A 144,179-nucleotide genomic window follows, 5' to 3' on the forward strand; every position below is an offset into this window, starting at 1 on the left:
TGTTTGTTAGTGTTAATAGGTGTAAGGTTTTCAACATTAGAACTCCCCAATGCATCAATAAGCTCCTTGTCACTAACAGAAATTTTTGAACATTAGAACCAGTTAAAATCAATTGTCGCTCAGGATGTAACGGAGATGAAACATGGGCAATGATACTACCCTTAGGCACAAAGGCTGGTGCTCCGGGGCTCAATTTGCTATGAGGTGTGACATGCTCATCCTCTTCTTCTACCATATTCGCCCATCGACTCTCACTTGTAACACATTTTTGCCCACTAGAAGTAAGCAAACTATTTGTTGAAGTAGCTACAACTTTTTTCGGTGCCACCACATTTCAATCCTTACTGCTATGTTGAGCAGAGTTCTCATCATTGGATTTTTCAACTCGTTGTGTTGCCTCATGTTCAGTCTCTATAGCATGCTTACCCTGTCCAACAACTAAATGCTGCCTATGACATTAATCTGCTTCATGTGCATTAACATCACCTAGTTGCTGCCGAGAATCAATTAGAGATACATCAATCACAACTCTTGAATTTGCGTTCTCCAACCTTTTAGATACACCATGATGTACATTCAAAATAGCAGTTGTAGATGTCGAAGAACCAATTTTTGCCACCTTTTGATTATCCTCAATGACCACCGATTGTGATGTCTCAACAGTTGCCAAAGTTAAGACATGCCCCTATTTTTCGACGCACACCCCGGCACCCTGTAAAGCCTTATCAGATCCGTGTTCAATACCTATAGAGCCTGAATATTTCTCCTTGTCATTTGGATCAATTTCTACAGTAGCAATACCTATTTGAACATTGTCTATATGAACAATTTGATTTCCAACCGTTGTTTTGATATTAACTAGTTTATTTTGGACCTCAACAACACCTTGTGCATCTTTATCAGATGTTTTTTTCGCCAACAAACCAACATTCAAGTCTGCTTGAGCTTGAGGATTATTTTGAACTAAAATAGGACTGAAATTATTGTGCATTGCATCATCAGATTTTGATGATTCAGTTATTGCCAATACATTGTTTTTGGTGCACGTACTGGGCTGTTTATCATCAACTCTTTGAATAACTTCTTCTAGTCCACTCTACTCATTCAAAATTTCCCTTGCGTCACCCTTATATTTCTCGATATCACGCACAACTTCTTCTTCTCTTACACCCACTTCTTGATCATGGACTATGTTCAGATTCCTCATTCAAATATTGGAATTTAATTCGTTTAGGGTGCTTGTCCAACAGATCAAGTTCAGCTTTTACTGAATATAACCAGATTGATGCGATAAAACTGATACAAAATCCTCATATTGGTCACAACGAATTAAAATATGTCTTGTAGCAAGTAACCCAATTAAAAATTGACCTTTGATATCAAATTGTTTTGTAAGAATGCCTCGTAATTCTTGGATTTCTGGCGCACCATACGAGAACTTTATCACAATGGCTTGGTGAAGTCCCTCTTCAGTAGCAAACTCGTCTAACTCCTTAAACGTGAATTGTAGGATTGGCTCTCCATATACATATTGGATCGATGTCAGTTGTGTTTTTGGCACAAATTGTGTGAGCGTTTTAGTTATGATTTGTGCAGCATATGTAGGTTTTGGTACTGGCTCTCCCTCAGCCATAGGCTGGGGGAGAGGACGACAAAGCCATGGAAGGCCTTAAGCCGCCATTCCCGTCGTCGCCTAGAGAGAAGAGAGCGTTTTAGGTTTGCAAAGGTGTAGCACTTAGGATTTGATCATGTGACCTAAAATTAATGTATTTTACTACAACATATTTAATCCGATAATTTGATAAATGGGTAAAGTGGAACTAACTCATTACTTATTTCATGAACATTCTAAACGCATAAACTAAATAAACGTTTATCTTTTTACAGGCATAAGTTGATTACTACAAGTTCAATACGTATTTTGTTGGATTTCAAAGAAACAATTTGTTTTCTTCAGGCTTTTCTATTTCAATGTATTTATCATACTTTTTTTCAACTTGTTATTCAAAAAATAATCTCTTTCTATTTTTGATAATTCTTAAATTTCAATTTTACACTTGATATATTTAAGACAATAAAATTTAAAAATATTTTAAAATATTTATAATTTGACATAGCACAAAATTTTAAAATTTTAAAAGTATCTATTTCTTAATTATGTGTTAAATCAAAACAAAACAAATATTAATATTTTTATGTTTATTTGGGCGGGTTTAACTCAACAAATTATGCTATTTTAATCTATTTAAACCCGATCAATTGATGGATCATTTTGAATTCAATCCTATGGACCAACTCAAGAAATAGGTCATAATTCTACCCATAAATTTACCCAAAAGTTGGATTAATTAGACGAATTTGAATTAATTTTACCACCCTTAAGTTTGACATAATATGATACAACACTCCTAAGATTATTCAAAATTAGATAAAAGGATAAGACATTTTAATATATTTTATATTACACATTCAAATTTGGTGATAACATACAATATAATAAAAGCACACAAATATCATAATATTTTTTTTTTTAAGGATTCAACGAGTAGGATAATAATTTTAAAAAATTCAATAACATAATCCATCATAGACTACTCACAGCTTGGATAGACTCTTGTTTGCGGCCCCATCCCCATAATCTCCCACAGTCTCATCCGAACCAAGAGAATTTAGTAGCTCCACATACAGAGTTTTCCTACAATCAGCGTACACTTTTCCATCCCAATTTCTGCTCACCAATTCTTCACCTAACTTAATTGCTGCCTCCACAGTCTCTTCAACTCCATTATGAGCCGAATCAACAAAACCCATTCGGACTCCCATCTCAGCCGTCACTTTCGCAGCTTTCATCACCACCTCACGCCAAACCGCCGGCGACCCCATTTTGCACTTTATCAAAGCCGAAAACCAAATCGGTATCGAAAACCTAATATCCAGCTCGCTCATGTAGAAAAACCCTCGATCCTTGCGCATCAGGATGTAGTCATGGCACAGCGCGAAGACGAAGCCGGCAGCTGAAGCGTGTCCGGTTACGGCGGCGATTGTGGGCATAGGTAGGGTGATTAGGTCGGAAACGAGACATCGGAGCTTTCTGGACATGAGCTGTGAGCGTGCCTTAGTGGTATCCGCTAAGGCCCACTTAAGATCGTAACCATTGGAGAAGTATTTGCCTTGGGCTGTGGTAATCAGAGCGGAGGAAGAGGAAGTAGATTCGGATCTGACGCGCCGGAGAGCGGCTCTGACGGCGTCGATAAGGTTGGGATGTAAACGGTGCTCATCGGTGCCGGTTAAAGTTAGGAGGAAGATATTGCCTCTCTTCTCTAATGTGCACATCCCTTCGAATTCCCTTCTGTGGATGGAAGAGAAAGTGGCCGGCAATGTTAAATTATTATTTATTCTCACTGTTCATTTTTATTAATCACATTTTGAATATGACATATCTACATCTCTTTCACTTATTATTTGGGTAAATTACTTAAATGTACGATATTCAAAAAATATTTACCACATATAGCAATATAATTATTTTAATTATATATAACAAATTGTATGAATTAAATTAAATATGGTTCTTACTTTTATAAAACTCACTTACGATTTTCTCTTTCCTGTTTCTCTTCAAATTTGCTACACTAATATTCTCTCTAATCTTCTCACCCACGATTTTCTCCAAAATTAGGGCAATACTAACCTTCCTAGCTTCTCAACCACGATTTTCTACAATATTAATACTCCAATTTTGAAATTCAGTGATGTGTATTCGATGGTTTTTGCAAAAGAAATTGCAAAATTTAGGTGAATGCAGATTTGAATCAGTTGAAGAATTATAATTTCTAAGTAGAGATTTGTGATTACTTAAAGGTTTGAATGGTTGAATGTTTAATTGTTTGAAGGTTTGAATTAGATTGCATGCCTAATTCATTGGCGATACACTATTTATATTCAGTTGTGATTCAACATGAAAGTTTATTTCTGTTTCTACGTTTATCATGATTACTTGTTTAATGAGTGTGTACTACAGTTTTTGTTCGACTTTAATTCATTTTTTGTGGCCTACAGATTACTGAAGGCTGATTTCATTAGATACATATTTCATTCGTGTCTAATTCTCTTTTAATTCAAGATTAATGTGTGTGTAATACATTTGTTGTTCAAGTTTAGTTCATTTTTGTGGCCTACAGATCACTAAAGGCTGATTTTGTTAGCTACATGCTTCATTCGTATCTAATTTTCTTCTAATTCAAGTTTAATGTATGTGTAATACATTTGTTGTTCAAGTTTAATTCATTTTTGTGGCCCACGGAACACTGAAGGGTGATTTCATTAGATACAAATTTCATTCGTGTCTAATTCTCTTCTAATTCAAGTTTAATGTGTGTGTAATATATTTGTTTGTTCAAGTTTAATTCATTTTTGTGGTCTACAAATCACTGAAGGCTGATTTTATTAGCTACATATTTTATTCGTGTCTAATTTTCTTCTAATTCAAGTTTAATGTGTGTGTAATACATTTGTTGTTCAAGTTTAATTTATTTTTGTGGCCTACAGATCACTGAAGGCTGATTTTATTAGCTACATGTTTCGTTCGTCTCTAATTCTCTTCTAATTCAAGTTTAATGTGTGTGTGATACCTTTGTTGTTCAAGTTTAATTTATTTTTATGACCTACAGATCACTAAAGGCTAGTTTCATTAGATACAAGTTTCATTCATGTCTAATTCTCTTCTAATTAAAACTTAATGTGTGTAATATATTTGTTTGTTCAAGTTTAATTCATTTTTGTGGCCTATAGATCACTAAAGACTGATTTTATTAGCTACGTATTTCATTCGTGTCTAATTCTCTAATTCTCTTTTTATTCAACAAAAAAATATGCAGGAGAAAAACATGACTAATATGGATGTGCTGCTTTACTTCAATGGTTGATGGAATTCTAGCAACAAGTATATTAATTACTTGGCAGATGGCGTGTTGATAAATACTAATTCAATAATTGCTAGCCTTGTTTCTATGATTGATGCTCAATGTCAATAGACACATCAACAAGTAAAGTTGAAATCAGATATAAGATTGATGAAAGGTCTTTTCCAACTCAATTCCATAACGATATGGGAGTAAAAGTCGATGTTAAAATCAAAAAAGAACATAAAGATATGTCAAAATGCCTTTTATGTGTCACAATAACTGAATCGGTCAACTTGAAGAGTGATTCCACCCTAATTCCACTAATATGTTCATACGCTTCAAAAAATATGAGAATTACACACAAATCATACTTTTCTAATGCATTTAGTGGTATCAGTGATACACTAAACTTAATTGGCTTTGGATCATGTGAGGAAGTTGATGATTAAGAAGAAATACAACCAGACATCATTATTAATCTCAATCAATTTTTTTTTGAGAAAGATCAAGTTTACAAAAATAAATATGTCTTTATCAGTGCACTAAAAAGACATTCCATTCTTAAACACTTTGAATTCAATACATTGAAATCAAGCTCAATTTGGTAAGACTCAAATTCAAGTTAGTTTATATTATTGATTGTAAATTAATTTAAAAAAATCAACAGCTATTCAATACAACGCCTCAGAGAAAATTGTAGTTGAAATTTACGTGCTTCAAGCATAAATAAATCTCCAATCTTCGCTATTAGAGATTTTGAAAGCGAACACACGTGTTTGTTGCTACATAATTCATTATCGGAAAGACAAGCAACCAAAACAGTTGTTGGGAGTGTTATTGTTTCCAAATGTATTGATTCAGATGCCAACTACACACCAAGAGATATACAAAATCACATGTTATAGGAATATGGTGTGTGACTCACATATATGCAGGCTTGGAGAGCTAAAGAAAAAGCTCTTGAATTAGTCTAAGGTGATCCAGCTCAATCATATGCAAAGTTGTCAAGTTACTTTCACATACTAGAGGTAACTTACCCTGGTTCTTATATAAAATTGCACAAATCAGAGAGTGACCATTTCCTATATGCATTTATAGCTTTGTTTACATCGATAAAAGAATGAGAGTATTGTAGACCAATTGTAGTTGTTGATGAACTTTTCTAAAAAGAGTATACAAAGAGACAATGCTAACAGCTAATACCTTAGATGCAATAGGTAAAACTTTTCGAATACAATACTAGTTTTTTTATAAATGAAATTCTAATTTATATTAAAAGTCTGTACAATGTATTAAAAGTGTATTATGCATGAAATAAAAATGTATTAAAAATGTACTAAACATTATACCTGATGCAGAGAATATACTGCCGCTTGCTTATGCCATTGTTGATTCAGAGAATAATGCATCTTGGAGGTGGTTTTTTGAATAATTCAGAGAGGCATTTGGTCAAATATCAGAGATGTGTATCGTTGCGGATAGGAATGCAAGTATTATTAAGGCAACTTCAATACTCTATGATGAAATACCTCATTTCGCGTGTAAATGACACTTGTTGCAAAACATAATGAAAACTTCACAAAGAGTCAACAAAAGGTGACGGAATTGTTCTATTCTATGACAAAAACATATACCATGGTAGAGTTTAATCAACATATGACAATTGTTGAGAAGATAGACAAGAGGATTAAAAATTATTTGCTCAACATTGGATACAACAAATGATCACGTGTTCATGCTCAGATAAATAGGACTTGGATGATGATATCCTACATTGCAGAATCAGTAAATTCAACAACAAGACATGTCAAAGTTCTTACAGTCTTGCACCACTTAGAATTAATGAGACAATTTGTTTAAAAATAAAAAATAATAACAGGTCAAAGGCAACATTTTTCAAGATTTTATCTTGGAAAAAAGTATGAAAAAATTCTACAACGTAACAAAACTCCATCGGAGAAATTGAGACAAATCTAACATTTCTCTTTCTTATATTTCTTCTTATTTTTCATAGGTTAGGGAGACAAATAAATATGTGTATACAATACTTGATGGTATTACATGATTCACGGTATGTCTTCAACAACGTACATGCACATGTGGGAGATTTCAATTGGATGAGCTGCCATGTCCACATGCTTTGGCTGTTTTAATAACAAAACACACTGATTGTGAAAAATATTGCTATGATTACTACACAAGAGGAAATTTATTGTTGACATACTAGTTATACTTGAATCCCCTCCCAAATGAAAGCACCTGGAATATACCAACACACGTTCTTGAATAGGTTGTACTTCCACTACTTGAAAAGAGACATTTTGGGAGGCCAAAATATAAAAGACACACACAATTGAGAGAAGATGAATTTCAAAAATCAAAAATAACATGCAGCAATTGTGAACAACAAGGTCACAACAGAAAGACTTGCAAGAATGTTAGACCTTTAGATTAAGAATAAAAAATGACATTTTAAATAAAGAATAAACTATATTTGTTTTAGGTCATTTGTTTGCTACAAGAATTTATTTTTTAGTTCAAGTTTAATTCATTTTTGTGGTCTATAGATCACTGAAAGTTTTTTCATTAGCTATAATTTTTATTCATGTCTAATTCTCTTCTAATTCAATTTTAGTGTGTATGTAATTCATTTTTAGTTAAGTTAATTCATTATTGTGTTTCTATAGATCACTAAAGACTTTTTTATTAGCTATAATTTTCATTTGTATCTAATTCTCTTCTAGTTTAACTTTAGTGTGTATGCAATTCATTTTTAGTTCAAGTCTAATTCATTTTTGTGTTCTATAGATTACTGAAGGCTTTTTCAGTAGTAACACTTTTTATTCGTGTCTAATTCTTTTCTAATTCAAGTTTAATGTGTGGATAATTTGTGCATAAACGAAATGAAAAAGGTGAAGTTGTAAGATATAAAGCACGACTTGTAGCCCAAGATTTTTCTCAAAGGTCTTGCATTGATTATATGGAAACATATTCCCCTGTGGTGGATGCAATTACCTTCAGGTATCTAATGAATTTGACAGTTAATGAAAAGCTTCAAATGCACCTAATGGACGTGGTCACTGCCTATTTATATGGCTCATTGGACCACGATATTTTTATGAAAATTTTCGAAGAGTTCAAAATGAATGAAGCATACAAGGATTCTCGAGAAACTTGCTCAATAAAGCTTCAGAAATCCTTATACAAGTTGAAACAATCAGGGCGCATGTGGTACAATCGTCTTAGCGAATATTTGCTAAAATAGAGATACAAAAATAATCCAATTTGTCCTTGTGTCTTTATGAAAATGTCTGAATTTAAATTTGTCATAATAGCAGTATATGTTGATGATTTGAATGTTATTAGAACTCCGGAAGAACTTTTAAAGGCAGTAAAATGTCTGAAAAAGGAGTTTGAAATGAAAGATCTTGAAAAGACAAAATTTTGTCTAGTTCTACAAATTAAACATTTTACAAATGTGATATTTGTACATCAGTCAACATATACTGAAAATATTTTAAAGAGGTTTTATATGGATAAAACACATCCATTGAGTACCCCAATGGTTGTAAGATCTCTTAATATTAATACAGATCCGTTTCGACCTAATGAAAAAGATGAAGAGCTTATTGGTGCTGAAATACCATATCTTAGTGCAATTGGTGCGTTAATGTATTTTTTCAATAATTCTAGACCAGATATAGCTTTCTCTATAAGCTTGTTATCAAGATTTAGTTCTTCTCCAACACGAAGACACTTGAATATAATTAAGCATATATTCAGATACCTCCGAGAGACCATTGATATGCGATTGTTTTACTCAAATGAATCCACATCACAATTGATTGGTTGCACAGATGCGGGATATTTGTCTGATCCCCACAAAGGTCGATCGCAGACGGGCTATTTATTTACATATGGTGATACAACTATATCATGACGTTCAACAAAGCAAATTATGATTGCCACTTCCTCAAATAATGCAGAGATAATAGCCATTCATGAAGCAAGTTGAGAATACGTTTGGTTAAGATCAATAACTCAACACATTCAAGAAACATGTGACCTTTCTTTGAAAAGAGACGTTCTAACAGTATTGTATGAAGACATTGCTGCATGTATAGCTCAACTGAAGGGAGGATACAACAAAGGAGACAGAACAAAACATATTTCACCAATTTTTTTTTACTCATGATCTTCAAAAGAAGGGTGAAATAGATGTCCAAGCAGTTTGTTCAAGTGATAATTTAGCAGATATGTTTACCAAGATATTGTCGATTTCAACCTTTCAGAAAATGATATACAAAATTGGAATGCGACGTCTTCGAGATATCAAATGAAGTTTTCATTAGGAGGAGTAAAATACGCGTTGCTTTCTTTTTTTCCTTAACCAAGGTTTTGTCTCATTGGGTTTTTCTGGTAAGATTTTTAATGAGGCAACACTCAGGGCGTATTATCAGATGTGTGAAATCTTTTTCCTTCATTGGGCTTTTTTCTACTGTGTTTTTCCTAGTAAGGTTTTACCGAGGCACAACATAAATCGGTGTTCAGAATAACTATGTATATTATTTCTTGTAATGTTTGTAGTGCAGCACATTTCATGTGGACATCCAAGGGGAAGTGTTATCAATCAAGTGGCTGTCCACTTTACAATAATGGATAGTCCTTTTTCTTTACGTGTGGGCAAGTTGCCCACTAGTTTTCTCTTCCTTCTGGCTATAAATTACCAGTTTTTTTGGCAATAAAGTAGTGACACACGCACTGAAATTTTCTCTCATAGTCTTTCTCTTTTTCTCTTACTCTCTCCTTCTTATTTTGCTAAGTTAGTTTATTTTATAATAGTTTTATCTTATTGACAATTATAACAAATAATACAATTCAATATTATTCATCTACGCTAACAATCTGCAGAATTTATATCTTAAAAGTTTTTGTTTGTTTTAGTAGGCAAACAAATTTCATTTACTCCTTTTCAATTTGTTTTTAGTATAACGATCCATTTCTGTCGTTATGGATTAGCCAATGGAAAAGAAATTTGGGACATAAATTTGATTAGTAACTTGGAAATTTTGATACTAGGATTGACTTGGATGGAATCTGAGTCAGGTGAGGTCTAAGACATTCCGATAATGGATTGGGATTAATTTTTTAGTTTTGATTGTTTGAAGCTAGTAGCTAAGACGTTAAGGAATTCATAGAGCCTTACGAAAGTGAGCGGGTGAGTAGAACTCCCAAAATTGAATTTGTTGTGAAGGGGTTATTTTAGAACGTCAAAATTTGAGATTGTGTTCTGAAATAGGAGTTTGGGATACGAATTCCGAGCTTCTGTCTCCGTGTAAATCACTGTGGCGAGATTAATCCCACTACAGCGGAACAATCGCGGGTTTTATCAGGGGAAAAGTCCCAAAAACATTATTATTTGCTACAACTTCATTTTTTAATAGCAAGGGGCGACTTAGGCCTGTTTCTTTTCAGTCTTCCACCAAATCCTTCGGTAAAGGTAAGCTAATCATTCCTCTAACCTGTAATTCGATTCTTAGACCTTAGAATCTATAGAAATTCTCTTAGGGAAATGTTTTAGCCTGAAATTAATGGTGGGAAAAGACCTAGTTGGGTGAGATGATCATGAATTTGGCCAAGGGTTATGATTTTGATATAATCCGAGTAATTTAGGCCATTGTTCATTAATTCCTTGTATTCTTTATTTGTTTTAGACCAAGAACAAGTCAAAACACTTCAAAAATGGAAAGCTCCAATACATTAGAGTTTTCAAGACTAATTCGAGGTAGGTGATGGTTGTGTTTGTCTGTTTGTGATATATATGCATGTAAACTACTTCACAAGTATTGTATGCATGATATATGTAGTGGTGGAGCCAAAAAATTTAATAAGGGTGTTTAAAATCTAAAGAAGTAGATACACGAACTAGCCGAAGGAGTTTCGACATCTATTATTTATATATAAGAAATTATTTTAATCATATATAAATAATATAATTTTTCACCGAAGGGGGTTCATCTGAACCCCCTAGTCACAATGTGGTTCCGTCCCTGGATATATGATTAGGAAAGAGGAAAGAACATTAACTAAAATAACATCTTGTGATCAAATTGCATGCAATGAATGTATTATTTGATTGTACAAGTGTGTGTGCCTATTCATTGTGGTTGTGATTGCAATGTGTGAATTTATGTTGGATCAGATACCACGCCACTATACTAATAATTTGGGTATAGGTTTAATGAGAGGATCATCGTTTGACTGTTGCATTGTGATTGGGTATATTTACCTGTATAATTATTCAAGAGTTGACATAATTGTGATGTGATTGTATATTATTGCCTTACTTGTTGTAGTTGCTTGTTCATATTTCATTTATTGAAAATGGCCGTGTGATCATACCAATACATTAATATTATAAAAAAATTGATTCATATTTTTAAAATTATTATATTTTAATTAAATTAATCATAAACACTTAAAGTACGATATTTCTATAACCATCATGAAATGCATTTTTGACAAAAAAGAATAATATTATAAATATCATGTTATAAAATTATTAAAATATTTGACCAAAAAAAATAATCTATCAAGTTTATAACTAACTAATAAATGACTTACAATATAAAATATCAAGTCAATACTATTATAACAAATGAAAATGAAAATTATATCATAAGTTCTAAATTCAAAACAAAAAATTTAACATATTTTGATGTCAAATTTCAACATAACGTACATGAATTTGATTTAAAAAAAAAGAAAAACATAAGTCTATAACCTTATTCAACAATGAATTCTATTTTACTTTAAAAATTAGAACACTAACAAAATTATCCCAATAAAAAAAATAAACATAGAATTAAGAAAAAAATAATACGGATATTTGGAAGGAATCATATGGAATGAGAAGGAAATGAAATATAAATAATATAAAATATAAAATAGATTTTAAAAAAATATTAAAATAATAAAATAAAAATAAATAAATTAATAGAAATAAAAAATAAATTAAAACAAAAAAAATAAAAATAAAAGAAAAAAGTTAACCTTCTCATAATTACACCAGGTAATTATCAACAATTAATAATCTTCCATTGGAAATTGAAGAGCGTAATTACCTTATGCTAGTTATACTTAATTATCTATTCACCAAGTAATTACATGAACAATCAAATATATCAGACAATATAATTATATCCAATAATATGAAAAATTAAATTATCTAAATGACTTTCTAAATAGACCTTTAGTTCTGTTGGTTGGCTAGCCTATCAAGAGTCATTATGTTGGAGTTGAATCGGATAGCTTCTCATTCAACTGGTGGGTAAAAAGAGATAAAAACCTGTTAATTTTCAAAGAGGTTTCTGTAGTTATCTAAAATCTCAGGGAGCTCTGTTGCTATTACCCCCTATTTTCAAACTGCGAACCATTATCATTGCTTGTTCAATTAGAATCGTCAGATTAATCAACGTTGACAAGTGGAGATGGAGGCTACTCCCCCTACCACCGCCGCTGCCACGCACAACCGCCGCCATCAATTGAAGCAACAAATCTCCGACGAGAAAAGGCACCGTTCGATCTTCGAACTACCAGCGAACTTCTTTGATTCCTGCCGCCTCCTCCAGTCTCCGTCAGCATCGCCACTCTCCGTAGTGGAACCACTCGAAAGTCTCTCAGTCAAAACCCTAGACGACGTAGTCATTGATGACGAATCCAAAAAAGAAGTGGAGAACACGGAGAGTTCGAGTAGTAGGAATAGCGCGAAAGAAAGGTGGTCTTGCAATACTTGTAAGGCCGAGTTTGAGTCTCTCCATGACCAGCGTTCTCACTTCAAATCCGATATTCATCGACTAAATGTATGATTTTTCTTCACTCTGTGTTTTTTTTCCTGAATATGTTCTTTGATAAAATTTTAACTATATTCATGCTGGAACGAGCTTGACCTGCACAGAGCATCATGGATAATAGAGGGTTCAATTAGCTGATTCCAACTGATTTGGGATTGAGGCATAATTGATTGATTTTTAATCTGTCTTCTTAGGACAACGCTATTAAGGGTGAGGATTTTGTAAGTGAAAAGATAAAATAAGAAGTACTATTTATTACTTTTCGTGCATTGTTCTTGAAGTTGTGAATTGCTGTGAATAGCACCTTGCCGCCCATCAGACTGATAATTTGTGAAAATTGTGCTTTTTATCTTTATAATTGGACTCAAAGATCTTTTCTTTTGTTGGTTTAAGCACAACTTGTTGCTAGAAGTCATTAGTACTTGTTTTTTCCTTTCATGTTCAAATTTATTTGTTTGTTTCTTTTTTCTGATTACCAAATTAAGTTTTTTATTTTATGCCTTTCTGATAACCAAAGACATAGGTGATATATAAAGAAAGAACTTTAGAGATGTATTTCAAAGAAAGAAATGCTTAGCCTCAATAAAGTACTAGATAATGACTTTGAAACAAAACCATTTTCCCAGTATTTTTGTTTAGTCTTCAGATAAATGAATATACATATGGGTGAGGTTAGCCTTTGGAACTAGCAACTTTTAGATAATATCCCAATATTTGTTGCTTTTAGCTTTTATAATGAGCTAATATAGGCTAATGACGTATCACTAATAGAATTTAGGAATTGGGGTTATGGGAATTGGTCTCAATTTGTTCAGCAAAAGAATATTTTGTCTTCATAATACTTCGTCTAATATAATATTTTGAAAGTGGCAGGACATTGCTATCTGAAATCATCTCTAGTAAACAGCTTTAGATTCTTCTTTATGACCTTGCTTATAAAGGTTCAGAAAATTAATACATTCGTTCCATATGGCCAGAGTGGTAAATTGAAACAGATAGCTCTGCTAGAACATTACAAGCAAAGGCTATTCATCATTGCTGTAGAAGCACTTCAAATTAGCTTGTGTCTCTGAAAATATCACTTGGTTACTCTGCCCTCTAAAATTTTCAATCTGCAGCCCCTCCTTCTCCACCCTGGCCCCCCAAAAAGAAAATATCTTTTCAACTTCTGTTAATATTTTTGTTCCTGAAGGTGCTGATCACATTATACTGGCTGTTCATATAGTAGTTTTAGTAATATCTTGTCAGTACTGATATCAGATAAAGCTAAGCATTTCTGGGAGAGATACTATAAAGGAAGAAGACTTTGATGAGATGACCTCTGATTCCCTATGTAAGGATTATGATTTATCAAGTATTTCTGGATCAGATGATGAAGATGACAAAGAATCTGGTCAGTCCAATGATTTTCAGCGAAGAATAGTTGGAGATATCAAGAACAAAATATTTTTAAAATTGCATAATGGGGAGATCCTTTCACTATGGAAGGGTTTACTCCTGAATGAGTCAGAGAGCATCTTGTTTGAGAATAAGAAGATGCTTGCTGCAGATGATATCAGGAATAGGATATATTTGACAGAAAATGAAGTGACTAAGAAGTTGAAATATCTGATCCACGAACCAAGGGATAATACCCATTTGAGGATTGTGTTGCTTGCAAGAGGTGGGCATTTTGCAGGCTGTGTTTTTGATGGTATTACAGCCGTGGCACATAAGACATTCCACAGGTTAGAGTCTTTGTTGTAAGAAAAAGTGCAACGCTTCTTTTATGCCATTATCTTCGTACCAAAACAACTAATTCAAAGTTTTGCAATGATCAAGCTTTGCTTTAATCTTGTGAGAATATGTTGATAACTTACTACAAAATAGTAGATTACAGAAATTTTAAATCCTTTTCTAGCATATTTTCTATTTAAATGTTTGATCCCTTCATATCAGTGCATCAAGTTAGAGACTAGAAAATTCATACTCCGTGCAGAAATAAGGGTCTCCACAGATATCGACACCAATTCTTTTTACAGTTTTATAGAAGATGTGTATTCTCCAGATTCCGAGGGTAAATAAATGATCAAAATATTGCCTGCAATGAAAAATCTCTTGGAACAAAAAAGATTAAATAGATAAAACATGTCAATTTGTGTAACCATGTGCCAAATACGAGCTTTGACAAATTGCTCAAATTGACAGGTAGAAAGCCAAATTACAGACCATAACTTTTAGTCCACAATGAGAATGAATGTCACTGAAGGATATGAGGGTTATATTGGTCGATCCTTACCCTATTCCTTTAATCTGAAGTATCAGAGTGTGGATAGAACCTTCCTCATTTTTCTTTGAAGGTCATGGGTCGTGTCTATTTCCTCCTTCCTGCATGTAAATCCTTGGCACATCTTTGTTGAACTTTTGAGTTTTATATTGAAAAGATTCCTACAAAATTCTATTGCCAGGAACAGACTAGGTTGTTTCCTCATTTGGCTCTCTATATGGTTGTTCACTTTGTAGCATGTAACAAGATCTCTCTCTTGCAGGGAGGGGTCCTATATTAAAGGTCCTCTCTGCTTTCGTTCAGACTTCTGAGATGTAAGATTTGGCGATCCCTGGAACTAGTGTCCTTTCTCTTGCATGCATTCTGAACTTGTCTTGTTACATATTTCAGTACTGTTGTCATCATTTCCTAATTCCTAACTTGGCTTCAAGAGTTAGGTTATTTCGTTTTTTTCCTTTTTTTCATGTTTCCTTGACAGTGGCCACTGTCAGATGCTTAGATTCTCAGCAAAAGTACTTGTTCGATATTGTTCTTTATCTGGCGCTTACCATGGTTCTTTAATGGTAAAGTCATAGCTACCATTCCAGCATCTCTTCTGAGAGACACATGGGCGGAGTCAACACTTTTAGCTATGGGTTCGGCATAACCCAGTAGCTTTGACTCAAATTATGTATTTGTAGTAAGAAGTTTACCTAATATGTATAAACAGTTTGTCTAGAACCCTTTAAACAAAAAACGTTGTAGTCCAGAACCCACAAACTAAATATCCTAGCTCCGCCTCTGTTGAGAGAATGTGGCTAATTTATATTACTTGACTTTTCTTTTAGATATGTTATTCGGGCTAAGGCCGGTAAGAAACAATCATCAAAAGATGCAAGTGGCAAGATGGCGCACTCTGCTGGAGCATCAATTCGTCGGCATAATGAACTTGCTCTTAAAAAGGTAAAGGGATTGGAGTTTATATAAGAGAGATTATGTTGCATCAATATCCTATTCAGTGTGGCTTGTCAAATTATGTATATTTCTAAATTTTAGCAAGAGCATCCCCTTCAAGTAGGTGCACCAACATATTTTCTCGCATTGTTTGCATGCTCCTCATGAAAAAATTTCCTTATTTTCCTCCCTTTTTTTTCCTGCTGGTGGCAATGGGGTGCTTTTTGATAAACACTTGTTAGACACTTTAATAAATCAGTAGAATCGGGACTTAAGACACTTTAATATATCAGTCCAATCGGCCCTTAAAGTTGGTGCCATATCCGCCCTATGGCTTCTGCTTTCTATGTAGTTGTTTCTTTTTAAAACTTTTTATTCTAGTTTTATTTCATGTTTCTGATGAATTTTATTGGGAGTTCCTTCATATTTTAAATGGATTCCTTATAAGTGGGGTCATTTATGAGACTAGATTGCTTCTGCCTTATTGATCTTACTATTTGAAGTGGCTCTCTCTGATTTGGAAAGGAAAAATAAGGGAGGGGATTGTTTGCTTGTCATATTGCAAGAGAGCAGAGGCACTATGGAGATTGGAGCATATTTCTAATTTTCGCTGTTTGTTAACCAGGAAATCCAAGATTTGTTCACAGCATGGAAGCCTTACTTTGCTGATTCGTCCTGTATCTTCATACACGCTCCCTCTAACAACAGACAACTGTTTTTTGATGGAGATCGACCATATTTTGTTTGTCAGCTTAATGTTATTAGAAATATTCCTTTGACTGTTCGAAGACCTACCTACAAGGAAGCTCGGCGAATATATGGCTTATTGACTCAAGTATCCTTTGAAGTAGATGAGGAAATTGCACCTGCTTGTGAAGAGGTGTCACTATTAAGTGCAAGTGATTTGAGCAGCAAGTGTAATGAGTCCATGGAGGTTTTGAAGGAAAATTTAGAGACTAAGGAAGTCACAAAAGCATCTTCTAGTGTTATGCCATCTCCCAATGCGATCATATCAAGTGAGAGTGATAGTGATAATGACACTGTTGGTACATCCACTCCTTTACATGAAGCAGCAAAGTGTGGGGATTCTGAAAAAGTTTTTGAACTTCTAGAACAAGGAATGGATCCTTGCCTCAAAGATGAGAGGGGGAGAACTCCATATATGGTTGCAACTGAAAAAGAAGTGAGAAACGCATTTAGGCGCTTCATGGCATCAAACCTTGATAAGTGGGATTGGAATGCTGCTAAGGTGCCTAGCGCATTGACTAAAGAAATGGAGGAAACACAAGCTGCTAAACAGGTAACTTCTTGATTATTTTAGGGGGTGTCATATTGATTGTATAATTTTCTGCCGAGGTTCCTATATTTTGGATGTGGAATATAATAGGTTCCTATATTTTGGATGTGGAATATAATTTTTCAAGAAGGATCCTATATTTGGGACATGGTATTATAGAGAAAATTGATCTGGACGTCGTTGTTATTAACTTTGTTGTTTATGCAGACACTCCACCTAATGTTTTCCAATCTCTGAGTCAGGTTGGGGAGATACAATCTCTGAGCAAGGGAATGGGGGATATGAATTAGAAAGTTCAGTCGATTATTATCTCTTTCAATATGACCGTGAAGATTTTAAGAGAGTTCCCTCATTTGGGAAGTGTAAAACAGTGTCATTATGCATATACTGTCAAGCGGATTAATGCATGTTGTTTGAATGCTCTATAATATTGGTCACCTTCTGTTCTTTGTATATGTTAAGTAGTAAGAAGATGTTTAGAGTTTCTTCATAACAAGCATATCACAAATGCAGATGACTTTAAGTGTACATGATGTTCCGAATATTTTCCTATTCATTTGCATTGATGAGGTGTAAATCTTCTTCTTGTAATATGCTTGTACTTTACAAATATGAACAGTGTGAATGTGGAATTACATTAAATTCCTTTCTAGGAGAATATATTTTATCCATGATCCAGGACAAACTGATGGAAGTATTCTGTCTAGTTCTGTCTGCTAGCTATCACATCATAAGGTACTGGACAAGATATACGAATTGAGTTAATTTACTTTTTGCATGTGTTATTTCTCATTTTTCAGCCGTTAAATATGTCTTTTAATTAATCCAACCAGTGAAAATGTGTTTTATACTGCATTATGTAGCTATCTGATATGTACAGTTGTATTTCTCTCCCCAGGCAGAGAAAGACGCCAAGAAGAAAGCTAGGGCAAAAGAGTTGAAAAAATTGCGGAAAGCAAGGCAGAAAAAGGCTCAGGTGCATTTTAATTTATTTTCTGATCAGTTTATGATTCTGAACTTTTTTCCATATCATGTCTTAGGTCTTGCCACAATATTTGTTGGGTCATCTTCTTGCTTGAGCCCGGATTACATGGCATGAATTAAGGAAGAAAGGTTCTAGAGTTACATTTTTTGGTTTTCAGAAACTTCATTTTCAACCAATCATCAAGTTTGCATTTTGCTTGTTTTTCTCTCTCCCTCAGATGAGAAAAAGAAGAGTATTGCTAAGCAGCTTAGAAGTTCATTTGCCTCTTAAACACCCACAACATGGGCTAATTTGTTCATCCTCCTGTTATCTCTCTCTCTCTCTCTTTCTCTCAAAACGTTGTGACATCATTTTTGCAGGCTGAGGCTGCTCAAGGCCAGACTGCTCCATCTAAATCTGAGAGAGGAACGGTTGCTGCTTCAACTCTTAAAGGAAAATCACAATCTAGTCTTTCAGCAAATATATCAAAAGAGGTCATAGAACATATGACTGCTGTATCTTTTTTGTGCACGTATACCTATTACTGCTCGAATTGGAATTTCTTTAGAAGTGCTGCTCAATTTTCATGCTATAATTGTGCTGCGGATGAAGCTTCTTATCTCTTTTATGGTGTCTGATATGTTTTCTCTTTGCCAATCAGGAGGAACTGAAAAGGGCTCATGATGATGAAAGGGAAAAAAGAGCAGCTGCAGCTGAGAGAAGACTAGCTGCTGCAGCAGCCCTCAAAGCTCAAGGCACCAGTTTAGTTTCTGCTCCGGGTGGCTCGGGAACTGACATTCTCTGTTCTTGCTGTAATGGGTCATTGGCTGGCAAGGTTCCCTTTCACAGATATAATTACAAGTACTGTAGTAGTGCATGCATGCACGTGCATAAAGAGATCCTTGAGGACGGATAAGGGAAATTTCTATGTTGAAGTTGTTCATAACCGAGCTCCATCTATACCGTCCACTACCCATATTACAGGGTGCAGAGGCCGGCAATCACCTCAGAGAAAACAACTGCAACATCCATGTTATTATTAAGAGAAATTAAGGGTTCTGTTAGAATTCTGCACCTATATTTATATAATACAAGGGAAGAACTCCACTCAATCTTCCCGATATCTTCAATAACAAAATGTGTTTTTTGGAAAACCACCATAATTTTTTTAAATTTAATTCGTTATGAATGATCCCTCTGTAGTCTGTACCTTTTAGCCTTAGAATGGCACTTGCCTTAAAAATGACATTTCTCCACGTTTCTTTCAGTTAGACCTGCAATGAACTCTCCACAAACAGCGTTGTAGGCACTAAATAAATATTCATAATGATATTGAAGTGTGAAAACTAATGTTCCTGGTAATATATAGTCCCGCCCTTTCTCCAATTGTAATCACTAATCACCAAGAAATCCAAGGGCAATTAGCAGATCTTTTTAATATGCTAGAGAAAAGTACTAATGTTCACTGCGAAAACACAAAGGGAAAACTATATAAATTTGATTCTTTAAACAAACTATTTACTATCGCATAGCCCATTCTTAAATAACTCTTTAAATGTCCACTTGGTCCAAAATTGTTACCGAGCATGCTCCCTTTTGGTTTTGGGCCAAATTCGCACCTAGGCCCAACTCTTTTTTCAGCTTTAATTGCCTTGTAAAATATAGGGGGTAGGGGTGGGTCGTCGGTTCAAAAAGTTATTTAAAAAGTTATTTCCATTCATTTTGACTTGTTTACTATTTTAAGTAAATTTTATTTTTTACTTGTCAGTTTCAATATATCAAGAAAACCTAAAATTATAGTATATCAATTGATATGAATATTGTGATAAAATAATTATATTAAAAATCATTTTTCAAACGGTATGCAAAGTACAAAGTGGACAAGTAAAAATGAATATATAAATAAGTAGCTTACATTTTTTTCCCTTTAGTTTCTCACTCGGTGTCTGATGCTTCAGATCATGCATTGCAGAGTTCATTTGGAGATAATACATCAAACATAGTTTTTTATACTCAAATAAAAATATCTAATTAAGGATAAAACAATCTCACGACAACAAGACATGTTGGTAACGAGGAAGAAAAGAACATACCTGCCCTGCCCCGCCCTGCCCTATTGGCTATTGCTAGTTTTTCGCTTTCTTCGTAATTTGATCGCAACGAATAAAGCATTAGAGCATAGTTTGTGGGTCAAAGCGAAAGAAAAAAAAAAACACAAAATCCAGCCAGCTTCTCCGGGAAGCTAGACAACAACAAAACCCGGTTCAATTAGGGTTCTCAAAATCCCCGCCTTTTCACAACTCCATACACTGTGTGAGAGTAAACACTGAATGAATGGCGAACGAAGACGATAATCCCACAACGCCATTGGTTACGAAACCGAACTCAAACCCTAGTAAAGACCAGTCTCCAGCTCTCTCCGGGTCATGTTCTTCACTTTCCCCCAGCAACTTCAATGGCAATAATAACTGCAAAATTACAGATGCCAATGACATTGTTAATTCACCATTGCAGAGAAATCCCCAAAGCCCTGAAGATTTTATACTATCGGTGGCTTCGAAAATTGCGTCTCAGCCTTTGCAGTATTCTGATCCTGATGTTTGGGGAGTGTTAACTGCTATCTCCGATAAGGCCCGGAAACGTCTTCAGGTCTCTATTCTTCTTCAATACCTCCACAATGCACTCTGTTTCTTTCTTCTAGGAGCTTTTAGTTCCTTTAGAGATTCATACCTCAGTATAAATGTTGAGAATTTTTAGTTTCAGAGAACCACAAATTATTGTATAGTTGAATGGTCAGTTTTACCAAAATCCATATCCTTTATTCAAGTTTAGACTTGCTATTATTAGAAGCTCACAGAGGTGGAGGTGGAGTGTATAGAGTAGTTCTAGGGTGGCCAAAATGCTATATTCCGACCTCATGTTGAGTTTTTTTTAGCTATGGAGGTGTCTTTATCAACTAGTAGAACTGATAACCTTTTTAGCTTCTAGGGTCTATTTCCTAGTTCAAGATCTCTTTTAGGTGTCGTTTGGTAGAGTGTATAAAAATAATGCTAAATAGAGTGTATTAGTAATGCATGTATTAGTTATGCTTGCATTAATTATGTATGCATTAAAACTATTGCATTACTAATACCTAGAAATTCATGGCATTAGTAATACACACTTTAATACACAATAGAGTGTATAACTAATGCAAGCATTAGCTATACATAGGTTGGAAAAAAGTACTAAACAAGGTACTAGTAATACACAAAAAAAATAGGTACTAGTAATACACAAAGCTAATGCATGCATTATTTTTCCTAATACACTCTACCAAGCGACCCCTTACTAACTGGAATCTAAGAATTAGTCGATCTTCCGCCCAAATGAACTTTTTCAATCTTTTGATAACTAAAGTAATGCTTTGATAAATTATCATTATGTGTTGGACTCCGTAGAATTTGACTTAAATCCCCAATTTGAATTCATTATACGTACATAAGTTACATGGTTCTTTACTTCGACAGGATACCCCTATCTAAATTTGATGTTTATGATACTTTTTCAGACCGCCAATAGTATGTAGGTATCAAAAATTAGCATTCATTTTTCATGATATTATACATGGATCAGGTATATATTGGCAAATTCTTCAGAAAATAGTTGTTTCATAGTGTAATCTAATAAGTGAGATCTCGAGAAAGTGTTGGCCAACTTGGCCTAATCTTCTTCCAACCAAAGAAATGATCCGTCCTCAAAAACAAGTTCATCAAAATAATGAATCACCATTGAATTGATACAATGTGAATAGTCTGCAAAGAATGGTTTGAGACTTCACAATGGTTTAATATGCTCGAAGAGAATATGCACTATTGACCAGGAATAAGCTGTTGCACACAAAGCTTTCTAAGTAGCTATCCTTGAAGGGTAGGACTAGGACAAGCTGGTACATCCTAAGTTCCTGTCAAGAATTCTTTAAAGGCTAGACCCAAAACTGAAAATCTGGTCTATTGCATCAAAGCTAAGTTGGTCGGACTCTTCATTTTCAGTGCTGCACCTGTGTCGACACGACGTGGGTGTGGGATCCGTACACGATCTGGTCAACCGGTTTTGGGTACTTTGACCAAATTCAATGGAGAAATTCTGAACGCATTCAATGATGTTTATAATCAAAACAAAAACTAAAGTGAAATTGAAGACAATGGAATACCTTGTACATATAAATTTCTATTGTCACTCACTTTCCTTTTATCTCCTTCCCGGATTCTCCTCTTGATCAATATTCTCCTCAAGTTTTCCACATAATATCTCATTATTTAGGTTTTATAACTCTATTTTTAGATATTTGAATTATTTTTAGCCGAATCCCCATGCCCGCATCCATACATGGATCCTTATCCCCGAATCTTAAAAATTTAGATCATAGAGGATCCGACTTCTACATCCGCACCCGAGCAACTTAGCATCAAAGTATATAGCTGGATGTGACTTGAGTATTCCAGCATAAAATGAAAGCTGCAAACATAGTTTTGGATGCGTCTTTCAAGCCTCCATTAGAAGAGGATTTGAAACTATCACTTACGCTATAGGTATCTGAAGATCTATCAGAAGATATAATGGAATTGAAAAATTCAATTTGGATTAGAGATTTCACCAATGGGTTATCCTTACCGCCACAAGTGTAGATTGAATATATGAGGATATACTCTCTGTTTGTGCATGCTCGTGTTGGGTCATGCCATCCTTAATTCTGATTGCAGATTGCAGTTGATGAAGTAACAGTTACTAAAGAAAAAAAAGAGAGAACAGTTTGTCACTTTTAAGTATGGAATTTAGTATATGATGCAGCATATCGTGCTTTACATCATTGAAGCATTCCTTGTAAACAGTTTTATATGCTGACCATCGTTAAATAGGGGATAAACATGCTTCTCACATCTGAAGAACACTGCCTTGGTCGGATGGTAGATAATACCCGTTTCCAGATTTTGTCTCCAGCTGTTAGTGCACATCATTGCAAGATCTACAGGAAAAAGGTTGTCAGCGAAGATGTGGAGCATCCCACCAACTGTTGCACTGCAGTCTTCCTGAAAGATTCAAGGTTGACCATCTTTTGTGGACCTTTTATGCTGCAACTTGACACGAGTTAACTAATCTATTTTGGTTCTTCTGCAGTACAAATGGGACGTATCTGAATTGGGAAAAGTTGAACAAAAGTAGTCCAGAAGCCAGACTTCGTCATGGTGATATTATCTCTATTGCTTTTGCTCCACAACATGGTAGAGTACCTATTTTTGTAACGTTTCGGCTTGCTTCTTCATACATGTACATGTTCTATCCAAATATCGTACTGTCAAAATCCTTATTTATTAGGTCTTTATTCTCTAGGTAAATTTTTCTGGCCCTTCAAATGGCCCTAATTATTTTGTCAGTGAGTGACAAGTGTGGGTTGTATTTAATCTGAGTTTGAGATGGTATATGGGCACATAAGTTTCGTCTGTTAACTGTCCGTGAGATAAATAAGGTTTTGTGGGGAGTATATCCAAGTGCTTCTTTGGCAGAAAATTGGCCCCTCCTCCACCACTGGTTGAGATGATCCTACTACAGCCTTTGCTTTAGTTATTTCCTCTATTGATTTTACTCCTTCCCTCTCCCCCCTCCTCGTTGACATTGTATCTTCAAGTTGACATACTCTACAAGGATTTAGAGTCATAACTCCCATCCCCACCACTCCTGAAAATGAATTGGAAAAGAAAAATATTATCTCTTGTTATGTATTTAAAATAGAACCCGACTTTCTTTATTTTGTATAAATTAAACATAATTTTACTTTTGAATAATAGGAATTTCTCCGCGCCATGATGGGTAGCTGAAATCTTGTCTATTTCTCACAGCATGATTTCTTTTACATAAATATGACTGGAACTTTGAAAATACTTTTAATTTCCTTGCAATATTTGCAGAACTTGCATTTGCCTTTGTGTTTCGAGAAATTCTCATATCCTCTTCTTCAGCTGATGCTGCCGTTCTAAAGAGAAAAGCAGGTAGATTTTCTCAATGACTGTGCCTTCATCAGTATCATCATTCTGGAACATTTCATCTAAATCTGTATTCTGCAAGTAGTATGATTTGCAGGTTTTAGTGAATTTGTTCAGTTACACTGCTTACTGGTTCATTACTTTTATCTTTATGGATTTTGTCTTGGATTGGATTGGTCCTTCGAGAATATTGTTGAAAGTCACCCTTGAGATGCTTAAGCCCTGAAAAATTAGGTATAGGCGTAAGCTAGGCTTCCCCTCACTTAGGCAATTTTTCTGTGCAGGCATCAAAATGCTACTATATGTACCAATGCACAGCTGAGCTCCCTATTGAAAAGGACGACTATAGACAATAAATAATTCTGATAAACAGATATATTAATTGGTGAGGAAATTTATGGATGAATATGTTTTGTGATTAGAAGTATGAAATTTGAAATATAGTATAAGAAAACTAACCACTAAACCAAATTAGAAATTCATTATAACATCTTTGTATCTATATCAGAAATTTATGGTTTTTGAACTTGATTGAGATGGTTCTATTTTGTATATTTCAGGTAATTGCTTTTCTTAAATTCCTTGGCTCATTTTATCATATAATTATAGTCCTTTTTTTGCTTGCACTTATTGTAGTTTTAGGTTTCCTTCATATGCACCTTTCAAATCTGAAGCATGTGCTTCAAGTTTGCTTTGTGATTAAACCCTAGGACACTTGGCGTGTTTCTTCTCTTTTGTTGTTGCCTTTGACAGCAATACTCTTGGACTCTATGGATATTGATCTAGCTGAAGGAAAAAAAAACTTTATGCACTCTTTAGATCATAGTAGGATACCCATTTTTGCTGGTTCAAACTTGAATAAAATTTTGGATTCTGATTCATTATCTGGCCAAAGTATTCACACAAAATGTTAGGAAGCCTGATCAATGAATCCTTCCTTAAGAATTTTGGTACTACAGTTGAAGCATTGTAGAGGACACAATTTTTTTTTTGGACGTGTTTAGTGTTGCCAATTTCTGATGCAAATCTTCCTCAACTTTTTCTTGGGCTGAACTTTTATTGAGCATCATATTTGACGTTTTTTTATTCTTATAGTTTAAATATAAGTATCAATGGGTTTATACCCTTACCCAATGATTATTGTTGTCTCTATATCAGGCAGTTGTAAAGTTAAATGAGATGTTTGATGTCTTACTTTTATATTAGTTGCTATGTATGCTGTCTAATATTCATAAGCTGGGTAAAGCTAACTTTACTGATATGCTTGTGTCTTTTCTGATTTAGAGGAGTTTGGTTCAGAAAGCAAAAGACTCAAGGGTATTGGAATTGGCACTTCTGAAGGTCCCATTTCTCTGGATGACTTCCGTAGCATGCAGCGGTCAAATACGGTAGTTTTGCCATTCCCATTTATCAAAAAAAAAAAAGAATTGCTTTCATGCACTGTCTGTCAAGGTCACTTGGTTTCATTCCTATTCGACCTTCCTATGATTTCAGTTCTGTTACCCTTGTAGGAACTGAGGAAGCAACTCGAAAGTCATGTTGCAACTATTGATTCCTTGCGAACTGAAAATCGTGCTGTTGTGGACCATCATGAGATGGTATGCTTACTTTTGCGATTTCAGAATAAACAACTGCTGTAAAATTGCTTAATTTTGAACGTAATTAGTGGTACTACTAAAAGTGTTGAGACAGATGGGTAGAAGACTCTGTGTTACACCAATGCTAGTTGATTCAACACCTTCAACTGTGTTAACACTTTAAACTGAAAAGCTTCCTTAAGTTTGTTGCTAATTCCCACAGCATCATAAGATTGAAAAACCAGGATCACTCCTAACATGCCATGCTAGCATTTTTGTTTTTTTGATGAAGGCTAACATTTTTGTTTTTAAAGTTATGCAACTTTTGATTGCAAATATTATTTCTGTTTCCAAATCTCTCCACCTTTTATAAAGGGTTCTTTGATAAGCTGAAATGGTCTGCAGGATCATAGAGAGTAGAAGTATGACTAGACAAAATCCAGTCTTTGTCAGATTCTCTAATTCTGAAAGAACAGTGTAACCTACAAAAAAGCTTTGCTACTAGCTATTCATTCTGGAGAGAAATGTGGTGTCTGAAACTTTTGATAATTTGGATAGTATCAGAGTCCAGTGTGGTTTAATAGGCTTGTTATTTGCATTATCGTAGCTTATTTAAGAAGTGTGTCATCATATTGATTTGTCAGTTAATATACAGTTAAGTTGAGACAAGTTTGCTTTGTCTAATATCTTGTTCGATACGAGAGGTTAAAGAGGAAAAACATGGAAACAGTTCTCTTATGGGGTACATATAATGGGAAACGTTAATATATCAAAAGAAATAGAGAATGGCAGTTGTTTCTTCTCAGAGAAAAAGACTATGGAAAGTATTCCATATATTACATTCCATGCGTTTTTTTCATGTTACATCCATGTAAGTATATGAGCTGTACAGCCAATTCTGATGATTAAAGATGCTAGAGGTATGTGAAAACTGTAGTGAGAATTCTATAGTAAATCTTGCGAGGGTGTCCGATCTGTTTTTGTGAGTAAACGGAAATTGATCATTCTTTCTTGATCGACTCCAGTTTCTTGTATGGTCATATGGTACTTTCTCCATTACTTATAGGTGACGGCTCCCATCCGTCCACCTGTCTGAGTGAGCTTTCCTTTGTCTTGCAGGAAATGAAAGAATTGAGGGAGTCAGTTTCTAAATCATACCTTGAACAACTCAAAGAAGTACAGCAGTTATTGGAAGCCAAGGGAAAGGAGTTAGTTGACTCAAGTAGAATATCTGCAGAGCAGAAACATGCGTTGGAAGATCTTAATGAAAGACTAAGTGCATCTGAGCAATCATGTGTTGAGGCCAATGAAATAATAATCAGGTAATGGCTGATGCCATTGATTAAGTAGGGAAACAGTTGAGACGAAACATGAATGACAGTATGCTTTATTGCATTTATCTTGTCCCATTTCCTATAGCTTGTTTCTTCATTAGATAAGCTCAAAAGTCTCAGTTCATTATATTTATCTCCTTGTCCTCACATGGCTTATACTAGTCTCTATGTCATATAGTTATCCTGATTTTTAGTCTTTGGGAACACACTCTTCTGGAGAAGCTTGTGATAAGTTTTAGGAAAAGTGAGTTAAAGATTTGAAGTGATGTCTGCTTTTTCAGCCAGAAAGCATCAATTTCAGAACTGAAAACTTTGCTAGATGAGGAGCGTGAACAGAGGAAAGAGGAACGTGAAAAGGCTGCTTTGGATTTGAAAACCTCTACACACAGAGTGCAGGCCGAAGCCCAGGAGGAAATAAGAAGGCTCTCAGAATCTGCTGTCAAACGAGAAAAAGAGCAGCAAGAAATTATTAATAAGCTTCAGGTAGAAAATAACCTGTACTATTCACGGATATAGTGAAGCGTGTCATGTCTCTTTCTCATTCAGCTCATAATGGCAGGAAGATGAGAAGGAAAGATGTTCATTGGTGGAAACGTTGAGATTCAAGTTGGTAATATTGCTTAACCTACCTTTTGTTTACTGCAAGTCATTCCAGCTCTAATTCATTAGCTTGTAACAGGAAGACACCAGACAGAAATTGGTTGCTTCTGACAACAAAGTTCGTCAGCTTGAAGCTCAACTTCGTGAGGAGCTATTATCTTCTGCATGTAGGAAAAAAGTAAGTATCTGCTGTCAAGATATCAATTGCTTCCCTTTTCAGTTCCTTGGTTGAGAAGCTGACATGTTGCATTTCAATTTTTTTGTTATAGAGAATAGAGGAACTTGAGCATGAGAGGAACATGTTGAGCAAAGAGCTTGAGAGTGAAAAGGTAGGATGTCCCACATGAATTTCAGGCATTAATTATTGAAATATGGATCTTGGGATATTCCCCTTTGTTCGCTACTTGATTGAGCCCCATGGCGTGGAAGGAAAGATAAGATTTCGTGCTTTCCTTTCTGTAGGAAATTTTTGTTATGTTTGATAATTGGAAGAAGTGATTGCTTACTTGCGCCTCGCTAGAAGTGAATCCATATTTGTTTTAAAAATTAGCACATGTTTTAAAAATTATATGTGCAGGATAGAATGACAAATATGAATTCTGATCTTTTCTTTTGTTCTCTCTATCAACTCTTTTGCTGTCGGTAGCAGGCAGCTCGAGAAGAGGCGTGGGCCAAGGTTTCTGCTCTTGAATTAGAGATCAGTGCTGCAATGCGGGATCTTGATTTTGAGAGGCGCAGACTGAAAGGTGCTAGAGAAAGAATAATGCTACGGTAAGAAGTGGACGTGTGTGTATGCTACTAATGTCAATTAGGTTTACTGGATTGAAAAAATGTCATTGAAAATTTATTGCTTCTGGATCTGACACAATCCATCTTTTCCCTTCTTATAAAGCAGTATAAATGCTAAAAGTAGAGGTTGTCCAAGTTGAGTGGATTTTTAGTGATGCTTTTTCCTCATAATTAGACAAACCTCAATTGATTTTTGAGATAGCCATATGTCAGCCTAGTCTGTTGACATGTGTTTAATGGATGTCTTATTTTTATCATTACTATTTGTGTTAAGAACAATCCTTTTAAGATCTTGAGTATCTGAGAATGAGATGATGTTTTTACTTAAAAAATAAGCCAATAGCCAAACAAAATCATTGATACCATACAAGATATTACATGTATCATTTCACCTAGAGCGCATGTCCAGATGATTTACACAGTAATGTGCTGAGCTTTTATAATCCTCTTTATATGTTGGATATGTTAGTGTTTGCTTACTGCCTTTAATCTTTGGACATTTGTCTCTCTCGACTTGCCTTATATAATGGTGGTTTATATTAAGCGTTTGCAATGCAGAGAAACACAACTTCGGGCTTTCTATTCTACTACTGAGGAGATCTCAGTTCTGTTTGCAAAGCAGCAGGAGCAATTGAAGGCAATGCAGAGGACATTAAAAGATGAGGAAAATTATGAGAATACATCTGCGGATATTGACCTTAATCCATACAATGGGAATGCGAATGGATCCCTATTAAGAGAGATTGTAGGAGATGGAAGCCACAATGTGACTAGGGCTGGCTGCAGTACTTCCAACCAGAGGCGTGTCAGGGAATTATTTGAATTATCAAGTGACGACGCAAGTGCTACAGAGAAGCATGATTGCAATAACAGAAGTGAAGGGGGACAAGACACACAGGAGGTAGAATTTGCTGGTGCTCAATGTGTGAAGGGTGGATTTGGTTCTGAAGTTGATGGTGTTGGGACAGCACCCCTGGAGGGAGATGCTGTGGGAACTGAGCTAATCCCTGAAAGTGATACTGCTGGTGTAGCAGCCAATATGGAGGGTGACCTTGTTGGAACAGAACACGTGCAAGAGACTGAGAGCTTGGGAATCAATAGTGAAAGGAATTTAGATTTGAACAGGTTCTGTGCTTTTGCTGAGAACACAATGCAGCTGGATGATGGAACTCCTGGGAAAGAAGCTCAGGTGCAGAACCCTGCAATTTTTCATGAGAGTATGCCTCCTTCTCCAGCAAATAATGTCGCTGAGGGTGATAATGTGATTGAAGATAATGTGATAGAAGATACTGAAGCTGAAGGAACCATCAGGACAGCTGATCTTTTGGCTTCAGAGGTTGCTGGGAGTTGGGCGTGCAGTACGGCTCCTTCTGTCCATGGTGAGAATGATACTCCTAAGAGTAAAGACAATGATGCATGTCCTGCAACTTTACAAGATTCATATGCTCAAGTGGGTGAAAGTCAATGTGCTACATCTACTTCCAAAGCTTCTTCTAGATGGGATCAAAAAGATCATAAAGCACTAAGTGAGATGATTGGAATTGTTGCTCCTGATTTGAAGGAGCAATTCAGTCATGCAGTTGGTAGTGACTGTGATCAAGGAGGAAATGAGGGAGACACTTCTGATTCCGCTACCGAAAGCTGCTCTGATGATGAGGATAACATAATGAATACCGAAGTTGCATCTGATGCAGAGACAGTTGACGGTGAGAAAGTGAATGAGGATGTAATGGACGAAGATGATGAAGCCACCCAAGAAGATTCTGTTGGATAGCCAGCATACTTGTGGATTGAATTTGGTGTTCTCTCTGATTTTTTTTAGGATTTAGAAGTGCAAGTGTGACCATGGGTCATGGAGCTGCACCCCAAGCCTTTGTAAACAGGAAGAATGGAGGCTCGTGCTCTGATATCAGATTTTAAACTCAGCATTTCAGACAGCTTGGATCATGTACAGAAGGTAGCCTAGCAGTGCATGTGTAAATTTTCGGTAAGTTTCAATTTACTTTAGCAGTTTGTAACCATTTAGAGAATTGCATAGAACTAGAAATCTTGGTTAGGCTAAGTCAATGTGCATTAGGTGCTGATTGTTTGCTCGGCGTCCGCACCTCTAGTAAATTATCAACAGTGTAGACCGGCTTATTCTTTTTCTTAATATTATTTTTGTAGTTATGTTTTCTCCAAAGTACACAAGGACTTGTGTGGTCATTTATTCACTATTTTGGTAATGATTAAGCTTCTCTGCTGAGCATTTTAGTTTCTTCCAGAGATAGCAGAAAGAGTTTTGAGTGCCTGATCTGACCATCTTCTGTGGAAGCTAAACATGTGAAATATGTTAGACGAATTATTTCGAAATCTTAAAATGGGTGTTTTCCCATTACCTAAATTGTTGCCCAACTATTTTTTATGAAGGTTCATCATTGTCTTCACTTTTTTCTTGGGTCATCATTCAAATTACGCCACTCTAAAATAATATTACCACACATATATGAAAGAGTTAATAGTCGTAGGAGCAACAGGTAATAAGTTTATACTGTTCAATTAAGGGACCATTTGAATTGTCCACACGTAGTAATTGGATAAGCACCACAAGTCCACAATCTTCTTCCTCCCATAATCATGAACAAGACTCCAAGAGAAAGGAAAAAAGGATATGGGTTTAATGATGGTAATTGAGAAGTAGATATAGCCCAATTCTGGCTCCTTTTGACTCTCCACCATCCTCATTCACATGCACTTGCAACTTGCTTCACGTGTCCTTTTCTAGACAACATAAATACAATTCCTCTGCTTTAATTTATTTATCACCTATTTTCTTATTCAAACTTCTTGAAGTATAACCACAAAGGATGTATGTGTTACGAAATCACACTGGAAGGGAGGTTTATGTATTATTCTTTATAGCTTAGTCTAGCTTGATTGACTTTGTTGATAAAAAAAATACTAAAAAGGGCAGTCTTGTGCACTAAAGCTCCTGCTATGCGCGGGGTCCGGGGAAGGGCCTGACCACAAGGGTCTATTGTACGCAGCCTTACCTTGCATTTCTGCCAGAGGTTGTTTCCAAGGCTTGAACACGTGACCTACTTTAATTTAAAAAAATTACCATAGTTGGATGACCATTTAAAGTATTCACTCCAATTAAAAGACCTTTCCTTAATTTCTTATAAAATCAGGAAGCTAAGCTTTCAATCCTTGAAAAACAATGTGAAAATGCTTGGCAATCTTACGAAGGCAAAAAGTCTGATATATCCTCAACTTCATGATTTAAAAAGTCGATATATCTTTTATTATAAAAATGATCACATATACTCATATCGTTATGTAAATGGCTCAAATATATCCTTTTGTCTAATGAAGTGAAAAAATTATTTTTTTTAATTTTTTATTAAAAAAGTAAAATTTGTATAGGTATACTTGATCCTTTCACTAAGTTAAAGAGGTATATTTGATCTTTCTCACATATGAGTTTGTTTTTTTGACTTTTTAATTAATAAATAATTTAAATTTATTATCTTAATGATCAAAGTTATTTTTCACTTATTTTCTTGTAAAATTTATTATAGATATTCCATTGTTTTTGTAGATTCAAAAAATAACTTACAATATAGCCAAAAAAAGTATTCTTAAATTTTTTCTTCCTTTTCCATTTATATTTTTTTTCTTATTTATCATATTTTCACACTAAAAAAATGAAACAAGAATAAGAAATTCAAATATAATAAACAAATAGATCTATAAGGGGGATATTTAAAATTCAAATTAACCGTTAAATTAAAGAAGTCACAAAAAATTCATGTGTGATATATATACTCCTACATGAAACTTTAAACATAAAAAGAGTATATTTAAATAATTTGTGTAACAATAAGGTTATATTTAAATTATTTATATAACAATAAAAAATATATGTGTAAATCGCAAAATTAAAAAATATATTAAACCTTTTTCCCGCTTATGAATACCATAAATAAAATCAATAACAGTTTCTAGTCTGATTTCAAACATAAAATTTAACTAGTTTGGGAAAGTTTTCTCAGCTTATTTATCTTAATAATCATTAGTCAAATTAAATCTTTAAATCCAAAGAACATTCTTTAACAATAAAACACAACTTTAATCAAGGCAATTTATTGAGCATTATCTTTAAAACGTGTTGTATTTTAGGGACCCCTTCTTCATATCTTCATCAATTTAATATTTTATCCTTTGTAATCAGTCACTAATTTGCAATGACTTCCACAACCCAATGTAACTTTTCTTTTCTTCCTTTTGGACTTTGAATGCCTCGATCAAATAAACAACTAGCCTTTGCCTTGATCTAACGTTACATCAATTCGTTAAATTTCACCGTACTCTATATTCATCCTTTTTTGACAAGTTTGATCAATCGTTTAAATCTAATTACATTTGCTAGTTAAGAATATTATTTTATATTATATGTAGACGACTATTTATATATATATATATATATATATAACTTTTTTTTAGGTGAAGAGTGGGGTGGTTTTTTGGTTTTTTTTTTTTGGTACTGGGGTGGGGGTTAGTAAAAGATGAAAATTATGCTATTCTTTCAGCTTTTTCCACGGTCTACTTATTGAAGGAGACTATATAAAGGAGTGTAATCATGATATCAAAAGGGGGAATGAACTAAAATTCAAAAAGGTGACCACCAAGTTGTACTAGCTAATAGTACTGCATTTTTTTAAAATTTTGTTTCACAATTTGATGATATCTGAGTTCCGATAAAATAATCAAAATGGCCCATTGTGTTTGAAGTGTATTAAAATTAGTCCCTTACATATACAAAAAATAATCAAAATGGCCCATTGTGTTTGAAATCCTTGCATATACTTTTGTCCGGTGTTGATCTTTTAAGTTTATCTAAAGTAAGCATTTTATTAGTCTCCTCCAAATATTCAAAAACCTCTATTGGTTAGATTTTGACAAAAATGATTTCTAGAATTTTGATGGGACTTACTTTTTATTATTATTATTTATTCGTAAGAGCTTTCATCCTTTTTGCTTTTTTTTAGTGACTTCAACTTACAATTTTTGGTTTGAAAGTGAGGGGTGCTTACTTGATATTTTTGAATAAATTATTTCTTTTCACAGTTTTCCTAAAATCTAATAGATAGATTTGTAAGTATTTGACGGAAAGTAAAGATATTTTTTTTTGACAAACTTAAAGAATCAAACTCTTTAGGAGTATATTGAAGAGACTCATTTGGATATAAATATAAGAAATCATTTTTGTTATATTTTTTTCTGAGTTTCACTGATCCGAGTAATTTTGAATTTTGCTAAATAGGAGATAAAATAATAAATTTACTCTAATATTTTTTAAAAAAATTAAGAAATGGAAGTGACTAGTGATACAATTTTGGTGGTGGGACTCTTTTAATTTCCTCTTTAGATTGAGACAGTTATCGAAAATTCCAAAGAAACATTTGAAGTAATTCTATTTGTATTGCTCTTTCTTTGTTTGTTTCCTTATATATTTTCTTTCTTCTTCTTGAGATGTGGTTTGGCTACTTTGTTAGCCTTTTGTAATCATGAGGACCTTGTGTCATCATTACTGTGGAAAAATATGTACTACTCTCCCTATTCCTCTCTTCTTCCCCAATAATTAATTCCTTTAAATTTCCCTATAAGTTATCCATCCTCTTGCACCTTTTTTTCTAAGCCCAAACTTGATTATAATCTAATTTTAAGACCTATCTCCTTAATTTTTCCTATCTTTTTGTCTCCCACTTCAATTCTCTTAGTGAAGATCAACATGTGTCATGCAACATCAGATTTAGAGTCGTTTCAGTCCTCATGCTACACTGATCTAGTCCACAAGCCACAAACATCTAAAACAACCAAGATACATGTGCTCAGGCTAAGAAGAAGGTTAGTTAGTTATTCTGATTTGTAGTATATAGTTTTTTTTTTTTTTGCATCATTACATTAAATTGGTTTACAATAATCCTTTATAGCAAATATGGTATATTAATTGAGATAGAGTACTTATAATCTGTTATGAATTAATTAAGTTGACTTATAATAACGGATAACTCTTGGTAGTAAGTTGATCATCAATTGATTTGCAATATATGTAGGAATGGTGGAAGATTGTCAAACGAAGCAAAGGAAAGGGCAAAGTTGAGGAAATTGAAGAAAATAATAAAGATGAAGAATTTGAAGCTCTACAAAGAGAACAAAATAATCATTGAAGAGAATGAAAAGTTGCGAAAGAAAGCTCTTCTTCTTCATCAAGATAACAAAGCTTTGTTTTCTCAAATTATTCAACAATTTTCTCAACCCCTCAATAATCACAATTAATTAGTAGTACTAATTAATGACTAAGTTAGCATCATAGAGTTTAATAATTACTAAAGCATTATTTAGCTAGAATATATACAAGTAATATATACCTATATCAAGTTATTATTATTACAATCTTTTTCATTGTTACTAATTATCGATTAGTTATTTGTAGTATTTTATTTTGTCATCTTGTATTCAATTTCTTATCACGTGGTGGAATAATAATTTAAAATGAAGGTTTGAAGGTTTGCTTAATTTGGCTACGTTTGAGTTTGTGGCTTCAAAACTGATTTTTGGTTACTCTCTCTGCTATATTATATGATATTTTTAGTTTTTAATAATTTAATCACAACTTTTTGGTTATGTAAAATTTACTTAATTAATATGGATAATTTTTTAAAAAAACAATAATAATATGGATCGAAGGAAGTATAAAATGTATTTTCATGAAAATTGGTCAACAAATCCGTCCCAAAAGGATGAACAATTTTTTATATTAATCTCGATTTTGAACTAATTTTATTTTCTTTTACACAAAATAATAAATTCATGATGGTTGAAAAACTTTAAAACCAATGGATGTAGTTGGGGGAAAAAAAGCTTAAAAATAATAGCAAACCGCTATTATTGCAAAATAATTTTGTTAGATTTGTTACTATTATTTTATTAAATTGGTAATTGAATTATGTTTTTTTTATGATATTATGAATCTTATATTTAAAATTTAAGCTTATTTGAGATAAATTTGTGAATTTATTTGCTTGAACTTTACACAAAAAAATACCTAAAGTTTAGTCAAATATATTACTTGACATCACGTGAAAATGTTTGAACCTACCAAACCCCAGTCATGACAGTATGTCGTTCCATCTGAATAAATGAGAAAGGATTAATGTTCTTGTCGAATCATTATAAAAAATCAATACAAATGTTTCGGTTAACCCCTTATAAATTATATTTGTGTATTAATCAATCAAACCCTTACATATGGAAAGTTTAAATACTAGATTGTGAAATGCAATGAATATACTCTCGAGTAAAAGAATATTTGAAGTTAGCCTTAATAAGGTCACTGTTTTAATAGCTAGAAAAAATATTTGAAGTTAGTCTTGACAATTTTTTATAGATTTGAAGTCTTGTCAAGGTCACAACATCACTAAAAAATGTGTGAAGTTAGACCTTGTCAAGTTCACGACTTCACTAAAAAATGCTTAAAGTTTGCCTAGGTATACCAAACATGAGACAAAAATATATGATATTTGACCTTCACAAGATCATCCTACGACAAAAAATACGTGAATTTTTCAAACTTCATATGCAAATATCTAAAGTTGAACCCCAATCGGATAACTTAATTATAAAAATTTAATTTTGAGTAAAAATTAAAGGAAAAACTACCTAATTATACAAACATTCCTACCATATTTACTAATTCTCCGCATAGTTTGAAATAATTATATATTATCTCACTAATTAATAATTTCATATCAGATTTCAAATTAGATATACCTAGATGCACATATTTTTGCTACTTGATACATTGAAATAGGGAGAGAGGCAAGCTAGAGAAGGAGAGAGGTGAGCGATATAGTAGGAAGACAAGCGAGCTAGTCTATGTATCCCAGATATAGTCTGAAATATAAATACATAGGAAGAGATGCGAGGGAGAGAGAGGAGAGAGGCGAGCAAGAGATATAGATACATGAGAATCTATTTGAATATAGTGTAATTGGAATAAATTACACTATATCCAAGATACATATATTTGGACGCATCAGATACATGTTTCTGAAGTCCAAATTCTAGTAAGATCCATAATATTAAAAACTCATGTGAAATGAAGTAATTTGCTCTTAAATTAGTGAAATTTGTGTTGTTTGCCCAAAATTAAATGACAAACTCCAAAAACAGGCACTTGTGCCCTTTGCCCAATTTTGCATCTTAGGTGTAAGTCCCATAAAAAGAAAAAATTACGTAAGTACATAACTTATTTTATCATATTATTTAAAATTTCTTATCATCTGAAAAAAATTACAAAAATTCCTACTCTTCTATTGTCAGATACATTACTTTATCCGATGTATCGGTCGAATACATCACTTTATATGAAGTATAATGAATTATATGATGTATTCAAATTTCATAAATTTTAAAGAATTTTTGTAATTTTAAAAAATAAAAATAAAATGTAATTAACTCTTAATGGAAGTTTCTGTAATCTATCAAAAATGAGTTTGTAAAGTTTCCACTTCAAGCCCATTGTCTTTTCAAGGGCCTTAATATACTGGCCTTTTTTCAAAATCTGGGCCTATTAATGTCCGGACCCATCTAATCAGACACGACACACTTTTCTGAAAATATATTCAGTTATAATGGGCTCGACACAATGGCCCGCACAAAGTACACGACCGAACCCCACTTGACTTTCACGCCTATATACCCTGGCACTACTTTTAAGACAGTTATTACTGAAAAGCCCAATCTGGTAATTTCACCATGCTCGACCAGTCGGCGCAGTTCAAAGTCACACCCACGAGGGCGGTTCCTTAGAGGAAACACTGCTCAAATTATTATTTTTTCGCTCCAAAAGGCGATCAAATATAGTAATAAAAGAATAACTAAGCTCATTTAATCATACTCTTTCTGTTCATAATGTTGTTTAAGGAGTTTTAAAAAAATAATCCGGGCAAATTTTGTGTAATTTGTTTGCTAGTTATAAAAAGTTATGATTGTTGAGTTTAATTGATAGTTTGAATGAGAAATTGAGGAAAAAGAAGTGGAGAGAAAAATGATCTGTTCTCTCTTGCTTTATTAAATAAGTTTTTGTCTCACATAGGTGGTGGAAAGGAAAAGTCTCCTACTTAAAAGTAGAAGCACTCCTTCATGTTGCTAAAGGGTCAAGAAGAGGCCGTCGTTGTCGCTCGCTCGGCTACGGCTACGGATTTGGTCGATTGATTGATAATTTTTTTGGACCAAATTTCTTTTAAATTTTAATTAATTAATATTATTTATTTATTTAATTAATTAAGTGAAAAAATCCTGACCCGCGACCCGTTTCTTTCCCGGATTAATTTAAAAAATATTTTCCTCCATTTTTCCAATGGATTTTTGAAAGGTTGCAACCTTGTCCGAAAAGTTGCAAACTTTTTTTGTCAACAGTCAAGCATTTTCCCAATATGTGCCTTTTCTTAAAAGGTGCAAATAGTCTATATATATCTCTTAATCCTCAGAATGTTCTATACGAAATTTCTGAAATAACATCTTTTTCTTCTTCTTTGTGCACTTCCTAAAACTCATGTGATATACAACCATCAAGTAGTTCGCAGTCACCATAATTTGCTGTACCGCTATTCTAAATTTATTGTTGGTGTTTCATCATTTGTTTTTCAATACAGTTTACTAACAATGATTTATAATATATTTTTCTTAAAAGAATTTGAGTAACAGTACTCTTCTTTACAATGTACATAATAGTATGGGAACTTTCAAGATGTGCACCATAAAATTAACAAATTTCAATATTGTTGTGATATGTTGTTACCTATTAAATCAAGTTTTTAATTTGATTTCATGTAAAATAAAATGAAAGAAATAAGAAAAAATTACCTAAATATACATTTTATTTTACCATAATCTCTAAAAAAATTTATCATTTAAAAGAACTTCAAAAATCCCCTCTCGGATACATCACTTCCTTTTCATTGACACATTCATATCCCTTTCGGATACATTCTTCCCCTATGTATTCGATGTCTCATCCCTTCTCTTCTCTGATACATATATATCTCATCTCTGAATGCATCCCTCCTTCTCTAACATATCCCTTCTCCTATGTATCCAAAAATTCAGTGACTATTCAAAATTCATAATTTTTTTTTAAAATTATAATTTAAAAAATAATAAAAAATAACGTAATTAGTTCTTAACACTAAATTTATGTAAATTAATAAATTAGTGGTATTTTTGTACTTCCACTCAAAATCTAACCATCTTACTTCTTAGTCAGTCATCTACTGCTCCCCCCCCCCGACAAGACTCTGTTTTTTTAATTTTATTATTTGTTTATTCTTTTTAAAAAAATATTTAAGTCTCTGTAGCTTCACTTCCCTCTCCGCTTAAGTATTCACCGCAAGTGGGACCCACACACCATCTTTCTCTCTCTATATTCTCTTCATTTTGAACCCAAAAAAAAAAGAGTTAAAAAAGAGTTGTTCATCTTGCTGTTTTTCTCTCTCTACCATCAAACACCTCCATTTCCAGAGAGTGATGGCTACTGGTGGTGGTTACAGAAACGGTACTCAGAGGGCGCCGACTCTCCGTACTTCATCTTCATTCAAATCGAAGCTTCCGCCGTCGGCTTCTTCCAACGGACGCCGCAGTAGTACTATTGACGCCGGTGAGTTTCGAATTCTCTACTAGTTCTCATCAACTTAGTTGCTATCTGGTTGTAGATCGAGTTCATTTCGTTAATTGAGTTTTGAATTTTTCGAATTTGCTGAATTGATCCTGCTCTGTTTGCGACTCTCTGTGTTTTAGACATTGTGCTTTGTAGTGGTTTAGGTTAGTGTTAATTGGACGATGCGACATTTTGGATACATTTCGCTAGTTGATGGCTGATATTGGCGTTTGATTTAAATGCTGCATTGTATTTTTTGTTTGTAGTTGTGAATTTTGGATGTGACATTTTGTTTTGTTTTCTAAATATTGCCAATTAAGTAAGGTAAGTAGGTGCTTCAAGCCTTCAAACTTAATCAGTGTCTAAGTGTGCACATATTTATGTATGGTTTTTGATTATATATGCATAGGAATGTATCGTGTGGTTAGCTCGTACTCTAGGGGTTAAAAAAAAAAGCTCCAGTAATTATGGCTTTGATGCTAGGCAAAGTTTCTGTCTGATTTAGAAACAACTTGCCATCATTGTAGTAGCTCTCTGGTTGAGGATCGGGTTTAGTTTTCTAATTGGATTTTTGAGTTTTGGAATATATGGAGTTAATTCTGCTATTAATGTGCTATAAAGTGTGTTTAGCAGTTGTTTAGATTTGTGATAATTGGACAATGTGATGTTATTAATGGTTTTGTTAGTTGATACCGGAGCTTGATTGGTTAGTTTGAAAGTCAACAGGTGAACCTTTTTTTTCTTTTCCCAATTAGGTGAACAGGTACTTCAAGCCTCCGAACTTTCCTGTGCACTTAATCAATGTCTAAGTTTTCTTAGATTTGTGTATGTATTTTTCACTAGACATGCCTAGGAATGCATAATGTGGTAGATTAGCTCGTACTTTAAGGGTTAAATTAGAAACTCCAGTGATTATAGCTTTGATGCTAAGTATTTGAACAGAAGTGATGTTAACTAGTGTCACCGTAGATTCAACTTAAAATGGGGAATGGGGTTGGGAACCTCCTCCCAACCCCAATTATTTCTTAAAATTTTCAAGTGTTTTCCCTTTATTAGAGCATTTAACAACTGTTTTAGTAAATGTTTTCATAGGACACGAGGTATATTTGATAGGCATAGACCATAGTTAGTGAAGCAAAATCATAATGTGTGGGAAAACATGTCTTATTTTATAAGTAGAATAATATCAACTAATGGCTTGGTAGTTGGGCGTGGACTTGGGGGCTAACGATTGCGCATGTTAAGAGGGTTGTAAATAATTTGTAATTAGACCAATTAGGGCATGATCTTCCAGTTAAGGAAGAAGTCGATTTCTTCTTCTTCTTTTTTGTTTTTTGGATGAAAGACAAGTTTATTTCTTTTTTTGATAAAGTAAATTAGGAATAGTTTCATAAATTTAAGTAGGGTGAGAATTGAAAGAATTGGGATATAGGAAGTACTGGTGTAAACAGAACATAATTTATTATTCCTGTCATTCTTAATATATGAAATCTGGTCAACTAGCACAGAGAAAAATGTTGGTCTTTGTATACGCAGTTTTGTTTGCGTTGTGTACTGCTTGGAATGTTTCTCTAATATTAATCATCCGTAATAAACAGAATAAGCAAATAAGATATGTTTTGTTAAAATTTGAAGGAAGTCAGACATTTTTACATAATAAACAAGTATACAGATCGGGGTTATTTTTTTTGGAATGATATCACAGCAAGATATATGTTATATATGGTGTTTTTTTTAGTGATTTCTCTTGTTGTTGCTGAGAGTATTTATGTTTTGGTCATCCTTTCTGCTGCCTTAAGCTGCATAGCTCAAATTCTTTGTTGTTCTCTTGCTTTGATATATGTGAGTATGAACTATTTCTTGTGATTGGTCTAAATAGTGTATGGAAGAGTTCGAGTTGCTGTCAGATTACGTCCTCGAAATGCTGAGGAATTGGCAGCAGATGCAGATTTTGCTGATTGTGTAGAACTGCAGCCAGAGGTTGTCAGTTTTTACCTTTTCCATTTTCGTGAGAAGCTCTTTTTGGGAATTAATTGAGTATGATGCAATTTTACTTATTTTTCCAACCAGCTCAAGAGGTTGAAACTTAGGAAAAACAATTGGGATTCAGATACATACGAGTTTGATGAGGTGTTCACCGAGTTTGCATCCCAAAAGCGTGTTTATGAAGTTGTTGCAAAACCTGTTGTTGAGGTTTGTTGCTTTATTTTGTATTGTTTAGAACCTTGACCAATTTGGGACTACTTACACCTATGGAAGAAACCATTCATGCAAAATAACTTGCTGAACATAAATCTTTTTTTTTCCTTGAGGGGATAGTTGTGGATGATATGTTGTTATTTTAACAAGGAAGTTCTTAAATAATGGAGGTCTGAGGGAATGGTTCATTTCCCATTAATGAGGTGATAGATAGCTCAATGGAGACCCAGATTAGAAGACATCATTTGACCCTTTCAGTATCCATTTATTCCATCTTTGACAAACTATGTTTCGATCCTAAACTACAAGGCATTCAGTGGATTTAACACAATTACTTCTTGTTCCTGCAGCTATTCTTCACCATTGTAGGGTACATTCTTCACATTAAATGCAACATGTTATTTAATTTTATGACAACGATGATGATTGTGGTAATCAATACATGTTATATTACATAGATTTTTTCATGAAAGATGTGAAAATTCATACATGTCAGAAATAATCAGAGCAAGTCTTGATGTAATCATTGATATAATTAAAATGATTTGCTACCTACAAACGGTTGGACGGAGTCGTTAAGGACACCTTGAGAATGCAAATTTTATGGTATTCCTATGCTATATCTTTTTGAGATAATGTTTTATGAACACTCTTATCTTTTTGCCCATTTTACTAGAGTGTCTTGGATGGTTACAATGGAACAGTGATGGCTTATGGTCAGACCGGGACAGGGAAGACTTATACCCTTGGACGATTAGGTGATGAAGATGTCTCTGCTCGTGGTATCATGGTTCGTTCAATGGAAGACATATTAGCAAATATTTGCTTGGAGACCGATTCAGTTTCAGTCTCTTACTTACAGGTTGGAATGTGCTTCTTAAACCTATCAGTAAATACATGTCATTGTGCATCATTGGCTTGCTTGGTGACAATTGATCTCTTGATCACAATCACTTTGCAACCAAAAGTTTGCCAATTTTTTATCTAAATATCCTGCTTTGCGTGCAGCTTTATATGGAAACAATTCAGGACCTCCTAAATCCTGCTAATGACAACATCCCCATAGTTGAAGACCAAAAAACTGGTGATGTGTCTTTACCAGGGGCAACTGTAGTGGAGGTCCGGGACCAGCAAAGTTTTCTTGAACTGCTACGGGTCGGGGAAGCTCATAGATATGCTGCTAACACAAGGCTGAATACTGAATCTTCCCGAAGTCATGCTATTCTCTTGGTAAATCAGGAATTCTATATTTCATCTTTCCAGTTAAATGCATTGTTTATCAATACAGTCCTTAAAAAAACTATAAATCTGTATAAAGATATCAGCATAAGCATGTCTGTATAAAGATATCAGCATAAGCATGTTTCATTTGGAATTTGTGTTTCTAATATTGTTGTAGGTACAAATTAAGAGGTCAGTTCCTGGAAGAGAAGCTGATTTTTCTGCTGAAACAGATCACTCCTCTCACTTGGCAACCAATTATAGGCCACCTATTTTGAGAAAAGGCAAACTAGTTCTTGTAGACCTTGCTGGTTCTGAGCGTGTAAATAAGTCAGGTATACTCAACAATCAACACTGGGATTCCTAAATTGAGTAGCAAATATTAGTTATGTTTTGAGATTTTCCTCTTTAATCTCTTCCTAATTTAAGAATATTTCTGCATGTGTTTTTAATTATTTTTATAGTTGGTTTTTCACTCTTTTCTGTGTGGGTTAAAAAAATTGACATGGCTTATCTGATTATTTATGAAAGGTTAAGGGAATAGCATTACTTATGGAAGATCCTATACTCATAGTTTGTTAAAGCAACATTGAGATAGAGTCTTGATCTAATAGTAGGCATTGCAGTGTGTGTCAGTTGCCAGTCTGTAGGAGTATATGGCTGAACAGAAGAAAATGTGCAGAAAAATATTGTTGTAATAGAACAGAAGAATATATACGTTTTTTTCTGTGTAACATAGACATATAAGAATGGGAGAAATGAAAAGGAACAATTTATCGCCCAAAAGAAAAAGAACAGGTTTTTATTGCGAGAGGCATGTTGATCTAGCAAGTCTTCTGGTTAATGCTCGTAGCTTGGCTTTTTGATTTGTAGACAGACTACATATCCTTTCCTTGATCTCCTGTAGGAAGTGAAGGGCACATGTTGGAGGAAGCGAAGTCCATCAATCTTTCATTAAGTGCCCTGGGGAAGTGCATAAATGCCTTGGCAGAAAATAGTACTCATGTACCTGTCCGAGATTCGAAGCTTACGCGGTTGCTTAAGGATTCATTTGGAGGTGGGCTTATATTTTTCTTTTTCTTGTGTCTGCCTATACATGGTAAAATTTAGAGTTATATGATATTAAAAGATATCAACTGAGTGTACTGCATTTACGAATGGGCTATACCACTTTCTAGAGTTGTGAAGATTCTGGCTTGACTTTTTCTTACCCAAGGACACCAACGTTTAATTGAGATATGCTCTTTTAACTGTTTAAAGAGCTAGGAGGCGATATTCTTTCTTACTTATCCACAACCAAAAAAAGGAGTTAGGAGTCAACATCTTAGTTCTTAAAGAAGTTCCAATCATGTTGGTTTACTTACTGTGATTTTTGCAGGAACATCGAGAACCTCATTGGTTATCACCGTTGGGCCATCACCTAGACATAGAGCAGAAACATCAAGTACCATATTGTTTGGACAGAGAGTGAGTTCTCCATTTGTAATGATTTATGTGGATAGGTTGTACTACTGCATACATGTGCCAAGATAGTTTTATCCTTTCGTGCAGGCTATGAAGGTTGAAAACATGTTGAAGATTAAGGAAGAATTCGATTACAAAAGTTTATCAAAAAGGCTGGAGGTGCAAGTAGACAAACTTATTGCTGAAAATGAAAGACAACAAAAAGCTTTTGAGACTGAGGTTGAACGAATTAGATTAGAAGCACAAAAGCATGTCATAGAAGCAGAAAGGAACTATGCTGAAGCCCTGAAGGTAGTTATGTTACTTATATCTCTTGACTTTGAGAGTCGTTTTGTCACGACCCCAAACTGCCGTGAGTGAAACCCACACTAATCCCCGGTGGGAGAACCAATACTACGCCCAATACTTAAGATAAACAATCATTAAAAGATAGTGGAAACATGTTTTAATAAGAAAAGTCCTGAGTTCCCATAAACTCAGATAATGAAACTAAAACATGCGGAAATACCCTTTATACAAAAACTCTTAATTAAAAGGTCTAAGATAAGGGAATGCAACCCCGAAACAATAAACATAAATAAAGTCTGAAAGAAATAGTCTATGTCCGAAAGGAAAGGACTTAAACTGAGAAGAATCTACGGTAACCTGAATGAACTGACTCACCCTTAAACTCTGTAAATCAACGATCTCCTCTCCTAATTGAGGTCTGTCAGTAGGCGCCTAAAGATGTCCTGAAAGACAAAGTGCAGTATTAGTACACACAACAATAGTGTACTAGTAGGATCACGCTGCCATTCCAGTATGTGATATATATATACACAAGTAACCACAACATAGTAAAAACAAACATATACAGAAACACATTACCAAATTACCAGTTCATGAGCAATATACAGTTTTACAGTGTCAATCTCAAATACAACAGTAAAAATGGTCCTCTCATGGAACCTATACCCAAACTGTTAGTGTGTCAGTGTGACACCCGTTCCAATAGTTAGTGTGTCAGTGTGACACCTGTTCCAATATGTACTGATTTGGTACCTGACCCAATATGTACCGACGTGGTACTCGATCCAATATGTACCGGCGTGGTACCCGATCCAATATCCACAATCACAAACACAATCACAATCAACAATGAGTAGTTCACACACTTGCACAATCAAGTAACAGGTTCATTGCATGCAATTGATCACGAATAGTCATTTCATTTGGTACATTCCATCTTTCTCTATTCACATACATGCATGCAATACTAATAATGCAGTTAACAGGCCTACATAACAAATATGAGAAAAATAAGTCATCACCTACCTCGAAACCAAGCCTGAATACTCTTAAGGAACTTGAGCTTTCTCTTTTCGGAATCTTTCAGCTTGTTCTTGGTCTAAAACAAATAAAGAACACAAGAAATCAATGAACAATGGCCTAAATTACCCGGATTATATCAAAATACTAACCATTGGCCATGTTCATGATCCTATCACCCATTTAGGGTTTCCCACCCTTAATTTTAGGTCAAAACCTTCCCTAAGTTAATTCCTATAGATTCTAATGATTAAGAATCGAATTACATGTTAAAGGAATTGATTAACTTACCTTTACCGAAGAGATTGGTGGAAAACTGAAAAGAAATTGCCCTAGGTCGCTCCTTAGCTCTCAAAAACTAAACTGCAAAAATAATCCAGTTTTTGGAACTTTTACCTGTTAAATTCGCAACTGGCTGCCACGGTGGGTTGCACGGAGACAGAAACTCCGAATTTGAGTCCCAAGCCCCCATATCGCAACACACCCTCAATTCTTGACATTCCAAAACAACTCTTTCACACCAAGATAAATTACGGGAGTTCTACTTGTTCGAATTTGATTACGTAAAGCCGTACAAGCTCCATAACGCCTCGGCTATCCATTCAAACAATCAAACTCATAATTTAATCCCCTCATCCATTACTGGATTACCCCAAACCTCACCTGAATCATATTTCGTCCAAGTCTGGTCTAGGCTCGAAATTTCCAAGTTACTACTCAGAAGTTTTCTGGCCCAAACTCCTCCCCATTAGCTTATCCATAACGACGGAAACAAGTCGTTACACCTTTGCTGTAATTACTAATTAGACTGGGAGTTGATTCATACCAAGAACCACATTTGGTGAATGCACCAATTTACAGTCTTAGTTTGGTTATATGTCCCCAGTGTTGATTGCTACCAATAGTTAAAAGTTAAAAGAAGGAAAAACTTACACTCCTGTTTTAGTACATGTAAATTTATCAGGGCTCTTTTCCAGTTAGTTGTGCTCCGATAAAATACTTGCTTTCCTAAATGTATCTCTTTTAGTTTGTCTTTTGATTTCAGGAAGTATATAACAATGGACTATCCCTCAATTACAAACTAGTTGGCGTAAGCTATATCATCATAATTTAACTACTTTTTGTTGGTAGCTTGGCTACTGTAACCCTCCTTTATCCGTGTTTGCAACCGGCTACACTATGCAAAACTCACTTAGGCAGAGTTGATTTCAAAAAGTCTACAAGTGAAACTAATAAGATGGAGATGCCGAATAAGGAAGATGATTTAATTGGACAGGTGAAGTATTACTGGCATAATACGTATCCACAAGTGAAGTGTTACTTTCATAATACCAACCACAACAGAATAAGAATTGAGTTATATGTTGATGGAATTTGACTAAGATTCAATGTTGTGCCTACTAGAATTATGTTTCAACTATTCTGGAATTACTTTTCTGCTGTACTTGCAGGAGGAGAAAATGAAATGCCAGGTGGAATATATGGACTCAATCAAGAAGCTGGAGGAGAAGTGGAGCCTTAATCAACAAAAGCCCACAAACAATGCCAGAACTGATGGGACACGTATCACCGAGGTTGTAACCCTGCTTTTGTCCTTTTTTTATCAGCATCATCTTAATTATTAATGCTGCTGTTGTTGATGATGACTATCCTTAACGTCTATTGTAGCAAGTATCAAGGTTACACTTCAGAAAGAGTCGATTTACTATAATTGAAACAAGTAGCATCTAATTCTATAGTTGAAACAGCTCAAGCATTAAGTTTGTACTTTGTAAAGAGGAAATACTATAGTTGGAACACGTAGCATTCAACTCTTCCGTTGAAACAAGTAGCATGTTATATGCCTTTTATCTCCATAGTGACGGCTTTAAAGCTAGACTTATGTCCACCAGGTAAAAAACAGAGGGAGGGAAGGGGGGGGGGGGGGAAGAGGGAGAGAGAGAGAGAGAGAGATACTGGGCAGTCTACTGGGTAAATATTAAGGTTCAGAGTTTTATATATCAGTACAGTAAAAGAACTTCTAGAACTAAAGAACCTTATTTACTGGTCTAAATGTGAGCTAATTGGATAGTAAGACTGAGGGTTCATATTCCTGACTTCGAGTAGCTTAGGATTGAGGCTTTGTTGTTGTTTGAGATCTCTTTTCGTGTTTCTAATGAGTCTTCAAGTCCATTGTGGATGCTGCCTGAAATTATATAGAACCTTGGCTTCAGTAGTCCTCTACAAGTCTCTTTGTACACATGTATTTCAAGGCATAAATTGGGTTTTACTTCTGACGGAGAGAATAACATACTGCTTGTTGATTCTTTATTTCTTTTCAGATGCTTAAATTGCTTCTTGTGCAGGAAGTTTCTGAACTTAAGATGTTGCTTCAAAACGAAATGCAAACAAGAAAGGCGGCAGAAGAAGAAATATACAAACTCAAAGATCAACTGCACATGTTAACAAAACCAGGGGTATGCTCTTCATTGATTATTCATTTTTCAAATAGAATTTCTTGAGTTCTATGGAATTTGAGATTGTGCTGATGAATATGACTGATCAATGTGCACTGTAGTCAGCAGGTGGAAATTCTGATATTCTAAACCTCCAAAGCATGCTGGAAGAAGAGATTCGTCAGAAGAAGAGACTGGAAGAAGAAGTGATCGTCTTACGTAGTCAATTTTCTCAGCTTACTATGGAAGCTGGTCAAGTACGGTCTTTAATTTGCCTATAAGCTTGCTTACATCTTTGCTTTCTGTTCTACTTACTGCTAGCATCTTGTTCTGTTTGCCGCACGATTGACAAGTTCTATGGTTTGATGGATATAGTGATGTCAACCCTCTGCATCTCTCTTTTCTTTGATAAATGTTCCAATCAGTTTTACTTTAACTGCCTCTGTTCACAGAGAACAAGCTATCTGGATAGAAGCAGAAATGGCACTGGACTTCCAGGCCTAGATTCATTGTCTCCTCTTAGAAATCTGCATTGCAAAGATGCGACTAATGGAGAGAGATCTTCAATCACCAATCTTCACGAACAAGGTCCCAATATATTCTTCAGAGTATGTCCTTTTTAATTTGAAAAATAACTGAACACAATTTTCTCATCTATGCTTCATGGGCGTTACAGTTGGATTACATAAGATTTTGTCGCTGCTGGAGTCTGAAGATGCTACCGTGCGGATTCATGCGGTGAAAGTCGTAGCTAATCTAGCAGCTGAAGGTAATCTTTTCTCCACCCAATCTTCCCAAGTACAGAAAGTAAAGTTTGGGGACGGCATATTTTTCACTTGCCACTTTACGCGACTTATTGGAGAAAAGTGTGGTTGTATAGTGCTGTTTGTGATAGTGTTCTGATACATTTTAAATCCTGCCTCAAATTATAACCTGCAGAAGCAAATCAGGAAAAGATAGTTGAAGCTGGTGGTCTTAATTCATTGCTGATGCTTCTTAGTAATTCAGAGGATGAAACCATTCGTAGAATAGCAGCTGGTGCAATTGCAAATCTTGCAATGAGTGGTGATTCTCAATCTATTGCTCTCTTTTTCTCTTTCTTTTTATTTCCCTTGCAAAGGATACTTTACATCCTTGTCAAGGCCCTTTGTCTCCTAAGAATTACTATGTTTTGAGGATAATTTTCTGTCTTTTCAGAAGCCAACCAGGAACTTATAATGATTCAAGGTGGGATTGCGCTGTTGGCTGTGACAGCTGCTGATGCTGAGGATCCTCAAACATTACGCATGGTGGCCGGAGCCATTGCTAATTTATGTGGTAACGGTAAGCTCATTCACTTTTTCTGTAGGAGTTGCCCCTCTGCCTGCCCCCCACCCATCAGCTTTTCAGGGCATTGTCGGAATAGCTCCGTCAATTTTTTGTTCTTGTAGCTGGGTCCAAGTAAGTCTTTTGGCATGTTGAATCAAGAAGCATCCATTTCTTCAGATCCTGGAGAGATCCATCCTTTTTCGTAGGGCAATTTGCAGCAGTAGTAATGGATGTGAAAACATAGTCATTTTAGTTAAGAGTTTTCTTGCTTTCTTTCAATTATTTTCAGTGTTCATGACATCAATGAGGCCCTACTGATCTAATGGGGTCCTCGAAGCTGCTAGTCATCCTTGTATTCATTGAATTTAGCTTCACTATGGTCCTGTCACTTTCTGGAAAGATTCTATCCAAGTTTTACTTTGTGTTTTATCTAATCCTGCTCCTTCCATGATTGATTTTAGCCCTTGAATCTTGATCGTGGTATATATTTTATTCCAGATAAACTACAGACAAGGCTGAGGTCTGAAGGTGGAATCAAGGCACTGTTAGGGATGGTGAGATGTAGACATCCAGACGTTCTGTCTCAAGTTGCACGGGGAATTGCAAATTTTGCGAAGTGTGAGTCCAGAGCTTCATCTCAAGGTAAAGGCCATACATGTCAATTGTATTTATCCGATTACCATGATTCTTAAGGTTTATGTGCTACATCAGGTCAGAAAGCTGGGCGTTCTTCTCTGATAGAAGATGGTGCACTTACATGGATTGTTCAAAATTCCAATAACGAAGCCTCAATGATCAGGCGTCATGTTGAACTGGCTCTCTGCCATTTGGCACAACATGGTAAGCAATCCTATCGTACCGAAGAGTTTTAGGGTACGTTCATTTGGATTTCTCTCAAAACTATACTTTTAAGTTTCACCTGTTCTCTTCTTATCCTCAGAGGTCAATGCCAAAGACATGATCAGTGGGGGAGCCCTTTGGGAGCTAATTCGTATCTCACGCGATTGCTCTCGAGATGACATAAGGTCTCTTGCACGTCGAACTCTGACTTCAAGTCTAACTTTCCAAGCTGAAATGCGACGCTTGAGGATAGAGTTATAGTTACCTTACTGGTTTCACTCCAGGGTAACCTAATTCTTGAAATGCACATGCATAATGTTATATGAAGCACTTCCAGAAAAGAAATTGTTCACAATTTTGTATCGAGGGAGTGCATCAAGCAAAGTCCCTCTAGATGAAAAGTATCAGCATTAGATAGTTTCTAGTATGTAGTAGCCTATAATGTGCTATTAAGTTTCGGTGAGAAGCTTACATTCTTTCATTTTTCTTTGGGTTGTGGGGGTAGGAATCATCCCTAAGCGGTTGCTTAAGCTTCAATGTTGTAATTTGTGAGCCTGTAATTATAATATAACTAATGAAAATTTTATATTCATCATTTGTAGAAGACTTAATTTCTGATTGTTAAAAACTACTATAGTTGTTCCAATTATTCACAAAGTTTTTTCTAGTACACCTCTTTTTGTGTCTTTTTATAATTGCTGAGAGGGAGAAAGTGCATATTTCAATAGAAGAGGGGGTAACATGCAACACACAAATCAGGGAAATCACATAGGTTGTTGCTTTTCACCCTAAACTTTAATAACCAACTCTGTAAGAGATGAGCGATTACACTTGAGAAATAGAGACACCTTCAAAAATAAAGTAAAGAAATCTTGAAAGAGTTCAATTAGAGATTTTGATTTCTATATTAGAAAGGAGAACGCGTCTGTATAAGGAAATATAAGTACTAGCATATTGCTACTGCCTATAATAGAGCTTTATGGGCGTATTTCTTCTAACATTCACGTAAGGCTCAACATATCTAAGAAAATATAGTACTGCTTTTAAATAAGTAATTAAATCTCATTGGCTAATTAGTTGGATTAGCGGTGATCGCATTGGATCTATACCTGACTGGAACTGGAGTCGTACTAAGGATGTAACATTTCCGTCGCGGCATATCTAATTAGTTACTTATTTGCTCTGAATAAGTCAAGTTATTAAGATTTTGAACAAAATTTTAATATCATTAAGTGTTATTTTTGTGTGAATAATATTCATAGTCACTCTTTCCATCATCATCACTAACCAGGTATGTCATCTCCATCATTAATTAATTATCAAATTGATGAAGAGAAGAAACTCCCACATAAAAGGTTTGGACAATCCTCCTCTCTTTAAGTTTGCTTTTGAGATGTGAATTAGATCTAAAACCTCGATGCATCGCCTAGGAAATTGGACAATTGCAAGGGTGAAAATATAGGGATAAAAGAATATCTGATTCGGGCGTGAAAAGGAGGGTGTGTATGGGGTGGGGGTGGGGGGAGTGTGAAGAGAAGAAATGTTTGGACAAACACCAACAAACTCTGCCATTATAACTGACAATGTGCACCACACCATATATACCATCACTAGCGAATATAAATATTTTTTTTTCATCAAAAATAATTTTTAAAAAAAATTTATTTCATTACTTTTTTATTTGAATTATTTATTTATCATGTTTATAATTAGATAAATATGCACATCAAGATATTGAAAATCAAACAATCTTAATTATTCAAATTTAAATCTCTTAACTATTAAATGAAAAAACAAATTAATAGTCGCTTATACCTCATACTCCGCTCCAAACATTGGTCATACAAATTAGATATGTCAAATGATGCATTGGAGTGAATTTGGACAGATCAAAATGCTGAGTTAATACATGAGTTAGGGCTAAGTCAGATCCCAAAAAAAGCGGGTCATAGAGCCCGTTTGAATTGATTTATAAGTTACTATACTTATAAGTTGTTTTCAGCTTTTTTGAGTATTTGACTGACCACTTTAAAGTCATTTTGTTGGATTTGTTTGAATGGACTTATTTTAAACAACTTATAAGTCCGAAAAAAAATAAGTTGGGTTGCAGCTACTTTTTTTTTTTTTACTTAAAATAAGTCCATCCAAACAGACTCATTTTTCACTCCCCCCCCCCCCCCCCCCCCGCTCTCTTGATCTATGGAACATGTTGCCTAATTAACCTGAAGAGACTTGTGTGCAATAACTAAGTGATAATATTCATCCTAAGAGTCATTTCGATGCAGATTCTCGAACCCACGATCTTAGTATCTGAGGTGAAGGGTGCTTATCACTTGAACAAACCTTCTTGTCGCTTGAAGCCTAAATTAGGGAGAAAACACGCTAGACATCACTTTGATCAATCATTACATATCCTGTATAATACATGTTCTCTAATTAACTTTTAGGATACCTAAGTTTGTTTGCTGCTGAGCTGTGTTATCAAACTCATCTTTCGATGTGCTGTAATGTTTCACTTTTGTAATAAAATATATAGTAGATTAGTTACCAAAAAAATAGATGTACTATTTTTATGCTTGTGGAGGTAGTGAAAACATGAAAATAATTTACTCTACCTAGGCTGGTAGAATCAGAGAAAATTAGCAAAGTTGAGTGTATAAAAGAAATTTCATACGATCACATCATTTAGATAAGAGTTTAATTTAGATGAACCGAAAATATAAATTTTATTTTCACATCATTAGTATATATATAACTTATATATGATATGACTAGTTATGTTAGAATTAGTTATATTGAGATTAGTTATTCTGGTATTATTTTAGCTTATTGAGTTGGTTTGTTGTATTAAAAGTAATATGCGCATATTTTTTTAAAAATAAGTTGTTTGTTTATAAGAATGTCATCTACCTTATTTAGCTTTTTATATTAATGATGTATTAAAATGATTTGAAGGGGTATTTTTGTTATTTTAACTTTTTATCTTAGGATAAGCTATCGCATGATTATTATTCCACCCAAAAATAGAAATAACTTACTTATCCCAGTACTTTATAACCAAACAAGGTATTAAAAGGTACTAAAAATTTATTCCAAAATTATCTATCCTTATCTATCATACCAAACGTGTCGATCCAAAGAAAATTACAACATGTTAAAATTCACATTGCCTGTGTATTTATGTTAAACGTTATATACTTGTATATAGCACATTCAGGGACATAGCCACATGTAGTGATGGGGTCTGTTGAACAACTTTTATCGAAAAATTATATTACATGTACCAAAAATTATATGAAATACAGTTAAAAATTATTTGCATACATATATATTAAATCTTTAACGAAAGTTCGAGCACATTGTAATGCTAAGCAATTATGGTGGATTATTTGATTGATTATTGAATCATTTAAAAATTGAATTATTAGTATGCAGAAAGGAGACTGAATGCAGTGAATCTTGTATACTTAAGTTTAAGCCATCACCTTACCTGTAGTCCTCTGTAGGTCCTCTTAATTTTCTTTCCAATCATTCTCATGATCTACTTCTAGCTAGGCAACTACTTTAATTTTGAAAGATTCTAATTAATTTGGATGACTCAAACATATTCACTCTCAAGTTAATATCTTCATCAGAAGCTTCAGAAATTTTTAATACCATAATAATTGAAATTTATAGTAAAAAATAATTGTATAGCCATATATGAAATTTGTTGTAGCTAAATATGAAATTTTTTAGTGGCTAAACACTTTAGCTACAATATTTTTTTCATAAAATTCGTAACAAGAGTAGTGTGGCTAAAAGTTAGCTATGAACTTTACATGATCCGTAGCCAAGGATTTTCACTTATTGCTACAAAAAAAATGTGGTGTAGGTGCAATGATAAAAAGTTAACATATATAATGGGATACTATTTGCTTTGAGCCAAGCATACAATTTAACCATTAAAAATATCTAACATTTTATAAATAGTCTGATTTTCGTTTCAGCTAACAATGTTAAATTATGTTCACATACACCTAACAAGTACATAAATTTAGCTCCAAAAGGTGGAGAGTAATTCAATAATGGGTTCGCAGGTTTGATTTTTGGTCAAATCTTAATATATATAGAGAGATAAGTGTTAAAAATACATTTAAATTTTTTTTTTTTTTGAGTTTCATACCTAAACTATTAGAAGTGTGAGTTTCATACCTAAACTATCACTTATTAATTTGAGAAACACACCTAAGTGGTGTGTGTAATACACTCTCTCTATTTTTTGAAAAAAAACTTGTCACATGGCATTCCACATGGATAAAATATTCCACTTTGACAAATATTAAATAAAATATTAATATTAGTTAAAATTTAAAAACTAAAGTATATCTATCCCCCAAAAAATATTATTTTTTATAAAAGAAATTACTTTTAAAAAAAGAAATTATTTTTAAAAAATTAAAATTTAAAATATTTTGCTCACGCACTCCACCACTCCTCCCCCCTCCCCCAACAATTCCCATCATTTTATTTTTTAATTTTTTTAAAAATTTTTTTATAAAATATTTTTAAAAATTCATATTTCACCCCTCCCCACTCCTTCTTAAAAAATATTATTATTTTAATTTTTTTAAAAAATAAAATTATACCCACCCCATCTAACCTTCCGCTCTTAATTTATATTTTTTAAAATATATTTTTCTCATTTTATGTTAGATTTTGTGTTAGATACGTACATATATTTTTAGAGAAATATGTATTCCTACTTGTGTTTCGAATATAACAAAAATAAAATTTTATTTTAAGAAAAGTCTTGCGGCAAGTAATTTTTTTCCCTCTAAAATTACATGTATATAGCTAAAAAATTAGTAATCAATAATATGAAAATTGTCCAAGAGCATATAAAACAATCCTTAATTACCAACTGCATAACTTTAGGAAGGAACTTTATATAGGCTAATTCCTTCGCATAATATTGTTTCGTCAATCTATCTTTGTAGACTAGAGCCAAGGTTTCCATGCCCCCCCCCCCCTAGTCATTTTGCTTTGTACTTAATATAACAGGTATTATAGGGGTCAAGCCAAATTCTCCACGCCTTAGGCTCACAATTATCTAATGGTGATGGCTTAATACAAAAAATACCTCAACACATTCAGTTGCTAATAAATACAAAAACATACTTAGTTCAGATTCACAAATTAGTTAGAAGAAGCAGATTCTATACGGACCTTACCTTTACCTTGTAAGATGAAAAGATTGCTTACAAAAAGCCTCAACTCAAAAATGGCAAAATACAATATAATACATAACTTCAAAAATGAGTCGAACTCTGAAATTTTAATTAAAAAAAATGAAGAAATTAAGAGGTCAGAAGTTGTAGTGGTACCTGTGGGAGTAGCTTAGTATGGAAGTGAAAGCATTAGTTGCCTCGAAAAGGAGCTAAGTTCAGAGTAGTGCACGTGTAAACCCCACTACCCAATGTTCACTTCATAGTATTAACCCTTAATATAGTATTCAATCGAAAAAAAAAAAAGCAATCACTCAAAGCCCATACCTCTTCTCATTTTCCACCACTTTCTTCTTACCTTTTCTTTCTTGTACTATTTAAATCATTTGTCACTGTGAATTCTGATCTCTTATAATGGCGCCGCTTCTGCTAACAATGATGCTCCATAAAGTTAATTCATTCCATAACTATCATCACTTCTACCTCTACCGGACAAGAAAATATCAAACAAGATACATTTCCTAACATTTTAAATTTATTTGTCTTATTAATTTATGGTTTTACACTAAAGATAGGTAGAATTTATCAAGATATGTGTCCTTTAATTTTTTGACTGATATAGAAAAATTAAATTAAAGAATTATCGAAAAAGAAAAGAGATATTTTTTTAAACGTAATAAATTAAAACGAAAAAACATATATAATGATTTAAAGAAATATCGAACCTGAACATTGGAGAGGCTTTTTGCTTCATCAGCAAGCGAAAGATTGGTTATTATCCAAGATAACTGGAGGGAAAACTCATGCCCCCTTTTGTAACATTTTTTTTGCTACCATTCACATAAAATAAAGAAGAAAGAAAAAAAAACACAAATTATACTAGAAATTTTGCATCCCTCACTAAATGACTAATAAGCAACAACATATTCACTAAAACTCCACTCCATCACCAGTAGAGTTAGAAGAGGATGATGTATACGCAGTTTTACTCTTATCTCGACTAATAAGTAGAAAGATTAAATAACTCCACAAACTCGACTAACACTTTTAAGAAGTAGAAGTAGTAAAGATGGCCAATGGAAAAGTTGAAGTTGTAGTACTACTGTACTATAATATTGGAATTCAGAAACCATGTCCAAGATTAACAAAATGCAAAGAGAAAAAAAGAAGAAGAAGAGGACAACTAGTTTTGAAGTAAATTCCCCATTTTTTAAAAATCAATAAGGAGGACGAGCTCCTGTTCCCCAATAAGCATCAGCTGGTAATTGACATGAATTTAGTAGATTTTGAGGCAATCCTTGTAGTAAATTAGCATTTGGATCAGTACCCATAATTTGTTGTGCTGCTGCACCTTGATGTTGTTGATTAGTACTTACTATCCCACTACTTGTTGGTAAATTTGCCCCACTTCCTTGCTGCCCCACCGGCGATTCTTCGTCTTCAAGCGGAAGCCTTTCATATGCTGCATTCCCAAACGAAGCTGCCATAATCACAACCGGGCCCGAAGCATTCAGCGGCCCAACAACACTACCGCCAACTACTTGGCCTTGTCCTCCGGCCAAGTATATCGTCAGTCCTGATGCAGCTGGCGGGGCTGGTGGTGGCAAGTATGAACCGGAGAGCGATAAGATTTCAAATCTTCCATGTAGAGTTACCACCGCACCGGGAGATGCTGGCTGCCTAGTTCAGTCAGTTATAAAAATTAAAGTGAGAATACATATGCAAATTTTATAAAAAATAAAAAATAAAAAATGTTACCTAATTGTAACGTTTGTAACAGTTCCGCTACCACTTAATATGCAAACACCGCGTTGTCTTCTGGTGGCGAAGTTTGAGATACTTTCTTGTATATCACAGCCACTAGCGATCTCCATAACGTGAGATCTAAGAGCGTTAGCGCTATCACGAGTGATTATGATTGGTGGTTTTGGTTTGTTTTTTGAACCAGCTGGTCTTCCTCTTGGTCTTCTATTGACTTCTCCACCGCCTTCTCCTGTAGTGTTTCCTTTGCTATCCATCGAGCCGGATTGATCAGGATTTAAACTGAAGTTATCGTCTCGATCTCGTTTCTGATTTCTGTGTCCGCTTTGTTGTTCATCTTCAGTTTTCTGTTGTTGTATGTGATGGAACTGGTGAGGATGGTTATTCTGTAACGTCTGAAGATCTCTTGTGTGAAAAGGAGGTGGAAGAGGACGGCCATGAGCTGTTAATTGATCCATCTGGAAGCTTCTTTTTCCTTCTTGTTGAATTAGAGCGAGCTTAGTTACGTTGTTGCAAATTCTAGCTAAGATGAAGTATGAAATTGATGAGTTTGTTCTAACCTTTACCAGAAAAGAGTTGGAAATTAGGGAAAGTCATCAGGTGACCCAAAAGATATTTGAACACTAACTACAATTAAGTTGATGTATAACAATCCTTTGTTTGTTGATCTTCCTTCCTTCCTTCCTTCTCTTTTGGTGAGGGTTTGGGGAAAATGAAGAAAGAAAGAGAGAAGAAGAGAATAAGTAGCTAGAGAGAATGAGTTGTGAGGAATTTGATACTTTTGTTTTGGGTTATAGTTGTAGTAAGTAATAGTAATTGGGTTAAGGTTGGGTTGGGGGGGCGGGAGAGGGGTGATGAACCGGTGAAGGATCTGTGTAGTTGGATGGATGATGAGTTCAGTTTTTGGTGAGACAGACAGCGTGCGTATGGGCGGTGGGAACATGGGGCCCACCTCCCTCCTTCTTTCTCTCTCCTTTGTCGCTGTTATTTTGGATGGCTGGGGAGACCTTACATCAAATCTCTATTCACAATTAGGGCTGTTCATAATTTTGATTAAAATTAAAATTAAATTAATATTTGTTTTGGTTTGATTTTAAATTTAAAAAATTAATAATATTAGGTTTTGGTTATAATTATAATAAAAAATAATTGAATAAATAATTGAACCAAATCGATAATTATATACATAAAATTTATAATTATTTATATGTATAATATTAGCTTTTCATAAATAATTAAAGATATTTTATACCTTTTAATTATTAATTTAAGATGGTCGAAGTACTTTTGATTATATTATGGATTCTCTAGTTAGTATAGTTTAAATATGTAATTTTTTCATTTTAATGGACAAATTTGTTTGTATTTTGAAACCTCTGTTTGACTTGTTCTTTTAAATCTAAATTGCATTGCAAGTTTGGTCCACCTGATTTGCCATCAGCATGTCTTTCCCTCAATATGCAGCAAAGTTCGCCCTTGTGGGCCGTGAGGAAAAAAGAGTTTCATAAGAGATTTGAAGAATGTAGAGAAAGAATATTTGAATTGTCCCGGCTAGTCATAAATCGAAAAATCGAACCAAATCGGTAGTTATTATTTTACTTGGTTTGATTATGATTTTAGACATTTAAAAAACCGATTAAATTGATTTGATTATGATTTTAATCAATAACCGACTCAAATTGAATCATGAACACCCCTATTGACAACATGTTTCGAAATTGGCTTTCCATAGCCTTTACAATACATTGCATGTCGACATTACTTATTATTTATTTATTTTTTGTGTGGGGGGGGTAGGGTGGGGGGGTTACATTGAATATATAAATAAGATAAATTTTGTTTATAAATATTTTCCTAACTTAATCATAATTAATATAAAGCATAGTTGAATTAGTTGATTGTACATATTCAATAAGTACTTATGAATATTAAGAGCATAAGTTGGGAGTCATGACCAATTTATGATTTTAAACTGATTTTGACTTATAAAAACATTTTAAATATATTCATAATAAACATAGACAAGCTTTCACAAACAGCATCATATGAATTATGATTAGTGCAAATATAATGTTGAGCATTGATAATTGGTAGTTGAGAAGCGTTACAAAAAAATAGGACTCGGAATTCACGTAGAGAGTGCCATAACGAGCTTAGGGAGAAGAGGAAGAGAAGGAGAATCAAATCACGTACTCCTCCGGTTCATTTTACTAGACTTATGTATTAAAAATAGATATTTTATTGTATTGGTTTATTTTAATTAAATTTAGAGTTTTTTTTAATACTATCTTTAGTTAAATTTAAAATTTTAAAATATCATTAATAAAATTAATTTAATAGACTACACATTTAATTAAATCTTTCTTAAGTAATATATCAGCTTAGCATTTGATGCGTAAGATGAGTCATGTTCTGATATCATATAAAATTAAGTCTTAAGTCTAATTCGAACCATAAAAATTAGGTCAAAAGGAAGAGAATCGCCCAAATCATATATGGATTTCAACCATATCATTAATCGGGAGTTTTGTCATTCTTTTTAACACTTGGTGATAAAGAGAGCAAGGACAAACAGAAGAGAGTGTGCGTGTGTATGTATTTGGCTGCTCCCCCAGAAGACACGGTCTGATCATCTTGGGTGGCTTTATTGTTTTTGGGGACTGAGTATTGCCTTTTTTCTCTCATCAATTCCCACCATTTTCATTTTATTTTCTGTCTATATATGTAAATATCCTTAGATCCGGATATATTTAATATCAAATCATTTTTACTCCATCATCTCTTCTAAATTTTACATAACGTCTTTGATTCTACAACAATATTTTTCAAAAAAAAAAAAACTTTTCTATTGAAGTACACATAAATTGACCTAAACACTATAATTATTTTTAAAAAAAGGATCAAGAAGAAAGTATAATATTGTGACGCAACTCGTATCTTAATTTCTATTCTACTTGCAAGTTGAAATGCTTCAAAAGAATATTTAAACAGGAGGAATTTTAAAATCTGCAAATTAGGTCATGATTAGTCAGATACTCATATAAGTAGGAGTAAACTAAACTAATAGATAAATGAACAAAAGAGTGAGTAATTAAATGCAGCCATCGAAATTTATAATGTCGCAAAATGCACTATGCGTTAGTCATTTACCGTGTGTCAAAAATGAACCATTTTTTTCTAACAACATTTACCTACTTAACGAAATTCGCTCATATATCTCGCCTAGCCTAATGTGCAAGTGTAAGAACGGAATAAAGATGCATTTTTATCGGAAAATTGTTGAGCGTGAGAGTAAAATTAATCTCATATTAATAGCTGTAAAATGTACTGACTTAACTCAAACTAAATAATATTAGCTAAGAGTATATTAAGGTTAATTAAATAATAACAAACAATCACGAGAACAATATGGTATTAAGATAATTATGATTAATTGCTCTCACACAATTAAATTAGACAGTCTCGGAGAAGTTCGTAAAATATTTTGATTTGCGGCAATATCATCCTCCATTCCATGGTTATTAACTCCCTTCAAAATGATAACGTTTATCCATTGCTAATATTTTGATCTTTTATAGGGATATTTTTTTTAACTTACTAATGATATATGCATACGGTCATTCTAAAATGGTGTCATATCACCTTAATTTATCGCTTACTTTAAAAATTGATTTACTTTATCTTTATACAATTTGAACAATCAATGAAACCAGCTCAAGATGAATAATCACAACAAATATAATATAAAGTATTTGAATTGCATATAATAACACTATATGTGCCAACTAAGCATCATATATATAGAGAGAGTCACAAGTCGAATGATGAGAGTGTAAATTTCGGCCTTCTAGTGACAGGGAGTGGGGATATTTTCAATGCAAAAAGAGAGAAGTTTGAGGAGAGAAATTAATTCAATTGGTCAAAGGGAATTACTGAGTCTATTGGAAATAGAAATTAAACCAACAAGAGTGGGCATACAGAGTGGGTTGCACTGACATCTTAAGTCTTTTGCCACCACGAACGCCCTCCTGCCTCCTGCTGCTACCTACTCGTGCTCCTCTTTCCTCTGCTCCTCTGTTCTCTCACTCATGCCTAATGCATTTTTTTTTCTTCTAACACACCAACATGGACAATCAACATTTTTTTACAATTATTGTAACAATTTGTTTCCATCGTTATGCATAAGTCAATGGAAAAGGAAATTGGTCCAGAAAACTTTCGAGTAGTAATTTAAAAAATTTGAGTCTAGGCCAAATTTGGATGAAATCTGAATCAAGTGAGGTCTGGATAGCGATAATAGATGGTGATGTATTTATCAGTTTGATAGTTTAAAACGATAATCGAGATACTAAAAAATCTTACGACTTTACGAAATTAATTTTGGGTGAATAAAACTCCTGCTAATTGTCTTCATTCTGACTGATTATTGGTTCTTGAGTGATTATTACCCCTCCCTCCTCAAACAAACTAGTGCACTTCCACTTTCTATTCCCAGCGCACATTGCATCACGTTTACAACTTATCAATATTTATTAATCATAAAGAGTAAGTGTTGGACTAAATTACCTTTAATCTCTTTTTTTTTAAAAAAGTAATTTATGACTGCATGTCTTTTTCTTTTTTCTTTTTTTTTGAAAAAGAGGAAATAATGGTTTTAGTCCTTGTGTTATTGCATAATTTCAGTTTTAGTTTCTGTGTTATTTGACTATACACATTTAACCTTCAATTATTTGAAGTGTGCGATTTTGGTCTTGGAGTTAACAAAAGTTAATTAGTTAACAAAATAATTTTTTTAAAATATTTAAAATAAAATAAATTGAAGGCTTGGTGATTCTAAATGCTTGAAGAATTATGTGGATAAAAAATTAAATTAAATATTAAATTTTTTAAAGAGTGAAAGTTGTTAGGACACCATTGATAACCTTAAGGAGTCTACCCACCCAATAAATCATCAAATGTAATCGTATTTAACCTTGATTAGTAACCATTGAAAAATAGAGGAAGAACGAGTAGCTAAGGAATAAAAAAACAAAGCATAGAATATTTGAATAAAATGGAGCTAATGAAAAAAGTATAATTTTAATTTTATATACATAATTCCTCAAGCATTTAAAATCACCAAGCCTTTATTTTATTTTATATATTATCAAATAGTCATTTTGTTAAATATTTAACTTTTATCAACTTCAAAGACTAAAACCAAATACTTCAAATAAATGAAGGTTAAATATGCATAGTCAAATAACACAGAGACTAAAACTGAAATTATGCAGTAACACTCAGATTAAAATCGCTATTTCCTCTTTGAAAAAACAACTAAAGCATTCTTTGTTTCTTAAAATGATAAATGTTTTTAAAAAACCTTTTTGGATTAAAGAACAACCGATGAAGTAGTTTGAGATAAGATTTGAACACGGGCAAATCCAACACAAATTACTACTATTATTTAGACATTGATTGTGTACTGTGGAGTACAATAACATCAATTATTTCTTTATATCACAGTCAATATGAATTTAGTATACTAAAAAAATTGAGATAAGACTTGAATACGGAAAAATTCAAGAATCAAGACCCGATTACAATCCCAAAGTTTGATAGTGTACAAGTACAACATAATTACATTCCATTCAATTTAAGCATATACTAAGAAGCCTCACGGCAGCAATTCGGTATAGTCAGCTTAACGGTGTAATAATTAGTGCACCTATCAGACCAAACTACTTAATCTTGCAAGTTAACTATAAATGCTTAGTAAAAACGAATTTTTTTACTGTTGAAGTGAAGCTTCTCAAAGTTCATTCAACTTTTTCTGTCAGTTTAGTGCTAAATTTACATGCCCTTTAAAAAATGACATTTTCCCCTTTATGAGTTATTTGGAAATTCTGAAAGTCTGTCATTTTTCTTATTAATGTTTGTAAACAACAAATTTTTGAGCCGAGAAAAATAAATAATCAAGACCGGAAAATTGGAGTAACAAAGTGTAATATTTGATTTCAAAATGTAATGCGGTTACAATCTCTATAATAATCCTCTGATTCTTCAAATAATATGAAACACGTTAACTTGAATTTGATTTTGATTTAGAGTCAAGGGCTTGAATAGCTTGATCTTGAATCTTCGTCTTCGAATTTGGATTTGAATTATTCGTCACGAACACTTGTATGGTTATGACGAACAGTAAAGATGAACAAGTAACTTGATCTTGATCTTCTTCTTCGTTCTTGATCTTGAACTTGAATTTGATTGCTTGAACTTTGTAGCTTTGTAGAGAATTTGCGGTCTTTGATCCACGGGCTCTCTTCTTGCTTCTTGTTCTTCCAAAAAAACCCCGCTTTCAGAATAATGAGGACCCCTATTTATAGTTGTAGGGAGTGGTATGAGGGTGTGATTTGATTGGTTGGTTTGAACAGACCAATCAGATTTCTTTGTTGAAGAGTTTTAATTTGATTGGTCAGAACATGTCACATAGACACGTGGCATTATTCTAGTGGCTCATTTAATTTGACTTAGATTGCCACATAACTTTGACATGTGACATGATTTTAGTGGTTTATTTAATTTGACCTGGATTGCCACCTAACTTTGACACGTGGCATGATTTTAGTGGCTTATTTAATTTGACTTGGATTGCCACCTAACTTTGGCACATGGCATAATTCTAGTGGCTTATTTAATTTGACTTGGATTGCCACCTAACTTTGGCACATGGCATAATTCTAGTGGCTTATTTAACTTGACTTGGATTGCCACATAACTTTGATATGTGGCATAAAAATGGGCCTCTAGGATAAGATGATATTGGGCTTAACAAAGTGGAGTCATCTTTATAGCCCAAATCAATGAATTTAGTTTTTTTAATTAAATCCACATTTATTGGGCTTAAATAATTGACTCAATTTTATTAATCCAAAATATTTATTTGGACTAATATATCTTGAATTTAATATAAATTGAACCATTCTACAAATTTATATTTAATAAATTGTAAATGATTACAATGTTTTTATCAAGGAGATTCTCATCTCATTCAAAAGGTTAGTTTCTCATACTCAAAGATTAAAGAAGTTAATTTTTAATTTACTATAATATTATTAATAAAATGATGTCAAATTATGATATATTAATATGCATGGTCCTTGCTGCTTCTATTATATAATGATTAATTGTAATAATAATGACAATAATAATATTGTTTATTAAGTACTATATTAATCTGGTTAGAATATAATGGTTGGCAATTGGATAATGAAGAATCTAAATAATAATGTGGGGTCCCTACCCAGGTTAACCGGCCCGCCTTCTTCTTTAATTTCTAATGTTGATGGTGAATGATATCATCTTAGCTGATGTATAGTGATAACTTATGGGGTTGATCCTCAATAGTGATTAATGCATAACTATAATAATAGTTATTGGTCACGATAATTTTAAATAGTGATTGATGATGACAATTATAAATGGTTGCTATTATTGATGACGATCCATAGTGGCAATTAGAGATTGTGGTTGATATGATAATTGTAAGAGATGGCAGTTGAATATATTTTCAAAATTCACTGTTTTAATTCAACATAATTCACTACTGCATATTGTTCCAATTAAATCTTCCGAGTAATAAATCTTTAATTCACTACTGCATATTGTTCCAATTAAATCTTCCGAGTAATAAATCTGAATAAAGGCAAAGATTCAGGTCAACATCAAGAATATGACACCATCTTAACTGTCCCAAACAACCAGAAAGGAAAATGGGGAAGAAGATAGTGACTTAATTAGCACACAGCTGCATAATTGTAAGGGATGGTAGTTGATAATTAGACATTTAGAAGGTATGAAAAATAAATTATCATAAAAAGTTAAAATATTTGAAATTACACAAACAAAAAAGAAATGACTTACAAACAAAGCAAATAATAGAGCAAAAACATCATTTTCAAGGTCAGTCAACGATTCTCCCACCACCTTTCCAGGAACTGAAATTAATGCCATCCTCTTACATATCTACTCTTTCTTTAAATTATCCAGCACTTTTTTCCCCCTTGTTTAGTAGAACTACATATCTGGCCAATGGTTTCCCAAATGATTGGCATTTCTGCTATTCTTTTTCTTTATAAAAAGAGAATATAAGTTTTTTTTACCTTTGCATAAGAGTCCAATTGGTAATGCTAGACATTTCCTCATTCCAATCAGAGTCTTAATTCGAAAAATATGCATGTCATCATTTCACAAAAATTTCAAGAAACAAATGTTGTGATACCATTATTATTTTTTGGTAATATATACTCTAGCTTTCTTGAATAGAAACCTAGGATTTTTAATATGTTCTTGGGCTGTGAGTCATATACTTTATCATAGGAGATCAAATATAAAGAGACATTTCTGCCATTCATAATTAGTAGTCCTATATATACTAGGACATCCAATTCTATGTTATATTGTGGTGAAGGTTAGTAAAATTAGTGTTTCAAGGTCGAATGAATCAATATCCATATGTGAAAAATAATTGTAAATAAAATTAAATATATTTTCAAAATTCACTCTCTTAATTCAACATAAATAACATCGGTTACATCTTTAATTCACCACTGTATATTGTTCCAATTATTTCTTCCGAGTAATAAGTCTGACTGAAGGCAAAGATTGAGGTCCACTTTAAGAATATGACATATGTCCCAAACAACCAGAAAGGAAAATGGGGAAATGTTACAGAAGATGGTGACGTAATTAGCACACAATTGCATAATCAAAGCAAATAAATAAGAAAAAAAAAACATAAAATTAAAACTTAACGAGGTCGGGCCAAGTCTACTAGACATAGAAGTAGAGAGATTTTTATTTTGTTTGTATTACATTATATTTTTATTTTTTTTCCAAATTATAAAAATCTCTTAAATTTGATCGATATATCGTGTAAAGCAATGTATTCGACTAATACATCGCATAAAGTGATGTATGTATCCAAGAATATGAGAGAGTAGAAATTTTTATAATTTTTTTCAATGGTAAAAAAAAAATTAAAAATATAATAAAATAAGTTGTGTATTTAGATAATTTTTTCAAAAAACTATCCTATAGAACCAAAAAAAAAATAATAAGAAAAAGGAACTCCACCACCACAAAAAAATAATCAACAAAAACTAGATCTATTTTACTTTTTACAATATAAAAACAAGCATGAAGGAATTGAAGTCATAAGTATTCTATAGATATATTTCCTTTTGTTTCAAATTATTTGTTGTGATTTTAAAAATATTTTTTTTTTATTAATTATTTATCAATTTAGAAGTGCAAGATAAATTTAAGACAATGAGTTTCCAAAGATGTACCAACCATATTGTCTTTGTATTGGAATCTTGAAAAAGTGGGGTCTTCAAGGTAGAAATGGTCTTGTTCTTCTTCCCAGTTCCCACTAGCTAACTTGGGGAAAAAACATAGGAAATTGTTGCAAAGATTGGACAACCACGATGATGTTAGTAATAATATTGTCCCTATCTTAATTAATCAGCTACTCATTGTCTTATTAAACAAATGAAACCCCATAACCTTCCAATTAGACAAGCTAATGTTGCGGCAGAAACATGATCATGGACCACTATATCTTTTTCCCTTCATGTGAAGAGCACCTAACTAGGGTTCTTTGGCTTTCGGAATCTTTTACTCACTTTTCCATTAGTGGATTCGTATCCCATGTTTATCCCACTTGATCTACATCTGCTTCGTATTATTATTTGTATTATAACATAATCTCTCTCTACCTTCACAAAACTTCTCGCGCCCTTCTCGTAGTTTTGACTTGCTCTTAGGCTATCGTTGACAAGGAATATATTCTTTGTTAGAAATCTGTATTGTAAAACGTTGAAACAGTACAATAATTTCTGAAAATAAAAGACATAAACTGAAAATAAGAACAATATCTGAAAAATTATGTAAAAACAAAAATCGAGCCCACTGAATTTTTTCTTGTTCTGCTCCTTATTCTTTCCAAAAGGTTTCTTCCTTTTCTTATTCTTTGGAGCAGCATCTTCAACGATGTTCGCTCCCATAATCGTTGAATTTCCACGCGACTTCTTTTCGGCTGTTTTGTTATCTTCCTCAATCTTGAGACGGATCACAAGATCTTCCAACTTCATTTTCTTGCGCTTGTGCTTTAGATAATTTTTGAAATCTCTCTACGAAAGAGGCAACTTTTTTATCATTGCAGCCACTTAAAATGCTTAATTAACTACCATACCTTTAGCAATAAGGTCATGAAAAATAAGTTATAGTTCTTGAACTTGGGTTCCAATGGTTCTGCTATCTATCATTTTATAGTCTAGAAACTTAGCAACCACAGATTTTTTCAAGCATGCGTCTTCAGTCTTATACTTCTTCTCAAGTGCATCCCACAATTCTTTAGAAGTTTTCATAGCACTGTAGACATTGTACAAATCATCATCCAAAGCACTTAGGATGTAGCCCTTGCATAGAAAATCCGCATGTGTTCATGCCTCAGAAATCATAAATTTTTCATTGGCCGGCATTTCAGCAGCAGGCACAGGAGTGTCTTCGCTGGTGAATTTCTACATACCAAGATTGGTAAGCCAAAAGAACACCCTTTGTTGCCATCCTTTGACGTTGGCTCCAGAAAAATTTTCTGATTTTTTCGCCGGTGGCACAGCAGTGCGGCTTGTTGCAGCAACAGACGCAGAAGTAGTAGCAGTTTCACTTGTCATTTCTTTTTCACTGTCAAAATAGACAAACTGTCTTAATACTTTAGAATATCAAACTTTTTACAACAACAACGATGAAGTTTTTATATTCTTCAAATCGTTGTACAAGTATGAACTTTAATATTCCAACGAAGTTTTTATACTTTTCAAGTCAGAATATTCATTTTATACGGAGTAGAAAATCACACAGGTTTTAGTCTCCAAAACAGAATACAGTTTAATATGAAAGAAAAAATAATAGTAATTTTCTTAAGATTGTTAGTAATCTGTGTTGTAAAACGTTGAAACAGTAACAATAATTTCTGAAAATAAAAGACAAAAACTGAAAATAAGAACAGTATCTGAAAAATTATGTAAGAACAAAAATCGAGCCCACTGAATGCATAGTGTGTCCTTAAGAAAATTATCCCCCTTAACGTACCCGAGGTTTTGGGAATCTTTCCTCCCAGGATAGAACGATTTACTCACCAAAAATAGAGGTACAACAAATTAAGGTGACTGTGAACCACTCAAAGACAGTATATCACACGTTTTTTAAGAAGTGCAGAAAAGAAGAAGAAGATGATTGTCAGAAATTTTTTGATCTAATTAATAGCAACACACGCTTAATAATATTGCAGAAAAGAAGAATATATATATATTTCTTACTAATTTAAATTTTGAAGGTGTCTCTCCATCTAATTAGAAGCAACACACGCTTAATAATATTGTACTGTATCACTTAATAGTAAGATCATTACTATAAAAATGAATTTTAGCAGTAATTAATTAGCGACAACAATTTAATTGTCACCAAATATGTTATTTTAGAATGTAAGTATTCGTAAAGTCTAATATCTGTAAAATAATTTAACGAAGAAAAATGAAAGAGAATGTAAACTAATTTGTCGTATACTAATTTGTGATTGAGGTTTCAAGTTGAGATTAATTAAAAAGCAAGTAGCTAGGGACTTTAATTAATTGGAATAATTAAAGTCTTAAACAGCCGACCAAATTAAGGCTTATCCACGTGAAGGATGAGAGTGATCGGTTTGGATTCGATCCACTCGCCCACCTGCTACCCTTTTATTACTCATCAACTTCTTTAATTAATTAATTATTATTTTAATTAATGTCCATTATTTTGGCTTTAGCATTATGTCAACCCTCTCTTTTCACATCAATTTGATTGACATTATTGATCATATATGTCTTAGCTTGTTTTCATGTGAGAACAAAAATTCTTCCCATTTAGCCAAGTGTTGTTGTTGGTCTTGTTGATGTTAACAAGTCTTTATGTATATTAAACTTTAAGTAAATCAAAATTTATTTCATTCACCTTTAATTAACCATCGTAATCAATTGATTAATTTTTCTTTTAGTTTTAATCCGAAATCTTAATTTTGAAATAGAGGAATCTAAAATTTTTCATTATGGAGCATTTTACCCCTCTTAATAAGTATTAAGTATATTTCATTTGAATTTGGATTAATCAAGTTGATGGACTTCTAATTATACCGAATAGTTTAATGAAAAGTAGATTGATTAAGAAAAATATATATAGTGATGTTTTCATAAGTCAATCGTCGTGAGAACTAATTTTCAAACAACATGGAAAGCTAACTAATCATCATACCAATCAGTGAGCTTCTATGAGGAGATGACTATTTCTTTATAGCCCACTAATTAGGTATTAGCATTCCATTTGAGACATTTAATTCAATATAAAAATGATCAAGTATGAAATCTGAACTGCTTAGAGATAACTCACTCAGGCATTTTCAATTTTTCAAACTTTGAATTAAACGCCATGTTTTTTTTTAATAAGGTCAAATAATAGAAAGTTAATTGCTGGCGGCAAGACTGTGGTTTTTTCAAGCCATATATTTCTGAATATTGCAACTTTTAATAGTATTCAAGGTAGTAGAATTTCTGAAATGCAAAAAACTTAGCATCTAATAAATTACACTTTTCCCCTTTTAAAACTGAATATATTAGTTCAGAATCTAATTCTAAAAATTAATTAGATCACTTACACCTTGTTATGGAATCGGTATCCTCACTAAAGTTTGTCACATCATGTCACAATGAAGGACGTGTATATTAGCTCTGATATCATATATAAATCACTGTTCAAATTCAACTATTAAGTTATTGTCCGTTGGCTCAACCTTTTGAGAGTCTCACGGCTTTGTTCTCTAGGGTGAAAACCTAGAAGGTGCCTCGATTAATTGTCAAATCTTGTATTGGCTTTTCATGAATGATCCCTAACAAACTTCTTGCGAGTTCAACTACTAGTGATTTAATTTGTTGGTAATTACTTTGTTACCCATCGAGTTCATGCTAATGTCTAATTAATTATACAGAAAGAAGTTTTTATTCAACATTTTTATCTCCTTCTTCTTCCCTTTTGATATTTTCTAAATAGTATTAACAGGAAAAAATAGATGGGATTTCCTAAGTTGCTATATTAACATATTCTAGCTAGGTTCTTTATCCGACACGCAAAAGCTCATCTGGGTTAAAGAATTGTATCCTATTATTATTATTATTATTATTATAAAGTTAATTAAATAATGCAGAAAAAGAATGAAGTATACTATAGTCGATCGATTTCCTGATTAATTAACCTGAGTTGAAGCCAAATAGATACATGTTATAGTGGGTTGCAGCTCAGTTGGGAGTTTGAATCTCACTATATTTTTTCATTCTCAAATTACATTAGACTACATATTTAGTGACAATTGAGTTAATGTCATTGTATTCAGAGTTTAAAATCTTTAGCGATCTATATATAAAATGTTGATTATAAATATTCATATTTATAATTATCGCTAAATATAATATAGTAACAATTATATTATTAGTGGTAAATCATTTTATTTGCTGTAGTGTCCCGACAAATTAAAAAAGAAGAAGTTAGATACAGTTCTATATATGCGCCTGCCAACTTGGACTAGTTAATTAACTAATTATTATTTAGAGGAGCCTCCAGCAGCAAAGTGAAAATTAAAAGTTATTAAAAGGGTAGGAAGTAGGAACTCCTTTTACATAGTACTACTTATAATTATAACTACTAATACTAATCTATTTTATAATAATAACATATGTAGATGCATATTTTAAAGTGTAGTTATGATCTGTCTGTAATGATAACTTCATGAAGTGTTATTGAAAAGCTTTCAGAAAAGTAATCAACTTAAATAAATAATTAGAGAGACTTGTTATAATTTGATTAAGGATATATAAATCGTGTTTACAGGCATGATCAGCAATAAGACTTAGAGAGCAAGAAATCAGAAAGTGAGTATCAGTTTTACTAGAACAATATTACTCCCAGGAATATGACTATATAATAACTTCACAAAATTTACAGAATAAATAATTAAAAAAAACCGTTCCTCTTTCTCACTTTTAATATCCACTTTATCCAGACAATTAAAGTTAAATATTAATTTATTTATCTTTTAAAAAATTATTTTTACTATTCTTTTTTTTTATAAAAAAAAAACGCTATAGGTCAGCAAAGCCTAAGCAGGTTTGAAAAAGAAATTAAAGGCCAAATGCAAAAAATAATATCTACTACTAAAATTCTCGAAGTTAGAAAAATAAGGCCAAATGAGTACTTTTTTCCTTTAAACAACTGATCGTCTTGTATGAGTGCCAAGTTAGGGGAGCAACCTAGCAATTTAATTAATAAACGGATGAGTACTTAATTAGCATTTTTTCGTCTATTTTTACTTATCCAGTATTGATTTAACACACCTTTTAAAGAGCAATAAATAAAATAATAATTTTACTACATCACTCTTTAAAGAAAGATAAATTATCTTTTGATTTTTTAAACTGGACAAATAAAAATGTATATTTATTTTTAATACAGTGAAATAGTAAAAATGGATGAAGGGAGTATTTCGAAATCTTATTTAGATCACTGAAAAGGAATATTGGGATTGGTAGAAAATTTCATGTTGGTACAAGAGCAGCACATAAAATAGATGAAGAGAAAGAAAAAAAGATTAGGACATGTTGCAACATGCCTAGATAACGACCAAACTATAGATCATATATTTAACTGATCAATTTAATTTTAATCCTGACTTTCATGCCACTGTACTTTTATTAATATGTTCAGAATAGCTTCTTTTTTTATATACAATAAGAATATTGTCTTGAGGATGTTGGAAAAGTGCTGATTAAATTATGGACTGTTACATTGAATATAAACTTATTATAGGGTCCTAAATGATCTGATGAACATTATCCATATATAATTGGAAATCCAACAGACCCCTCTTTAGATTTTTTGTGTTTAATGATAATTTAATATAACCATATTTAGGCTGCTAAAATATTCTGATTAGGTTTAGACAACAAAATCTTTGTTCTATGAAATTAATATCCTAATTAACCCAAAGATTTATATTAATTTAGATAGGATCTTGCACAGGATTGATTTTAAAAATATGAACTTTTGTGGTGCCATTATATTGTCCAATTTTTAAAAAGGGAATAATAAACAACAAATTTCTGAATCTTTAGTACTTTTTGCAGACACTTGCAATTTTGAGATAAATCTATGCTGAGAACAATTTCAAAACCCATTTAATTATTAGAACAGCAATTTACTGGCTATACATGCATTATATACATGTATGATTTTAATAAGAAATATAAACTAATGAATTTGGTGCATCCTAGTGTTATATACTGCTGAATCTTTATTACTTAATGTTATATTTTTATTTTTCCGATTTCATATTCTTGGTTTAATTTGTTTTTAAAATTCATAAATATCAATAAAAAAGAAATTTTTTTCTTTTCAATTAAGAAGTATCATAAGAAGTTCTTGGTAAGGTCAAATAATATAGTCATGAATTTTTTTATTTATTTTATTTTATTTAATAAAAAATGGATATCACTCTAGAAACTGTATGCTCCATTCTCATTGCCTCATTGGCATTTCTTTTATATATAAACTTTAGGTTACTTTCAAAACATATATTTTCTAGTATTATGGATAAAGAATGGGAAACTTATATAAATTTCACTAGTTTAGGAACTATTACTTAGATATATTGTAGTTTGTAATATTACGTATTTTACCAGATTTTGGTGCGTTCAGATACGTTCAAATACATGTATCTCGGGATATATGAGGTCAAAATTAGGTGTAATTTGTTATAGATACATTGTATCAAAGTAGATTCGCATGTATTTGAAATATATAACAAATCTTGCTCGCCTCCCTTGCCTCTCTCCCATCTTGTTCCCCACTCTCCTATGTATCTGTAATACATAACGAATCTCGCTTGCTTCCCTCCCGTCTCGCTTGCCTCTCTCCCTATTTTAGTGTATCTGGTAGCATATATATATATGTATCTAAATGTATCTTTTTTAATATATGATAGAAAACTCTTAATTAGTGAAAAAATACGTAATATTTATAAAATATAGGTAATAATAGCATATATGGTAGTAAAGTATGTCTAATTGTGCAGTTTTTGTAAAGAAATTCTTCCTTGTTTACTAACCAAAGTCCTACATGTTGGGCCATTGATGGTTAGGAAGGTGAAATTGATTTGGGCCGTAATAATACAATGGGCTTTGTTGGGCCGTAATAATACAATGAGTACGTTGTTGTCGTCTTTGCTAGAATGGCCCTAATCAAAAGGTCACAATTTAAATGTCTGTATATCCAACCTAGGATGATATTCGTAAATTGTACTATAGAAAATAATTGCATTTGTAGCTGGATTTCAATATGAATATCACCATATCGTAGATTGAATGAAAAAAAAAACGCAGCTGTAGAAGATATGAATATTGGGGATGTTTGTGTAAATTAAATTCATCATTTATGTTTCTTCTTTCGTACTTTCTTTTACTATCAGATATCTCAAGAATGATATCGAACCAATTTTCTTCGTCACTTAATAACAAATATTTTGTTGCAGTAAAGAGAGAAAAAGAAAAGCAACACTTTTGTTTCAGACTTCAAAATAGTGATCGTTACAATTTCTATGAATTACGGAAATAAATTTAAGAATGCACACCTTGATATACTTGTACATATTTTTTTTTTTGTCTTCATATCTTCACTCTGATCTCTGGAAATTGGGGGGGGGACAAGAATTTTTTGACTATTTAGATCACTCTCTCACCCTACATTCATTTTACTAGTAATATTTTGGAGGCAATGGAAGACAACCTTAACAAAATGATGGAAAAATCACAAGCCTAACTGCCTGAGAATACAAAGTCTTATTCATCCTCCGTTAACTATCGTCTGTCACATTCAATTCTGTTTTTCATATTTAGTCTTGGCACACTAACTAAAAAAAAACAGTAAAAGACTTAAATATATCATCAAATTATTAGAAATGATTCATCTATATCATTCGTTAAAAATTTGACTCATTTATGTCATCGCATTTTTAAAGATGTTTTTATAAAATCAATTTTGCCATGTGGCCTCTTGTTAGAGGTCTACGTCACCAAATTAGACCTACTAAAAATCTAATCCATTAAAAAATGATCCACCCACATTTTATCCATTAGGCTTTTAATGAACGGCATCGATGAGTCATTTCTAATTGATATGACTATTCTACCACATTATATCTATTAACTAATGTTTAGTGTTAGATTTTAAAAAATGACTTGAAAGAATAAGTAATTAATATTAAGAATAAATATAAAAGAAAAAAATTATTTTATTTTTGGATAAGTGAAAGATAACAAAGGAAAGTGAAAATTTATTTTCTAAAAATGGATAAATAAAAATAAATAGAGGGAATAATTTCCAAGCAATGTTCAACTTTCACTAGTGGACAGGCAAATGAAGAAACACACTTGTCCAAATTTGATGGACATAAGTAGTTGAGGCCACGTGTAAACTAACTATTATCCAAAAAAAAAACATGGAAAATACACACACAAACATGTACACTTCAGAACACAAAGCATCAAAGATAGAACTTGGAAAGAGGAGAATTAAAACTTGTACAAATTCTGAACTCTACATAACCCAACAATTAAAAGACTTAAAAAATCCACAAACTAATTAACTCACTTGGTTTGAAGAAATTTTAACAGAACAACAATAAGTATGTCTTAATCCTCCTAACAAATCGAGAATTAGCTATATAAATCTTCACTGTACATGACGCTCCATTTAAGCATGTCATAGACTCACACTCCAATAAACAAAACAAAAAAACAGAGTAAAAAAGATTAAAGATTGCATCCAGTAGCCATCATTTGTTTAAATTCTTCAAAATTAACAAATCCATCACCATCTTTATCAACCCCTTTAATCATTCTTCTACACTCTTTAACACTGCAATTAACACAACCAAGACTAATTAAAACTCTCCTCAATTCCTTAGCTGATATAAGCCCATTTTTATCAACATCAAAGACAAGAAAAACTTGTCTAATTATCTCATCAATATTCCTTACATAATCACCAAAAAGTTGATCTTTTTCTACCCCCATAACATTCAAGAACTCATCCAAATCCACCAATCCATCCCCATCACAATCCATTTCTTTAACCATAACCTCTGCTATTTCCTCTGCAGCTTTCAATTCTTGATGATGTCCAACACTCAACAAAATTTCAGTTAACTCTAAAGGAGATATCTTTCCATCACCATTTGCATCAATGAATTTAAAGACTAATTTTAGTTGACTAGACAATTTCATAGATGCAAAACCTGATAACCAACTGAAATCAGAAGCCATTCTCTTTGGTTTATCTTTCCCTTTTTTAAATTGTCCAAGAAATTTCCCAACAGACTTGAACCATATTCTAAAAGAATCCATAGTAATCTTGAAAATTAAGAGAAAAATTAGAATAAGAGATTGATTAATTGGTGAAGAAGTGGAGGATTTTAGTAAGTAGAAGTGAATGTGCCGTGGAATTTGGGGAAAATATTTGTCACTTTTTAGTCATAATATAGCCCTGTGACCGCCGACCAGTACTATATGAATTAGAAACTACACTCTATTTTTTCGACAAAAAATAATACAAAAATTTAATAAGGTTAGACTAAGTCTAATTTTTCGAGAAGAAATAGAAATAATTATTCAATGGGGAGAATACTTATGAATTCCAATTATAACGCTTATATATAAACCAGAAGTAATTTCAAACCAATAAAAAAAAGGTTTTCCTAATCCAACAAGGATAATACTTTTTCCTTTGCCAAACTTATTAAGACAATGAATTGCCCAAACTAATATTCCCTTGTCTCAATAATTTCCTTTTTATTGGCCCAAAAATAATATTTTTTTTTATCCATAATAAAATTATTTATAATCACACAAATGATCAAAAAAATTAAACTACAAATTTCAAGAGTATTTATTATAAATTTTCTAAATATTTTTTTTAAAAAATCAAAACAGAATTAACAACTTTGAGTCAAAGTGAAAATTTTCTGAAGCTGCGTGGTGTAGACAATGTCTTTGCAGTGCTAATAATTCCTAGCGGAATATAGAAATATCCTCTTCAAAATTGCCAGCAATAGTTGTCATTATGCTTGCTTATATATGCAGAGGCAGTTAAAGGGTTTTAAATTCTTAGAAAAGGTATTTACAATTTTTTAAAACACGTATACAGAATTTAACCTAAAGTCAATGAGTTTTTCCTAGGCCCTAAACGGATCTGTATCACCGCCCCTACTGATATGCTTAACTTTTTTTCTTCTTTGTACTTCCTTTTTTTTGTCACCGTTTGTGAAGAAATAAGAAGATAGTGAGTGAGAAGTTTATTTGGGAATTTACATGTCAAATGGAAAAATTTATGACATTAGTAAATTTTCCGAAAGTAACTAACTAGACAAAATTAATTCACTTATTAGTGAACACTGTATTAAGTTTCAAAAATCCAGAAACTTTTAAATTTCAAAATAGTACTAGTAAGAACACTCTTAACACGTTCTCAAAACTTTTGAGTCTTGAAAAGTGACAGCTGATAATTTAGAAAAACTTTTTGAGTCTTCTTTTCACATTGATATTTAGAAGAAGAAACCTTTTTAAAAAATTATTATTGGACCCAGAATTATAAATGAATATTCATCAACTTATTCGAATAGTAGGAATTAGAAAGGTTGGCGCAATGAGTTCCCCATATTTTACGAAAGTTGATTGAGACTTAGAGGGTCAAGCACTCAGAAAATGTTCAAAAGTTGCCTGATAAATGAAAATCATTTCTCAAATGATAGGACTATAAAAAAAAAAAAAAAAGTCAAAATGTCCTTGGACTATAGGAAAATAAAATATACAAGTTTAATAGGTAAAAATATCTCTATTCAAGACGTACACAGGTGTTGAAACATACAAAAAATATAATTTTTTAGAATCACAAGATAAGATAAAGTACTCCACAACACTTTTTCCTTTTTCCCTTTTTGAGAACCAGATATGCAAATGTGCATACATCTAAAAGTGGTTGATGATGTCGTAGATTGTATCAGCGTCAATAATCTACTTATGAGATTAGACACAGTAAATATACACTATTGCAGAAGCAAAGCACTGCAAACAACACACATCTCAAACAAAGTAAAGCAGATAAATCTGCAGAAATGCTACATAAACACAATTTTATAATTTTAAGGAGAGACGATAGTGGCAGCTGTGATAGCAACTAGCAAGTGAATAAAGGAATATGCAGCCATGCAAAACACTTCACTGTAAAAGGATACAGAAGATCAAGGCAGCTAACCACTCAATGATATCTATATTTTTCAACAAAATGTCTAAAACATAAAAGGGAAACGGGTTCAGAAACTAGGTGGAATGTGGATACCGTTAATCTGCCAGACCTAGCAGAAACAGAAACTTGCATAAAGAGGAAACTGACTAGTTTCTAAGGTTCAGAAACCCTAGTTACTCTTAGTCCTACAGCAGGGAACTATTTTCAAGCTGGCCCGAACACCATTACCATTAGAAACAAAAAAAAAAATTAAAAAAAAGTAGCCACCAATCTAGCATATGCATACCTGTGCATCAAACACTAACATCTTCTCTTCTAACCAATGGAATCGCAATGGATATCTTATACTGCTTCAGAGCTGTAAAATCAAACATTCATTGCAAACCCCTGCAACTAATCAGATAAACAAAGCCCACAAAGTGATTTGAGTCGATACACAACAAGCACTCGTTAGGCATCAAATTGCTGGTATATTATAGAGGAAAATGCTACACATACAACATCAGAACTCCTGCTAACATCTAATGACTCTACAAAGAGCTAAGCCCCTCAATATACTGCAGAAGGTTCTAAATGCCCGGGCATATAAACAATCACTAGTTTTTGAAGCACCGAAACTATCTTTCTGCAATATTAGATGATAGGAAAATTGGCAAAAATACAAGAAATATTACCATATATCGCAAAAAAAAAACAAGTACCCTAAGCTCAACTTGATCGAAGCAAAACAGGACCCACGGATGAGCTGAGCATATCACTCAGTGCTAACTGAATCTCATTTGAGCCATGCTCACAACTTATCAAGTTTGAAAGTAATGGGAAGAAGCCTGACAAGTTTTTCTCAAATGATGCATCTCCTAAACTACATATTGCCTGGAGAGTTGCAATGATAAGAGGTGCACGTGCAGCCAACTCTCTCCTTCTACCAGAACCCAGGGGAATTAACCAACGAAGCTGTGCACCAAGAGATGACTCAGACATTTGTCCTGAACGTGCAATTTCAATATAGAAGTGTAAGACCTCGCTGCAAAGATTGACGAGGTAAGTTTCCACATCAGAATCTCCGAAACCAGTAGGTTTATCTAGCACAAGATTTTGTAAAAATGAGAGACAAATTTGATAAGCCTCATTCTCAAGCCGTAATAATGGAGGGTCCTGCATTTGGGTCATGGAACTGAACTCTAGCAGCTTTGACCGCAATGTCGTGTCACTGTTTATCTTATGAGCATGAGATGCCACACCATGCATGGCATCAAAGAGGACAATGATGTTTTTGCTAGACAGCTGAGGTCTGTACATGTTGTAGATCTCCATCACAGCCTGCAATGGCGAAAGATCATTATGGTAGAAATTAAGCTTTCTAGATATACATGAAAAAAGGAATAATTAATCAAATTTACCATACAAGGTTTTCAATAAGTGGCCATCTCTAAGCTAGAGCATACATAAATGAATTAGAACTAAACCTACAGTAGTGGCTTTCCTGGATACCTGAATTAATAATAGCTGAACAGCAGCCCTACACTTCACATCAGAAATAGCATCATATAGACGGTGCCTCCTCAAGTTTTCCAAGTCCTCATCTGGAGTATCTGTCTCAGTGGATTCTGCATTGCCATTCCCAGTCATATCTTCTTCCTGGGACCAATAATTGTTATTTTCATTGAGAAGAAAAGAGAAGTCGGGAATAGTTGCATTAGCTGCTTCTTTAATGGACAAAACCACTTCAAGCCATTTATCTTCAGAGAAAAGATTCCCAGCATTGCTCATAAGACGGACAAATGCAGCAATGCCAATACCAGCAAGACTCTGATGAGGACGCTTGACAAAATTCACCAATAAGAACATCACTTTCTTCAGAAGTGGATTGACTGTGTCATAAAATTTAACAAAGAGATCTACAACCAGTTGGAGCGCCAGTGTGCAGGTCTCATAAAGCCATGAATCTTGATCAGGCTCCCCCTCTTCAGCATCAATTCCATGAGTAGGTGAGTTTTCACCTGAAGGATCAATGGTATGCCGAACATAGTCAAAGATAGGAAATAGGACAGATTCAAACACCCTTTCCCATAGTGATAGAGAGAAATGGTGCCCATAATTGCGTAAGGTATCAAACAGCACTTGCAGAGCGCTCTTTCTGATTTCAGGCCTTGGGTCGAAGCTCAGCTCAGATAGTCCTGTAAGAGAAAAAGAGTAATTTCTTAAATAAGTGTACCGAATGTTGACCTGAACTTGTCTTATTAAAAAGAATAGTGAAAGAGAGCATATGATTTGCAGGCATGAGATTTTGGTCTAAGTCAAATGTTTTTGTCCTTACCAGCCAACAGCGGAAACCAGAAATAAAGATGATCCTCCTTATCTGTCAATTCTCCATTTTCAATGTTGTGATCTTTTACTTTATGAGGTGAAGATGGTGAAACCTTCGCAGAAGTTTCTCTGTCCTTGTTCCTTGAGGAGCCAAGATCACCTTCAGCAAGTTTTGCCGCACATAAACGAAGGAATGCAATGGCATTGAGACTAATATCTTTGTTGAACCTACTATTAGTGAATGCAACAAGGCAATTAACACAATCTGTGAAAGTGGTGGTCTCAGTCTCCGTAATATATGGAAAATAGTCTCGCACAATCTTTTCCATTATCTCGAAAGCTAATAACACAATGTTTTTATGGTCATCATAAGCAGCAGTGGTGAAGACCTGAAAACGTTGGGTAATCAGAAAAAGAATAGAAGAGCATCAGGTGAAAATAACAAACTAGAAATTTAAAAAAAGAACGCATACGCAGTACTAATGTGCAATCCATAATGAAGCAAAGATCAAAAGATGGTTTACACAACAAAGATTGCAAAATAATGGAAGAAAAGGGAGAAATTTGATACCATGAACATGCTCTTCCATCCGGACTTCACACGATTGACTCGAGACAAAACCATTTGAGAGACGCATCTGATGATTAATTCTCTGATCTCCACAGCACTACTCTTGCGCATAACAATCACAAAAGGCTTCATAAACTCATTCTGAAAATTATAGTTAGCCAATTCTTCTCTTTCCAAGAACTTCATTGATAACTGGCGCAAAGAATCCATTGCAAAAATGGCAATTGAAAGATTTTCAGAGCAGCCAATGGTCACAAAAAACTCACCAAGAACCTGCCAGATTTTTGTCCAAACAAATCTGATACGGTTCATGTTGTAGTGCCTGTTTAAAGAAAATGAATCAATAATTCTGCTAGTTATCGGGTAGCAAAAGCGCAAGTACAACAATACACTTCATGTAAAGAAACCAAAGGACATACGCAATCTCAACTATTTTTGTGAGACTAAAAACCCTTGGATCTGAAGTAGAACGTAATTCTTCCATAGAGACCTTGCATAAAGCTTTCACAAAGTCCACTATAGCCTCACTGTTTAATTTCTGACTCCTTATGAATATGTGGTTCATTTCACCAACTTGTTCCAACATGTTTAAGTTAGAGACCAAGTTGTTCATCTGCTCAGACGTAATGCCTGCAGAAGCACTGCCACCAATACCAGCACTATCGTATGAACCCCTTCTCATAGCTGAAGCTGCACTTTGAATCTTCCCAGGACCTTTCTTTTTCAAAACAGGAAGGATGACAGACTTAGCTTGTTTTGACTTGTCAAATTCATTCTGAGGAAGGGCAAAGAAAGTTGCATCTGGAGGGGCACCCTCCCCCAAGAGATGCAAATGTTCAAACCGAGAAACACATGTCAGAATATGCTCCCATGCCTCCTGTAGGTAGTTTCCATCCTCATCTGCGATTGTAATTATTGCCTGTAAAACAAAAAGGAAACACAATGAGTTTCCCAGGTTCAGTTGGTCAAAATTTTGGAACACAAATCCTTACAAATGAGGACAATGACTTATGGAAGTAGGGAAAACTAGTATCAACAAGTGGCATTCCACATTGATTGTGTCCTTCTCGCCCTTCAACACAACTCGTCTTCACCGCACCACCGTAACCTCCATCCCCACCACCCCACACTCCTACCCCTCACTACCCACAGCATTTGTCTCAATTATTACGAATGCTTTTAGGATAATAATTTTTGCTTACGTACCGAACAGTAGAAAATAAGTAAGAAACCCACTTATTTTCCTGGAAAACATTTTCCAAGAAAACAATTTCCTTCATCCGAACACACTCTATATTAGTCTTACATAAACCTCAGGGAGAAGATAATACGACAGCTTAATAGCACTGCCACAGGGAAATTAAACACTCTGCTAAAACAAGGTCCAGACTACTTGCTACTTTGACCAGAAAATGTGGGTCCTGCTTCTAGATTTGCCACTTGGTCAGCAATGAGCAGTCTAGTAACATACATGAAGTCCCACCAGAATATGATAAATCTTGAGCCTAAAAACACATGAGTGGTGTAGGTAAAGGTAAATGCAAAAAAAAAAAAAAGTTTCCTAACAAGAACATTTGCCAACAACCCCTTCATTATACACATTAAAATCACCTATCTGCAAGGAGGCGCAAGCAAACTCATACAAGGAAGAATTTTTTTCTTGGATAGTTGGATTTGAGTAAAATTTAGTTTAATCTCAGCTAAAAGAAACAAAGAAAAAAATGAAAGAGCTTAAGGTTGACTATTTAGTCCAAAGGGGGGAGAAGAGGGTTGAGAAAAGGAAAGTTCAGGCTGAAAGAGAAGCCAAAGAGTCCACTGAAGTCTCTTATACCCCCACACCTTATAAAAGGGCAACTGATCATAATACCAAGCGTGACTATGGGTAGCATAGAAAATTGATGCTGAGAGTATCCTCCACCAGCCCTATTTGATTGGATCCACAAAATTTTACAACCATCATCTATTCTGGTAGAAATCCTGGCACTCTAAATGTTTACAATTTCTAGATGAACTTTTAATTGTCTACCTTGAATACAGTGTAATATCAGGTAGTAACCCATTATTGACCCTCTTTGCTCCACTAAATGTTTTTTCTTTTTCTGAATAGATTATTAGAACAATTTCGGCAAAATAAGTGTCTACATAATGTTTGAAGTGCGAAAAACATGAAGAGATCTTTTGAAGAGGTGTAACCCATTTTTTTAAAACAATACAAAGTATAATTAACTGATAGTGGTAGGGAACTGTCCGCAAAAACTGAAAAACAACTATACAATCGGAGTTTCTTTATTGTAAGTAGATTGGTTTTGTGGGTACTTCAATTTTTGATATTTTGGTTTACACCGATGAAAAATGTGGTTATCCAAGAAAATCGAAAATGTCTTTAGAGTTTCTTCGCATCACAGATTAATCTTCTGAAATTTACAGGACAACTTCTTTAAATGTTCAGAATATATATATATAATTGAATCTCATGTGGTCAATAGAAATTTCCAATTTAAGAGGCAAAAAATGAGCCCATAATATTTTTCTTTGTAACATAAACCTTCGTTGTTTCTCTTTCTTGTTGTCATCAGGCTGGGAAGGGAATGTGAAAGAGATGTTTATTCTATCAGTTGGGCATAATAACCAAATCAAAGAAGAAACCTGCCTTGAGTGAGAGCAAAGGTACAGGAAACTCTATTGGTACTTGACATTTCACATATAATCCCCTAGCCTTCACTGAGAGTCAAGGTTGTCAGAACTAAACTAATGAAATCTCAAGGATAGCATTTTTGAACCACATTGCACCTTGTCTTGAGAATTGGTTACAAAAATATTAAGCTTTTTATTAGAAAGTAATAAGATTTTTACAACAAGATACATGCCATTTATTCTTAAGAGTCTAGGATGGTGAATTTCAGTTAATGATACGGTAATATGCCAAACTGCAAGAAAAGATAACATTTTTTCTATATTAAGCCTATTATGCAAAGAGATACTTCAAATTTATTTTTTTGAGAATAATAATCCATATGACCATATCACTCATGTTTCAGAAATTTGGTTACCTGAAAATCGGATTTAGATCAGTTACTGAACTTGAGACTATTTCTAGGGATGCCTTCTCCTAAAACTTTGAGAACCAAATGTCCAAATTCCAAGTTAACCCAACTTAATGTGAAGTCGAGCATGGATTTTCTGAGCATCCAGGCCTCCTAGGAATTAGTCATTTCTTTGGGCAGGCTTACGCAGATATTAGGTCAGTGAAAGTAGGATAAATGCAACAGTTTCCAAAATCTATTTTGTGAGTAAAAGAAAATTTAAGAAACAATGGAACAAAGAGTTTAGTAGTAAAGATGAGTGGAGAGCTAAATCTAGACCACAGGTTCTCAAAATAATAACGGGAATGCACAAAAATCTGGAATTAGGCTTCACAGAGAGACAGGGTATAAAAATTTCTAAGTGGCATAGGGAAAAATGAAGAAATTACCCTACAATCCTAAAACATAGCAGATTTAAGTAGGCACTATAAACAGTAGGAAGGGTACTTTTTAAGTCTTCTCACTTACCAAGGCACTAACATCTGTTAGGGCAGACCAGTACCTTATCGTTTGCATCCATAACTTCATCTGAAGATCATTCTCGAACAAAATTTAGTCAATATGGCTTTGGTGTTTGGCTTGTTATATAACTATTAGTCCATTACCAGATTGAATGTCCACACTCAGCTTGGGCGGTTATCAAGATGAGAGTTTAAATTGTATGTGGACTTGTAGACCAAAGGTTACAACTAATCATTTTCTAGGGTGGAGAATAAAACAGTTTTGGCTTAGAGAAGTCTAAATTCATTTATGTGTTAAAAAAATGTGGTGAAACTGTCCTGCGACACAATAGATGAAAGCTACAATAAAATTAAGATCATTCCCCAACTCTGTTGACAATTATTTGACTCAAACATCATCTTAGGTTCATAACCTATTGTTTCATTATCAGTGGAGTTGTGGTTTCACAAGCTAATAGAGCATCCAGGACCTGAATTAAAGGGGTGGGTTGAACTATTGAAACTTCAGCACAACCTTACCACATAGAAGGTTCATTAGCTCAATTAATCAATTCCAACGATTTGCCCTACTCTTAATCATGACAATCAACTCTAACTTGTTTAGAACTTCACGGTGCCAATGTTACAAAACTGTGTTATCAGCTGCCAACACAAAAGAAGTTCTTTTGGTAAATCATTCACTTTGATGCCGGAGATCAGATAAGTCATTAGCTCAGGGGAAAACAACAACTCCTGACAACAATGCATACAATCCAGGGTTTCATGAATATTATGCATGGTCTCTATTACCAAAAAATAAAAATAAAAATGCATAGCTGATAACTATCACCAAAATGCAGATTAGCAACAAAAAGATTAACTCAGCACAGTAAAAGCATGGGCCTGAAAAAGCAAGAGCAAACACAAACCTTGATTGCATCTATGTTTTTCTGTTTGATGTCTGCAGGTGAGTGAAGAGAAGTGAATTTTGCAAGAGAAGTCACAAAAGCATCCCTATGTGTTTTCATGGACATTGCAGCAGTGACATGGATTGCACAACGGAATCCTTCCAAACACAGAGCTATCACAACACCATCGTCAGCTTGGTCTAGGGGAACACTAAAGGCAGCCAACATTGGAGCCCAGCAAACCTCAACCATGAATCTGAGGATCACCACATCTGTTGCAGCATAATAAACTGACCTGCAAATGCAAGTTGATTTCAAGGTGATCTAGGTTAATCACGCAATGGGGTGGTACACAAGATTGACCTTGAGTAATGAATAAATTACATATTTCTTTCTCCCTAAAAGATATCATAAGCACGGATACTATGTCATATCCTTCTAAAGATTCCTTATCAATAAAAATGTGTGAAGATTGATCTAACAAAAATATACAGTAAGAATAAAAAAGAAAATCATTTTTCTGCAGCAGATTGATACGTAATTCTTTGAGTTTTCATTTTGATATCCACAGAGGGAAGTGCTACAAAGAGTAAAAAAAGGAGCTGTTAAGAATAAGACAGAATGACGGAAGTAAGATAATACTTCAAGAATGTAACTTTGCAGTCCAAGCATAGAAGAACTATCTAGTGAATCTTACTCAGATTTGCGAGCTTTCTCTTTGAACTGCTCCTGCATGTGTCTGACAAGATCATCACTAGTCTCCATACTTTCATCTCCTCGCTTACGGATAACAATATTCAAAATGTTGTCTAAACCTAAAATCCTGTTAGAGTTCAGAGACTGTTTTTGCTGGAGAGCCAAGTTATCATCTTTCATTTTAATTTCATTTCTCGATATCCTCTCAAACAAAGATCTCAAATACTCCTCTGGCAAATCCTTTCCATCATCAATTCCGCGATTGTTCCTTATAAAATCATCAGCTGACATCTACAGAATGTAAAACGGGATATCAGGCCGATTTACCGAAAATGGGCATAAGCAAATAGTCATCTCCTGCAAAACGAAAAGCATACCTTGGTTTTGACCATAGGATTATGGGCATCTGTGTTGAGCAATATAACTGAGTAAGCAAGGACATAGGCAGTGTCTGCACTACTAAAAACTTTTGGATTGCATTTACAGTACCGTTCAGCAAACTTTTCCATGATTCGATCAATCTTCTGTGCCTCGCCAGGCAATCTGAATCCTTGTAGAAAGGCCCTGATGGCCTCATCAAACTCCTTTCCTTGGAAATCAAAGGAATCCACGTATGCATGCATTACTTTCAATGCTAAGTCATCCCTTTCCCCCAGGTAATCACCAATTAAGGTCTTATTCAAACCAGAGGCATCTTTAAGAAATGCCGCAATTTCTTCTGGTGAGTTCCCCACTTTATTAGCATTAATCAGGAATTCAATGCCTTTCCTGGGTTTCCTATTAAACAGAGATATACCTTCCTGCACAAGTTTCAAATTAGAAAATGTCACAGACGCTGCTCATGACAATTTTTTGGCAATCAGAATAGTTACTGGTCCAAAAAACAAATACATTGATCACCTACCTGAAGTTCAAGCTTGTAAGCACGGCGCTGCTCAATTGTAGAAACATCAGAAACTTCACTAGAGGATTCAGAATGAGAATCTGATACTTCAGTAGGCTCATCCTCATTGCCATTTGCAATGGGAAGAATCCCAGGTTCAGAGTTACTGTCAGGTGCCTCATACTTTGTGGTTGAAAGAGGATCTACAATACGCAAGTGTTTGTTCATCCAATCTCCCAAAGACTTCAAGATAGCCACTAAGCACCTCATTGCTTCTAGCTTCATGGTTGATTCTTGTGGTGGCAAAAGAGTTGTTGTAGTACCAGGAGGTACACCTTGAGCAGTTTTAAGAAGCCCATTGACCATTCTGAAGAATTTAATATAAAGGAGGAACCAGAGAATGAAATTTAAAATTGGACTCAGGTGAAAATTTTTTAACCAAATAATACAGACAAAAGGATTTGAAAGATACCTCTCGAATATGTTAGACGAATTGACATCACAATCATAATTGAGGAATATATCAACCAGAATCTGTGAATCAATACAAAGCCTCTCAAGAAATCGAAGCACTATCATTTTCTGTTGGAAATTTGGTTGAGCAACATTTTCCAATACTCTAAGAACAATCATGGGAAAGAAAACTCCAATTTCTGCCTTGAGGCCGGCTCTAAATCTTGCAACCAGACTTATAAAAATTGAGCACGAAAGCTGGAAGACAATCATGAGGCTTGAAGCACTGTTTTTCAACAGTGACAAACACAAGTACTGCTTAATAGCACCTAAAAACCTGTAAGGATTTTTAAAAAAAAAATTAAAACCAAAAATAACCACAAACAGATCAACTATTATTGAAATTGGAAGATGCAAGAGAAGTTCCCTTGCTGATTGCAGTACATCAAATATCAGACAGTGCCAAGACCTAAGAGTAGGCACTGATTGAGAATTTCAACTAAAAAAAGTTATGAGACTTACGCACCAAGCCAGTAGACGACCAGAAGGAAAAAAGTTATTGCAAAAATCAGGCTAACAGAAATATGAGAAATGGTGACTACACTGTGACTAGTGCCTAACTAGTGAAAGGATAACACCATCATAACTTGAACATGTCACGGCCGAGGCCCAACAGCCAAGGTATTATCCGCTTTGGCTCGACCCCTCTGCGCCATCTCAAGGCTTTTGGGTCTTATGATTTTATCCCCTTGGGATTTAAACCCAAACTGTGTCTAGATAATTAGAATTGTGAACTCGCCTTTATATGGACCCTAACTTTCCCATCCCGTTCTAATGTGAGATTTTCCTATGGCAAACTTCACAGCGGACTGTAAGTCTGTAACAGCAACTAGTAATTGATGACAGCAAGCAGTTTCTCAAGAACTCATTCCAACAATTAGTAGCTAATATTAACTAGCTAGGATTCTGCAATTTACGCTTGCTTATTTCATTTGTTTCAAATCCTAGGACAGTAACGAACGTCCCAAGCTTGTAAGTGTTATTATAGCTATGTATTAAACTATAAATCATCTTTAATAGACAAGGAATGTGAAGTATTAATTAACCAAAAATGCGCCTAAGGAGTGTCACCCTTACAAGGTAACGGGGTCAACAAAAGTACACCACTACCGAAAACCAGTTTTTGCCCAAAAAAAAAATTCAGAAGGTTTCTGTTCCTCATGATATTACTCATAGCATTACCAACAGACCTCAAAAGTGCCTTTGGATTTACAAATACGTAATTCTTCCCCAAAAGAAAGCATTGAAGAATGTCAAATTCAAGATCGCTCCTCATAACAAGGAAAGCCTAAAGAGATGTTCAGCAGAACAAGCTTAAGGTTTGACAGCTTCAAATAGTTCAGGATATCCAAATCACAGATTGTGAATGTCTATAAGGCATGAGCCACAGAAATACCACAGTGTTATGCAACTTTATATGTTTCCCCAACTAAGTGGAAGCACATGGTCATGATCTAAATGAGAGGAGTGACGACAGTAAGCTTCATCTCACCTGCGTAAGGTAGGATATGCCAACTGTTTTTTCTCTTCTTTTTCTTACATGGATTTAGTCAGTATAGCCTTGGAGCCGTGATCCAAGTAAGAAAAGATCACTTTCAAACTTTTAGCAGCACATAAAGCGTAGAAACTCACGTGTTGGTTTTCACTTTGCAAATCATATTTTTTCCCTGGGAATAGCCTAAAAAATATGCTAGCAAGAATACAATGTAACTAAGAGATGGTGGCTACAAGGAATTAGGAAAAGGAAGGCTATACCGTTTCAAGGACAAATGAAGATTAAAAAACAAGTTGGAAAGCGATTGGACTCCTCGTATTACAGAGTGAACAACTTTTTGGACTGTTTGGATATCGGTTGGTATTAACTTAGCTTAAGAGCATATAAGAGCAATAAATAACATTTTTTTCATTTGAAACAGTGAAAATAGTACTTTGTAAATACTTATTTTTTTTAAAAAAAAAGGAACTTATAAGTTAGATCAAGTAGCAAAAATAAACATGTGTCATGCCATCAAAAATGAACCACTGACAGAAAACAATACTTCCAAATAAGAACCAAGGTACAGTAATTAGACAAGCAATCGCATAAGTAATTGAGGCATAGAATACATTTTAATCAGAATAGCAGGTAAATACCTGTCACTTGTCCTAAATATTGCTCCAGCATTCTCCAACAATATCTTGAGCAGCTCCAACGCCACAATCTTGCCCCTCATTAACTGTGGATCTGCTGCTGCCTCCTTGGGTGGCGTCTTCATTGAGAGCTTACATAAGGCTCTAAACACCAGGAATGCATCCCTTCTCAATTTATTTCCAATTTGAACCTCCAAATCATCATCCCTTTCTCCTTCCCCGTCCACCAGCTCCCCTTTTCGCCCTTCCAAGGCTGTTTTATACATGCTAATCTCCCAATACTTCGCGTCCAACATATCTTTATCCGTGGAATCCAACAAATCAGCAGGATTAGTGGACTCCACAGTTGATGTAGTTGTCTCAAATGCCCCATCATGAGCACCAGTAGATGTAGCACCCACCCTCGGAGTCCCCGCATTGAAAACCCCATCAATATCCTGCAACACTTTGGTTATAAACCCCTGAACAAACAATGTCATTGATCCATCAGCATCAGCTTTTTCAGCTGGTTCCATCAACTCCGCCACAACAATAGGCTGCAATGGCACGGTAGATGAATCAGCCTCCATTCTCCGGAAGACAATCACCAACATTTGAACCAATGAAGCCTTAGCCGTAGTCTGATTCACCACATTCTTACTCTCTAAATAAATATCATAAAACGTCCTGACAACCTGCAACAAAGAATCCCCATGGATTCGAATCGAAACCGATGTTACAGCAGATAAAATAGTCTTAATTACAAGCAATTCCACCGCATCATCTCCCAAATCATGACATTTACAAACAGACTCAATCAATTTCGACAGAAACTTCGCATCTGGGGCTCCAGTGGGGTCCGCTTCCCCACGAAGGTAACCATGAGCAATTAGCTTTTGCACAGCATCAAGAGCAGCTTCAGCAATCTTAAGGTGACCTGAACCAGCGGCGTTTATAAAAGGGCTAAGAATAAGCTCCGAATCATTGAAAGAGAGATCTAAGAGAACTCCGGGATGTGTTGCTGAATCCGGATCGGATTGGGCAGACGGAGAAGTGGGTGGGGTTGAAGGTGGGTTGGTGAGGAAATCGATAACGGATTTGCATTCGTGGGATAACTTTGAATGTTTACGCCATGATCCATTCTTGATGATTTTCTCAAGGGCTGGGATGAGCACTTGGTTTAGCCGGGAATCGGCTTCCGAAGAAGCCATTCCCGAGTTGAGTTAGACTGGATCTGGATTCGCAATGACGCGGCGGCTGACGAAGGTGGTTGAAGACGGCGTCAGTAATGGGGTTGCAGCGGCGATATGAGTGGCCAGAATGTAGATCGGCGTAGGAGAATTGAGTGATGGGAGTGATAGAAAGTGGGGAGAATCTAGATCGCGATTGGTGTTGCTTTATTTTTTCATATAGTAATATTGTCAAACAGGTGGTGTGCAGCCCGATGATTTGACCATGGAGAGAGCAATTTAGAAAATGAACATTGTATGGTGGTTGCTTCCTACTTAGATTTTAGCAAAATGAACATGCCATATTACTACCCTGCTATACGATGTCAAGTGAGATTACATTTGATGTTCTTTTATGAATAAAACTTGGATGTTCACATGAAATATTGAAGATATAATTTAGATTTGAATATTAATTAAATTAAATTGTTTATTTATTTATAAATATTTGGATATTTCTAACTTATTTCTATTTTTTTTTAAAAAATATCATTTCTAAACATTAGGTTATAAAATAATGATTGATGATGATTAAAGATTGTATTTGACGATGGTATTTAAAGGCGATGTTGTTGGTTAGTTGTGCCAACAGTGATTTTATGGTGATGATGATTATAATGTTGAAGATAATTGTGGTGGTTGTCACTAACAACGATAGTATTTGACGGTAGATGATGATTGTTGGCAATAACACTGATAATGATATTTGACAATGATAGCCATTATGATGTTACATTGTTGATGATGGTGGTTGACGATAATGATAATGATTGTTTGTGGTTGTTTTGGGTGATTGTGATGATTGACAAATGTTGTTAATCAAAGATAACTAGTAGAGTAATACTAATGATAATTATAATAATGAATGTGGTTGATGGTGGTAGTGATTAGCATTGGTGGCAATGATGTCGTGATTGAAAGTAGTTGATAATGGCAAAGGTGTTGATTGGCAATTGTGCTTATGCCGATTGACGATAATGATTGTATATTGATGGTTACTGTGGTTGTAGTAACTCCAACATATTCCTATTTTTATTGTAAGTTTATCATTCAAGTTGTTTCATATTTTTATTGTAGGTTTATCATTGAAATTGTTGATGTGTGACGATATATAACGACTGAGAAGGACACAGTCTAAACGTTGTATTCATTAAAATAATACAGTATGATACAATACAATACATTATGAAACAATACGTAATAATCATCCAAACTGAGTGTTATAGAATCTTTAAAGAGGAGAAAAAAAAGATGAAAAATTGTGAACTATTGCATTCTAAGTCCACCAATCATCCTGAATTTCATTGAATGACGGGGCAGATGAAAGACATACAAATTACTTGCTCATCTTCATAAGAATTACTTGTTTAGCGTAACAAAAAAAAGTAACGGTGTTACAATATTGTTAATTTATATATATATTCACAAAATAACCGAATGCAGTAAATAGTTGAAATCTATTGGTGGCTTTAAAACCATTGTTGATGGGAATAAGCTAATGTTATGTCAATGCAATTCAGATGACTCTCATAACATAGCCTGTAATTATAAAAAATAATCTATCAACCTTCGAGTCGTATTTTATATTAAAATAAGCATTGAAAGATATATCAGATCGTGAGAACAACATTAACAGATTTTTCATATTATAGTTTGATTCTTAAGGGTAAGTGTTGCACTTAAGAAATTTCAAAATATTGGTTTAAGAATATTGATTAGATTTTCTGGACATAATAAACATTGAAACGTAGATGAAGATTACAGTTTGATTAAAAAAAAAGAGGAATAAAGCATTTGATGCAAAGAATGAAAATATTATTGGTGTTAGCATTTCTCATATTATTTAACAACCCAAAAAAAATAAGCAATAACAATTATCATGGAGAGATATAGTAATAAATAACAAATGTACTTTTAACACTTAATTGATGGGGAAGTTACTTCAACTTTTGATGGATATGTGGACACATTTGATAAAAGTGAAACTTATGAAGAGACACCACCTCGAGCATCTAGCTTTTAAATGTCACAAATATATTTATGTTCCACCATAAAAAGATCTTAAAAAAGCTGCATACTTTTAAGTTAGTCTTCAAAGATTAAAAACAAAGGAACCGACACAAAGAAGAAGGAAGAAAATTCGTGTCACACCTTTACATTTTATTGCCGGGAACTAATATTAAATTATGTCCACTATCCACAAAATTTGCATAGCTACTGAATTAACTTTTGAGAATGCAGAATGATGTCAACAATAAATCACCAAGCTACACATAAAAAGGACAACTTGACGACTCACTTCTTTAGATAATGAGCAAGCATACTTATCTATTTTTGCAGTTTTATATACATACGTATTGAATACTATATCAAATGATTAATGACGACCCGAATCCGTAGTTTTTCTATAAAAAATCGAAGAATTGGTGTGAATCCATTCTACATTGAAGAAAGAATCGAATATTCTTACAACCTCGAATTGATTGAAGGCAAAATTCACTACCCTTGCAGAAATTAAATTTTTTACTTCCCCTTGTAAAAGCCTTTCCATTTTCATGTTAATAAAAAGGGAAGGTTAACAACTTTAAACATCTTTAGTGTTTCTTATAAGATTACCTTCAGATTTCTTATATTACTCATGATTTCGTAATAACGCAACTTCGAATGGAGATCTAGATTAAAAAGAATTATTTTGATAACAAACATCTATTACTTGTATAGTGTAATTCTTTAGAAAGCAAAATGAATGCAGTCTCACCTTCTCTAGCATGCTATAGGAGGCCTCCAAAAGAAACTAATAAAGCAAGTGTGCATATCTATGTTGTTGAGACTCTTCAAAAATGTCAATGGATGTGTGTCAGATTTTGTTTTTGAAAGAATCCGACACGCATATCAGCATCAAAAATGAAAAGTTCGCACAACTTAGGTGCATATGAAATCATTTAGCTAAGATGTAGCAAAGTACTTAAAATAGCTCAAACAACATGAAAAAATAAATAAGTCTCTTCACAATTGTATTTTTTTCTTCAGTCACATTCCAAAATTGTGAATTAGTAAACATATGCATAATCAGTTAAGCAAATTATTCTAGATATTGCATAAGCATGTTGTATTAGAATTACAAACAATGTTTTCCAAAAGTACTAACAGTTCCAATAACGGAATAGCTTGACCCTCATTAACTACAACATGGAAAAAAAAATTAACATAAAAGAAAGGGCATCCAACCTAGCTCTATACCATATATGATTTTTCATATACATGAAAATCACACCAGCATAACCACTATATATATATATATATAATTTGTGATATATGATTAACTCTCAAATATAACATTAAAATTGAACCACTTGATAAAATAGAGATTAGTAATAAGAATCAAAACTATTTTTTTTTAAGATCATTCGAATTTATTATTATGTAATCTACAACTTGTCAAAAAGAAATAAAGACATGTACATGCAAAGATCAATCGACATCAGGGGAAGCATAAGCTCGGTTTCTTCAATAGAAAAAGCCCATGCTAAAAAAAGTATGGTAATAGTAATACATCTCTAGTTAAACTATATAAGTAATTGTTTTCATCAAAGTTCATTGGCCTCATCCCAACTTCCACGAAAATATTGTTAATTCTCATAATTATAAGCATACCCACGCGCATACACACACATTGAATGCACCATTATTCTAAATGAAGTAGACTTCCATAAATAATTAAAAAAACGATGATGATTTGAAAAAATGTATAAAATACTCAATACCATTCCGTATCTCAAAAAAAGGCTAAACATTTGTAAACTAGAAATCTTTCTTCACTTTCCGAATACTTAATATGAATAGCTTATCACATGAACTTAAAATATGAAGTTCGAAAAAACTGTAATGTCCAGCAAATATGAGCCTTGTAAAGAGTGCTTATCGAAACAAAATGTGTTATTCAGTGGCTGATCGTGGTGTCAATTACTCTTATTTTAATGCAGGTTTGATTATCGTGACACAAAAATTTCTTCTCCTTTGCAGTCTCTTCATCACTTTGGAACCCATTATCACAGTGACGATTGATGGAAAAAGGAAAAAAAAATAAAAAAATAGATGAGTTGTGAGATTTTGATAATATAAAAGGTAAATTTTACAGAATATTGAACCGATAAAATATCTAACCAAAAAAATTTCATGAGTGTAAGTTGAATTGTCGATCTTTGAAGATGGACTCCTAACATCATATTTCCTCGCTCCATGTGCTGAACATGAGGTGTTTAAAAAGCAATGCCCATGCCCAGCGCCTAAAATGTTTAGAAAACAAAAATCAAAATCTAATCTCTTATTACTAATTATGCATAGGACAACTCACAACATTATAGGTCATATATACATACTATGAGGCCGAAGATTTGAATGCTAGTATTTTCAAGTGAAGCTTTCATATATTAAAATTAGGGAGGGCTTTAAATTTCTCTTAAAGGAGATAAAGAAACAACGTTTCTCACAAAGGGGAAGAAGAACAACGTTTCGGCCATCACCGAAGGGATGCGTTAGGTAAAAGTTGAGGGTTTAATGATATTTTGGATTTTGTTAATTTAAAAGATGAATGGAAAAATAAGAGAAAAATCGTAAAAAAAGAGGAAAAAAGAAAAGTGAATTCCTGATTTCTAAGGCTGCCACTTCACTGGCCTTATGATTTTCTTATATATATATAAAAGAGATTGTCTAATTTTGTTATATAGTATATTTAATAGTTTTAGCTATCATCCACCAAAATAATATAATATTTAGTGATGTTATCTCATTGAATTTAGGTGTAAACTTTCTCCAAAGTCCAAATTGATTTGGACCTTATATAATAAAAAAATATTCATAAAAAATGGTAGTATAACTTTGAATTACCATATGCAACGGTTCTTTCGATAATTACATAATTTGTCTTAGTTTAAAGTCAAATACAATGTATCTATCTCGCGTAGAAATTATATATGACTCGTTTAGAATTATTTCTCTCACTCGCTTTTCTGCTCCCTGACTCTACCCTCTCTTTCTCGTCCCTCTCTCTTTTTATATTTATATATATTTCATGATATACATGTATCGTAGATCAAGACTTTTTCATTTTACTAAATACAATAATTTAAAGGCAAATCGCATTCTAAATTGGTTTACAATTTTCAATTATCATGTTTTACTTGTACATAGATACACACTCATCATCATCATCATCATAAAAAGAAGAAGAAGAAGAAATGATAATTTTATGAGGTATCTAGTATTTTTCTAGTGAGATTATTTTGAGAAGCATCAAACCTTCAAAGAAAACAAATACCCGAAAAGATGTCTGACAATTCAAAATTGCACATACAAAGATACACAAATATACACATGTAGCTCATCAAAGCTGATCATTCGTATGTCATAAATATACATATGTATTCTTCACAATTGCACACTTGTCTAACATATATATATAAATACATAAATACGCACACAACTCTAACCTGACTATGCTAACCTAGGTCGCTGTCTCAAGCCACACACCCTTTCTATGTTGCTCTACAATCATTCTCCATCATCTCTATATATCATAATTTTTATTTCGAAAACTCAATAAGGACTGAAGCAAATAAAATTTCTATATTTTTTTAGATGTATTAATAAAAAACAAATAATTATTTATTATAGAATTGCTAGAGCTTGATCTCACGATATTGTAAAATAGGATTACCAAAATAGAAGAACCAACATAGAAGGAGAGGGAAGAGAGATTCGTCCAAAATATGGATAGGTATTTCTAGATTATGTAATTATTTAAAATTATATTTGAATTAAATAAATATATTAGTGTTGTAAAATTATTGAAGGAAGTGGATGTCCCTTTCTTCCTTTGGTTTTCCCTCTTTTTCTTTCCTCTTTCGCTTTTTCTTCTGTTATCTTCTCATTTTTCCTTCTCCTTGCTTTCCTCCACTAAGTTTTGTTCCCCCAATTTTACTTTTCTACCTATCAGTGCAAAATACAAACGAAGAGGCAATTCTCTCATTCTCTTACTATTTCTTTTTCTTATTAAATTGCTAAGTTAGTTTATTTTATAACACGTTATCAGCACGAACCTCCATCATTTTGAGCTATTTTAAGAAGGGAACAAAAGGGGTAAGAATTTTATTTTCTTAAATGTCGAATATCTCTAAACTTGAATTTGTTGTTCTTGATATATCTGGAAAAAGACTACTCGTCATAGGCACTAGATGCCTAAATACACCTGGAATCGATGGGTCTGGCAGACACCATCAAAGATGACAATACGACATCTAGTCAAGACCGTGCCAACGCCATGATATTTCTCTGTCACCATCATGACGAGGGGTTAAAATTACAGCACCTCACATTAAAAGACCCCTTTAAACTGTGGAAGAATCTAAAAAAAAGATATGACCACCTGAAGTTGGTCATCCTTCCACAAGCACGCCATGATTTGCTAAATCTGCGATTAATGAATTTCAAAAATATAACTGAATATAATTCTGCTTTGTTTAGAATTATAACTCAGTTAAATTTATGCGGAGAAGAAATCACTAAGCAAGATAAACTTGAAAAAACAGACTCCACATTTCCACCCGCGAATATATTCCAGCAGCAACAATATCGCGAAAAGGGATTTAAAAAATATTTTGAATTACTTTCTCGCCTTCTGATTACTGAGCGCCACAACGAACTGCTAATGAAAAATTATGATAGTCGGCCCGTTGGTTCTTTGTCACTCCCTAAAGTGAATCAGGCAAATTATAACCAACGAGGAAGAGGTCATGGCCCTAGTCGTGATCGTGGTCATGATCGAAGAAGAAATTATAATCATGATGCTCGACTGGCACCAAAAAATGATCAGCAATACAAAAAAAGAGTGAAAAGCTAGAAGTTTTACCAAAGAAAAATTCAGAAAGTATATGTCATAGATGTGGAGGTATGGGGCACTGGTCGCGGACTTGTCGGTCATCAAAACGTCTAATTCAGATATATCAGGCATCCTTGAAGAGGACAAAAAATAATCCAGAGACACACTTTATCTCTAAAGATAATATTAAGCTTATGCATCTGAATGTAGCCGATTTCTTCAATTTCTATGTCATCAAAACGTTTGGTTCAACTATATCGGGCATCCTTAAAAAGGGTAAAAAATAATCTAGAGACAAATTTTATCTCTGAAGATAATATTGAGCCTATGCATCTGGATGTAGCTGATTTCTTTAATTTTTCAGAAGAAAATATGAATATTGATAACCTTAATAATATTTAAAGAAATTTCTTTTTATTTGTTCGTACTAAATAATATGTTTGTATTTTTTTAATTCATGTAAATAAATAAAATTTATATAATGGGTCATGTATTAATTATAATTTTTACTTTATTTCTTTTTGAAGACAAATATGAATAAGCTTCAAATTTTATTTGGATCAATGATCAATCACGAGGATATTTGTGTAATTGATAGTGGAATGACTCATGCCATTTTTAAAGACGGAAAATATTTTTCTAACTTGCTTAGAAGAGAAGGAAATGTTACTACAATTTAGGATAATTCAAAAATTATTGAAGACTCCGGAAGAGCTACTATATTTCTTCCTAAGGAGATAAAGATTGTTATAAAAGATGCATTATTCTCTTCTAAATCTCTAAGAAACATGTTAAGTTTTAAATATATCCACAAGAATGAATATCATGTTGAAACACTAAATGAAATGAATATTGAATACCTTGGTATAACCAAGAGTACCTCAGGCTATAAATATATTTTGAAAAAATTATCAACTTAGTCGTTTGACCTATATTATGCAAAAATTAGTGAAATTGAAGCACATTTGATTGTAAACCAGAAGTTTACTGGTCTAAATATATTTCTGTTATGTCATGATCGAATAGGTCATCCTAGATCAATAATGATGAGACAAATTCTTGAAAATTCAACTAGACATCCGTTAAAGAACCTGAAGATTCTTACGAATTATGAATTTTCATGTGCTGCTTGTTATCAAGGCAAATTAATTGCCAGACCATCAACCTTAAAGATTGACATCGAATCTTCTGACTTTTTAGAGCGTATAAATGGGGATATATGTGGACCTATTCATCCACCTAATGGATTGTTTAGATATTTTATGGTCCTAAAAGATGCATCATCATGATTGTCTCATGTGTGCCTCTTATCTTCTCGCAACCTGGAGTTTGCGAAGTTGTTAACACAAATAATAAGATTAAGAGTGCAATTCTCATATTATCCAATTAAGGCTATTCGCCTTGATAATGTTGGAGAATTTATATCCCAAGCTTTTGATGATTATTGCTTATCAATTGGAATAAAAATTGAACATCCTGTTGCTCATGTTCATACTCAAAATGGTCTTGCAGAGTCATTTATTAAACGCCTACAATTGATAGCAAGACCTCTACTAATGAAAACAAAATTGTCAATTACTGTTTGGGGTCATGCTATCTTACATACAACAACACTTGTACGACTCAAACCGATAAAATATAATAAATACTCTCCATCACAACTACTATTTGGTCATGAGCCAAATATAGCCCATCTACAAATTTTTGATTGTGCTGTATACGTACCTGTAACACCACCACAACGTACAAAGATGGGCCCTCAACGAAGGTTGGGCATATATGTTGGGTTTGACTCACCCTCCATAATTCACTATCTTGAACTGTTGACAGGAGACTTATTTACTGCTCAATTTGCAGATTGTCGATTTGATGGAACAATTTTCCACCATTAGGGGGAGAGAAAAAGGACCCCGCAAGAGAAATTGAGTGGAAGGTTTTATTACTATCTCATTTTGATCCACGTACCCGTACTTGTGAGCAGGAGGTGTAGAAAATCATCCACTTACAGAACATATCAAATCAAATACCGGATACATTTACTGATTTGAAATGGATAACTAAGTCACATATCCCTATAGTGAATGTGACTATCCAGATTGATGTCCCAAAATGACCATCTACTAATATCATAGCTTCTGAATCTCAAACACGCCTGAAACGTGGTAGACCATTGGGTTCAAAGGATAAAAATCATAGAAAGAGAAGCATAAGGAATAACAAAAATGATACTACAAAAGAACCTCTTGAAGAAGGTCAAGATTTGAGTAATCTTGATATTCCCGAAGAAAACAGTGAACCCGAGACTTAAGTGAATGAAGAACTTTCAATAAGTTCTACCGGCGATGAGATAAATTTAGATCGATTGAAAATTACGGTGGATAATTATTTTGCATATAATGTTGCAATTAACCTCATATAAGATAGTAAAAGTCTTGAGCCTAATTCCGTCGAAGAATGTCAACGTAGATATGATTGGCCAGAATGACAAAAAGCAATTCAATCAGAATTAGACTCACTTGCTAAACGTGAGGTTTTTAGACATATAGTCAAAATCCCTGAAGGTGTAAACCCAGTTGGCTATAAATGAGTTTTTGTGCGTAAACGAAATGAGAGAAATAAAATTGTTAGATACAAGGCATGCTTTGTTGCACAAGAATTCTCTCAAAGACCCGGGGTCAACTATAAAGAAACATATTCAACTGATATGGATGGAATAACTTTTCGATATCTCATCAGTTTAACTGTACATAAAAATCTTGAAATACATCTAATGGATGTAGTTACAGCTTACCTTTATGGTTCACTTGATAATGAAATTTACATGAAAATCACAGAAGGATTAAAATTGCCTGAAGCATATACTAAGTCTCGGGAGATGTACTCAATGAAACTGCAAAGATTATTTTATGATCTGAAACAATCAGGGCGTATGTGGTATAATCGCCTTAGTAAGTTCTTGATAAATGAAGGTTATATAAATGATGTCATTTGTCCATGTGTTTTTTTAAGAAAACGGAATTAGAGTTTGTTATACTCACTGTTTATGTTGATGACATAAATCTCATTGGAACCCCTGAAGAAGTCCAAAAGGCGATTGAATATCTAAAAAAATAATTTGAGATGAAAGACTTTGGAAAGACAAAACTTTGTCTGGGTCTGCAAATTGAACATTTAGCAGACGGGGTCTTTGTCCACAAATCTGCCTACACTGAAAAAATCTTAAAACGATTTTACATGGACAAAGCACATCCATTAAGTACTCCAATGATTTTTCGATCACTTAAAGTGGAAAAAGATCTATTTCGACCCCCAGAAGAGAATGAAAAACTTCTTGGTCCTTAAGTACCATATCTCAGTGCTATTGGTGCACTTATGTATCTTGCTAACGCAATCAGACCTGATATAACATTTTCTGTTAATTTGTCGGCAAAGTATAGTTCATCCCAACACGAAGGCATTGGAACGGTATCAAGCATATTTTGCGATATCTAAAGGGTACCATTGATATGGGTTTGTTTTATACTAACAAAGGTTGTACAGACCTTATTGATTATGCAGATGCAGGTTATTTATCAGACTCACATAAAGCTCGATCTCAAACAGGTTATCTATTTACACACGGAGGAACTGCTATATCATAGCGATCTACAAAGCAGTCTGTTGTTGCTACTTCTTTAAATCATGCTGAAATAATAACAATTCATGGAGCAAGTAGAGAATGTATGTGGTTGAGATCGATGATACAGTCCATCAAAGAAATATGCGGCCTGAAAAATGATGTCAAAGTACCCACAGTTATATTCGAAGACAATGTCGCGTGCATAACTCAATTGAAAGGTGGCTTAATAAAATGAGACAAAACGAAACATATTTCACCAATATTATTCTTCACACATGATCTCTAGAAAAATGGTGATATTGATGTACAACAAGTTCGTTCGAGTGATAATTTTGCAGATTTATTTACAAAAGCATTACAACCATCAACTTTTGAGAAACTAAGGTATAAGATTGAAATGCGTCGTCTCCAAAATATCAAATGAAGTTTTCATCAGGGGGAGTAAAATACGAGTTGTACTCTTTTTTTCTTATCCAAGGTTTTGTCCCACTAGGTTTTTCTAGTAAGATTTTTAATGAGGCAGCAATCAAGGCGTATTATCAGATGTGTGTACTCTTTTTTCTTCATCAAGCTTTTTCCCACTGGGTTTTTCCTAGAAGGTTTTAACAAGACACAACATCTATGGATATTCAGAATAACTATATATATTTGTTCTTTCATTAAAAAAAAAAATTTGGCGTACAAAGGAAGTGTTGTAAAATTATTGAAGGGAGTGGATGTCCATTTTAGGATGTCTCTTTCTTCCTTTGTTTTTCCTTCTTTTTCTTTCCTCTTTTACTTTTTCTTATGTTTTCTTTTCAATTTTTGTTCTCCTAATTTTCCTCCGCTAAGTTTAGTTCCCCTAATTTTACTTTTTTGCTTATAAATAAGACAACGTAAAATGCAAACGAAGAGACAATTCTTTCAATTCTCTCATTCTTTTACTATCTCTTTTTTTTATTAAATTACTAACTTAATTTATTTTATAACAATTAGTTATATTTGCTTAAACAGATAAATTTTCGATTATGAAATTCAAGCTGAAAAAGGGTCTTTAAAACCAATCCTAAAATAAAACGAAAGTAAAAATTAACCCATTATATTATCCACTTAGCCCCTCCAATTTTATTTTTCCAGGCAACGCTTCTGCTCGTTCCTGGCCGAATTAATGGTTGGCTGCTTGCAGTGAATAGTGATAATGGCAGTTTAAGGATTACAGTTGCAAAGAAAAAACGAGTAAGTTTTCTAGCATCGATGGATGACGGTGTCATCTACTTCCTGGCGACAGTGGTAACAGGTTGCCAGAAATACTAATATTTCTAAAATTTGCTGCACGGTTAAATTTTCTGCTGTCTTTCTGCTTGCAGATTACTTGAATTAGCAGAGCCCACAAAAATCTGTGGAAGAAACCCACTATTATTGCAGTGTTCTTGTATTAATATCTGATTTTTGACATGGGTTTTGTGGCATCTGATGTCTTTTCTTGTTCCACTCAAACATCTATACTAAGCAACACTATTGGAAGAATCCATCAGTATCCTTTAAAGGGTGTTTTTTTCTTGAAAAAAGTTACCAAGTTTGGGTATTGTGAGTTGGGTTTTAAGCCTTTATTAACAGTGAGTAATGTAGCAGTTCATCAGACGGGTAGTGCTGAAAACCAAGCTAATGATAAACCAAGGTATAAGTGGGTTAAGATAGGGTCTGATATTACTGAGGAACAGAAAAAGGTTATCTTGAATCTTCCACCAAAGATGATAAATAGATGTAAGGCATTAATGCAACAGATCATTTGCTATTCACCTGAAAAGGGTAGTGTGTCACTCTTGTTAGAGGCCTGGGTGAAGAGTATGAAGCCTGAGAGAGCTGATTGGCTTGCGGTACTCAAAGAAATGGACAGGCTGAATCATCCCATGTATTTGGAGGTAATGTCACTTTTTCCTCTACCACATAGTTCTTGACTTCACCCAAGTCGTGCTTGCTGCTGGCTAATGTTCACATTCATTATGAGTTTTGTTGCTTCAAGTTTGCTGGATTAGTATTCTCTGTACTCAATCGTCTATCTACCGTGGAAGATTGTTAATTACAACCATTACTTTGGCCACTTTCTAACTCAAAACGTAGTTGAAATTATGCTTGCCTTCATTAAATTTGATGGATGTGAACAGAAATGGTTGAATTTTTTTCTAGTTTCTATTGGTTGGTTGTTGTTTTTCCTCCATCTTCACCTTTTTAAGGCTCACCTGAAGGCACATTACTCAAGGGTGGTCATTTGGAGCCACCGGCGAAACCAGAAATTTTGTTAAGGGTGCTTAAGAGTGAATATATATGTAAGTAATTTCTGACATATATATACAGCATAATTTTCTAATGAAGACCACCCTTCATGCTTATGCCACTGTTTGGAACCATCTCCATCAATTTATGCTCACTGCTCAACAATTGTTGATGTCTCCTGTTACTAACTTGACAATGTTCTCTTTTCAACAATTTTCATAGGAGGTTCCGAATATAGTCTGCCAAATCATATGCATCTTTCCTTTTGTCCATTGATATGCATCTTTCCATGTCTTCCATACCTTATCCATTGATACTAATATGTTTGTTCTTTTGGTTGCCCCATTAAATATCCTTTTCTTTGGGTTCAAGTCTTCCCACATATCCTCTGTACTTTCCCCTCCTTTTGTAGTTTAGTTGGAGGGCTCACTATGGCAGCACATGAGGTTTGTCGTAATGTCTTGAAGTAGTAGTGACGTCACTTTATGGTGGATAAACTTTTGTCCTACAGGAATTTGACACCATTTCTTGTCAAACAATGTGTGTTTCCTCTTCATAAGCTTTTTTGATTTGTGGATATTCTCCTTGAAATAGCTGGTACCATTGCATTAGTTTTAATGTTAAATAGTCAGGATGCTGGAGTCAAGATGGATGAACTTGTTTTTTTGACAATCATCGTCCATTGGGTAGTAGATTAGAGATTTTATGTATTTACTTAATTTTGGATAATTAAGTGTATATTTGAGATCAATCATATGTGAATGCTTGGGACCTTTCTTCTTCTGCCCATGGTTCCATTATTCAGATAACTGTTGGCCCTTTTTGTTCATCTCCTAATTAAAGCGGAGTAGCTGGCCAGAAGATATTATTGATAAATAGGGAACATGTTGAACCCATCTAAGATCTAGCTAGAGCAATGGAATTCAGAGTCTAATAGCCTATGAGAATGTGAATGCTTGGGACCTTTCTTCTTCTGCCCATGGTTCCATTATACAGATTACTGTTGGCCCTTTTTGTTCATCTCCTAATTATTGCTGACTGGGCTTTTATACAAGTGGTTGAACATTATCTACTAGAAGGTTATTTATTGCCTTATGAGGACTATTTTATTAAGTTGTGAAAATTCTTTACTCAAATCCTTTTCTTAATTCCTAAAAGAATTAGCGACTTGACAATACCTATAAACAACTTCCTTAATCCTTACAACTGGATGATAGTGCTTTTGTTGGCACATAAGGTCCTCAAGATTCGTGATGGTGAATAAGTAGGATAACTCAGGCACATTTCTGTGGAAATTATAATTGGCGAAAAAGGCACCACTCCTTTCTAAGTTAGTAAATTTTCTCGAAAAGATAAAGGTGAGGGTATAAATTAGTCAACTCTAACGCCATCTTTTAATTACTTGTAGCAAACTTAAGACAAATGACTATTATAGAGATGTCACTTATGTTGGGATGAACTCTGTAACATTCTTTATTTGTTAACTGAGAAATCCATCTAGGGTCAATCCTTCGGACCAACCGCAGCCTTCGAAAGTTGGGTAGAATGGGCCCGCCGCTCTACCCTTCTTCACTCTATACCAGGCTTAGTTCACATGGCACAGGGGTCGAACTTGTGACCTAAGTCACAAGTTCTTCAACCTTTGCTGCTTGAACTAAGCCCTGGAGGCCACTCTGTAACATTCTTGCTACACCGCTACTGCACTTTTAAGAGAAAAATAAGTTAAGTGCAACTGCAACATCATTCTAGTGAACATCCAAACAGCTACCAGCAAAAAAATCATAAACAAGAAGTCCCTTTTGCTAAAAGTCTCATATCCTTTATAGAGTGGGGAAGAACTGTAGAAGTGAAAATATGGCTAGGCTCAAGCAATCATTCCAGGTATAGGGTTGATCTTAAAAGGTGATGTACAGTAAAATAATCAGAATTTTGGGTGAAGGGTGATCTCTAGAATGACTTGATTTTCAGTCTTGTTTACAAGTTTTCTGAACTATTTCAACCTTAAGTTGCGCATGGCTTTTCCAATGGAGTCTATATATTCTGTGTTTTTCCTTGAGAAGAGGGAGAATGGGATCAGTGTCTTCTTGTAAGATTCAACCCGAAAAAATAATTCAGTTAAATCACATTAAGGTATGTGTGAACAAGTAAAGTCCTTCAGTCTTCCTGTCAGCAAGTTTTTCTCATCTGCTTCTCAGTGCAGATGGCTTTAATAGTTGGAGTCTGTGTAATCTCCTCACTTTCTGTTAGAGGAAGTGATCTACAGTAGAATCTCTTTACTTCTAGGTAGAGTGAATTCTGAAATCTGAGCGGACTGTGAAAGATGTGATTTAAAGTCCCTCTTGTTTGTAAGTTTACTGAACAGTTTAGCTGAATGTTGCTGGTTGCATTTGCTGTCTGGCATGCATAGCTCCTCTTTTCCAGTAACCATAAAAACTTCATGACATCGTATCACAAACAACATCATTAATTTCAACCTGGGGAGATGGTGGAGGTTTTGTTGGAGGGGGGGAACAGACAAGCAATCCAAGTACTAGCTTATTCAGATAAGATGTAGGAATGCATCAAGCCAGATGCTTGGCATGTTAGTATTTGGATCCTTTTCAATCAGGAAAAGTAGAAGCATTAGAATACCATGAAGATCTTCTAGTTCATTAATGGTCCGTGAATATAGAGTTATTTTTACAAAACTTTTTCTTAGATGGTATATGTTAATCTGAACCTTGCTATGTGCCTCTGAGATTGCTGAAATTGGTTATTTATGCCTTCCCTCTCAGGAGAGTCATTTGAAGCCAGTGTTTGACTATACCTAGAAAATTCATCCATATAAAAAGCTCAATCGCCTTTCCCCGTTCTTTTAAAGGGGGTAACAATTCTGATCTTCCAAATCCATCATGTGATAATAATTAAATCTGTGGATTGTTCTCTAGTAGTTCTAGTGTTCTCTTAAAGAGCATTTGATTCTTTTTTTTCATTGTGTCATTTTTTTAATAAAGATTTATCCATCTCCTTTCATTATTAAACCCTTCAAGTGAATTAAATTGTGGCCAATCTGGCCCCAAAATTGTTGGAATCTAGGCAAATTCATTTGTTTAGTCACTATTTGATTAAGCATGATTGAAGACACATCCTTCTTTGATCCTAGTTCACTTAGAAAGCTAGGAATCAGGAACAGGGCTACAATTATTCTGAATTTTCTTGATTTCAGTGAACTATGTGCTTACTAGTCTGTCCACTAAACTTTCAACAAGTTTTTTGAATAGACAAGGAAATCAGCCAATTTATCAATTCCTTGGTGCACTTTCTGCATCTCAGGTAGCTGAATTATCCCTCTTAGCAGAATCATTTGAAGCCAATATTCGTGATTACACCAAGATAATTCATGGTTATGCAAAGCAGAATCGGCTGAAAGAAGCTGAAAGTGTGTTCTTATCCATGAAGAGTAGAGGCTTCACATGTGATCAGGTGATGCTGACAGCTTTAGTTCACATGTATAGCAAGGCTGGTAACCTAAAGTTGGCTGAAGATACTTTTGAAGAGATGAGGTTGCTTGGAGTACCATTGGATAAGAGGTCCTTTGGGTCAATTATCATGGCCTACGTCAGAGCTGGAGAGCTTGGTCAAGGAGAGGCTTTACTGAAGGAAATGGAAGAACAAGAGATCTATGCTGGAACAGAAGTTTATAAAGCACTTCTGAGAGCCTATTCGATGAGTGGTGATAGCAAAGGAGCTCAAAGGGTTTTTGACACACTCCAGTTGGCAGGAATAATACCTGATGCGACAATTTGTGGTCTGCTTATGAATGCCTATATTTTAGCTGGTCAATTGAGTGAATCTTGTATTACATTTGAAAATATGAGAAGAGTTGGCATAGAGCCAAATGACAAGTGTATCGCATTGCTATTGACAGCTTGTGAAACAGAAAACAAACTGAGCAAGGCACTTGACGTTTTGATGGATTTAGAGAGGGATGGTATTGTGCTTGGCAGAGAAGCTTCTGAATTATTGGCTCGTTGGTTCAAGAGACTTGGGGTAGTTGGAGAAGTGGAGCTTGTTCTGAGAGATTACGCATCAAACTGTGCATTACTAAACTGATGCCTTTTGCTATAGCCCGGAGTTTCTCTCCGTTGTATCTATTTGAGAAACAGTCTTGGTTTCCTATCTTCAGGTATGTAAACTTTCTCCACTAAAGAAACTGGTTTGCCAAAACCCATCTTCAGTAACTGCAGCCCATTCCCACTTCGCAATAAGAAAAAAATGGGTAGATAATCAAAGAAAACTGGAGACGAGTTTACCTTTTTTCAATCTGACTTGGTGAATATACTCGTAAATAGGTGTGTGCGCATATTTTCAAGCACAAGATAGTCTCGTCTTATGCACCGACACATATGTCAAGCTTTTTGAACCAAGTGGTTTAGTTTAGAGTTTTGGCTTTGGTTCAGGTATCTTCACCCTTGCTGTACGTCGATACAAATTACAATATACTGCCCAGGAAAGTATCACAAGTCACAGCTGCTTGTATCAACAAAACAAGCAGAGGCATGTTTTTCATATTTCTGCTAAGAGGTTGAGGGCCTAATACAATTAAGAGAAGAGTTCTTCATGTTCTTGAGGATGTATGCAAGTGTTCATGACTATACCCCCCCATAAGTGTTGGTTGATCATCTTCTTTCAGCTTCAGTTTTGGTCATGTGAAACCATTTCCTGTAGTATTTCAGTTACTTTGGAATTGAGGTGTAATTATTCTTATGGTAAAAGACTTATTACAGATCAATAAATAGATTGTTGTTTAAGTTGATGGATACAATTGGTAGCTCTCATTACTCAAATGAGCTAATTTCGAATAAACAATCCCATTAGACGGTGTACCAAAATCAAGATTTGGGAGGGTAAAATCATCTCGACTAATCCAACTCACAATCTTAAGGCTGTGTTCAGTCCAATTTTCCCATGTTTTGTTGATTAAAATTTTGGAAAAATATTCTTTTCGGGAAAATACGTTTCTTCAAAATGAGGAAAATGACATCTCGAACTCCCACTTTCACCTCTCATAGTATTTGTCTAGATTATATTCATATATTTTTAAGATAATATTTTTTGCCTACTTACCGAACAAAAATAGTAAGTAAGAAATTAAATTCACTGTTGTGAAAATGGATGTCCACCCTTTTCCTTTGCTTTTCTTTCTTTTCTCCTCATTTTTCCTTCTCCTTTTTCCTCCACTTATCTTTGTCTCCCTATGTTTTCTCTCCCCTTTGGCTATAAATTGTCATAGTTTTGCAATGAAGATTGTACACACGAATTCAATGAAAAATTCTCTTTTTCTCTTACTGTTTCTTACTATTTTTTCTTCTTATTAAATTGATAAGTTAGTTTATTTAATAATACGTTATCAGCACGAGCCTCGATCGCTTTGAGCTATATTTTTAAAAGGGTAACAAAAGGGGTAAGAATTTTATTTTCTTAAAATGTCTAATATTTCTAAACTTGAATTTATTGCTCTTGACATATCTGGAAAAGGCTACTCACCATGGGCACTAGATGCCGAAATACATCTAGAATCGATGGGTCTGGCAGACACCATCAAAGATGACAATACCGCCACCATCTTGATGAGGGATTAAAATTATAATACCTTATATTAAATGATCCCCTTAAATTGTGGAAGAATCTAAAAGAAAGATATGACCACTTGAAGTTGGTCATACTTCCACAGGCACGTCATGATTGCTAAATCTGCGATTAATAGATTTTAAAAATATAACTGAATATAATTCTGCCTTGTTTAGAATTATAGCTCAGTTAAATTTATGCGGAGAAGAAATCACTAAGCAAGATAAACTTGAAAAAATATACTCCACATTTCCACCCGTGAATATGTTCCTGCAGCAGCAATATCGCGAAAAAGGATTTAAAAAATATTCTGAATTACTTTCTCGCCTTCTGATTGATGAATGCCACAACGAACTGCTAATGAAAAATCATGATAGTCGACCGTTGGTTCTTTGTCACTCTCTAAAGTGAGTCAGACAAATTATAACCAACGAGAAAGAGGTCATGGCCCTAGTCGTGGTCGTGGTCATGGTCGAAGAAGAAATTATAATCATGATGCTCGGTTGGCATCGAGAAATGATAAGCAATACAAAAAAAAGTGAAAAGCTAGAAGTTTTACCAAAGAAAAATTCAGAAAGTATATGTCATAAATGTGGAGGTATGAGCACTGGTCGCGGACTTGCCGGTCATTAAAACGTCTGATTCAACTCAGGCATCTTTGAAGAGGGCAGAAAATAATCTAGAGACACACTTTATCTCTGAAGATAATATCGAGCCTATGCATCTGAATGTAGCTGATTTCTTCAATTTTGCTGAAGGAAATATGAATATTGATAACCCTGATAATATTTAATTTTTTTTGTATGTACTAAATAATATGTTTGTATTTTTTTAATTCATGTAAATAAATAAAATTTGTGTAATAAGCCATATTTTAATTATAATGTTTACTTGTTTTTTTTGAAGAAAAATATAAATATGCCTCAAATTTTGTTTGGATCAATGATCAATCACGAGGATATTTGTGTAATTGATAGTGGAGTAACTCATGCCATTTTTAAGGACGAGAAATATTTTTTCAACTTACTTAGAAGAAAAACAAATGTTACTACAATTTCTGATAATTCAAAAATAATTGAAGGCTCCGAAAGAGCTACTATATTTAATTTCTGCCTAAAGGGACAAAGATTGTTATAGACGATGCACTATTCTCTTCTAAATCCCAAAGAAACTTGTTAAGTTTTAAAGATATCCTTAGAAATGAATATCATGTTGAGACACTAAATGAAATGAATATTGAATATTTTGAAATAACCAAGAGTGTCTCTGGCCAGAAAAATATATTTTGAAAAAATTACCAACTTTGTCGTCTGGCCTATATTATGCAAAAATTAGTACAATTGAAGCACAAATGATCGTAAACCAAAAGTTTACTGATCTAAATACATTTGTGCTATGACATGATCAAATAGGTCATCCTGGATCAATAATGATGAGACAAATTCTTGAAAATTCAACTGGACATCCGTTAAAGAATCAAAAGATTCTTACGAATGATGAATTTTTATGCATTGCTTGTTATCAAGGCTCCAGTTGAATTTTTATGCGTTGCTTGTTATCAAGACAAATTAATTGCAGACCATCAATGCTGAAGGTTGGCATCGAATCTCCTGACTTTTTAAAGCGTATACATGGACCTATTCATCCACTTAGTGGATTGTTTAAATATTTTATGGTCCTAATAGATGTATCATCTAGATGGTCTCATGTGTGCCTCTTATCATCTCGCAATTCGGCGTTTGCAAAGATGTTAGCACAAATAATAAGATTAAGAGTGCAATTCTCATATTATCCAATTAAGGCTATTCGCCTTAATAATGTTGGAGAATTTATATTCCAAGCTTTTGATGATTATTGCTCATCAATTGGGATAAAAATTAAACATCATGTTGCTCATGTTCATACTCAAAATGGCCTTGCAGAGTCATTTATTAAACGCCTACAATTGATAGCAAGACCTCTACTAATGAAATAAAATTATCAATTACTGTTTAGGGTCATGCTATCTTACATGCAGCAACACTTGTACGACTCAAACCGATAAATTATAATAAATACTCTCCGTCACAATTAATATTTGGTCATGAGCCAAATATAGCCCTTCTACGCATTTTTGGTTGTGCGGTATACGTGCCTGTAGCACCACAAAGATGGCCCTCAACAAAGGTTGGGTATATATCATGGGTTTGACTCACACTCCATAATTCGCTACCTTGAATCATTGACATGAGACTTATTTACTGTTCAATTTGCAGATTGTCGGTTTGATGAAATAATTCTCCCACCATTAGGGGGAGAAAAAAAGGAGCTCAAAAGAGAAATTGTGTGGAAAGTTTCGTCACTATCTCATTTTGATCCACATACCCGCACATGTGAGCATGAGGTCCAGAAGATCATCCACTTACAGAAAATAGCAAATCAAATGCCAGATGCATGACTTGCAACGGATAACTAAGTCACATATCCCTACAGTGAATGTGCCTATCCAGATTGATGTCCTAAAAGAAACATCTAGTAGTATCATAACTTCTGAATCTCAAACACGCCTGAAGCGTGGTAGACCATTGGGTTCAAAGGATATAAATCCTAGAAAGAGAAGCATAAGGAATAACAAAAATGATATCACAAAATAATCTCCCGAAGAAGGTCAAGATTTAAGTAATCTTGATATTTCTGAAGAAATCAGTGAACCCGAGACTCAAGTGAATGAAGAACTTTCAATAAGTTCTACCGGTGATGAGATAAATTTAGATTGATCGAAAATTACGATTGATAATTTTTTTGCATATAATGTTTCACTTAACCTCATACAAGATAGTAAAAGTCTTGAGCCTAATTTCGTCGAAGAATTTCAATGTAGATATGATTGGCCAGAATGGCAAAAGGCAATTCAATCAGAATTAAACTCACTTGCTAAACGTGGGTTTTTTAGACATGTAGTCCAAACCCTAGAAGGTGTAAACCCCGTTGGCTATAAATGAGTTTTTGTGCGAAAACGAAATGAGAGAAATGAAATTGTTAGATACAAGGCACGCCTTGTTGCACAAGGATTCTCTCAAAGACCCGGGGTCAACTATGAAGAAACATATTCAACTGTTATGGATGGAATAACTTTTCGATATCTCATCAGTTTAACTGTACATAAAAATCTTGAAATACATCTAATGGATGTAGTTACAGCTTACCTTTATGGTTCACTTGATAATGAAATTTACATGAAAATTTCAGAAAGATTAAAATTGCCTGAAGCATATACTAAGTCTCGGGAGATGTACTCAATGAAACTGCAAAGATTATTATATGATCTGAAACAATCAGGGTGTATGTGGTATAATCGCCTTAGTAAGTTCTTGATAAATGAAGGTTATATAAATGATGTCATTTGTCCATGTGTTTTTATTAAGAAAACGGAATCAGAGTTTGTTATACTCGCCGTTTATGTTGATGACATAAATCTCATTGGAACCCCTGAAGAAGTCCAAAAGACGATTGAATATCTAAAAAAATAATTTGAGATGAAAGACTTTGGAAAGACAAAACTTTGTCTGGGTCTGCAAATTGAACATTTAGCAGACGGGGTCTTTGTCCACAAATTTGCCTACACTAAAAAAATCTTAAAACGATTTTACATAGACAAAGCACATCCATTAAGTACTCCAACGGTTTTTCGATCACTTGAAGTGAAAAAAGATCTATTTCGACCTTCAGAAGAGAATGAAGAACTTCTTGGTCCTGAAGTACCATATCTCAGTGCTATTGGTGCACTTATGTATCTTGCTAACGCAACCAGACCTGATATAATATTTTCTGTTAATTTGTTGGCAAAGTATAGTTCATCCCAACACGAAGGCATTAGAACGGTATCAAACATATTTTGCGATATCTAAAGGGTACTATTGATATGAGTTTGTTTTATAGTAACAAAGGTTGTACAGACTTTTTTGGTTATGCAGATGCGGGTTATTTATCAGACTCACATAAAGCTCGATCTCAAACATGTTATTTATTTACACACGGAGGAACTGCTATATCATGGCTATCTACAAAGTAGTCTATTGTTGCTACTTTTTCAAATAATGCTGAAATAATAGCAATTCATGGAGCAAGTAGAGAATGTGTGTGGTTGAGATTGATGATACAGTTCATTAAAGAAAGACGCGGCTTGGAAAATGATGTCAAAGTACCCACAGTTATATTCGAAGACAATGTCGCGTGCATAACTCAATTGAAAGGTGGCTTAATAAAATGAGACAAAACGAAATATATTTCACCAAAATTATTTTTGACACATGATCTCTAGAAGAATGGTAATATTCATGTATAATAAGTTCGTTCTAGTGATAATCTTGCAGATTTATTCACAAAGGCATTACCAACATTAACTTATGAGAAGCTAAGATATACTATTGGAATGCGTCGTCTCCAAAATATCAAATAAAATTTTTATTAGGGGGAGTAAAATATGAGCTGCACTATTTTTTCCTTAACCAAGGTTTTGTCCCACTGGGTTTTCCTGATAAGGTTTTTAATGAGACAGCAATCAAGGCGTATTATCAGATGTGTGTACTCTTTTTCCTTCACTAGGTTTTTTCCTTTTTGCTTTTCCTTCACTAGGTTTTTCCCTTTGTGGACGTGCTTTTCCCTTTTTGCTTTTCTTTCTTTTCTCCTCATTTTTCCTTCTCCTTTTTCCCCTACTTATCTTTGTCTCCTTATGTTTTCTCTCCCCTTTGGCTATAAATTATCATAGTTTTGCAATGAAGATTGTACACATGAATTCACTGAAAAATTCTCTCTTTCTCCTACTGTTTCTTACTATTTCTCCTTCTTATTAAATTGTTAAGTTAGTTTATTTAATAATATTCACTTAGTTTTCCATAAAACATTTTTCAAGATAACATTTTCCTTTCTGCCGAACACACACTTAGATTGCAACAAATTATAATTTACACGTTCTTCTGAAGAATCAAAATTACTTGTACCGAAATAAAGGAAGAAAAATGGTGTTATTTAAGAAATCGTAGCCTACTTGTACTTGCAACAAGAATTACTAAAACTAAAAGGGGTTTTACAGAGTGTAATGCGTGGTGTCCCAATATTATCCATTTTGAGACGTAAAAGATTCAAACTCCTCCTTAATCTGTAACCTGATAAAGATTTAATTCGTTAATGATGACCTAAAACTGGATAAATATCTAATAGTATTTGTTAATCTCAAATGCACTGTTTTGTATGTGGTTTTCTTTAATTCTTCGTCTATGCTAAGATATATATGTGTATATATATGCATGTCTCCAAATTAAATAAAGACACTAGTTAGTTAAGTTCAACAGTATTGGCCATGTCTCCCAAAGGTTGACTGATGGAGTGTATTCTGCTAAAATGATTAAGGAACAAGAGATAAACCCAAGTGATTGAAGCACCTTTGGATTGAAACTACCACACAAATGGCAAGCGCATAAATATAGATAGGTGGAACATACCAGCCTTTAAAATCATCAAACTTACGAAACGAATCGAAATTTGAGTCTATCATCTATCTAGAAGAGCCAAAGGCACAAACTAATGGAGCTAACTTAAGCTTGGTCAATAATTGTTGTGATCCTAGCCGATTCCAATGACTCACAATAAAATCTATGATCTAGAGCCGTTCGACCCATTCGAAGGATTAAATTGAGAAATAAACTATAGAATTTTTAAGATAATATTCACGATATATAGAATATATATATATATATATATATATATATATATATATATATAATTAATCAAAATTCAGAAAACTAGATATTGTACAAAGGTATACCACACAGAGAATAACTAATTAAAAGTAAGCATTATAGATCTATAACTAATATTGAATGTAATTAGTATTAATCCAAAAAAAAGTAGTACAACAAACAAAAAAAGGGGAAGGATCAAGAAAATTACAAATAGGGTAAAATTAAAGATTTTTTCATGACTTTGCCTAAGGTATTTTTTGATTAATTAAAATTGAAACCCTCATTTTTCTTAATTTTTTTTCAATATCTCATAAGTACCACTAATATTTAACATATTATAAGTCAGTACTTTTCAATAAAGTGTCTCTCTCACTTGGTCTGTGGTGGCAAAGCTGAGGATTCTGTGCATGGCACTGTTGGCGATCCATGTCTATGCAGAAGTTCACGTGCCAATTCATGAAGATCGCCGCCCCCGACTCCGGTGGACTGTGACATGTCCACCGGAGCTCTAGTGCCACCAAAGTGGCGTGGGTCCATAGGCAATGGGGGCGGCGGTCGTGGCTGTTGCATTGCCCATGAGGGTTGAACCATGGGGTCAAAAAGTGAGGATAAATCATAAGCAGCTGGCAATGATGGTCCTGCTGTTGGCAAGTCTGCTATGGAGAGTGCTGGCTGTTGGAGCATTGTTTGAGGTTGTTGTGGAGGCGGCGGCAGAGGCGGCGGTGTTGGAAGCTCCAGGGTTGCTAGGTGGGCTTGTAAGTATGAGAGTTCTGCTTGTAAATTCACTACCTGAGTCACAAAAATTAATCAAAGTAGTATTCTCGCAATTTATGTGATGGTACTTGACGGAACATGATGTTTAAAAAGAAAAAAAAAGACCTGAAACTTGTTGTCTAAAATAAGCTATAGCCTATGTAGTGATAATTCTCACACCTGCTCCCCAAGGGCGGATCTATGAGCGGGCGAGGGTGTTTACTTGAATTTGCTCGACAAAAAATTACACAATATATGAAAGTTATTTTTTTGAATTTTTTTTTAGTGTATATGTATAGACTATTTGAATCCCTTCATGAACACAAGACTATAGAATGAGTCAATGAATTAGGGAAATTCAAAATTCATTTTGAGGTTCATAGTTCAAACTTCCAAGCACTTTATTTTAATTTTTCAAACCCTCTAACGAAGGTTTGCATCCTACTATAATCCCCCTTCCTAGTGTGTGACATTCTTTTAGAACAGACTAAGAAAGAGGAGTGATATATAACATACCATACCTGGAAAATGATCAGTTTCATGAAGCACTTGTTGCAAAATTAATTATGCTTTTATTTTTCAAATTTAAAACACCACCTTATTTAGAAGGAAGGTAAGAAAGACTCTTACATGATGGGTGAACTCTCACAAAGAGTGGGGATTTGATTAAATGAAAAGATTTGGTTTAGCTAGCCAACTCGAAAGAAAAGCTATTGCATGCATATATATATATATAGTCTAAGTAACCATTTTGTAATCATGGAGATGAACTATTTGTCTACGTTCTGATGGAAGATTTAAAAGTTTTATAGCATAATTTCAATAACATTGTGAATTTTTAAGTGCGTAAGGTTATCAAATTTTATTCAAAATAAATGTTGAAAGCAAAAAAGGAAAATACTGTACAAGAAGTTATTAGTACATAAAATATCCAGAAACTAAATTCTGGATCAGCATACACTCTTTGACAAATATAACCAGGTTAGAGGCGATACAGGATTTATTTAATATTTAAGATTCTCATGAACTTGAATTAATATGTAATAATAATAATAATAATTGAGTCTACTATCAAATATATCTAGATATTTAAATCGAGTTTTGAATCCAATATAAAACATGGGCAAAGACTAATGAATTCACATGAACTATACACAGGTTACAAGCCAGATCAAAATGTACAAAAAACAAGCTGGGGGATAAATTTGTTGCCATACGATTGCCAATAATAATTAGTAGTGTCAAAATCAACTCATAAAATTATGACCTATTTAATTTGTATATATTTGGGCGGGTTAATAACTCTTTATTTTTATTAACTGGACTCATTTTGACTCGCTTAGTTCAACTTATTTTAGAACTGGAGTGATCAAGTTTTTTTAGCTCATTTCAGCCTAATCTGCTTCAGCCCAAATAACATTAAACCAAATTAATGAACCGTCCATTTATTAACTCAATTCATTTTGATATTTTCTAATTCAACCCAAACCGCCCATCTACGGCCCTACATTTAATCATCAAAGGGGCTTGGTTCTAAAGGATCCAATATTTACTTCACATTTTTCATACTTGTCCCATTTCTTTAAACCACCGTTAGTTAATGATACACTTCAATTTAAATTATACTACTCCCTTCTGTCTCAAATTATTTATCATGCTTTTTAAAAATAATTATTTTTACTTATTTTTTCTTTTTGAAAAATCAACAAACTAAATTTTATTTTTTTCAATAATTGTTCTTAAAGACTTACAAACATTTCAATCGGCGGTGATAACGAAATATTACAAATAAATTGAGAGTGAGGGAGAATATAAATTTATACGTTTTACGTAATTCAAAGCAAGGAGTTGGGGATCAGTGCATTACTGACAAATTCAAGGGAATAGAAATTGGTTTAAGTTCTTTCTGAAAGCATAAAAGTCATCTAACCAAATAATTATTCCCTCTTCCCAATACTCCAAATGATAAAATTAAAAGAGAGAAATGATCCAAATGCATTTACCTTCAAAGTCAACCAGCAGACACGGAGACAATAATCTTATTAAATCTCTATTATTGAACTACAAATTTAATTAAAAATCGCTTAATCCATTTTATGAATCAAGCTTATTATCCCGTATTCTGAAAGCAACTAAATGTAGTGAATATTAACGTTAAAAATGTTTTAAAAGGACAGGTACATCAATCAGCAGACATAATTCACTATTCTAATTAATTGAGAGATCAAAACTTAAAGTCAAGCTGCTAACAGGCCATACTTGTAACTTACTGCTCTCTCAATCTCAATTTACGTAACACGCTTTTTTTTTATTTAGTCCAAACAAGAATGTTATATTTTATAATTAAAAATAACTTAACATTAAAAAAAAAATTATCCAAAATAAAATGATTTATAGTCACACAAATGTCTAATTTCAAAAGTCTTCCTATCCATCTAAAATTTTGTGTCAAGTTAAATAGTGCCACATAAATTGGACGGATAAAGTAGTTTTCAAATTTAGAGTTTTGATGTATCATTAATAAGGTTAGAATACACCACTAATAAAATCCTTTTTAAAAGTTGTGTCAAGTCAATATGAGTCAAATAATATGAAACTGAGCAGTACTAAAAAGAGAAGCTCCTTTTAATATTTATTATTATCCTAATTGAGGAGTATCGGTTTCAACATGCTTCACAGAGAAACAACAAAAGAGTGGTCATTGTCCCTTGTGCTAAAACTAACCAAAATGTACTTTAAAGGAAGAAAACTAAAGCTATTCTATTTTTTTCTTTTTAAAGAGAAGAATATATCTATATATTTCTATGAATTTTTGAGCAAGGAGAAGAAGATTTTATGCCTATATGCCGACCATATCCTTAATAACAGCAAAATTGAAAGAGGTATGGAAGAGAAAAAGTAGAGTCACTGTTACCCACATCATCATCATAAGTTAATCAATCAAAATAACTTCTTGATTTCAGCAAAGTTTAAAACTGTTCCCTAAATGCAACACATCATGGTCCATTTCCTCTTTGTACAAGAAAATCTTGTTCAAGATCTAGAATTAAATAGTTTCAATATATATTATCTTCAATCACATATATATACTAGGATTTTAATTAATTTAATAACTAATTTATTCCACACCAAAATGTTGGAGACAAATTTACATATGCCAACTCAAAATCTTAAAACATACTCATATCGCAACCTTGAGAAGAAGTCTTTTTTAACTTACTTTTGACAACCAATGCCAGATCCAACACCATGTTCCTTAATTAATACGAAGCTAAGCTTTATTTCATACATAACACTAATGCATAAAAGCTGTCTTGTTTCACTTGTCTTAAAAAGAAATTGAATCTTGTCAATGAATACATTAAAATACTCCTTCCGTTTTAATTTGTTTGTAGTCTGGCTTTGACTAAAACTTGGAGTTTAAGAAAATAACTAAAACTGTTGAATTTTGTGATTTTAAACTAAAGATAATAGAATATACAAAATGCCCTTTAATCTTGAGTCTTAAATATGTTGGTAGAAAGTTAGAATGAAAGAGTCTCCAAAAAAAAGATATTAAAAGACAGTTTTTTAAAATGGGCTAAAAAGAAAGCAAGACAAACAAATTGAATCGGGAGAGTACTTCATTTTCAAGATCATCATAATCTTAACTCTCATTGAACTAGAGAGATTTCTTATAAATGCAAGAATACGTTTCAGAGTTTCATATTTGTAACGCATGGATAGAATATGGTTAAAAAGTTGTAATATAGATTTTTGAATACGCAAATGGGATTGTGCCTTGTATTTATCTACAAATTGAAAACATAAAGTGGAAGTAGCTAGAGTGAAGGCATTGATAAATCAGTTGTTGGAAAAAAAATGTCTAAAAGAAGAAGCAAAACGATTTGTAACGGAAGAAGAGAAGGGTGTTTTTAGTTTACCAACTTTAGTGATAAGACAGACTTAACAAAAAATAAAATAAAAACCTAAAAACTATTCTCGTGAGGTCAAATGAGTCTTTTTCAAGAAACAAAAGTTTCATATGATGAAGCATTAGCCAAATTCTACTAGTCGTGTAAGAAAACCAAATGATAATTTTCACGAATTTAAGTTATATGCGTTCACAGTTTAATACTGACCTGTTGCTGAAGAGCGAAGATATGAGCAACGCAACCATAGACGGGGTCTCGGAGTCTCGCTTGAGCTTCATAACAAATGGTGACAACAGCATCAAGCCTCTTGTGGACAGGAATATGAAGGAGAAGTTTAGAAACATTACTAGCTCCAAACACTTTGTGTACAGCTGCAAAATGTGCCGCACCTTGTTCCGAATCAAAATAAGGTGCAAAAATGCAACCGGCAACACACTTCCTTCTCAAGAATTTACAAGCACCACATGGCCCTCCTCCACCTCCACCACCACCACCACCACCACCACCTCCTACGCCGCCGCCTCCGGTGCTAGTACTTCCACTAGTCCCACCACATACTCCTCCACCCGTGGCGATGACACCACCGGTGCTACTACTAGGATTTGAAGTCATTTTCTTGGATAATTCACCTATTTTGGAACATAATTTGAAGGGGTTTGTACTTTGTAGAGAAGGAAAAAAAGAAAGGTGTGTGTATTACTAGGGTTTGGTTGGTGGTATTTGTTGGTAATAAGTTTTTTTTTAATTATATATGTATATATATATAAAAAAAAATAAAAAAAAATTATGTTGTAGTAGAAGTAGTAATAGAATATATTTAGTGGAGGAAGCTAAGAGGAGGGGAGTTTTAAACACTAAATGAAGTCTTTAAAGCCACGCGATGAAGCAAACCCCATTTAGCTGCTTGCGTGAAGCAAACATGCGATAAGCCAACTGCCTTTTTATTTATCTTCCTTCCTCTCGTGAATGTTTGGCCTTTGCTAGCTTAGCATTTAGCATTAGCAACACCCCCCACCCCACTTCCCTCATGTTTTTTTTGTTTCCTTTTAGTGATCTAAATTTCTTTTTCAATACTAGTTTTGATGTAATACAAGAGGAATACATCCAATCTTGCTTTATACTAGAGAAAAAAGGAAAAACATTGATATATGACACTAACTTACAAACTAATAATATTTTCTTTTCATTTTTATTTGTTTGTCTGATTTTGACTTGACACGAAGTTTATGAAAATAGGTACAACTTCTGCTTCTTGTTCATGGTCTTAAATATGTTATGTGAAAGTAGAATTAATGAATTATTAAAAAAGGAAAGAAACATCCTTTCTAACATGAAGAATAAGATAAACAAATTAAAATGACGGTAAGAAAATTGTTTTTTTGTGGAGAGAGAAAAAAAGAAGGTGTTGAAACGTGTCAATGGGAGTGTCTATATTAGCCTTTCTCTGCGTGTTTCAAGCTGCGTAGAGGGCAAAAGACGCCAACTATATCTCTCCCTTTCGACGTTGAAAGGGAATTCATTCTACCTCATCTTTTCATTCTTTTTTATTATAAAAAAAAAAAGTTACAAATAGAAACGGCTATGTACTCTTTTTCAATACATAAAGAGTTTGTTGGAATGACATAATTACCTAGAAAGCTACTTCGTTTTATCATTTAGTACTTTCAAGATTTGTATATTCTTGAGTTTATGAGGTATATAGACCGTCCATAAATGATCAGGTCATCCAAACAATATTTATAATCATTTCTTAAAAATTTGAAAAAATTGTAATCTTGAAAAATAAAACAAGTTATACGTTATGATGACTAAATGTGACTTGATGGCGTAAAAAGTTCCCTACACTAAAAAAATATTAAGACTATGCATGCTGATATTTAATAGTGGTAATTTAAATTGATGGAGATTTATAATATTGATGTTTATATGAAAGATGTCAAGTTTGTCGTATAACTGAAAAGGAAAAGATGTGAAATTAAGAAGAGAAAGAAGAAAGTAACAATTTTGTATTAAAAATAACATTTGTAGCAAAATCATTATCTTGGATTCTTGTCCATTGTCTAACCATATCAAGATTTGCTAATTAAGTTGGTATTGCAGCACTTTTAAATTAATATGAAAATATGTATTACATGATATTGACAGTCATCGTTTTGTTTTAATTTTAGATTTTCTCATTCAAGCGACTAATAAATTTGCTACTTATGTATCTTACCTCACTTTAAGTGAAGTCCCATCAATTGTATTTTTCCCTCTTGTAGAAAAAATTCTGACTACTAAAATACGTATGAATTAGATTAACCATTAAAAAAAAATTGTTCAGGAGAGGTACTTTTATTTTGTTTTTTATTTAGTCGAATTATTTATCAATCATATCGTGTCAGCAAAAATTAACAAAAATGTATGTTCTCAAAGAAGGCTATATTCATAGAATTATAATTTTAGCTTCACTGTATAGCTTATTTTCTTCCATTTTGTTGCATTTTCTCATTCAAACGGTAAAGTTAAAGTCCGTCAATATATTATAAAGTGCATTAAAAAATAAGGTTAATTAGACCAATAATAATTGTGGTGGAGTGATATAAATACTCATTTCTTAAATAGAGGTCTCGAATTTGAACACAACTAAATATGAAGGAACTTCTCAATTTCCAGGACAAATTTGTATTTAGATAGACTATAATAAATGAGAAACCGAAGAAAAGATGAGGGTAGATACGCCTAGAAGATGCACGCTTTGGACGTGCCTGATTCGAAATAAGTACTCCTCTATGATTGTCCTAATTATGGTGAATATTAATGTGAATCGGTATGCATTATGACTAATGTAACTTAGATGCTTACTTGATAAATTTCATGATAAGTCAATCATTCATGATCTGGCACTAAATGCGAATTACGTACTAACTCTCGAAGAATTGATTTCGTAGGTTACCCACAATTCTATTTTAGTTTTATCTCTTTTTTACCAGATATTTTCTTTTTAAATTTTATACTTAAAAAATCTGAAAAAATAATTTTCATCTATTCATTTTGTAAATGGCCAAGAGATTTTAATACTATTATGTGCGGATCATGCATTGATAATTAATCTGTAAAAGAGGCATGTTCTAACAGTAAATTAACTATATAGAGTTATATAGTATAAAAATCTTTTGCACTGTCGATTAACATATGGTTAATTAATCAATTACAATTTTATATTTCACACGAAAAATGTGACTTAGGGAATTTCTTGTAAATTAATATGGTATATAATTCAATTTTTTTTTTATTTTCTATCAATTATTTTCACTTCATGAATTGGTTGACCAATCTTTAATATGATCATATGCATAATGGAATGCATATTCTTGTAGTTCAACTCGTAATGTTGACAAATTAAGTTGTAGCTACTTTTACAAAGAGTTCCATATTTGTCGTAAATGAATAGACACGTCACTTCTAAAAATGAAGAAAAAAGAAACAGAAAAATTATTTAGGCTGTTAATTCCTGTACTAGTCATTTGTCCTTATATAAAAAGCTTGTAGGACACAAATTAAAAAAAAAAATTAAGTAGACCGCCAAATATTCTTTATCAGTATGGACAAATTCTTATTTTGTTCTTATGATTTTTGGTTAATCACATTTAATTTTTAATTAATATGTGCACTATTTTTTATTTTTCTAACGGTAAATCTGCACAAGTGATTCAATTATCAATGTAATTATGTTAAAAAAATTATTTCTCTATGTTGGAAGATAATATAATTTAAATTATAAGTAATCTTAGCATCACACATCATATATAAAGAGACCAAAAATACATATATTTAACGTTAAACGTTTTTATCTGAATATTACAAAGATCAAATTAAAATTTATCCATAATTGAGGGACTAAATGCATAATTTTTCCTATAATCTATATATATATAATAAAGGAGAAACATAAACAATATGATATGACACCGCTTTATGACCTCCACTTGGATTTATCTTTTTTATCCTTTTTTTGAAATTTTTTCCTTCATTCTTTCATTAATTAATTTGTTTAATATAATTAAATAAATTCTGTCATATAATTACTACATCTAATTATAATCTATGGGTTAAAAAAAACCTACACCTATTTCATTTTTTACTTAAATAGCATGTTTCTTCAACTTTCTCCTACCTATTTTTTTATGGCTTAACCAATTTATAAATAACAATCATATTTTTTTTTTGTTGTATTAATAACAATTTTAAAAAAAGACAGCGAAAATTGTAAAGAAAAATAAATAGTTATGCAACATAAAGTTTCTTTTTTCATGACATTTATTTGTCTTAACAAACATTTATCATAGTCAGTAATAACTTTTTTTTGATTAGGACATATGGAAGAAAATAAAATTGATAATTATTTGTATTAAAGTCCTATTAAAAGTGATAAGTAATTACTCTTTTTATTAATTTGTTAGAAAAATTCTTTTCTTCCTTTAAAATGATTTCTAAAGAACAACAACACTAATAAACTCGATGTGATTTCATAAAGCGATTTTAAAAGAGGAAAAATGTAATCAAACCTTACCTTCTATCTTTGAGAAGATTGAGATGCTATCTTTTACAATTCAATTGTCCACAAACTGATTCAAAATAAAATAACAGACTTACAAACATTACAATTTGTTTTTAAAGTCATTGTCAATCTTTTGTTCTCAAGCTTTTGTATTAAGCTCCTCATAAAATATACTATTCATCTGTGGAATTATTTTAATTTACAAATATCAACCTTTTTAATTGCATCTTACACTAATAACTTGAAAAATATATGTGTCACTAACTCATATTAAAAAAAAAACTAATTGGAGAATTTTATAATAATTTAAACGAATTGTTCACATTTAATTTTTTTGTACAAATTCACATTTAATTTTTTTCTAATAAAAAATTATTAAAAATTAATTTTTCAATATTAATTTTTAAATTTTTAATTACCGCGATGTGCGGATGAGTACACTATAATGATAAATATGATATACCATCCTAAATGAATCACTTATTACTTACTGAGCTTAGTATACTCTCTCATCTCTTAGAAGAAAAAACGAGAACTACTCTAATACTTATTTTAGGAAAATATTAAACACTATCATTGCTTTTCTATATTCATAAATTCATTTGACGTGCTCGTGATTTCTTTAATCATGAGGACTTTTAGTAGCTTTTCTAATGGTGTTAGAATATGATAATTACGTCTTAATTTTCTTTTTAACTTTAATTCTGTCAAATTGTTTCTTATATATATAAGCTTTCACAACATTAAATTGTCATGCATTTTCCTTCTTATAACACGCCCTTAGTTTCGTAGTCCAAGGAAAAATTGGTTTGTTTTAGATTTCTCACCTTATTTAATCTTTTTCTTCTAATTAAAACAGTTCCAATAAGCATAATTTACCTTATCAATAAGTTTTACATAAATTTTGACCCAAGATAATGAGAAAATAAATTAAAAGATCAATTTTTTTTTAACATTAGGTGGATGTCGTATGTGAGTATTTGCATACATATAGTAGTCAAAGGAGTTGAGTTCGAGTTAGTTTAGCAGCAAGGAATTTTTTTTTTTTTTTTTTTGGGGGGGGGGGGGGGGCGGGGGGGGGGGGGGAGGGGGGGAGGATATTTTATTAAAAAGTATATATATATTTCTAATTAAGTGGATTTTTTATTAGCTTGTATTTGATATGCAAGTAAATTAAAGTCGTGAATTTTAAATTATGATTTAAATTAGCTCTTGAATATGTTATTTGAGATCATAATTTGAATTTAAACTCAAAAATTTCTAAAAAGTGTGATTTGGGATTTTAAATTATGATTTTAATTTTTTAAAATATAAAATATTGCCCGTAAGTTTATATTTTGCAAAACAAAAACTCATTTTATATTTTTTTTTAAAAAGACTCATGCTCGGTCTGAAAAGATTGTTTGTCCCATGTGATAAAGAATTATATTAAAGAATAATTAGTTACAACTATTGTTGACTAGTGAATCTTTATAAAATTATGTGTATTTAAAAATTAGTAATCACAAACATTTATTTATAAAAGGAACATGGAAATATGATTTATCATTTCAGTGTGTTAGAATATTTCGATATCTTGTTTATGAATTATGTTTTGTTCATTTGATAAGATTGTATATGAATTGAAGAAATTTTGATAGGTTTTACAGCTTATGGGGTTTTTATGTTTATGAAAAAAAATAAGAAATTCAAATTGCATGTTCAAACTAAACTTCAACATCATATATATATTGATCTGCTTTCATATAGCATGTCAAAATGTGCCCTTATTGTTTTTAGTGTTTGGCAAGTAAGTAGTCGTGGGATCAGGATTTTAAAAGTTCAAATTTTTCAAAAAACATGAATTGAGATTCAAATCGCAATTTCAATTTTTTAAAATATACAACTTGACCCATAAGTTAATAGTTTGTAAAAAAATTTTGTCATGTTAAAATTTTGTAAAAAAAGGACTCATGCTTGGCGTGAATAGATTTTCCGCACCATGTGAAATGATTAAACTAAAGAATAATTAGTTACTACTATTCTTGATTAGTGGATCATTATAAAATTATGTATTTGAAAATTTATTTATCAAAAGAACATGGAGATCTGTGATTTTTTAGAGTGGCATGTTAGGATATTTAGATATCTTATTTATGAACTATAGTTTGCTCATTTGGTAAGATTGTATAAGAATTTAGACAATTTTGATAGTTGTCACAACTTGTAGAGTTTCATGTTTATGAGAAAAATACAATTTAAGAAATTCAAATTTTATGTTCAAACAAAACTTCAACTTCAAATCAATATAATTTCAAATCATAATTTCATATCTCATATCCAAATAAGCTTTTGGAAAAAGTTATTAACCCAAGAGTATTTATATGTCATTAATCTACTCCAAACTTCATCTTAAATTTTCTGTCGTGTTTTTCTTTTATAAGTCCCTTAACAAAAATTAGAAATATTTCTTTTGACTATTTTACCTTCATTTACATCTTTAAATACAATATCTCCACATTAAATATTTACTCCATTAAAATATTTGTAGTCTTTAAAACAATTACTACTACGAATAAAATGAAAGTCTTAAACTTTCAAAATGACAAATATTTAACACAATTATTTTTAGAAACGAGCACTAATAATTCAGTGTTGATTATTAATCAAAGGACATAAGTAAGTCAAAAATTATAATGAGAAGAATATTTTTAACAGAATAGATAGATGAATAAAAATCAAGATAAATAATTTGAAACAATGTAAATAGCAAAAAATACTATGAAAATATGGAGGTGAAGGAATGGCGCTTGGGATGATATTGAATAAGTGAAAAAAACAACGAACTTGAAATGTAACTTAAGAAATTATTTCTTTTCTATACTTCGAAAAGTTAACTTTTCTCATTCAAGGAACCTTTTTTTTCTTTTTAGAAATAATATTTTTAGCAATCAAATATGAAATATTGAAAAACATTTCTTAAAATGAAGAGAAGTATATGTAATTAGAAAAAAAATGTAGGACGTGATTGTCAAAATAAAGAAGAATAAAGTCAAAGGGACAGTTCGGCGTTCAAAGGATTCTGTGAGGCGTTTCATTTGTGTCTCCAGTGGAAAGATGCCACGTGGATTTTGTGACGCCAAAACGTAACGGCCACAGTGAGGATGATCTCACCACATTCACAACTCTACCAATTTTAGGGTGTTCAAAATTGAACGGTAATATATAAATCAACCGTAAATTTATTTTATTACTTATTAGTATTGGGTTATCAGATAAACAGCTGGGGAATAGATTAAAGTTTTATAATTAATGGTTTATTAGTGTGGATGCAGATTATTCAATTTTTTTATCGGATAAATCCTTAATCCATTAAGAACTATCGTACTTACACTTTTATTTTAGATATATTAGCCTCATTTAATATTTTACCATATTATATAAAAGTAATTATATGTTTTCCTTTGTTAATTCTAACTCTGAAAGGCTAAAGCCGAAAAATCAAGAAAATTTATTTACTTTTCTATAATAATATATTTTGCCTTCAAGAATAGAAAACAAGTCAGCAAACTCAAAAAACCACTAACGTTTAAAAGAGGTAAAGGCATAAAGAAGCCCCTGACTCACTGCATTTAAAATAGTAAAAAAAAAAATCTCTTTTGTAAGGTGCGTTCATAACAAAAAATGTACCGTAAAAATTAATTAGAAGTAAGTCGATATACCGCCGATAACCATCCGATAATTGCTAATCCACTACTGAACCAACCAATATCTTTATGTTCGCTAGCGGATTAGTAAATTTATAAATCGATATCCGATAGGTCAAACCGTTAAGTAAAATTATCCGCCTAATCCGCCTGATAAACAACCCTATCTACCATAACAGTAAATATGAGTTCCCGTAAACAAACGCGTGATAGGATAACAATTGCTTTATTTTAGAAAAGATATAAGTGTTGAAAATATTTTTAAATTTGATATAAATTATTATTTTATTTTCAAATTATTGAAAAATTAAAAAACACTCATTTATTTGATTAATTGAATTTAATCATACCCCAATCTTATAACACGAGTTAAATACATTTCTAAATTATCGCCAAGTCTAAGGGTGTTTTAAATACTTCTTTTGGCTTTTTGTTAAGATCTCCATACTTTTACAAGAGTTTGAGACGACTTGTTTTGTCAAGTGACAGATCAATTGTATATTTAAGTGTAGTTAGTTAAGTAGAAAAATATTTTTAAAGCTGTCATAATTCGAAAACAAAACTAATAATTTGCGCAAAATTGAGAGGTATTTTCAATATTTCTCTCCTTGAAAAAGGAAATTGAATGAAGAAGTTGAATAAGAATTTCATTTGGAAATGAGTTGGAGTTTATTAAATACTCTCTCTGTCCCATTTTATTTGACACAATATTTTAAAAAACAAAAGCTTTGCGGTCAAAATAAATTTAGATATTTAATGTGGACGTAATAAAATGACGCTACATAAAATAAGCCGAATGACGAAATAAAGTACTCCCATCATTCCATATTAACTAAGTTTGTGAGTCAATGCACATTTATTAAAAAAAATCATGACATAAATTGAATATTACCTTCCATTTTTATCCTTTTATTAATTGTCAAACTATTCTTGAAAATAGAAGTAATTCAAAAATAAAATCATAAATATGAGCAATTAACTCTTTTAAATTTATCACCTATAAAATGTAAATGAAGGGCAGGAATGATAGAAAATTCAAACATTTATCTTGAACTTTAAACAATTCATTTATTTTGAAATATGGAGAAAAAAAAAACTTCAATTAATATGAAATAAAGGGAGTGGAATACTATTTATTGAAAAGTTCTTAGTCTAATGTTCAAAGTAGACAAGTCTATTTAAAAGTGAATTGATCTTAATTAACTGTCTCATTTGGTAGTGAAAAAGTTTTAGTAATGTTAAATTGATAAATTATACTAATAATATTTTCTAGTATAGTTGAGAAAATGTTGGTCAAATTAATTCGTACAAATTGGAAATGAGAATGAGTAACAGTGAGTAACGGCGGAATGACCGCGCCGTCCGATTCTTGTCCAAAGCGTGTGGTGTGTGAAGGAAGCAAAGTTTTTTTTTTGGACCCAAAGATGATGTGCCACGTATTACTGTGAAATTCCCTTAAGTGACCGCTTGCTTACGTGAGAACAGTCTGTTTTCACCAAACATAAGAAGCTCAAGGGTATACTGCTGATGACAACTTCACTCATTTCATTCAGCCACGTCACTTTTTAAACACTCCTTTTTTGTTCATAATTGGAAACTATTACCCACTTTCTAGTTTCTAGTTTCTATAATGAAAATTTTCCACACTTATAAATCAGAATATATATATATATATATATATATATATATATCAAGATTTTGATATTTTAAATGTTTTATTATCTGAAATTCCTAATATGTATAGTTTTATTTTATTTTTAAAAAATAATTTAAAAAGTAAAATAAGATACTAAATGGATCTAATACCATATCAATAATAGCTAGCGGTGCTGGATGAGGATGTCGATTGGTATAGTGTTTATTGATGATGATAGTTACATCGTAGTTAGTAGCTAATAGTGATGGTGATTGACATTATAACAAATATCATTAATGGTTGGTGGTAGTACATAGTTGGTATCAACGATTACAATATAGTATTATAGATGGGTCGTTGAAAGATTTTCATCTATTGCATCTTCCTTGTCTAGATTAATTTAGAAGAAAGTCAAGTTTCAGTGATAATATATAATTGACGGTATGTAGTGATGGTTGGTAATAACTGTTATACCCGTCAAAATTGAGTGTCAACAATAACGATTGTTCATAGTGTTTGATGTTTATTGAGGTAATTGTATACTACAAAAAATACAAGACTTAATTATGAACGTCATCACTAAATAAGAATAACGATGAAATTAGATGTTCAGCTATAAAATTTATTTGTCGTTAATTCTTATTATTTTAATTGTGATGGTTGGTAGTTATAAAAGTAAACAATGACTAGTTATGATAATTGATTGCCGTAATGGTTGTAAGTGGGGGTAGTTAATAGTATTTGTGGGCAACAACGATTAGCAGTGAAAGTAAATGGTGGTGAACTATTATATTTGTAGAAAAAATTTAAAAGGCATCTTAATAAAATCAATGCTTTAATTTATCCAGATTTTAATCTCTATTCAAATCAACAAAGCAGTTGTAAAATTATGAAAATTACACTTAACAATATTTAAGATTTGAATAATTACGATGACAATTTAAAAAATAAATAGATTTAATTAGTAACTGAGACATGAGAGATTAAAAGAATTTGTTTGATAAAGAAAAGAATTGCAAATTAGAATTCAGTTAGAATGATTAATGGATTTAATGTCAAAAGTTTTAAATAATTATACAGAACAATATTGTCAATAAAATGATACAAAAACATTTTGAAACATTATAATAGAAATAAGTCCTACAAACAGAGAAGTTGGGAAGGGGAGGTGTGCTCGAATGATAAGGCACTGAAGTGTCCATCTTCAACGCTATGGATTAGCTTTTTTAATCAAGTTTATTTTTTTTACAAGTACTTATTTTAAAAATAAGATAATTCATCGAATATTTGAGAAAAAATAAAGTATTTTTGATATGTAACAAAAATTGTTTTTCGAAAAGCTAGAAAGAAGTAATTATTTACAAAAATATTTTTTTGAAAAACACTTATACAAAAAATACACGTAGAAATACTTAAAAAAGCTTGGGTAAACACTAATAATGCTTAAAGTGCTTTTAAAACTTATTGGGAAAACACATGCTTCTTTTCACCAAAAAAAAAAAAAACTTCTTGAAAAAAACTATTCAAAATAAATTGATTTTATAAATTTGGCTAAATAGACTATAAGTGTTTCAAGAGAGTAGGAGAAACTATTTTTTGAGAAATAAAAATGTAGTTTTTTTTAAAGTAATTTTTGAAAACGCTTTTGAAAAAAAAATACACTGAACATTTTCTAAAATGTTGATCAAATGCTAATTGCAACTCAAAAGTAATTTGATTTTTTTTAATTCAAACAGATAGACTGTTTCTCACTAAAAACACTTTTTGAGAATTATTTATTAAGAATATACTTATCAAGATAAACTGATTTTAAAGTTTGACCAAACAAGTTAATAATTTCACTTTTTGTAAATCTAATATTTTCATTTCTCTGTATTAATATATTGATGTCGGTATATCTAGTTTTCGCACAATTTAACAATCTAAAATTGATCCTTGAACCTCTGACCACTAAAATAAATAAAAAAGAAAACGATAAAATGTTTTTTTTCTTTAATTATAAGATTTGGAGAATATTGGACAAATTAATTTCATCGAGAAGAAAAATGGTATGACCTTAACAACTCTGAATCTAGATATTAACAATTTCAAAGCTTTTAATTTGCAACTAAGTCTTGACGTCCTTTCTAAGTAAAGAAAATGACGTTATTTGAAACATTGATTTCGATTTTTGTTGGACAGTTGCTACCTTTTTATTTATTTATTTAATATAATTTTTCCCTTCATATAATACTAGCACCAAGAAAGTAAATAATCAACTTATTTTAACTTTTAGGCAGTGGCTGCAGTAAGGGGGTCATCCAACAACATTTTGCCAAAAAATTTGTTTTCTGTGTGTAAATAATATATACAAATGTACAAGGTGTCGAAACTAAAAATAATAGTACAAAATAAACATTAGGGCATGAAATAAAACCATAAAATCATTACAATATTAAATAGGTCGATACTCATGGCCCCCACCACTTTAGGCGGTGGGTGATCCGGTGCACACTCTTTATCGAAAAATTATGTGGTGTACAAAAGTTTAATATTAACTATTATAAGTGTATAATTAATTTTGCACACCTAAAACACAAATGAAAATAAAATTTAGGAAAAAGGCTCAAATATCCCATCAAATTTTGAGAAAAAGTCTTATTTATACCATCCGTTAAAAATTTGGCTCACTATACCATTACCGTTTGAGAAAAGACTTATCTATGCCAATATTTTTTAATTCTGATTTTGCAAAACCACTCAAACAACTTTTAACACTTTTCTATTGGAGTATTGAATTAAATATACTATTTTTGTTTCTTCTTCTTCAAGAACACCAAGAACACATAAAGAATATCAACAACTTCAAATTTTCAACTTCATCAATTTTTCCCAAAATCTCCTCAAATTTCAAAAGCATCATCCCTCCGAGTTAGATATCAAAACTCAATATCTTTTAAGCTCAAATTCAACCTAACTCAACAAGACACACTTAATTTTTTTTCGAAGTTTCAAAACTTTAACCTCCTTTAATGATAGAATTTTCTCCATAACTCCAAATCGCTTGAAATTTTGAACATAAACATAGTGAACTTTAGCATAGTATTTTTTGAGTATGTGTTCAAAATTTTAAGTAATTTGGAGTTGTTGCAAAAATTCCACAATTAAAGGAGGTTAAAGTTTTGAAACTTTGAAGAAATTTTAAGTGTCTCGTTGGGTTAGGTTGAATTCGAGTTCAAAAGATATTGGATTTTGATGTCTAGCTCGGAGGAATGCTAATATTGAAATTTGAGGTGATTTCGTGAAAAATTGAAGAAGTTGAAAATTTGGAGTTCTTGGTGTTATTCATGTGTTCTTGAAGAAGAAGAAGCAAAAAGATTATATTTGATTCAAAAGTCCAATAAAAAAGTGTGAAAAGTTGTTTGGTGGTTTTACAAAATCGAAATTAAAAAATAATGGCATAGGTGAGCCTTTTCTCAAACGACAATGACATAGATAAAACAAATTTTTAACGGATAATATAAATGAGTCTTTTTTTAAAATTTAATAATATATTTGAACCTTTTTCCTAAAATTTATAAACTCTTCATCAAATTCTTAGCTTCGCCATTATCGATACTGCTTGTGCAAAAATATTGCGTACGCTGTTGTTTTTTGGGTCATGTAAGTAATTTAAAAGTTAACCCTTCATGCAAGTCACAACACCCCTACAGCATCTTATAAAAGTTTATATAATTCCTAAAATTTAAACATGGTTCATTTTTTTCTTTCTTTTGTGGTCAAAAAAGCAAAAAGAATAATGTATTATTTTTACTAGCTAACTAGACTTCTAATTAGTTAATCGATTAATATTTGGATGATGCTATATATTGTTATAAATGTTTTGGCCCTACAGTAGGCTACAAGTTTTCTTTGATATATTAATGTGTAAAGGTTTTGATTCTCACTCGTGTGGTCAAAACCTAAGAAACATAAACTAAGTATTTTTATTTTTTTTATATTAGTATTTGATTAAATTTAGGTTCACATCGAAAATTTTCATATAAGGGTTAAAGAACTTCCTAACATAGAATATTTCGTATCAAGTGAAATTTAAATATGAAATCTCTAATTAAGAATGAATGAGTAATTACTATTCTATCAAAACCATTGTTGGTACTAAGGACTTTATTTGTATATAATAAAATATTTAAATGTAGTCTAAATTTAGTTATATTTTTGGATTTAATTAGGCTTTAAAAAATATAGTAATAACAAATTCACAAAATTTCTGGAAAGAAATTGTGTTTAAAATGACAGGATGTCACCCCGACATACGGCATGGTAGCTATTAATTGTAAAATCAGTTTGTTTGTGTAGCTTTATTTAAGCAGAAAGCTAATGATCCCTATTATTTAGTGTAACAAAAAATATTTAATTATTAGTATTTAATTAATTAAAGTGTACTGAATAATTAAAGGAGTCAAAGTAGTACTAGTAACAAGGCTACTTGAAGTTTGAAAGTAATGCTAATCATGATTAATTTTTTAATAACGACTTTATGACATTAAAAGTAGATTTGGTCAAGTGTTCAGGGCTTCTCTCGATCATAAGATCACTAAAGCAATTTTTTGACGCCTTAAATTTTTTAGGGCCCCAATTTTTCCTAATATATATAGTATTTGCTTACTTTATTTAATGTGGAGGTCGTTGTAATAATTGAGAAATTGAATAATATTTAATTAATCGTAGCATCTTTTTTTTTACGTGAATACCTATTTTGTTAACTTATTTATATTTTTTGGTGATTATAATGAACCCACATTAAAATTCTTATATTTACCTTTTTTATTCCCCAATCAATTTTTATTATCTCATTATTGAATATTCTGACGTCCACCAAATGTTCAAACCTTTTGCATTATGCAAAATCTATTGTTTTGTGTTTATAAAAAGATTAAATTTATTTTTTGATGTATTCTTTAAATTTTAAGCACTGCAACAAATTCATACTAGTATTATTATATAAACTTTTTAAATTTTGAGCCACATTATATTATTTTAACTTTATATTATATTTCTTCATTGAATATTTTCATTGTTAACATTCTTATTTCATAATGTCTACACACATCCTAGCTTCTTGAGAGTTCACTTGTAGGATTCCATTGAGTATGTTATAGTTATTCAATTTAGATATGACAACTAAAAGAAAAATGCCTCTCTATGAAGTTTGACTTTAGGCCTTCGAACTTATTAAGACGGTCCTAGTGATTAGTTCCTTCATCTAATCGAGTTATTTTATAAGGGAATACTCGAGACCAAGTGATCGAGAAAACATGCGGTAAAATCATCATTTAATTTTTAAATTAAAAAATATACGTATCAATATAGTATGTATAAACTTTTTAACAAAAAAGACAAAAGCAGATCTAACCATGAATTCAGGTTCAATAGAATTTGATATTTCAATTGAATTATGATTTCTCCGTTTGTATTACATAGTGTCTGAATTTTGAATTCGGCTTAATAAGACAGCTTTGCTGTCGAAGCCGAAGCAAGAGCAAGGTTGAAAGAGAAGAGAGAAGAAGGGAAGGGGAGTTGGGAGTGCGGAAAAAAAAAAAAAAAAAAAAAGAGGAACATTTCCTAACTTAAATATAAAGTTGGGGTTTGAACTTGCTTCGAAGGTTATGGCACTAACTAAACACATAAATTCTGTTTAATATAATATATACTTTTCACATGTGGCGTTACAAATTCAAATTAATCCAATAATTTTGCTTTGAAGTCAAGGTTTTAAAAAAACAAGTACTATCTAAATTATAGAAATCTAATTGGTCAATTGATCAATCTGTATAAACCAATTTTAATTTTAATCTCCAAAAGTCTTTTAGAGAAGAAATTAAGTTTAATACAAATAGAAAGTAACATTTTCCAATAAAATTAAGATCACGCCTTTTAATTTAGGGAAAAGAACATTTATATCAAAAAAAAAATTATTTATCTTTAAATGCCTCATTACAGTTATATTCTCTTTTTATTTTAAAATTTGTGCGCTATTAGGTATCAATATATCGACGGAGTATCACATATGATTAAGTTCAGTCCTATATAATATTTATATAATATCAATATACCGATGGAGTATCACAGAAAATATATTTTCTATTAAATTAGAATTTAATAAATATGATTGTGACTTTTATAATTTTCTCTTAATTGTTTTATTTTTATTTCTTAAAAAAAGAGTTCAATCCTATATGATACCGATAGAGTATCAATATACTGAGGGAGTATCATAGAAAATTAATCTCAGTCCTATATGATACCGATATAGTATCAGTATACCAATGAAGTATCACAGAGGATTAATTCACATTAATGATGCTGATATCATGATGATATTTTGCGCGAAATAAGAAAGAAGAAAGTGGGGTAAGAGGACAATTATTTTGGACCATGAGTCCATTAAGAATAAATAGTTTAGATTGAGTCAAATTTTAATAAATAATTTCACAATTAAGTATATTTTGTATAGTTTTTCTTTTAGTTTATATATGGTGCCATTGACAATGTTAATGGGACGAAGTAGGTAAACAAATGTTGTGTTATCAAATAGCATTAGTTATTATTTTAAAATTTATTAATATTTAGCCACTCTTTTGATACACTCATATAAACGAAGTTTGTATAAAAATATCCCAATTAAAATACAAATTAACTTTAGCAAACGGTACTGGAATTCAAAGGAATGACGAGACAAATCTAAGGAACGCTTTATGGGTTCACAAATATGCTAAATTTTCAAAGCCAAAGAAGAATTTATGAATTTATGAAGTTCAAAATTTGTTGAAGTTTTAAAATCAACGAAGGATTCATTTGTTCAGAACTTTATAAATTCAAAAATGAAGAAATGATTCAAAATATTTGCTAGAGTTTTAAAACCAAGAAAGATTATTGAGGTTCAAATCTTTATAATTTTATCAGTGTTTTAAATAGTGATATTTTTATCTAAGTTTTATTTTTCACATTAAATCATAATTTTGTTTTAATTACTTTTCAAACGATGGCTAAAAACCCATAGCATGCTCGAAAACTGGTCATGAAACTTTCATGGGCTTAATGTAAGGTACAATTGACAAACTTTAATGGGCTTAACTTTCATAGTCGGCCATTTCCCATTTCGGAATTAATATAGGAGCCCACTGGACGTGCACAGCAGAAGCCCAACAATGACCAGAACATTTACTAAATGACCTTTTTTTCTTGCAATTTATAGATCTTTTACATCACAATAAATTAAAATTTTACAAGAAAAAACTTTTAAAAGTTATTATAAACATTAGACAACAATCTAATATTTTATCTGTAAAAGTAAACATCCTGTATACCCAAGTATAATGTTGCCCGTAAGGATAATTTGCAAAATTTAAATAATAGCTTAGAAAGGACATTTGCATAAATCGGCCCTTTGAGATACTTAAAAGAGTAATTTTTAATAAATAATTACCGATTTTAGTGATATTTTTTATTTAGTATCATTTATAACAATATATAGCAATAATATGATAAATCTGCACTATGTATTAAAAGTGAATTATGTATGTAATATAAATGTATTATAAGTGTTTTAAAAATATATTATGCTTGTTTAGTAAAAAAATTGACACAGTGCATTATAATTATATTAAAGTGTGTGATAAATGTATTACCTATGAATGAAATTTGTATTATAGATGTTTTATAAATGGTTTTTTATAATATGTATTAAAACTGTATTATAAATATATTATAAGTGTTTAGAAAAAATAAAAATATTATTGCTATAAATAATAAATATTTTTTAATATAGTATATCTATGTAAGTTTTCTTTTGAACTTGATATTCAAAGTTGGAAAAGGCTCTCATATTTAGAAAAATTTCAAGTGATATATGTCCATAATAAAATAATATTTTTTTTAAAAAAAGAATCTATCAAATCACTAGGAACATCCTAAAGAATTGGTCAATGTAAAACTAACAATTGTTTTATCACAACAAAAATCCACTTTTCGTGCTACAAGCACAAATTTGTCCGAAGGTTAAGGTTGGACTAGTTATTTGTCACAATTTCATTATGACATAGCAAAAACCTACTAACAAACATTTCATTTAATTACCTTGTTAATTAATATTTTTGGTTGAAGTCACTCACAATTAAATGAATCTTCCCTTTACCTAATTAAATTTGAACACAAACTAGCCAGGTAGCATGTCAAAATTTGATCCTTACGAACACCTCAATGTGGTGCTAAATAAAGATGGAAGTTTAACTCGTCTTCTTGATTTTCCTACAACCCAAGCCACTGGTGATCAAGATCATCTCCCTGGCCAAGCTGTTGTTAGCAAAGATATCACTTTAAATGAAGATAAAAAAACATGGATGAGACTTTACCGTCCAAGTAAATTGCCCTCCAACGACAAATCTATCGCTAAACTTCCTATTATAGTTTATCTTCATACAGGTAGGTCAGAGGCCGATTCAGTATTTTAATTTTCATGGGGTTCAATCTTTAAATTTTTGAATACCGTTGAATCTCTATTACGGTGTTGAAATTATGAGTTCACAATCTATATATTCTCTCTTTGCTTCATTTTAATATGTCTAATTTGATAGAAGTAGATTCAAAATTTAAATTCTACTAGTATAAAAAATCGATTTTCAACTAACTCCCCATCACCTTGTTTGAATTATGGGCTCATAGATCAATTTTTTCCAGCAATTTTACTGAATTTTATACTTAAACTCCAGGTTTAGGATAAAAGTAATTATGAGTTCAATTGAACTCATAGCCAAACCGTTGGGTCCGCCCATGGATTTGACTAGATCCTAAAAATTTGTATAGTATATCAAAATATCTTTTAAATCTAGGGTTTTTAAACATGATATGTGAGAGATTAGACTTGAAGAGTTATTGAATACAAAATTAAAGTAATGTTCTTTTTGAAATAGGCTAAGAAGAAAATTCAGACACACATAAAATTGAAACAAAAGGAGTATTTATCAAAATTCTATAAACGTGCAAAAAAAATAAAATTGGGTTCATATAAATCGGTTCTTATATTCTCCATTCGCCGCCTATGCAGGTGATGCTGAATTCTAGATATGTTAGTTCGTATACTTTACTTTCTATATTTTATATTTTGTAGGATTTTTTTAGTCATGTCAGATATTGATATTGATTAAAAAAATGATCCTAATACGTATTTGTGTCTTTATTTTATAATATTGGATGGAGACGAGTTTAATTATGTTTCCATGCTACAGGAGGGTGGATTCACTTCAGCGTGGCAAGTACCATAATCCATGAAACTTGTAACCATCTCTGTAGTGAAGTCCCCGCCATTGTTGTCGCATTGGAATATGGTCTAGCACCCGAAAACAAGCTCCCTTCGCAATACCACGATACGATAGACGCCATTCTTTGGATCAAGAACCAAGCGTTGGATCGCGTTAATGGCGAAAAATGGTTAAGGGAATATGGAGATTTCTCTAGGTGTTACCTCTATGGTGTGAGTTGTGGTGGTAACATTGTTTTCAATTCCGCACTTAAACTTCTTGATAAAAAATTAGAGCCTTTACGTATTAATGGGATTATAATGAACCAACCTTTATTTGGTGGGAAAATGAGGACAAAATCAGAAATGAGGTTAGCTACGGATCCATTTTTTCCCTTGCCAGTAATTGATGTGTTATGGGATTTGGCATTGCCAAAAGGTACAGATAGGGATCATAGATTTTGTAATCCAATGATGAATGGGCCATATAGGGAAAAGATCAAGAAACTTGGGAGGTGTTTGGTGATTGGATTTGCTGGGGACCCTTTGATTGATAGGCAACAAGAGTTTGTGCAAATGTTAGTCAAGGAAGGGGTTATGGTTGAAGCTAGATTTGATGATGTTGGATTCCATGGAATTGAAGTGGTTGATAGTAGAAGAGCTGCTGCTATTATTAATTTTGTTAAGGAGTTTGTTTGATAATGGTCCTTTTAATATATAGCCAGTGCACTAAGCTTTTAATATGTGTCGGGAAGAATAGTGCATCAGACCATGCTTTGATTTATTAGTTTGTTATATTGTGTACACCGTCTTATTTTGATAGTATTTATGTAAGAAATTGTTTTCACGACTTCAGCCTTTTGATACCTTTTTTGATAAGTAGTAATTAAGGTAAAATTAGGAAGTGATATTACTCGAAGATATACAATTGATCTTGTTTATTTTTGTAGTAGTCTTTAGTTTGAACATGTTTCGTAGAAATGTTATATAATATTTTTTATTATTATTTGCTGTCTTTTTTATTTTTTAACTTTTTAAAAACTACTTTTGTTTTGTGTTATTTGAAAGTGGAGGGTCGTCTTTTGGAAACAGTCTCTTAATGAGATAGAGATAAGATTTGTGTGTTTTTCCTCTCCATACTCCATTTATAGAATTTCAATGGATATATTGTTGTTGTTATTCGACTTTAATTTAGTCACACAATTATTTAAAAAAATTATTTCTAGTCCTTACCATATTTGATCAAGCACATTCAATCTATAACAAATTTAAGTACTTGCTTCATTTCAATTTGTGTCTTACTTTTCTTTTTACTTTTTTAAAAAATGTTTTACTCTTTTTTTTTTGTAATTTTGTAATTCTAACCTTCCCCATGAAATTTTTATGACCACAATATTAAATATTATTTTGATATATTTTTATATATATATATATATATGTCACGACCCAAAAATAGGCCATGAGTGGCACCCATACTTAACCTCCTAGGTGGGAGAACCAACGATACAAACCTCAACTTACATTAACAATTCAACTTATAAACCACGATAATAATGCGGAAGCTCAATCTTATTAAAGTTAGGAATAACAAAAGCCACTAAAATTTATTACATAACGTTCCCCAAAATCTAAAAGTCATCACATTAAGGACATCTAACTTCTAAAACTAAGTCTGAAAATGTCAAACACTGAATAAATAAATAACATAATGTGTCCGAAAACTAAGGACACCATGCCATAACTGAGAGAATCCATCACGAGCTAGATGGATAGATCACCCTGAAATCTGACGAACTGGAGACTGACTAGAACTGAGGTCGAGTCGAACTCTGTGGAACACTCGCTGCACACCACAAAATAAAACAAGAAAAAATACAAGTAGGAGTCAGTACAGGACAACATGTACTGAGTAGATATTATCGGCCGACTCAAAATAGAAATCAACATGCATAAAGTAATAGCGGGAAATCAACAATAACACTTAACAGGTGGCAACCAATGAAAAATTACATAACTAGTCAACAATATCAAAATCACACATGAGGACTCAAGCCTTCACATCACACTCGTTTGGAGAATGAGTTATTGGAGATTGGATAGTATTAAGTCATTTTAATTTTGTTTTCCTTTAATATTACCGTGCCGGAACGTGAGACCCGATCCAAATATATCGTGTCGGAATGTGACACCCGATCCAAATATACCGTATCGGAACGTGACACCCGATCCAAATATAATTAATTTATCATTCTTTATGATTACATTCCACTTCATTAACAATATTTCATCAAGCCTTATTTATTCAAGACACCATTTTTGATAGGGCAAGTTCAAGATTATGAATTTCATGGCCTCAGGATTTTAGACAAATCACAATAACATACCAACTATCCAAACCACAACAATTAAATGCATAGTAAATTTTACGCATTACTCAATGACTATCAATCACTATTAAGAGTCTATCTATGATATATAATAAACCATAACCTACCTCAACCGAAGAACCGAATCCAAGCAAGCTAATTCACGAATGTCTTTTCTTTCTTCAAAGCCTCACGTTTCTAATCTATCAATTATACAATATTTATAAGTAACTAGTTCGTAAACATCAATATTATTTATATGTTTAACCTAGACCCCACAACAAACCCTACTCTATAATCAATTTCCTAAGACTCAAGTTTAGGATTACGCCTCAATTCCTCCAATGTCATAAATTTGATGGTATTCATATAATCTAATACACCTAATATTTAATTACCTATCTCAATATGTCAAAACTTGAATTATAATGTTATAATCCGTATTTTTGCTTCTTGGACTATTCGTAAGCTAACAGATATAAATTCAACGACTTTTGATTTTGAATTTTAAAATGACATGATTTTTTGTAAATGACTAGTTATATGGATAATTTATGTGAAGTAAAAGACATCTCAACAAGTACCCTTGAGCCAAATCAAAATAGAAGCCATCAAATATTTTTTTTCTTAAAGTCACATTTCGAGTAAGCTGACTTCGGGAGGCCATAACCCCTTTATAATTTGGTAATTTGCGAACACCCTCAAAATGAAAGTTGTAGAAAATTGAAATATCTTTCCAACCATAGGCCGTGGGTCTGAAGGTGACATCGAAATAAGGAGATATGCATATTTTAAGACAGAGGGGTCAAGCTAGATAGTAGATTCGGCCCAACCCAATTCTAACTGGGGTCAGGCCCAATAACCACATCCTTAAGGGATTTTTTTTAAGCTTATATCTTCATCCTTAAATAAGAAAACATCCAGAAATTTCCAGAGAGAGAGAGAGAGGAAGTTCTTGAGAGAAAATACCAAATTCGACCAAAATTCGAGTTCCGAAATCCGAAGCTCATGAAGAGAAAATTATTGTACGTCGCGTTGGCTTTAATTTGAGCTAGATATTTGCCAATAAGGAGAAGATTTAATGTATTTACTGCATACTTGAGGTAATATTAAAGTCCCTTTTTCATTGTTAACAAGCTTAGTTAGAGTTTTAACGGATTAGAACGGAGAAAATAACGTTATAAATTAGTTTGGTGATTTATTGAGATTTATGGGTTAAAGGGTTATTTTAGGTAGCTTAAATGGATGGAATTAGCTTAGTGATGATGTATAATAATGGTTGATATTGTTTTGATGTTGTTGATGAGTTGTTGTTCTTGAATTTGGAAGAAAAAGGTGTATGAAGATTGTGAGTGTTCAAATCCATTTTTGGGATTGTGTAGCTGGTAGTAATTCTGGAATATCTCATTGTGTAGACCTTTGATTTTAGATATTAAATATATTTTGGAAATATAATACATGTATCTACAACTCTTATGTTTATGTTGTAGTCTATATCTGCTGTTATTATGTCGAAAAAAGGGGATGAATCATGGGACAAATTCTGTCGAGATTCTGGATTGAAAAATTCTTCATGTATAGCTGTTAGTGTTTGGATGATATCTTTTTGTACAAAATGAATTTTGAATTGATTTATTTTGGGTTGAAAACTTAAGACATAGCTCTAAAAGTTTCATGAGGTCATTAAGTCCAGTTTTATTGTTTTCAATTTTAAAATGTGGACACAACTTGAGGTACTCGGTTTTCTGAACTTACTGTTTTGGATAACATAATTCGGGTGGCAACATTCTAGGCTTATTGTCAATAATAAATCTTGTTTTATGTCAATATTTTGGATTGTTGATATTACTTGATGACTATATGGCTGATTTGAAAGTGGGAAAAGTGAGCGGTATAGGGGAGGTGCTGTCCAATTTTTTTTAGAAATAACCTACTAACGGTAGAGTATATTTTATTCATGTCCATAGCTTAACCATAGTGCTTAACGTTTTTATATAGGTTGAAAAAATATTGGGCAACATATTCGTATAAACGTTAAAAGTATGTAACGCTAACCTTTCTTTCTTTTGGCTTGATCTTATGAAATAAATGGACGACGAATGTATAAAATTCCAACGAAGCTCTTTTTCTTAGATATACTAGGATGACGAATGTTCTTAATTTTCAGAATTTATATTGTTATGTATTGACTCATATATATGATTCCAGTCATCCAAGTTGGTATAAGTCGTATTTTAGTATAAATCATACTTCTGTATAATTCATATTTGGAATAATTTATAATGTCAATCGGAGGTTACTTGAAATGAATATTGTCTTGATTTTCAAATGATTGTTCATTTGAATTATTCTATTGAGTCTCAAATGATGATTTAAATGCATATGGTTACTCACTACTCGACTCGTGCATGCCTTAATGTATCTTTCATCGAGTCTCGGGCTGGGTATGTATTCGTGCAGAGTTTCACTGTATAATTCACCGAGTCCCTCAATAAAGGACCAGATACGGTATATATGTATATGATGATATGACATGATGACATGATGACATGATGATGGTGTCGAGCCCATGATGGGCTGAATATGATATGTATATATACGACAGATTCACCGAGTCCCTAAAGGGCCGGATATGATATATGATATAAGTATGCATGACTTTATTTCATAAGGTACAGGTACAATGACTTCTTGAGTATCATACTTGTCTCGTGAAACCTCTACTTTAGCTATGATTTTTCTTACTGTATTTCATGCTTATATACTCAGTACATGTGTCGTACTGACCCTCTTTCTTTGGGGGCCTGTGTTTTATGTCCGCAGGTACAGATACTCATTTTGGAGAGCCGCCAGCTTAGGATTCTACTCAACGGGTTTGAAGTGCTCCATTGTCTCAGAACCTGAACTTTTGGTACTAATCCTTATAATGTATATATTTGTGTATTTAGGAGTACGGCGGGCCCTGTCCCGTCATATGCTATTGTTAATCCTCTTAGAGGTCTGTAGACACATGAGTGGATTGTGTATAGATGTTGTCCGGTGTACTAGTATGACTTATGTTTTTGGACGTTTACATTCGGAGTGGAAGCCTTATCGGCTTACATATTATGTTATCGTATTTTTGACAATTAAGACTCCCCACGAGATAGGTAATTTTGATATATATATATATATATAAGTGACAGTTTGAGATGATGTGCTGCCCGTATAAATCGTATATCATGTTTAATTGCCGATTGACTATAGATAATAAGTGTGTATACGAGTGTCCAATTCGGACACTAGTCATGGACCACAGGGTTAGGTCGTGACATATAATATGATAACCAAATAAAATGAAGTAAAATAAATAAACCAACCTACTGTATTCTCCTAAAAAGGAACCTGCAACCAATAAGTATCAATTGTGAAACCATCCCCATCATGCCATCTTTATGGCTGTCATTATTACATTAGTACTAATCCTCAAATGTATGGCACAATTGTCCCCACGTTTTCAATTTACTAACGAATTACAGTTTCAATTTAGTATTCCTCCACTATTTTCCCCACGAATCCCATAGCATGATAACAGTACAAATAGTATAAAACAATGGTGCTACTCAATTTCATGTACCTGAGATTTGTTTTTGTGGTACCTGCAACAATTTTGTCCGCCGCTCAGAATCTAATTGCCTCTTTTCTTCTTCTTTTTTTTTTCTTCTTTATGGATTAAAATTCATAAACCCTATCCTTTTATTTTAATAATTGGTATAGAGTATTAATTAAATTATCAACTTAGCCCACTAA

General features: G+C 32.8%; 10 protein-coding genes across 14 annotated transcripts; 5 read left to right on the forward strand and 5 right to left on the reverse strand.

The window, feature by feature from the left end:
* Positions 1-2,437: 2,437 nt before the first annotated feature.
* LOC129884761 (enoyl-CoA delta isomerase 1, peroxisomal-like) lies at positions 2,438-3,424 on the reverse strand. Its single transcript, XM_055959043.1, has one exon. The coding sequence runs from the start codon at positions 3,331-3,333 to the stop codon at positions 2,596-2,598; it is 738 nt and encodes a 245-aa protein (XP_055815018.1). The 5' UTR covers positions 3,334-3,424; the 3' UTR covers positions 2,438-2,595.
* Positions 3,425-12,214: 8,790 nt separating this feature from the next.
* LOC129886662 (uncharacterized) lies at positions 12,215-19,402 on the forward strand. The gene is made up of 7 exons (XM_055961444.1): positions 12,215-12,766; positions 14,018-14,484; positions 15,851-15,965; positions 16,582-17,256; positions 18,152-18,229; positions 18,598-18,711; positions 18,879-19,402. The coding sequence occupies exons 1-7, from the start codon at positions 12,395-12,397 to the stop codon at positions 19,131-19,133; spliced, it is 2,076 nt and encodes a 691-aa protein (XP_055817419.1). The 5' UTR covers positions 12,215-12,394; the 3' UTR covers positions 19,134-19,402.
* Positions 19,403-20,368: 966 nt separating this feature from the next.
* On the forward strand, positions 20,369-30,762 carry LOC129886663 (uncharacterized). Of its 3 annotated transcripts, none has more exons than XM_055961445.1 (13): positions 20,369-20,866; positions 23,116-23,300; positions 23,375-23,478; positions 24,163-24,243; positions 25,522-25,625; positions 25,749-25,835; positions 26,934-27,136; positions 27,430-27,631; positions 27,708-27,758; positions 27,828-27,926; positions 28,018-28,077; positions 28,395-28,519; positions 29,096-30,762. In XM_055961445.1, exons 1-13 carry the CDS (start codon positions 20,552-20,554, stop codon positions 30,309-30,311), a joined length of 2,832 nt encoding a protein of 943 aa, XP_055817420.1. In that variant the 5' UTR covers positions 20,369-20,551; the 3' UTR covers positions 30,312-30,762. The 3 variants fall into 3 exon arrangements, with proteins under 3 accessions (XP_055817420.1, XP_055817421.1, XP_055817422.1); XM_055961446.1 differs by having other exon boundaries at positions 28,398-28,519; XM_055961447.1 differs by having other exon boundaries at positions 20,388-20,866; positions 23,185-23,300.
* An 8,262-nt stretch (positions 30,763-39,024) lies between these two features.
* LOC129886664 (kinesin-like protein KIN-UB) lies at positions 39,025-50,671 on the forward strand. Its single transcript, XM_055961448.1, has 19 exons — positions 39,025-39,239; positions 41,119-41,219; positions 41,310-41,432; positions 42,115-42,300; positions 42,447-42,668; positions 42,838-42,994; positions 43,567-43,716; positions 44,038-44,126; positions 44,211-44,414; positions 46,883-47,005; positions 47,777-47,887; positions 47,989-48,123; positions 48,319-48,454; positions 48,543-48,635; positions 48,806-48,931; positions 49,064-49,189; positions 49,673-49,816; positions 49,886-50,014; positions 50,115-50,671. Exons 1-19 carry the CDS (start codon positions 39,110-39,112, stop codon positions 50,273-50,275), a joined length of 2,646 nt encoding a protein of 881 aa, XP_055817423.1. The 5' UTR covers positions 39,025-39,109; the 3' UTR covers positions 50,276-50,671.
* Positions 50,672-56,032: 5,361 nt separating this feature from the next.
* Positions 56,033-57,747, reverse strand: LOC129884762 (AT-hook motif nuclear-localized protein 22-like). Its single transcript, XM_055959044.1, has 2 exons — positions 56,980-57,747; positions 56,033-56,901 (listed from the first exon to the last, which is right to left on the reverse strand). The coding sequence occupies exons 1-2, from the start codon at positions 57,438-57,440 to the stop codon at positions 56,439-56,441; spliced, it is 924 nt and encodes a 307-aa protein (XP_055815019.1). The 5' UTR covers positions 57,441-57,747; the 3' UTR covers positions 56,033-56,438.
* A 16,768-nt stretch (positions 57,748-74,515) lies between these two features.
* LOC129884763 (probable calcium-binding protein CML23) lies at positions 74,516-75,787 on the reverse strand. The gene has a single exon (XM_055959045.1). The coding sequence runs from the start codon at positions 75,501-75,503 to the stop codon at positions 74,910-74,912; it is 594 nt and encodes a 197-aa protein (XP_055815020.1). The 5' UTR covers positions 75,504-75,787; the 3' UTR covers positions 74,516-74,909.
* A 2,063-nt stretch (positions 75,788-77,850) lies between these two features.
* On the reverse strand, positions 77,851-90,476 carry LOC129886665 (brefeldin A-inhibited guanine nucleotide-exchange protein 2-like). The gene is made up of 11 exons (XM_055961449.1): positions 88,935-90,476; positions 86,761-87,078; positions 86,310-86,655; positions 85,783-86,205; positions 85,407-85,696; positions 84,731-85,004; positions 80,698-81,197; positions 80,279-80,600; positions 79,718-80,096; positions 78,892-79,577; positions 77,851-78,720 (listed from the first exon to the last, which is right to left on the reverse strand). The coding sequence occupies exons 1-11, from the start codon at positions 90,119-90,121 to the stop codon at positions 78,109-78,111; spliced, it is 5,337 nt and encodes a 1,778-aa protein (XP_055817424.1). The 5' UTR covers positions 90,122-90,476; the 3' UTR covers positions 77,851-78,108.
* Positions 90,477-101,702: 11,226 nt separating this feature from the next.
* On the forward strand, positions 101,703-107,700 carry LOC129886666 (pentatricopeptide repeat-containing protein At1g01970). 3 transcript variants are annotated; one of them, XR_008766234.1, is made up of 3 exons: positions 101,703-102,536; positions 106,201-107,053; positions 107,220-107,700. XR_008766234.1 is itself a non-coding variant. In XM_055961450.1 (3 exons), exons 2-3 carry the CDS (start codon positions 102,069-102,071, stop codon positions 106,978-106,980), a joined length of 1,248 nt encoding a protein of 415 aa, XP_055817425.1. In that variant the 5' UTR covers positions 101,703-101,850; positions 101,982-102,068; the 3' UTR covers positions 106,981-107,700. The 3 variants fall into 3 exon arrangements, 1 of the variants encoding a protein (XP_055817425.1); XR_008766235.1 differs by having other exon boundaries at positions 107,328-107,700; XM_055961450.1 differs by having other exon boundaries at positions 101,703-101,850; positions 101,982-102,536; positions 106,201-107,700.
* A 6,711-nt stretch (positions 107,701-114,411) lies between these two features.
* Positions 114,412-119,628, reverse strand: LOC129884764 (LOB domain-containing protein 30). Its single transcript, XM_055959047.1, has 2 exons — positions 119,093-119,628; positions 114,412-115,007 (listed from the first exon to the last, which is right to left on the reverse strand). The coding sequence occupies exons 1-2, from the start codon at positions 119,495-119,497 to the stop codon at positions 114,588-114,590; spliced, it is 825 nt and encodes a 274-aa protein (XP_055815022.1). The 5' UTR covers positions 119,498-119,628; the 3' UTR covers positions 114,412-114,587.
* A 17,279-nt stretch (positions 119,629-136,907) lies between these two features.
* LOC129884765 (probable carboxylesterase 9) lies at positions 136,908-138,827 on the forward strand. Its single transcript, XM_055959048.1, has 2 exons — positions 136,908-137,210; positions 138,014-138,827. Exons 1-2 carry the CDS (start codon positions 136,958-136,960, stop codon positions 138,721-138,723), a joined length of 963 nt encoding a protein of 320 aa, XP_055815023.1. The 5' UTR covers positions 136,908-136,957; the 3' UTR covers positions 138,724-138,827.
* The last annotated feature ends 5,352 nt before the right edge of the window (positions 138,828-144,179 follow it).

This window comes from Solanum dulcamara, chromosome 4, assembly GCF_947179165.1.
Source record: "Solanum dulcamara chromosome 4, daSolDulc1.2, whole genome shotgun sequence".
NCBI lineage: Eukaryota > Viridiplantae > Streptophyta > Magnoliopsida > Solanales > Solanaceae > Solanum > Solanum dulcamara.

Bases quoted from the DNA above. Each gene is read 5' to 3' on its own strand.
- LOC129884764 (XM_055959047.1), bottom strand. From the start codon at position 119,497: ATGACTTCAAATCCTAGTAGTAGCACCGGTGGTGTCATCGCCACGGGT. The intron at 115,008-119,092 runs GTCAGTATTAAA...TTTGTGACTCAG, and splicing joins TCTTCGCTCTTCAGCAACAG to GTAGTGAATTTACAAGCAGA.
- LOC129884765 (XM_055959048.1), top strand. From the start codon at position 136,958: ATGTCAAAATTTGATCCTTACGAACACCTCAATGTGGTGCTAAATAAA. The intron at 137,211-138,013 runs GTAGGTCAGAGG...TCCATGCTACAG, and splicing joins TATAGTTTATCTTCATACAG to GAGGGTGGATTCACTTCAGC.
- LOC129886664 (XM_055961448.1), top strand. From the start codon at position 39,110: ATGGCTACTGGTGGTGGTTACAGAAACGGTACTCAGAGGGCGCCGACT. The intron at 42,669-42,837 runs GTAAATCAGGAA...ATATTGTTGTAG, and splicing joins GAAGTCATGCTATTCTCTTG to GTACAAATTAAGAGGTCAGT. The intron at 49,190-49,672 runs GTAAGCTCATTC...ATTTTATTCCAG, and splicing joins TGCTAATTTATGTGGTAACG to ATAAACTACAGACAAGGCTG.
- LOC129886662 (XM_055961444.1), top strand. From the start codon at position 12,395: ATGGAGGCTACTCCCCCTACCACCGCCGCTGCCACGCACAACCGCCGC. The intron at 15,966-16,581 runs GTAAAGGGATTG...TTTGTTAACCAG, and splicing joins ATGAACTTGCTCTTAAAAAG to GAAATCCAAGATTTGTTCAC. The intron at 17,257-18,151 runs GTAACTTCTTGA...TTCTCTCCCCAG, and splicing joins AAACACAAGCTGCTAAACAG to GCAGAGAAAGACGCCAAGAA.
- LOC129884761 (XM_055959043.1), bottom strand. From the start codon at position 3,333: ATGTGCACATTAGAGAAGAGAGGCAATATCTTCCTCCTAACTTTAACC.
- LOC129884762 (XM_055959044.1), bottom strand. From the start codon at position 57,440: ATGGATCAATTAACAGCTCATGGCCGTCCTCTTCCACCTCCTTTTCAC. The intron at 56,902-56,979 runs GTAACATTTTTT...TGACTGAACTAG, and splicing joins GTTACAAACGTTACAATTAG to GCAGCCAGCATCTCCCGGTG.
- LOC129886666 (XM_055961450.1), top strand. From the start codon at position 102,069: ATGGGTTTTGTGGCATCTGATGTCTTTTCTTGTTCCACTCAAACATCT. The intron at 102,537-106,200 runs GTAATGTCACTT...TCTGCATCTCAG, and splicing joins ATCATCCCATGTATTTGGAG to GTAGCTGAATTATCCCTCTT.
- LOC129886663 (XM_055961445.1), top strand. From the start codon at position 20,552: ATGGCGAACGAAGACGATAATCCCACAACGCCATTGGTTACGAAACCG. The intron at 25,836-26,933 runs GTATGCTTACTT...TTTGTCTTGCAG, and splicing joins TTGTGGACCATCATGAGATG to GAAATGAAAGAATTGAGGGA. The intron at 27,927-28,017 runs GTAAGTATCTGC...TTTTTGTTATAG, and splicing joins CTTCTGCATGTAGGAAAAAA to AGAATAGAGGAACTTGAGCA.
- LOC129884763 (XM_055959045.1), bottom strand. From the start codon at position 75,503: ATGGATTCTTTTAGAATATGGTTCAAGTCTGTTGGGAAATTTCTTGGA.
- LOC129886665 (XM_055961449.1), bottom strand. From the start codon at position 90,121: ATGGCTTCTTCGGAAGCCGATTCCCGGCTAAACCAAGTGCTCATCCCA. The intron at 87,079-88,934 runs GTATTTACCTGC...AAATCCTTACAG, and splicing joins ATATTTAGGACAAGTGACAG to GTTTTTAGGTGCTATTAAGC. The intron at 85,005-85,406 runs GTAAGATTCACT...TTGCATTTGCAG, and splicing joins GAGAAAGCTCGCAAATCTGA to GTCAGTTTATTATGCTGCAA.